Source organism: Lycium barbarum, chromosome 7, assembly GCF_019175385.1.
Source record: "Lycium barbarum isolate Lr01 chromosome 7, ASM1917538v2, whole genome shotgun sequence".
Taxonomy (NCBI): Eukaryota; Viridiplantae; Streptophyta; class Magnoliopsida; order Solanales; family Solanaceae; genus Lycium; species Lycium barbarum.
In genome coordinates this window covers 130,962,425-131,068,446 of record NC_083343.1, presented here as the reverse complement: position 1 = coordinate 131,068,446, position 106,022 = coordinate 130,962,425, and the positions used below count along the sequence as shown (strand labels likewise).

General features: G+C 35.8%; 5 protein-coding genes and 2 pseudogenes across 7 annotated transcripts; 2 read left to right on the top strand and 5 right to left on the bottom strand.

The window, feature by feature from the left end:
- Positions 1 to 2,087, top strand: part of LOC132601966 (extensin-like) — a 3,800-nt pseudogene extending 1,713 nt beyond the window's left edge.
- Positions 2,088 to 4,041: 1,954 nt separating this feature from the next.
- Positions 4,042 to 13,743, bottom strand: LOC132604444 (clathrin interactor EPSIN 2-like). Of its 3 annotated transcripts, none has more exons than XR_009568735.1 (14): positions 13,566 to 13,742; positions 12,355 to 12,455; positions 11,987 to 12,038; positions 10,900 to 10,979; positions 10,747 to 10,825; positions 10,452 to 10,535; positions 10,199 to 10,344; positions 8,339 to 8,701; positions 7,864 to 7,959; positions 7,490 to 7,779; positions 6,360 to 6,565; positions 5,339 to 6,245; positions 4,709 to 5,259; positions 4,042 to 4,301 (listed from the first exon to the last, which is right to left on the bottom strand). XR_009568735.1 is itself a non-coding variant. In XM_060317957.1 (14 exons), exons 2-14 carry the CDS (start codon positions 12,387 to 12,389, stop codon positions 4,772 to 4,774), a joined length of 2,796 nt encoding a protein of 931 aa, XP_060173940.1. In that variant the 5' UTR covers positions 12,390 to 12,455; positions 13,566 to 13,743; the 3' UTR covers positions 4,435 to 4,771. The 3 variants fall into 3 exon arrangements, 2 of the variants coding, with proteins under 2 accessions (XP_060173940.1, XP_060173939.1); XM_060317957.1 differs by lacking the exon at positions 4,042 to 4,301 and having other exon boundaries at positions 4,435 to 5,259; positions 7,490 to 7,627; positions 7,658 to 7,779; positions 13,566 to 13,743; XM_060317956.1 differs by lacking the exon at positions 4,042 to 4,301 and having other exon boundaries at positions 4,435 to 5,259.
- Positions 13,744 to 51,926: 38,183 nt separating this feature from the next.
- LOC132602673 (galactolipase DONGLE, chloroplastic-like) lies at positions 51,927 to 53,663 on the bottom strand. Its single transcript, XM_060315468.1, has one exon. The coding sequence runs from the start codon at positions 53,587 to 53,589 to the stop codon at positions 52,141 to 52,143; it is 1,449 nt and encodes a 482-aa protein (XP_060171451.1). The 5' UTR covers positions 53,590 to 53,663; the 3' UTR covers positions 51,927 to 52,140.
- A 15,333-nt stretch (positions 53,664 to 68,996) lies between these two features.
- LOC132601965 (serine/threonine-protein phosphatase 7 long form homolog) lies at positions 68,997 to 70,013 on the top strand. Its single transcript, XM_060315008.1, has 2 exons — positions 68,997 to 69,420; positions 69,510 to 70,013. Exons 1-2 carry the CDS (start codon positions 69,061 to 69,063, stop codon positions 70,011 to 70,013), a joined length of 864 nt encoding a protein of 287 aa, XP_060170991.1. The 5' UTR covers positions 68,997 to 69,060.
- A 9,788-nt stretch (positions 70,014 to 79,801) lies between these two features.
- Positions 79,802 to 85,280, bottom strand: LOC132604443 (V-type proton ATPase subunit e1-like). The gene is made up of 4 exons (XM_060317955.1): positions 85,122 to 85,280; positions 84,916 to 85,032; positions 83,238 to 83,285; positions 79,802 to 80,098 (listed from the first exon to the last, which is right to left on the bottom strand). Exons 2-4 carry the CDS (start codon positions 85,011 to 85,013, stop codon positions 80,032 to 80,034), a joined length of 213 nt encoding a protein of 70 aa, XP_060173938.1. The 5' UTR covers positions 85,014 to 85,032; positions 85,122 to 85,280; the 3' UTR covers positions 79,802 to 80,031.
- Positions 85,281 to 92,528: 7,248 nt separating this feature from the next.
- LOC132602672 (CRIB domain-containing protein RIC4-like) lies at positions 92,529 to 97,468 on the bottom strand. Its single transcript, XM_060315466.1, has 3 exons — positions 97,220 to 97,468; positions 96,525 to 96,674; positions 92,529 to 93,009 (listed from the first exon to the last, which is right to left on the bottom strand). Exons 1-3 carry the CDS (start codon positions 97,344 to 97,346, stop codon positions 92,768 to 92,770), a joined length of 519 nt encoding a protein of 172 aa, XP_060171449.1. The 5' UTR covers positions 97,347 to 97,468; the 3' UTR covers positions 92,529 to 92,767.
- Positions 97,469 to 99,381: 1,913 nt separating this feature from the next.
- On the bottom strand, positions 99,382 to 105,448 carry LOC132602671 (ABC transporter G family member STR2-like; annotated as a pseudogene).
- Positions 105,449 to 106,022: the final 574 nt, after the last annotated feature.

The window sequence follows — 106,022 nt, the reverse complement described above, 5'->3', positions numbered from 1 at the left end:
GTTGTAGACTAACTTCATGTAGACTAGTATAATGTTTTGTGGATGTTTGCAAAGGTTGAAGTAGTTTAATGTTTTTTGTGAATGTTGAATTACATTTTGATTCAACTTTGAGGTAGTTTCGAATTGAATTTGATGTAGTGCGGGTTGTGGCATGTTATTATATGTGCTTGTTGGATGGTTGGCAGCTATTTGAGCTGGTTCAACTAAATATAGAATTGGTTTTCATTTTTGGCAGGTGGGCAACTGCAAAAGTAGTAGAATGCTGCCAATTTTTCTACAGAAAACTGACCTCATGAGGTCAGTTATTTTAATTTGATTTTCCAGATTTTAAAGAAACCGACCTCATGTGGTCGATTGTGTTCATATCATTTTCCACATTTTAAAGAAACCGACCACATGAGGTTAGTTATGTTCATATCATTATCCAGATTTTAAAGAACCCGACTACATGAGGTCGGTTCATGATTGTCATTATTCATAAATTTATAGTTACCGACCTTATGTGGTCGATAACACAAAAATAAATAAATAAAATTTTCAATATACCGACCACACGAGGTCGTAACTTGAAAAAATAAACAAAACTAATACTCCCTCCGTTTCAATTTATGTGAACTCATTTGACTGAACACGACATTTAAGAAAGAGAGAAAACTTTTGAAACTTGTGGTTCAAAATAAGTATTAAATATTTGTGTGGCTATAAATCATTTCATAAAGTGAATTTGTTTCCAAATGAGGAAAGAGGTCATTCATTTTGGCACGGACTAAAAAGGAAATAGGTTCACATAAATTGAAACAGAGAGAATATAATTTACAGGTATAATTTACAGACCTCATGTGGTCGTTAATACTTATACTGAAAAAGTAATAATTTAATATACCGACCACATGAGGTATGTTAATTTTCCTTCTTTTTTTTTTCTTTTGGACAAATCATGTACCGACCACGTGTGGTCGCTTTTTCCCGACCTTATGAGGTCGCTAATTATTTGCGACCTGCCCATACCCGACCTACTTTTGAGGTCGGTTTTGAGGTCGCTTTTTTTCAGAAACCGACCTCGTGAGGTCGGAAATATCAAATTTTTTTTTTCGGTTTTCAGCATTTTTTTAGTAGTGAGTATACTCCACCACCTCCTTATTACTACAAGTCTCCACCTCCACCATCACCAAAATCTGCACCTATATACTATTATAAATCACCACCACTTCCGTCATCATCGCCTTCACCTCCTTATAACTACTACAAGTCTCCTCCACCACCATCCCCATCACCACCCCCACCTTACTACTACAAGTCTCCACCACCACCATCACCCTCTCACCCACCTTCCTATTACTGCAAGTCTCATCCACCACCATCATTGTTTCCTCCTCCACCATACTACTACAAGTCTCCACCACCACCATCGTCATCTCATCCACCACCTTACTACTACAAATCTCCACCACCACCTTCGTCATCACCACCACCACCTTACTACTACAAATATCCTCCACCACCATCACCATCTCCTCCACCTCCATACTACTACAAGTCTCCTCCACCAGCATCTTCATCTCCTCCTCCACCATACTACTAAAAGTCTCCTCCACCAACTTACTACTACAAGTCTCCACCACCACCTTCGCCATCACCACTACCTCTGCCATCACCACCACCTCTTTACTACAAGTCTCCTCCACCACTATCACCATCTCCTCCATCTCCATACTATTACTCACCACCACCACCACCATCATCATCTCCTCCACCACCCTACTACTACAAGTCTCCACCACCACCATCACCCTCTCCTCATCCTCCATACTACTACAAGTCCCCTCCACCTCCATCACTATCACCTCCACCACCTTAATATTACAAGTCTCCTCCTCCACCATCCCCGTCACCATCTCCACCCTATTACTACAAGTCACCTCCTCCACCGTCACCCTCTCTTCCACCTCCCTACGAGTACCAATCTCCACCTCCACCAGTAAAATCTCCTCCTCCCCCCTACTACTACAGTTCACCTTCTACCCGTGAAATCACCCCCTCCACCAGTACACATTCACGCTTCTCCACCACCTCCAACACACTACTAAGTTCTAAAAGGAGCTTAGTTGTTCTCCATAACCAATTAAGTAAGTGACTTTTTTCTTTTTTCTATGAGATCAACCTTTTGTTCTTCTTATACAATTGAATAAAGGCTCTAACAGTGTACTTCTTTTATCATTCTTCAGATCTCAGCTCAAGGCAAGAAACTAAAGCTGGATTCTTGACAAGAAGCTTCAAACAACATTGGCATAAAGCAGTTAACATGAAGCAATTTGTTTCTTGTTCTCTTGTGGCCTCCTTGCACGCTGTTATCATTGTATCTTCTTGTTGGAAGTGGCTTTAACAACTTAATTAATTATTCATAGGAAGAAAATAATTGTTTAGTGGTCCTTTGAGGTTTACCTGACTTTGATATTTCAAAGGCTTTATTCATTTTCCATTTAGTTATAGCAACTTGTTTCTTGTATCTTCATGTGCTTTGTGCACCAAATCAAAAAAAAAGATGAATTTTGTTCTATTCACGGTTTTGTCTTTTTCCTTTTAAGAACATGTTACATAAAAATATTCTTCATGCATGTTGAATTATTAGTGAGATGTCACTTTCGCGACTATTCCAACGTGATGCAAAATTAGCAAGTCTCTCGACGTACACCAATATTAATATTGTAGAATTGACCTTCTCATATTTTTTTCTAATAAAAATTACACAGCTAAGGTCTGGATGGTGTTGTATTAATAAAAGGGCTTTTAACGGACAAATCAGAACGATAAAGAATTAAATCTCAATGAGTTGTGACAGTCCTTTTATATGTTAGACGCTATGTGTGCTGAATTGAGAGAACAATACATAGCCTATGTATCTCAATTCACCATAAATATTTAAAAAGTATATATGACTCGAGGCATACGGTAGACCTAACCAAATGACCCTACCTCTACTTGGAGGAAGATCTAGAATTTTGGATAATTATGTGTGAGAGTATTAAGACACACACTGCTCTATTGTGGTTGTTCGAGCGGAAGCAGAAGCAAATCTATCATTAACAATCGATGGTTCGACTTTTAAAGTTCTTAGTACGAAAATTGTTCTTACTTTTAAAATTATAAATTCAGATATGATAACTATGGAGGTAAATGTTGAAGTTAATTACAAGTGCATTAGATAATTTCTTCCTACACATAGTTAACAGCTAAATAGGTAAGGCACACAATAGTAGTTAAGAGGCTTTTGAAATTTGAACCATAATATTGCCGTTCGAATTGTGATCTCTTGAATTTGAGGCACCTATCTTCGAACTCAATTCAGTATTTTGTAGATCACTCTATCAACAAGATTTGCCGTTATGTAAGAAATATGTGTCTAATAAGTACATCTTAATGGGTGATGAAACATTTTATGATAAATGATCTCAATTGAAGTGTTAATATGAAAATTGGTGTCAAATTTAGCAGGCTATATATAAGTTAGGGAAAGAAAACTAAGGTTTTACATTTCGCACTTTATTTGCACAGTTACCACTTCCTTTAACTTTATTAACATTTTTCTGATTCGTCAAATCCATTGGGAAAAAGAAAAAAAAGAGGACGAGGAATGTAAACGTGTCTAACACGATATATAGTATATACAAAAAAACTTCTAATTTTCAAATGCTAGAGCTTATAATCAGTCCTCTTTTATAATATATTCCTTTTATTCAGGTAAATTTGTGGGTTCAACCAGAACAAATTACTTTTACGAGTTTTCTAATTATAAGAAAAGAAAGAACATATACCTAGTTATCGACTTTCAGAACATATTTACCCCTGTATAGATGATGTTTGACGAAAATATATGTTTGAAAGGCTACCTCTTCCACTCTAAATTGAGTTTATAAAATTATCCTTGTGCTTTTGATTTCAAGTTTTCTTTTATAATAATCGCATTATATGTGTAAACACCTTTTTGCTTTCAAATTCCTTCACAGCCGTTCATCTTCAACTCGTCACCTATAATAGCTCGTGGAAGTAACAGTCTCCAGCTAGGTTTATTTTCAATATTTTACAATAAACCCTTGTGGTCCGACCCTTTCCCGGATCCGCGCATAGCTGGAGCTTAGTGCGCCGAGCTATCATTCATCATTCAAAATGAACGCAAAGCATACAAATGAAATTGAACAAAAGGAAGGAGGTAAAAACAAAAAGTTCCCCTGATTACTATTATCACGATGGTACGAACGAACTCGCACGCAGTGCTTGAAAATTGAGAAGTATCAAAAGCTCACCTGCAACCAATGGTCATTGAAAAGTATCAAAAAACCTTCGCATAGCTTACAATTTCTAGATAACGAGAACCAGCAAAAAGGAGATACAAGAAGAATCATCAAATTCATGTTCAGCAAGTTACAATTCCAATAATGATTCAAAAAATTCTACACGTGTATATATGGATCAAGTGGCAAAAAGAGGAAAACCGGGGTGATCCTCGAGTGTATACAAAGCACAACAACAAAACATTATGAGGGGTCTTGCAAGCAAATCTTTGACCCCAAATGGTAAATAAATGGTAATGCAATTGCAGAACAACATTGAAGAAGGAATCAACATATACTCCTATAACTTTTATCCTCGAAAACTAAACGCACCCGAAAATTATCAACTCTACAACAGAGGGTTAGTTCAATAGGCTTACCGACAAAAAACATTCTGGATATTATGACACAAAGGTTTTTTACTTTCAGAATTGGGCTAAATTTCATTGGTATCCTCCACCGTATGGTTGTTGTCCATAGGGACCCATGCCCATCCGGGGATTGTAACCTCCTGGCATTGGAGCTCCAGGTCCAGGAGGAAATCCGGAAGGCTGTTGTTGCATCTGAAATCCTTGACCCATGTTCATTCCCATGCCCATGTTGTTCATAGGTCTATTCATCCCCATGCCGTAAGGCTGGTTTGCTCCTCCATATGCTCCCATACCAGGACCCCCTGCAGGGCCACCACCAGTCATACCCATACCACCCATACCCATACCCATGCCCATGCCCATACCAGAACCTACCGTTGGGTTTGATGGAGGCCGTAGAGCACCTGCACCAGCTCGGCCAACTCCGGTACCTGACCCCATTGCTTTGCCCATGTTAATAGTTGATATAACGGGGGCAGTACTGGGTTTCTCCATCCTTTTCTCCTTGCGATTAATAGCATCAAAATCAACCCCAATATCAGCTAATGGATTTGTTTTAGCTGCATAACAAAAATTGCAATGTCACAAACAAGGGAAAAAGAAAAGATATTTGCATGATCACAAAAAGAAAACACCTACATCCAGAAATGTTCAAATTGACCAGTCCACGGCTCAATGTATCTGCCCAAACTGTAGACTTCGTCTCGAATTTGTCTTTGGCTGGAGAAGTTTGTGTCAGCACTAAGGCATTACTTGTTTGAGTTTGTGAAGATTGAAGATGCATTTGTGAAGGCATTTGGGATGCAGCAGTTGGCTGTGAAAGGTAGGGTTGTCCAGCAGATGTTTGACCCATTTGGGGACCAAATGGACCTGTAGATCCTAATCCTGGATTGTAACCTCCAGCATTGGCATTGCCAGCAGGAACCTGATAACCAGACTGTGGATAGAAACCTGTTGCAGATTGAAAACCGGATGTGGGTGGACCACTTGTGGGTCCAAAACCAGCCTGTGATGCTTGACCAGGTTGAGCTGGATAACCTCCATAAGATGGAGAATTGTTTGCTTGACCAGGAAAGCCCACTGGAGATACAGTTTGACCTTGAGTTGGGAAACTGGTTTGTGGCGACTGTTGGCCAGGTTGAGCTCCAAAAACTGTCAGTGCCCCAGCCTGGCCAGGAGGTGCCATGTAACCTGTCTGTTGTGTAGTTGGTCCACCATGAGACTCAAAACCTGTCTGTGCCGCAGGTTGGACACTTGGGATTGCATGATCACTAGGAGGTGAAGGACCAGATGGTGGGAGAATATCAGCCAGTATGTCAATCTCCTGGTTAGAGGTGGACAGATCCTGCTGAGGAAATTGCATATTAGTAGGAGGAAACTGACTATACGCTGCACTTGAGACCTCAGCACCCTGAGCGACTGATTGAGGAAGCTCGGGGCTTTGATTTGAATTAGGATGGAAAGATGTAGTGTTCTGCTGATGAGTTTGCACGCTATTCGAGGTCATAGCCTTGAAAGGACCATCACCAAAAGGATCCTCGAACATCTGCAAGAAGAGCACATATCTCATTAAGCAAATAGTAGAAGGGCAGAATCGTAATGTTGCAATACTATGGTTAAGACATTAAATGCCCTTGCACTGTGGTTTTGATTTATCCACCTGGTTAGTGCCAGTAGATACTGATGATGCTTCCCCAAACATGGTCTCAGTGCCAGTTGTCCCAGACGGATTAACCTCCGGGGCACTGGAAGCTGCAGGTACAAGGGCTAACGAGTTGGAGTAAAACGGGTCAGATAAGGAGCCAAGTAAATCTATTTCGCCACCGGAAGTAGTTGACACAGGACCATTTGATGGAGATGGGGCCGCTGCTCATACAAGAAAAAAATTACTTGCATTAGAATGGTAAACAAACCATTTTTGAAGCACCTGAGAATCAACGTGCAATTAATAAGGATTATTCTGGTGTGTAAGCAGTCCATAATCAATATGATACCAGCATTGGCAGAGCAAACAATAAATAATGAGGTTCTAAAATGTGACATTAAGGGATTCCTCAGCTCTACTAATACATCGCATTTGTGTGCTTGGATTACCCTTGATATAATTTTGAATTTCACTCGCTTCGTAGAACAATCAGGTTACATCACCAAATAGCACCGGAGATATCAAAATTTACTGCAGCGAATTACTGCCAACTATAAACTCTATCCTCTGATTTTGCATCTACTTAAGCTTCCATATTAATGGTGAATAAGAAAGGCTAGAGGGAGTCATTTTGTCTTAGTTCCCTAGTAGAGTGTAAAATTCCTTCAGTATTTTACTTAGGAATTTAGGACTGAACATTTAGCTGTGGATATGCACCATTTTATCCATGCAATCCACTTTTCTCCAGAATTCATTTCCTTGACTATTGTGAACAAAAAGTTGCAGTTAACGTGATCGTAGGATTTCTCCATATATGACTTGCAGGTCAACCTGGAGTTCCTTCTTTTATCGCTCAAAACCCATTTCATAAATCGTAACTTTTAAAGTTTGGTTGGTCCAACTGTTCATTCAATCAAGCAACATTTCCTGCAGCATGCTACATGATTAAACATTTTTGACCGACAGATTTAATGCAAGTGACTTTCTCAAAATACCACATCGAAGGAAGTCTAGTTACTGAAGACAACTTGAATACCAGTATCTCCTCGTTACCACTGAACATTTTGAAAATGTTTAGTGCCAGTAATATACTTAAAACATTAAGCACTAATTTGGCAATTGCTCTTTAATGGGAGTCGTTTTACCTGCTGAAAAAGATGCACGGGGATCAAATTCATCAAAACTCTCAACAACATTGTTTTCTGGTGGTGGAGCAGTAGCTGCTGCTGGAGCTGGTGGTGAAGCAGTAGCTGCTGCTGGAGCTGGTGGTGAAGCAGTAGCTGCTGCTGGAGCTGGTGGTGAAGCAGTAGCTGTGGCGGGAGCTGGTGGTGGAATAGTAGCTGGTGCGGCAGCAGGCATAGTAGCTGGGCTTGGACTGGCACTTGCATGAGGAGAAGAAGATTTGGGTGCGGATGCTGAAGAAGTTTCTACATCCCTTTTGACATATGATAATAAAGATCAATATAAAAATTTCAAGGAAACAAACGGGGAAAAAAGGATCCTTTTTCACAACTATTACCTTTCACTATGTGTTGGGCTGCGTGAACCACCAACAGCTTCCTCATAACTAGGAGGTGCACTAAGGTTTTGTTCAGAAAACCTCCTTTCAAGCGGCCTATCCGTTACAGTTAAATCAAAAATGTAAATTTTGTCAAATAAATAAGACCATTTCTTAATTAAAATGACACTTAATGAGAAAAATATATTTAGGATAACTAAGAGGCACACTAATAACACCATCTATCCTGAGAGTGATCCTCAGAGCCCTGTCACCACTTCCTCTGTTGGTCATGAAGATTAATTAATGCATTATGGGCAAGTATCAGTGATTTAAGAAATGTGCATAGATAATGTACATCAATTTCAGAGTAATGGTAACACTAAATACCCTGATTTGCAAAATTTATCATGTTACTATTAGAAAAAGAATCATCTAACTACTAATCAATTGCAAACTTGTGCCCTTATTTGAACAACAAAGTGAGAAGCCAAACCTAGAAGAATATTGTCCATCGTCATCATTGGCATTGTCCCTGTACCTGTCAGAACTTCTACTTCTTGATCCATAATCATAATTATCAGTGCTCCGGCTTCTTCCACGATAATCATCATCCTTGTATCCATCTCGGCTACGCTCATCATAATCTCTACCATAGCGATCCCCATCACGGCTGTTGGAGTCTCCATATCTGCCATATTTGTCCTCATCTCTGCTGCCCCATTCCCTTTCCCTCCCATAACCATTTCTTTCTTCATCTCTGCCTCCATAACGATCCTCATCAGATCTGTCACCATACCCTCCGGAACCAGAATATGAACCAGGGCGATACATACCACCCGTTGACGTGTTGCGGAATCTATCAAGATGATAAAATTGTCAGAACAAATTACATTGTAGACAGTACCAATGAAATTAGAAATCATGTCTACAGTTGTCAATTGTCATCAGAACAGACAAACATATAGCTTCAAAACAGGCATATCTATAGCTTAATTTTTCTTGATCGTATTGTATCTACACGAAATTAATTCCTTTCACTATGAAAGATAAGCAATTCAAAATGCACGCCGTCTTCTTAATTTTGTAATGTCAATAAGCCCATATAACTAGAAATTGAGCTTTTCAACAAGTTGATTTTTAATACTCATCCACCATCATGTTAAAATCCCCATCTCTTTTGAGAAGCATCATGAATTCTTTTCTTCCCTTATTAACAAACAAAGCTTGCTGAAATGCATTTCTGAGATATTGATGCTAATGATATTCGATAGGCAAATTCAAGAACTAGCAAGAATCATTATTGTCAGAAATATCATTCAACTCACTTTCCAAAGTAAGTTTAGGAACTGGCATACCTTCAATGTGTGCATCAGAAGACAGGTACTTATATAAACAGAACATCACATAAAGACACATATAGGCTACAAATAGCTAGACGCAAAAGTAGCATGTGATAATATCTTTTTTTTTTTGGATGATGGCTCGCTTGAATTAGTCGTTCACAAATACTCACATCCTTGAGTATACACAGCATGAACACTAGACAAATGTTTCCCCTAAAATATAGCAGATTGAGAAAATCTTATCTTAGTAATGTATGTTAGTTTGAATTAGGAAACCATGAGAAATGTATACATTCTCATATGTTTTATGCCGTGCAATCTCACTTGAACTAAGGAATTCATTGATACCAAGGGCAGTAAACTGAAGTACAGAAACAATATTTAACAACGAGGTTAACGAGGGGAGAACCTAGACATATAGTGCTAGCAAATAAAGGAAAGGTAATTTTAAAAAATGTTCAAAAGAAATGATTAAAGGGGCTGAAGAATAACTCCTCTTTGTTTTTATTATTTAGTTTTTCGAGGGTGTGGTTTGTCAAAGGCGAAAAGCGCAAAAAGGCACCTTTTAGCTGGGGCTTTATGCAGAAAAATGCAACGAAAGCACGCACCTTAGCGGAAAAAGAAGAAAAGAATTTTATACCAGAGACAAAAATTCAAACACAAACAACAATAATATGCTTATGCGAATTATCACATAATTTTGATGGAGTATTCATGCTAAGAGGGAGAGATCATGAGCCCCACTTGAAGGTTTTTGTTGAGCCGTGCTCCTAGCCTGAGCGGCACCTCAAGCAGCCATATGACAACCCCACTTATGTGGGTGGTTTTTTTTTTTTTTTTTTTTTTGGGGGGGGGGGGGGGGGGGGAGGGGGTGGTGTTGTGTGGGGTGGGGAAGATCTGAAATTTAGAATTCACAGTCGCAGAACTATATGCATGACCTGATGCAGAAGAGATGGATATGAATGAAGCAGAATTTCTGTAGAAACCCAACTGGATTGGGTTATACTTACTTGTCCCTATTAGCAGCTGCCTTTTGGCGAACTTCCTGAATTCTCTCCTTATCATTAACAAGAACCACAAGGCTCTGAGATTTCTTTCTGACATTGCTTCCCTGGTCTCTCCCGCTGGAGTCGATATATTGAAAATCAGACAGTGTCTGGACAAAGAGAAGATGAAGACAATACTTAATTGATTTCCCCAGATTCCAAAAGTAGACAAATACCATATAAGACTAACAAATCTAACAAGAAGGATGAAACTTACAGATATTTGGTAAGCATGTTCCCGTATATCATCTATGACACGTTCAGACCCATGGGCTACCAAATACTCCAAAACAGTTAAACCCTGAAATTCATCGTCAAACATTAGATAAAGGTTTTTTAGCTAAACACTTTTATCTATAGTATTCATTAAAAAGCATGAAATCAAGCAAGTATGTTGTATCTTTGTCTTACAAAGAGGGCAGTTGGTAACGTTTGAACAATGCAATATTCAGGAAATATGATCAGACATTATAGTGCAAACTTAGCTAGACAGCAAATTGAGCAGCACAAACCTTGTAAACATGCCGCCAATTTTTTCCAGTATCATTGATACGCTTCCAGATCACAGACATAATCATTTGGTACTCATGACTGCAAAAATTTGAAAATGGATCTCATATATAGATAAAGATATATACAGCACAACTAAACTGACGTAAGCTTACTAGTTCCTTGACGCCTGAGCAATATCTGCAAGAAGTGATCCATGAGGACCCCAGGGCTCATTGCTAGTCGCATCCAAAACCTTGAGAGAATCCAAAAAGAAACATAATCAAACATTGAAAACAGTACCATGAAAATTTCACCTCTCTACCAGCTAACATATTAAACACCTAAAAAAATTGAAGAGGAGGTCCGCCAAAGAGAGCTGGTAAATGAGATTTTCATGTATCCACTTTGAGCACTTATTCAGCAGCAAGCAAAAGAATATTGTGCATGCAATTAGGCTTGTTGGAGGCTTTGGGGCAGCACTAGAATAACAGTACGTACCACAAAGTAAGAAAACCAAGTAAAGAAAAACAACTTAAAGACAACCACTAACCAGTAATAACGGCTACCAATGCTAGAACCACAAGGAAGAATCAAATAATGCAGAAGACTCAAATTATGGGAATCGTGATTGTAGTATCCAAGGAGAAGGCAGTTTACCCTCTAAATTACTTGCGCTTTCTTACAGAGCCAATCCATGACTCAATAAAGCAAACTCAAAGTCTGTCTGTGCAAGAGGCCGATAGGACTATCTAATATCTATATCACTTCTTCACCTTGGAACATCTCTTTGATGAAAAGGATTTGACCATCTCTGTTTTGGAGTAATTCACCATGAATTCTTCTTTTATATTTATAGAGGCTTATGATGTTGCTTTGCATAAAACTCTACTCCAAATTTCTTCAAAGAATAACTAAAATGCACTTCTTCGACCTGTCTCGCACTCTTTGCCTTCAAAGAAGTTAGTTCAACCCCAAGCATCACATGAAGGCTTTGAAGCATTTTAAAGTTTTAATTAATGATCACCAACGCCTAGTTGTTGATAACCACAGCGTATTACATTACGATAGTACTTATCAAAGTGTTTCAAAAGTGGGATTATGTTGATGTAGGTCTATCCCTGTCCTAGACTGACCTAAGTTATATAAAGTCTCTAACTTTTTGCTTAAAACAATATATTTTGGTACTGCAGGAATATAAAAATGCATTGCACTGACAAAAAGGACACAAAAGTAAGAAAGAGATGAGCAAATAGAACTTACTTTTTGTTCTATTGAAGGGACTTTAAGAACCTTTTTATTCACACCTCTCTTGCTGCAAGGAAAGAATGAAAGCAACAAATGGCTTATAAACAAAATGTCCAAAGTGAACAAAATGAACAAATCAACTATATTGCTTGGGGACTCTCTTCAAAAATACCACCGGACGACACGGGTACGGCAGCATTTTTAAGGAGTCCGAGCAACATAGCAAAGTAAAGACTAAACATCTACAAATCAATCTCATTTTCTCCATCCATAATGAAAATTCGGGGATAGAGATATAAAATACGCCAAGTGTAACTGCTCTGACAGAGATATTACTATGCCTGTTACTTTGGAAAGAGTAGGATTTGAATTGGCAAACTTACAGGTCCCGCACGGTTTGATCAAATGCTTTCTTCATTTGGATATTGTACGCTTAGCAGCAGCCAAATACTGTGTAAATTAGGCACCCCTCCTCAAGTGATGTCTGCAAAAACATAACAAAACCAATTAACACCTTCAATTAATTCACTTTCCAGCATAACAAAAAACCAATTGAATCCTTATATATTGTCACTTTTTTTATTAATTATTCTAGTACTAATCAATCAATCAATAAATAAACCAAGTCCAACTACTCCTCAATCTCAAATTAGTTAGGGATCAACTATATGAATGTTCTTTCAGTCTGTGTTGGAATTAACAATTGTAACGATTTCACAAAATCCGATATTGCGGAAACTCATAAACAAATCACTCTACAAGCATAAACCCAGAATTCATATGAACTAAATATATTCAAAAATATCCTTAATTCAGGCGGCAACAAAATCTCTCTATTTACACTCCATTTCCAAATAATTCAAACGATAAAAATCGTAAAACCTATCGAAATCAGAAGCGCAAATCACGTGGAATACACATTATACAGATTACAGAATACATAATAAACTTAATCTAAATTACAATAAACGATCAAATGACGAAAATCGTAAAATCAACCTAAATCAGAAGGGAAAATCACAATGAACACACATTATGCGAATTACAGATTTATAGAAAACTAACAAATGTGAGCTGAACCCTTATATATCGTCGTATTTTTATCAATTCTTTTAGAATTGATCAATCAAATAATAAATCAACCAACTAATTCCAAATAATTTAAATGACGAAAACTGTAAATTAAAAAAAAAATCATTTTCAAAAAAAAAAAAAAACATAATTCAGGCCTATCAGGATCACTCTATTAAAACTTCATTTCCAAATAATTTAAATGACGAAAACTGTAAATTTAAAAAAAAAAAAAAAAAAAAAAAAAAAAACATAATTCAGGCCTATCAGAATCACTCTATTAAAACTTCATATCCAAATAATTAAAATGACAAAAATTGTAAAATCAATCGAAATCAGGGGCGCAAATCAGACATTAAATACAGAACCGTAAAATCAATTTGAATTATGAAAAACGAACAAATGTGAGCTGAATAAATGAACTAAAACCTGAAATCACAGATCTAAAAAATCAGATTAATTGCTAATAATCGAAATTCACAAACAAAGAGAGATCTCATATAATAAGATCGATTTATCGAACCTGATCACAGATCTGAGATAGACAGAGAAAATGAGTTTTTAGAGAGAGAAAGGTGAAAATTATAATTAATAATATACAGAGAGAGGAAAATTGTGAGATTAAAAACAGAGAAAGATGTTATTGTTGAATACAGAGAGGAAAGGAAGAGAAAAAGGAGGGTGTAAAGGAAAGAGCTAGACAGCCCACCTCACACGCTGGATTAATATATATACATACTCGTATCTCTTCTAATCTAATATTGCCCTCCGCCAGTCATCTTAATCAAAAACACGTTTATTAAAAAATTAATAATACACCTTTTAATTAGAGCATGTATAAAAAATAAAAATTTTGATATTGTGAATTTAATAATATCAACTTACTACGTGACTTTTCCTAACATCATTTATATGTTACTTTATTATTTAAGGATAAAATTGAAAAAGTTAGTTAATTTATGTCTTGATTTCTTTCTTAAGGTGAAACGAAGAGAGTGCCACCTTCTAGAAAAGAATACTATTCTTTCTGTTTACTTGACACGAAATTTAAAAATAAAGTACTAAAACTTTTGAAATGTGTGATCATATAAATTTATGTGGTTAGAATTTATTTTATTAAAGGCATAAAAATAAATTTAAAGTTGATTTTTTACTAAAAAAATAAAAAGATGTCATTCTTTTTAGTGCTGACTGAAAAAAAAGTATCGTTTTTAAATTGGGATAGAGGAGTATATTTTTGTATTTCCTCTGTTTTAAAATGTTTGTCTAGTTTTGAGTTGATATGAAATCTAAGAAAATAAAAAAGATTATTAAATGTTGTGATTGTTAATTAAAAATGTGTAGAATGTATCAAAATGCCCTTTAACTTTATGGTCTTTAACATGCAATTTGAAATTTGAAATTGAAAAAATTAATAGAAAAAGAAAGAAGCAATCTTTTTTAAACAGATTAAAAAAGAAAGTAAACAAACATTTTGAAACGGGAGGAGTATTTACTAACAATATACTCCACTCTGTCTGATTTATGTGGAATCATTTGAATAAGTACGACATTTAGAAAAAAAAAAGAAAAAAAATCAAATTTATAGTTCAAAATATATTTTAAATATTTGTGTGCGTATAAATTATTTAATAAAATTAAATTATTTTTAAGTATATAAAATGTGACATTTTTTAAAATAGATGGGAATTTTTTTGGGGTGGGGGGTTTCGGGAGGGGGGGGGGGTGTTGGCTGTCGATTGTTGAAGACAGAGAGGAGAGGGGAGAAAAGGAGGGTGTAAAGGAAAGAGCAAAGACAGCGCACCACACACGCTGGAATATTTTATATGTGGGATTTGGACCAAAATGAAAATAATATTCCCCTTATATATGGGACAATGATTTGATTTCCTAATTTTTACTTCTTTCTACTCCCTTTCTTACTTTTCTTTTTTATCTGATTCAAAAAATATGTATTTTTCTATAACAATACAAACATTCTTACGAAAAATTTATAATCATAAGATTTAAAATATATTTTATTATATTATACACATTTTCAATTTAGGTTTACAAAATTTAAATGTCTTTCTTTATTTTTAAATTTGTATCTAGTTAAACTAAAATACGAAAATTGGCACCGAAAGAGTATATATATATATATGGGACAATGATTTGATTTCCTAATTTCTAGTTTTCTACTTAATTCTATTTCCTTTCTTTTCTGGTCTGTCCTCTCTTTATTTGTTCTTTGCATTTGTGTTTTGTGAATGGGCTTCCCACTAACAGTACAAGTAAGATTATATTTATTGTTTTAAAGACAAGGAGTGAGGGTGCAGGACTGATTCTGTTATGACAAATTAAATGTATGAAGATGGATATTTTTTTTTTATAATTATGATGTTCGGATCAACTCGTACGTTTCTAAATTACATTTGTATTTGAGATTATGATTCTCAACACATAGGAATAATATATATGAATTTACCAAAAGAAAAATTACATACATGCGACAGCAATTTGATTTTCTATTTTTTACTTATTTCCGTTTTATTCTTTTTTTTTTTAACTTAAATGATGCAACAAATACGAGTGATCAAGCCGAGTTTCTATTTAATATTTGTTTTCACGCATATAGCTATGCTTTTTTTTCTTTCTTTTTTTAGGAAAATTACTAAATTTATTATAAATTGATTGATTACAAAAATATTTAAAAATAGTTTAAACTGGAGCCGGAATTGAAACGCGATCGGAAGTATATGAGTTTGACTACGTTAATGCACAATTAATCACAGTAGATAGTACCATTAACACATTTACTTTGATTTAATTAAATCCTTCTTTAACTACTGGCCATTAACATGCAAATTTAAGTTGTAAGTCTCAACATTAATTGTTCGTCATCATATAATAAGAATGTATGTAAAACATTGCAAGACTTTAATGCCATAAGAATGTAGCAATATCTTTTTATTATAATTATTAATAGAAATAAATCAAAATTGTCTTAGACCCAAAAGATCAAAATTGTCTGAGGAAGAGGAAGAGGAGAGCGCACTAGATGAATAATTCTACGAGCTCATTATTTTATTCGTCTAGAGGTGGAGGCAGCATTGTGGCACTGGGTTCATATGAATAAATACTTTCAACGCAAGGTATAAATTTATGTGCATAATTTCATTAAAATTGTAGCAAATACAATTTGTCCAACGCTAAGAATCTTAAAGATTAAATTCGTAGAACTTATTTCGAATAAATTTCACAGGTGGTACTATGACTTATTTTTGCTAAAATTAATCACAAAACTTTCACCCTACTAACAGAAAATCCACTACCGCCGAAAAATCCTTGTCGAAAGTATAACAAAAGAAGTGGTGGTTAGCTAGAAGTGGGAGTAAATTTTGGTGGCTAACAATAAAAATGAAAAGAAACAACTTAATAATGAAGAAAAGATCACAACAAAATCAATGGGAATAAAGTGATGTAAAGGATGTATGTACATATGCTACTCCTATTTTCTTTTTTCTAATATAAGTCCAAACTTTAGAACCCCTTTGTTCAAGTTTTAGTGACACCTTAAAGAAAACTACTAAAAAGACAATCATAGATTATAATTTAGAATATGTTGGTGGGAGGTGGGAGGTATCCTGTGAAATTAGTTAAGATGTGCGTCAGCTTATTCGAACACCACAATATATATATATATATATATATATATATATATATATATATATATATATATATATATATATATATAGATATAGATATATAGAGAGAGAGAGAGAGATAGAGAGAGAGAGACGCATGGAGTTAGAGGGACAAAGAGGTTCATTCGAACCTTTTCCATCAAAAAAGTTAATTTGTTATGTATGTATAGTAGTCAGTAGATAATAATGAACCATTTGTGGGGATAGCTCAAATAATCATTAATCAGAGATCTCGGATTCAAGCCTTGTGCGTGGAAAAAATCATATTAGGAAACACTTTCCCCTTTAAATGGGTTTTATGCAGCGGGACTCCGAATTAGTCGAGGGCCTAATACGGATACTAGACACCGGATGGAAAACAAAAAAAAATGAAACCTTTGATGAAAATATAGAATAAATCATACTCTCAAACTTAAATTCACTCGTTTTTATCGAAATGATTAGCCTATTTCAGAGTAATCTTGTGATTAAATTATCTCGCACAATTTGAAATCTTAATAAACTCATTATCGTATATATTTCTTGACATGATTTTTGGCTCTAATTGGAATGTGGAAGCCACGTGGATTCTAAATTAAAAATACAAATGGGAATCTAACTAATGCTTGTAGGCATCACTCTCCTTAATGCCTTTTATATGTTGTTTTTACTGTTTGAGTAAAGCTAATCAACTTTATCGTTTGATTATCGGATTTTAGCTATTACATCCTATATGAAATATTTAATCCTATCATTTTAGTACAATATATATTTTGAGACTAATTAATATTTATAACTGTTTTTCCCTTAAAATAATCTGTATAAGTCTAAATAAAGTTTCTGAATCTGTAAAAACACTTAGTAAAAGCGGATTACACAATCTGTAAAAACTATAAACCAGTAAATTACAGAAAATGGACAAATGAACAGAAACAGTGTTAGAAAAAAAAAATATTCAGAACATAATCGAGCCCACTTAGTTCAAAGTGTGTCCTTAAGGAAATTATTCCCCTCACAGTACTCGAGGTTGATGGAATATCCCCTCCCAGGATAGAACGATTATCTTACCAAAATAGTAGTACTCCAAATTCTGGTAGCGGCGAACCACTCAATGGCAGTATATCACACAGAAAAGAAAACTTGTAAGAAGATTAGAAGAATAGAGGATTTCAGAAAAATTCGTAAGTAATAATCTGAATATTAACTGGAATTTATAGCCATTAACGCACTGGTTGGGAAAAGGTTTGCACCTTTTCAGAAAGGTTTGCAACCTTTCAGAAAATGTACGTTTTAAAAAAAAACGGAGGGAAATTTAAATTAATCCGGGGAGAAACGGGTCGCGGGTCAGACACGCGGATCCGGGTCACTAACGGGTCAGAATCTGGAAATAATTAATTAATTAATAAATAATTAAATTAAAATTTAAAAGAATTTTGGTCCAAAAAGATTATCAATCAATCATCCAAATCCAAATCCAAAGCCAAAGCCAAAGCCAAAGCCAAAGCCAAAGCCAAAGCCGAGCCGAGCGAGCGACGACGACGGCGCGTGGGGTCCTTTCCCCCTCAACCCTTTTAGCAACTAGAGAAGGTGTAATGTAATATGTACACCTCTCTTTTTCTCTCTTTTTCCTATGTGGGACAGATGCTTTAACCAAAGCACAAGGAACCTTTTACATTTCCCAAAGCAAAAAAGGGACCTTTTATATTCCCTTCACTTTTCATCCCATCATTTCCCATTCACCAATATCAAAAAACCCAACAATCCCCCACATGAATGGGGAATGGCCATAATATAAAAGAATGCGCGGACAAGTGTGATATACAAGCGAAGATTGACTGCATCTGGATAAGTAGGTTTCCCTTTGAACTTTCCGTAGTGAACTTACATCGGATATACTCGATCAATCGGTAGATTTGATATCTTTGAACCGTCGAACTTTGTTGTATACCTAGACAACATAAATCACACAATCAACCTTCAACCATTTATGGTTCTCACGGTTGTGTTCGTTTCAGCCATGAACACCGCCTGGTTTCATGAGTGCATAGAGAATGGGCCTTCACTATCATTCCCTTTTAAAGCGGCTTACACTTAACACTCACATAGGTGATTTCTAAACATGTGGTCTTATAGCCACATTATCTGGTCATACACTGCCAGATTTAGATAATCATTAAAAATCTTAATGCTTTATTAACTCATTAACAAGCCATAAAGTTTTATCCTTATTTCTGAACATTGTCTTCATCCGAGAATGGGTTGAGTTGTTTGACAATGTTGAACCGTCAGTCATAACTTTGTTTGATCTCTTTGAACTTAGTTCTTGGGATCTCCAGTCTGCTAGGTAGAGTTACCGCCATGATGACTTGTCCTCGGCCTTAACCCCATTCCCATTGATGATCTACTAACTCCCTCTCTAGATAAGCCTTTTGTAAGCGGATCCGCTACGTTATCTCTTGACTTTACATAGTCAATCGTGATAACGCCACTAGAGAGGAGTTGTCTAACGGTATTGTGTCTTCGTCGTATGTGACGAGATTTTCCGTTATACATTACGCTCCCTGCCCTTCCTATTGCTGCTTGACTGTCACAATGTATACATATAGGAGCCAAAGGTTTGGGCCAGAATGGAATATCTTCTAAGAAATTCCGGAGCCATTCAGCTTCTTCACCGGCCTTGTCTAAAGCTATGAATTCAGATTCCATAGTGGAACGGGCGATGCAAGTCTGTTTGGATGATTTCCAAGACACTGCTCCACTCCCAATTGTGAAAACATACCCACTCGTGGATTTAACTTCAGACGATCCAGTGATCCAATTTGCATCACTATATCCCTCAATCACTTCGGGATATTTATTATAATGCAAAGCATAGTCTTGAGTATGTTTCAGATACCCCAAAACTCGTTTCATTGCCATCCAATGTGTGTAATTGGGATTACTTGTAAACCGACTCAGTTTGCTAATGGCACATGCTATATCTGGTCGTGTACAATTCATGATATACATCAGACTTCCCAACACTCTCGCATAGTCCCCTTGTGATTTACTTTCACCTTCATTCTTTTGAAGTGCGTAACTCACATCAATTGGAGTTCTGGCAATCTTGAAATCCAAGTACTTGAACTTGTCAAGTATTTTCTCTATGTAGTGAGACTGTGATAATGCTATACCTTGTGGAGTTCTATGAATTCTGACTCCTAAGATTACATCAGCAACTCCTAAGTCTTTCATATCAAATTTGCTAGCTAGCATGCGCTTTGTAGCATTTATATCTGCCATTTCTTTGCTCATTATCAGCATGTCATCAACATACAAACAAACAATGACTTCGTGACCTGGAGTGTTTTTAATGTAAACACATTTATCACACTCATTGATTTTAAAGCCATTTGCCAACATGGTTTGGTCAAATTTAGCATGCCATTGTTTGGGTGCTTGTTTAAGTCCATAAAGCGACTTTACAAGTTTGCACACTTTCTTTTCTTTACCAGGAACCACAAAACCCTCGGGTTGTTCCATGTAAATTTCTTCCTCCAAATCACCATTTAAGAAAGCTGTTTTAACATCCATTTGGTGAATTTCAAGACCATACACGGCTGCCAGAGCCACTAACACCCGAATGGACGTTATTCTTGTTACAGGCGAGTATGTGTCAAAATAATCAAGGCCTTCTTTTTGTCTATAACCTTTGACTACAAGTCTTGCCTTATATTTGTCAATAGTGCCATCAGCTTTCATTTTCCTTTTAAAAATCCATTTAGAACCTAAAGACTTGTTTCCAGGAGGAAGATCAACCACTTCCCATGTGTGGTTATCTAAGATTGATTGAATCTCACTATTGACTGCCTCTTTCCATAATGCTGAATCAGAAGAAGACATCGCTGCTTTAAATGTTTGAGGCTCATTTTCAAGCAAGAATGTCACAAAATCTGGTCCAAAGGAAGTAGATGTCCTTTGACGTTTGCTACGCCTTGGATCCTTTTCACTTGGTGTACTTTCCTTTGGTTCTTCCCGCGGTCGTTTAGATCTTTCACTTGACGACTCACATTCAATTTTATACGGATAAATATTTTCAAAGAATTCAGCATTATCTGATTCAATTACCGTATTAACATGAATTTCGGGATTGTCGGATTTGTGAACCAAAAACCGACAAGCTTTGCTGTTTGTAGCATATCCAATAAAAACACAATCCACAGTTTTTGGTCCGATTTTTACCCTTTTAGGTAAAGGAACTTGTACTTTTGCTAAACACCCCCACACTTTGAAATATTTCAAGTTGGGTTTTCTTCCTTTCCATAGTTCATATGGAATGGATTGTGTTTTGCTGTGGGGCACTCTGTTGAGTATTCGGTTAGCTGTAAGGATAGCTTCCCCCCACAAGCTCAGCGGTAAACCAGAACTTATTAGTAAAGCATTCATCATTTCTTTCAATGTCCTATTTTTCCTTTCCGCAACTCCATTGGATTGTGGTGTGTAGGGGGCAGTGGTTTGATGAATAATTCCATATTCTAAACATATCTCTGCAAAAGGAGATTCGTATTCTCCACCCCTATCACTTCTAATCATTTTTATCTTTTTATTTAGTTGATTTTCGACTTCATTCTTATATTGCTTAAATGCTTCTATTGCTTCATCCTTACTGTTTAGCAAGTAAACATAACAATATCGAGTGCAATCGTCAATAAAAGTTATGAAATACTTTTTCCCACCGCGAGATGGTATTGACTTCATATCACAAATGTCAGTGTGTATTAAGTCTAAAGGATTTGAATTCTTTTGAACGGACTTATACGAATGCTTAACAAACTTTGATTCAACACATATTTGACATTTAGATATATTACACTCAAATTTAGGCAATATTTCAAGATTAATCATTTTCCGTAAGGTTTTGTAATTGACATGTCCTAAACGAACATGCCATAAATTATTTGACTCCAATAAGTAAGAAGAAGCAGATTTTCCATTAATACTGGCAACAACCATTACATTAAGTTTGAAAAGGCCCTCGGTGAGGTAGCCCTTTCCTACAAACATATCATTCTTACTAAGTACAAATTTATCACTAACCAGCACGCACTTAAACCCATTTTTCACGAGTAGTGCGGCTGAAACTAGGTTCTTCCTAATTGATGGAACATGCATGACGTTGTTGAGAGTCAGCACTTTGCCGGATGTCATCTTCAACAGAACCTTTCCATATCCTTCAACTTTGGCTGTTGCAGTATTTCCCATGTATAGCTCCTCGTCAGGTCCAGCGGGAGTGTAAGTTGTAAATGCTTCCTTAACGGCACACACATGTCGAGTGGCGCCAGAATCAAGCCACCACTCCTTTGGGTTGCCAACCAGGTTGCACTCGGACAGCATTGCACATAGGTCATCAACATCTTCCACCATGTTTGCCTGACCCTTGTTTTTCTCTTTGTCCTTCTTGGGTGCACGACAGTCGGGAGCTTTATGGCCTGCTTTACCACAATTGTAACAATTGCCCTTGAATTTTTTCTTGTTAGGATACTTCTCTTTTCCAGAACGCCTCTTCCTTTTATTGTTCTTTTTCGGAGCAGCATCTTCAACGACACTTGCCCCTTCAATTGGTGAACTCTTACGGTACCTCTTATCAGCGGTTTTGTTATCTTCCTCGATCTTGAGACGAATCACAAGATCCTCCAATTTCATTTCCTTTCTCTTGTGCTTAAGATAATTCTTGAAATCTTTCCATGAGGGTGGCAACTTCTCAATCATTGCAGCCACTTGGAATGCTTCATTCACTACCATACCTTCAGCAATAAGGTCATGGAAGATAAGTTGAAGCTCTTGAACTTGGGTTCCAACAGTTTTTCCATCCACCATTTTGTAGTCTAGGAATTTGGCAACCACAAACTTCTTCAAGCAAGCATCTTCAGTTTTGTACTTCTTTTCCAGTGCACTCCATAATTCTTTGGAGGTCTCTACTGCACTGTAGACGTTGTACAAATCATCTTCTAAGGCACTCAAAATATAGCCTTTGCACAAAAAATCAGCCTGTTTCCAAGCCTCAGTAACCATGAACTTCTGATTGTCAGGCATGTCGGCGGCAGGCACGGGAGGGTCCTCACTGGTGAACTTTTGCATACCAAGGGTGGTAAGCCAAAAGAACATTCTTTGCTGCCATCCTTTAAAGTTGGCACCGGTGAACTTCGAAGGTTTCTCAGCCGGTGGCACAGCAGCACGGGTTGTAGGCGTGACCGCTGGTGCAATGTTCACAGAAGGAGTTCCAGTCGCAGAGGGAGTTTCAGTCTCAATTGCCATTCTTTCTTTGTCACTGTCAAATCGACAAACTGTTTTAGTTAATAAAACTAGAATAGCAATTAAATCACAAACTTAAACGATGAAGATTTTATTTCTTCAAATCGCAGTATAATTATGAACTTTGGTATTCCAACGAAGTTTTTATATCTTCAAGTCAGAATACTAATATTCATATGGAGTAGAAAACTACAGAAGTTTTAATCTCCTTAAACACAATACAGATTATAATATTATATAATAATTTCCTTAAGATTGTTTTTCCCTTAAAATAATCTGTATAAGTCTAAATAAAGTTTCTGAATCTGTAAAAACACTTAGTAAAAGCGGATTACACAATCTGTAAAAACTATAAACCAGTAAATTACAGAAAATGGACAAATGAACAGAAACAGTGTTAGAAAAAAAAAAATATTCAGAACATAATCGAGCCCACTTAGTTCAAAGTGTGTCCTTAAGGAAATTATTCCCCTCACAGTACTCGAGGTTGATGGAATATCCCCTCCCAGGATAGAACGATTATCTTACCAAAATAGTAGTACTCCAAATTCTGGTAGCGGCGAACCACTCAATGGCAGTATATCACACAGAAAAGAAAACTTGTAAGAAGATTAGAAGAATAGAGGATTTCAGAAAAATTCGTAAGTAATAATCTGAATATTAACTGGAATTTATAGCCATTAACGCACTGGTTGGGAAAAGGTTTGCACCTTTTCAGAAAGGTTTGCAACCTTTCAGAAAATGTACGTTTTAAAAAAAAACGGAGGGAAATTTAAATTAATCCGGGGAGAAACGGGTCGCGGGTCAGACACGCGGATCCGGGTCACTAACGGGTCAGAATCTGGAAATAATTAATTAATTAATAAATAATTAAATTAAAATTTAAAAGAATTTTGGTCCAAAAAGATTATCAATCAATCATCCAAATCCAAAGCCAAAGCCAAAGCCAAAGCCAAAGCCGAGCCGAGCGAGCGACGACGACGGCGCGTGGGGTCCTTTCCCCCTCAACCCTTTTAGCAACTAGAGAAGGTGTAATGTAATATGTACACCTCTCTTTTTCTCTCTTTTTCCTATGTGGGACAGATGCTTTAACCAAAGCACAAGGAACCTTTTACATTTCCCAAAGCAAAAAAGGGACCTTTTATATTCCCTTCACTTTTCATCCCATCATTTCCCATTCACCAATATCAAAAAACCCAACAATAACTAAATGCGGGATAAACAATCCTGCACTTATATCGAAAGCGTCATCTCTCATCCTACCAACCAAATAATCAAGAGAAAACCAAGTGTAATGAATAAGGATGGAGGTTATATTTCCTCAAAAGTTATATGTTCATTATTTTCGATTTTATAAATGTATGATTGAGAAAAAAGCCCTTCATTATGCATCTTTTTTAGCTTGAAATTGCTCATTCGACACTGATGATTGTGACAGCTGATTTCATAGCATTTTCTTCCGCTTTTGCACGGGTCCTTTACGCAATGACACTATTTAATTTGGTATAATAATATTTTGAAAAGGAAGGAATTTAACTTTTTTAGAACGGAATAAAAATAATTAATGTGCTATATAAATTGAGACAAGAAGAGTAATAATTATATTACCTATCACAAAGTGTGCTCTTATAGTTTTGCAGCAAAAAAAAAAAAAAAAAGAATAAGTGTGGTGGCATATATTTTATTTAATTTACAAAAGGATCAGATGCAAAGGAGAAAATACAGAGCATATCTTATGGACAAAAAATGCAAAGAGCTCCAAGAAGCGCGAGAAGGGGAAAAATAAAAAAGCTTACTCATACTTGTATGATGAAGTGATAAATTAAGATAAGAAAAAGAAAATATATTAATCTACTACAAAGTGATAAGTGTATAATAAACACATATCATATGTTTATTAGTTTGACAATAACATTGGGGGTGGTTTTCTTCTTAAAAAAGGTGTAGAAAAATCATTTATAGTTATAAAAAATATATATTATGGAAATAGTAATAAGAATGCTACGAAATTTTGGTAGTCATTTTCTTGAGTATTCATACATTGCTTAATTTGTATATACGTTTGGTGAATGAATGAAAACCATTTTCCGAAATTAAAGTGAGCTTTTGAGTTCATTGTCTCTTTACCAAACATGATTACAGCAAAATAATAATAATAATAATAATAATAATAAATAAATAAATAAATAAATAAAATAAACTGCACACTAGATATATGCATCAAATTAGTTAATCTAAACTCTAAGAGCTAATTCTAAACATTTAAAAAGAAATTAATTTTAGGAACAATGTTAAATTTCTTTTGATTGTCTGTGAAGAGTTCCTTAGTTAGATGATTAATTTTGAAAATAAATGACAGAATGGTATAGACAATACAATTAGAGAACAATTTAACACTCCATCGACATTTTTTTCTTCTAAAAATTATCAAATTCCATCGTTTTCGAAGGAGTAACCAACCTAATCCTTCAATTACAAGACATACCAACCCATGGACGACACATACCAAACTTTAAATAATTTATAAAGTTTGTAACAATATTTTCTGATAAAATAACAGTTCCTCTATCTCAAACTAATTACAGACTATTACATAAACAACAAATTAGTAGTAGGTAATTATATTTAGTAGCTATAGTTTAAATTAATTACATCCTATAGCTAAAAGTAATATGTTAAATACAATTAATACTACATACATATTTAAAGTAGAATACCCATCTTCACATTATTCACTATCAACCCAACCCTCCCATCTCTCTCTCCCCTCTTCCACCCACTACTCCGGCGAGGAGCTCTAGCTTCAGTGAACTGGAGCAGCCGTGCCCCTTCACCACCACACCACCGCCACTGCCAGCCCCTTCCCCTTTTCCCTTTCTTCTTCGTCATCTTGTTCTCCGGCTTCTATCACGACCTCCGCCGACAAGCTCCGTCGCCGACGAAGCTTAACTAGCGTCCTCCTCCGCAGGTCATCTTTTCCGGCTCAGATCTGGTCGTTTTTCCGGCCATTGGCTCAGATCTGGTCGTTTTCCAGCTGACGTCTTTTTCTTCTCAAATCTAACCAGAAAATACACAGATTTGATCAGCGTTACGCTTGAAACTGATTGATTTATACACAGATCTAATCGGACTTTTCAGATCTGTCTGAAAGTGTATTTTCCATATCTGTGTATACATACAGTGTACACAATGTTTTTTTGTATACAACTGATTTTAAATATAATAAAGTGAATACAGTGTAAAAGTAGCTACAATGAATACAGTTGAGTTGAATACATCTGACTTGAATACAACTTAGTTGAATACATCTGACTTGAATACAGCGAAATCTGACTTGAACACAACGAAAGCTGAACTTGAATACAGCGAAATCTGACCCACCCGAATTATAAATTCAATCCGAATTTTGAATACAATCTACTGTAGCGCGTGAATACACTCTATTGTAGCTACGAAATATAATTAGCTAAAATATAGCTATGCTACATGTTTTACCCTCAAAAGTTTGCTGTTATGTAACTTTCCCTAAATATTTTCTATTATTTGATTTCTTGTTTGCTAATTACTTTCTTTATTGTGTACTTATTTTTATATACAAACCCATTACTCATCATTTCAAATCAAATCGCGCGTATTCCATGTTTGTTCTCTAAATATTTTTTATAAAAATATTCTATAATTATTCAATATCTATTCGTAAATTTTACTATGTTGTAAGTGTAACACCTTGTAGCTTCGGGCTAAGGTTTGACTCGTAAGATGACAATATAATGGAACCAATATGAGGGTTATAGGAAGTGTTTTGAAAACTAATCAAGTCATAAGAAATGTCTTTGGGCAAAGCAAAGTTGGAAGCCATTCTACGGGGCATGTTTGCAAGTGAGTTTGTAAAAAGTCTTGCTTTCAACGACCATAACCCCTTTATTAATTAGGAATTTGGGAAAACTTCCTAAATAAAAGTTGTATCCCTTTGAAATACCTTTCCAATGGTATATTATGGGGGTCAAGGAGATATCTGTACAAAAAGTTATGGTCATTTTACTGAAGGATTATAGAGCAGTCCGCTCACTGGTCATGTTATACGAACTAGTTATACGGTCCATATAATTTTATACGGACCGTATAATTTGTCCATATTTCATGAAATTTCAACTCAACATTCTATTTTGCGCCATGATAAAATATGGTCATATTATACGGACCGTATAACTTTATACGGACCGTATAATATGTCCATATAATTTTCCGCCTCACTTTTGTATAAATTCAAGCCTTCAGTTCTTTTATTTCATTATTCACAATTCCAAGCCCTAGCAACAATCCAAAACATCAAGGTAAGTCAAACCAAGCCCTTCCAACTCAATTCTAACATATACTCTAATAATCTAAGCAAGAAATCATTGTTCCTAATTTAGGGCTTTCAAGAAAACCCATCTCAAGGTTCAAGAATCAAGATTTAGGAAATCTTCTCCAAAATCCAAGTTTTTAATTCAAGTTTTGAAGCAATTAAGGTATGTAGAACTTCTATCCATGTGTGGGAATCTCTATGTTCTTCCTCACGCTCCATTTCTTGAAAACCATGAAGTTCAAACCCTAGGGCATTAAACGCAACATATTGGTAGCCCGTATTTATGTATATATGAACATGAATTCCGTATCGATATTCGTTTATTGTATTCTTAATCTTCCATTACGGTTATTAAGAACCCTAGCTTAATCCATGAATCATGAATTCTTCCGCATGTGTTCTCATTATGTTTATATGAAACTTTATGATTTTTATCTAGCAAGTTACAAGCATGTTTCAAGTCAATTATATATATATAATTATGAACTATTGTTATTACTCATGAATTAAGAACATGTTTGCAAGACTATGACAAGTTATCTCATGAAACCATATTACAAGGTATTTCATGAAACCATGTTACAAGTTATTTCGTGAAATCATGATTACAAATTATTTACAAGTTATTCAACGAAAATCATGGGCTTCTTAGCCAACTATATCATGTTCATGTTTTTTTGGGATTTGCTTAGTTAACCGAGAAGGCTCAGTAAAGCCTGAAACTACGTAGCTACCGTAGAATAAGGGTTGTCAGCAAGGAGGCAACACCTTCAGTATGCAGTTTGGATCCTTACATGCTTATTATTACTTAAATCTCATATCCCTGGCAAGGTGTGAGTGTTCTGCTGGTAGGACGCAAGTACCAGATCATGTTGTCGGTTATACTATGGCATTCCCCACGTTACAAACAGTTATATATATATGTATTTCCATTGATTTACTGTTTTCAGACTTTACTCACGCTTCATGCCCATGTTCAAGTTATATTCAGTTTCAGTTCATGTCCTATACCTATGAGGTTCGCTCGGACACATGCAAGCAAGGCCCGAGTGCCGTGTTGTATCCAGACCATAGCTCGAGGCGTGACAAAGCTTGGTATCAGAGCCTAGGTTCAAGTGTCTTTAAGGGGTCTATGAAACCGTGTCCAGTGGAGTCACTTTTATATGTGTGAGGGCCCCATACATATAAACAGTTGACCGCCAAGACATTTAGGATTATATCACTTCCTTCATACTCTAGATGGTGCAATTAGAGCAGTACTTTCAGGATTCCTTTCTAATTCGTGCGTGTACGTATTTTTCAGAAAATACCTGCGAAAAGGAAATACACCAGAAAGGCCACAACCACCAGCCAAGGGGCTACTTTGGAAACAACTCGCGAAGAGACCATTCCGACTCAGATAGCAGCCCCAACCGCTCCTACAGTTACACCTCCTAGTGATTCAGATGGGTATGTTAGGAATGTTATCAATATGCTCACACACCTGGTAGCTGCTCAGGCCCAACGTCAGGAATCTAGGTCAAGTTCAGGAGGTAATGAAGAGTCCTCTAAGACCAAGGGCTTTCTCAGGATGAATCACCCAGTATTTACGGGGACAAAGAAAGATGAGAACCCTCAGGACTACATTGATGCTCTTCAGAAAATCTTCAGGATTATGACAGTTATGGAAACCGAAGCAGCTACTTTTGGAGCTCATCAGCTGCAGAGCATTGCTAACACCTAGTATTAATCTTAGGAATTATCCCGAGGTAAGGATGCACCTGATGCTACATAGGATGAATTCACAAGTGCATTTCTGGACCACTTCATGCCAATAGAAGTTAGAGAAGCTAAGGCTGAGCAATTCCTGAAGCTTAAGCAGAATGGTACGTCAGGTCAGGACTACTATTTAGAATTTAGCAGTCTAGCTAAGCATGCTCCAAATGTGGTACCAGACATGAGGGCAAAAGTGAGGAGGTTTGTTGGGGGTCTTGATTCCCATTTGTATGATGGGTCCAATATTGTCGTACAGAATGTGGGGATGACTATCTCTAAGACGGTTGCTTTCGTACAAGGGAATGAGACAAGGCTGAAGGAGGAGGAAGCCTTGCAGAATGAGAAAGACAAGGAGTTCAACAAGAGGGCCAAGTCTACCGGACAGTTCAGCGGTAATGAAAATAGAAAGTTCTTTAAGAACAGGTCAGTCGGACATGCTCCGTCCATAGCAAGTGCTTCAGTTTCCAAGTTTAGGAAAGATATCCGTCAGCAGAATTTCAGGTTGTCAGGCTCCCAGTCTCAGGCCAGTGTGACTCAGAGTAACTTCACCAATCCGATTTGTGCTAAGTGTGGGAAGAGGTACTCTGGGGAGTGCCGCTCTGGATCAAATATTTGCTATGGGTATGGCCAGTCGGGCCATGTTCAGCGAAATTGCCCTTCAATTAGACAGGTCACAGGAGGTAATCGGACTCAGTCAGTAAATCGTCAGTTCCTCATAATAACCAGTGTCAGGCAGGACGTGCACCAGCTAGATCCGGCAACACAAGTGGTGGCCCAAACAGTTTGTATGCTTTGACCGGGTGTCAGGATATCGATGCCCGTACTGATGTTGTCACAAGCATACTCACCGTTTTCAGTTTCGATGTTTATGCTTGTTATACCCCGTACATTTATACGATGAATTATCCGCAAGCAAATCGACTCAAGTTAAAGGCGGAATTATTTTCGGACATGAAATAAGAGCTTTTAATTTTCAACTTTGATTATCACAAAAATTGCTTATAAATTTTATTTAGCATAAAAATATTAATATTGGAGATTATGAATTAATTTAATTATCGAAAGTGGGCCCCACGACACGTGGCGAGATTTGGTTGGCCTTGAATAAAGATGGACACATGTCCACTTTGTAAAGATTATATAAATGAGCATAAGTGGATGACAACACTACAATTAATCTTGCAAATTAGGTTTTAGAGAGAGGGGCTCTCAAGCCTAGAGAGAGAGAGAGGGGTTCGGGCACTGTTCACGGCGACTGTTCACGGCGGCGCCACTGTTCACGCCGCCACTGTTCACGGGTGGCGCTACTGTTCACGGACGCTGTTCACGGCCAGCCCATTTTTGCCCCCTTCTACACAATTAATTGGAGAGATTTGAAGATCAAGAGGAGGAAAAAGATGGAGCTCATGGTAGCCATGGCAACTCACGGCCATGGCTTTCTTGAAGACATTTCATGGTGAAAAATTAGAGCTTGTCTCTAAGGTAAGATTTAATTCTTTTCTACATGTTTTGGAGGTAGTTTAGACTTGTATAGCTTGGTAGATGTGTGTTGAATACAAACGGGTTATGTATGTTGATGTTGAATTATAAATTGAGCCGTGTAAGGGGGGTGTTTTGAGTAAGAATGAGGAATTGATTTTAGTAGCATTATGTAGGAATTAAATGGTTAAATTTAAAGTTGTGTTATGGACATATTGCTATCCTTGCTAAATTGAAAGGATTGAGGGTATGATTATGTTCATATGATTATTGTTGTTGTTATCATGGGTTATGTGATGAGAATGAAGGAAATTAATGGTTAGAAACTTTATAGAGATCGTGTGGATGTGTGAAGAGGAGTGTGGCCGTGAGCCATAGTAATGAAAGAGAATGGTGAATTAAAATTTATTTAGCTTGTTAGAGGTGTCGTTGTGACATTGATGACGTAGATAAAGGGTTAACGAGTTGAGTTGGTGTTGAAATTGGTTGTATGTTGTTATGAGAAATTATGTGATTTTTATATAATTTTTATGCAATTATGAAAGTAAGATGCTAAATGTGAACTATGGTTGTTATTAATGAATTTGGAAGAAAACAATGCGATTTGGTAGTTTCGTTGCAATTGTAGAAGTTTCGAATGGAATATGGAAATGGGCGGAATGGTTTGAATCCTTGGATATTGTTTAAAATGTTATTGAAATATGTTTGGGTAATCTTGAGTTAGTTAATGAATATGGAAAAATGTTGATATTAGTTGGGTGGTGTGTATTTAGAATGGAAGAGTTACATTATGTGGAAAGGAAGGGAAATTTTTTGGATTGTTGGAAATGTTGTATGAATTGCTTAGAATGTCTTTAAGTATTGTTGGTATGGATTCGGGTTAGTATTTAAATATATAAGCATCGATGTTGGCTTGAAGGTAAGTCGTCGAGTTGAATTTATGAAAGTTGTTGAATGATGTAAAAGAGAGTTACTATTATTATTTTGCCTTTCGAATTGGTTATCAATGTTACTAGGTTGGTTATTGTGGTTGTTGTTGTTGATTTTGAGCGAGATAAATTCTCGGGATGGCCTATTTACAGGGGAAGTGCTGTCGAATTTTCTGTAGAATTTAATGATTAGTTTGGAATGAATGGCTTAAGTGCCCTTAGCTAATGATTGGTATTCGTTGGCGTAATTGTAGACCTTGGGGAGCCCGAGGCGTAGATTTAGATTGGCTATCTTGGAAGTGCGTTCGAGGTATGTAAAGCTATCCCTTTTCTTCTTTTGGCATGTCCTAGGTGTACTAGGATCGGATTCGAGCCTCGGAAAATATTCTGCTCATCGGAATCCGCATTTGAAAATATCCCTCTTTCATTCAATAGAATTGAACCCTTTTTGTATGCTTTCTTGAAAATTATGCAAACCTTCCCCAAACTTTATGAAAAGTTATAAAATGTCCGTAGAACCTTCGTAGGTGACCCCATAAGCCTAAAATGCGTAATTTGAGCCCACCGCCTTGCTTGTCCCAAGGTGGGACCACTAGTCCCGGTTTTACCCTTATTGTACTTAAGGCTCGTTTTCGAGCAGTTTTTGGAAAGAAATGTTCTGACTACTCTTTTAACTACTAAACAAAAAAAAATTGTTTTAAATAATTCATTAAGTCTTATAAATTGTTTTGGCACTCGGAACGACTTCAGAAAGGTTATGCTTCTGTAATTCATTATGACATCCGAAACTCACTTATTATGATCCCGTCTGACTTCATTGAATTGGTTTGTCATTGATATGCCTCATCGAGTCTCTGAAAATATTTATGATATTTTAACTGCATTTAGTTTCTCACTACTCCACTCGTGGATGCCCCAATGTTTCCCACACTGAGCCCGGGCCAGGATATGTTGTCAAGCGTAATCCTCTGCATTGTTCGCCGTGCCTCGATGTGAGGGGGCAGGTATACGTGTACATGGGTTTGTGGAGTATGCTGTGCCATGTACACATGTTCTGATATGATTTTCCATAGCCATCTGATATGATATACTATGTTACGGGGTTATGCCCCTATTCTGATTCTTCTGTGTTGTGGCACCAGCGTCGGGAGGGTGGCCACGTTCTGTCTACCGAGTCCCTTGGCAGGGGTCGGATTTGATATGACATATGTTTCTGTACACACTCCGCATGTTTTGAAAATATGTATTTGATACTTTGGATTTTCTACTCACTTTTTCTGTACGTTCTGTACCAGTTATGATTTTGTTTCTGTAATTCAGGCTTTACATATTCAGTACATATTTCGTACTGACCCCCTTTCTTCGGGGGCTGCGTTTTCATGCCGCGCAGGTACCGACGACAGGTTTGCTGACCCGTCCGTCTAGGATATTTTTCTGCCATTTGGAGCGCTCTTTTATTCAGAGCCCATCTTTTGGTACAGTCTGTCACTACTGTATTTATATATTCTCGTTCATGGGTACGGCGGGGCCCTGTCCCGTCATATGATTCTGTCGGTCTGTTTAGAGGTCTGTAGACATGTTTGTGGGTTGGGGTCTTTCTGTACGGATGCGTGTATATGTTGTGTTTGGGCGATCCCATTCGCCGCGGCGGCCGGTCCGCATATGTTTAAATGTTGCTTTGTTGGCCCTGGGTGGTCATTGTTGGTATTATCTGTGCGCATGGTTAATTTGGATAGTCTGTAAAACAAAGGAAACTCTGCCGAAATTTTTCTGGAAATTATCTAAATTTGAAATATAGCCTTGTCGGCTTCTGCTATATACTTGAATGCGTTTGATAAAAATTTGAGATAGCATTTGATAGATGTGTTTGGGTGCCCAGATCGGGCACTAGTCACGGCCTACGGGGTTGGGTTGTGACAATGCTCTCATGGATGGACCCTGGATCCACCCTATCCTATGTCACCCCTTATGTTGCTAAGAAATTTGGTATTGAACCTGAAAAGCTAAAAGAACCTTTTGAAGTGTCTACTCCAGTTGGTGAGTCAGTCATAGCCCGACGTGTCTATAGGGGCCGTCCAGTCAGAGTCTATCACCATGTTGTTCCAGCTGACCTATGTGAGTTACAAATGGTAGATTTTGATGTAATCATGGGCATGGACTGGTTATATTCATGTTATGCGTCAGTTGATTGTAGAACCAAAGCTGTAAATTTCAAGTTTCCTAATGAGCCAGTCTTAGAGTGGAAGGGTGATTCAGTAAGTCCTAAGGGTAGGTTTATTTCTTACCTTAAGGCAAGAAAAATGGTGTCTAAGGGTTATATCTATCATCTCGTTCGGGTTAGGGATTCAGCTTCCCAAACCCTAACTCTACGGTCAGTCTCTATTGCTAATGAGTTTCCAGAAGCCTTTCCCGAGGATCTTCCCGAAATTCCTCCTGATAGGGAAATTGATTTCGCAATTGACCTACTCCCAGGTACGAAACCTATATCTATTCCACCCTATAGGATGGCTCCAGCTGAATTACGAGAGCTTAAGGTTCAATTCAAAGATCTTCTAGACAAGGGTTTTATCTGACCCGGTGTCTCTCTATGGAGTGCCCCAGTCCTTTTCGTTCACAAGAAAGATGGTTCTTTGCGTATGTGCATTGACTATCGTCAGCTCAATAAAGTCACGATTAAGAACGAATACCCTCTTTCATGAATAGATGACTTATTTGACCAACTTCGGGGTGCCCAATGTTACTCCAAGATAGATCTTCGATCAGGTTACCATCAGCTTAAGGTTAGGGGACAAGATATTCCTAAGACAGCCTTTAGAACCAGAAATGGTCATTTCGAATTATGTGTCATGTCCTTCGGTTTGAACAATGCCCCAGCAACATTTATGGACCTCATGAATAGAGTCTTCAAGCCATATCCTCTTTGTCATTGTCTACATAGATGATATCCTCATTTACTCCCGTAGTGAGGCCGAGCATGCAGAACACCTTCGTATAGTTCTTCAGATCCTCAAGGACCGTAATTTGTATGCAAAATTCTCTAAGTGTGAGTTATGGCTCAAGTCAGTAGCCTTCTTAGGTCATGTGATTTCTAGTGAGGGTGTTCAAGTTGACTCTCAGAAGATTAAGGCCATTAAGAATTGGCCCAGACCCACCTCAGTTTAAGATATCCGCAGTTTTTTGGGTCTAGTAGGCTATTACAGATGTTTCGTAGAGGGGTTTTTCGTCTATTTCAGCACCATTGACCAAGTTGATGAAAAAGGAAGTTAAATTTTAGTGGTCAGATGCCTGTGAGCGCAGTTTCGAGGAATTGAAAACGAGATTGACTTCTGCTCCAGTTTTGACGCTACCAGAAGGAACCGAAAGGTTCGTGTTTTATTGTGATGCTTCGGGAGTTGGTCTCGGATGTGTCTTAATGCAGCATGGTAAGGTTGTAGCTTATGCATCTCGTCAGCTCAAGGTTCACGAAAAGAACTATCCAACTCATGATTTAGAGTTGACAGCCGTGGTTTTTGCACTTAAGATATGGCGCCATTATTTGTATGGAGTGCATATTGATATTTTCACAGATCATAAAAGCCTGCAGTATATCTTCAAGCAAAGGGAGCTGAATCTTAGGCAAAGAATATGGCTTGAATTGCTTAAGGATTATGGTGTGGATATTCTCTATCATCCGGGGAAAGCGAATGTTGTAGCCGATGCTCTTAGTCGGTGTTCCATGGGAATTTTAGCCCACGTTGACGCAGATAAAAGAGTTATGACCAAGGAAGTTCATCGTTTGGCCAGTCTTGGAGTCCAACTTTTGGATTCCGATGATGGTGGGGTGGTTGTTCAGAATATAGCTCTTTCCTCATTAGTTGTGGAAGTCAAAGAGAAACAATTTAATGATCCCTACTTGTTATAGCTAAAAGAGGGGATTCACAAGCATAAGACGATGACTTTTGAGGTACCGAAGCAGATTATGTATTCTAGATGTAGATGGGCTCAGAGAGCGAATTATATCAGAAGCTCAAAAATCCAGGTATTCCATTCACCCCGGTTCCACTAAGATGTACCATGATTTTAAGGAGATTTATTGGTGGAACGATATGAAGAAGAACGTAACAGATTTTGTAGCTAAGTGTTCGAATTGTCAGCAAGTGAAAGCCGAACACCAGAGGCCTGGTGGCTTGGCTCAGAATATTGATATTCCTGTCTGGAAATGGGAAATGATCAATATGGACTTTTTATCAGGTCTACCTCGTTCAGCCAGGAGACATGACTCTATTTAGGTGATCATTGACAGGCTTACTAAGCCGGCACACTTTTTGCCAGTCAAAACCATAGATTCAGCAGAAGATTATGCCAAGCTGTATGTTAATGAAATTGTCAGATTGCATGGGACCCCAGTGTTCATTATTTCAGATCGTGGTGCTCAGTTCACAACGAACTTCTGGAAATCTTTTCAGAAAAGATTGGGTACCAAGGTGAACCTCAACACGACTTTTCATTTGCAGATAGATGGCCAGGCAGAGCGTACTATTCAGACCCTAGAGGAAATGTTGAGAGTATGCGTCTTAGATTTCAAAGGTAATTGGGATGACCACTTACCCCTCATCGAGTTTTCCTATAATAACAGTTATCATGCTAGCATTGGGATGGCACCGTTTGAAGCTCTGTATGGGCAAGGTGTAGATCACCAATTGGTTGGTTCGAAGTTGGTGAAGCAGAGTTGTTAGGACCAGATTTGGCTTATCAGGCTATGGAGAAAGTCAAGTTAATACAGGAGCGTTTGAAAACGGCTCAAAATCGCTAGAAGTCTTACACAGATGTGAGGCAAAGGGACTTAAAATTTTCAGTTGATGATTGCGTGTTCTAAAGTCTCACCCATGAAGGGTGTTATGAGATTTGGCAAGAAAGGGAAGCTCAGTCCCAGATATATTGGACCTTACATAATTCTACGAAAGGTCGATCTAGTAGCCTATGAACTTGAGTTGCCACAAGATTTGGCTGCTGTACATCCCGTGTTTCATGTGTCCATGTTGAGGAAGTGTGTAGGAGACCCGTCGTTGGTTGTTCCTGCTGATACTATAATAGTTAAGAATAGTTTGACCTATGAGGAGATCCCCGTAGTCATTCTTAACCGTCAGGTTCGCAAGTTGAGAACTAAGGAAGTAGCCTCAGTGAAAGTCCTGTGGAGGAGTCAGAAAGTTGAGGAAGCTACATAGGAAGCCGAGGAGGATATGAAGTCCAAGTACCCATTTTTGTTTGAACAGCAAGCAGAGAACTCTCAAGGTAACTTTCCATAGCCCATGTTATGTTATGTCTCATGTTTCACGCTCATGTCATGTATCCGGCGCCTATGTTCCGTGTCTCAGTATTCACGTTTCCATGTAACCATGTCATGTTAGTTCAGTCTCCATTTTTATGTCATGTTTCCTTCACGTTCATATAGTCAAACCATGTCCATCCATATTCTTAACCATGACCCATCATTCGAGGACGAATTATCCCAAGGGGGAGATATTGTAACACCTTGTAGCTTCAGGCTAAGGTTTGACTCGTAAGATGATAATAAAATGGAACCAATATGAGGATTATAGGAAGTGTTTTGAAAACTAATCAAGTCATAAGAAATGTCTTTAGGCGAAGCAAAGTTGGAAGCCACTCTACGGGACATGTTTGCAAGTGAGTTTGTAAAAGGTCTTACTTCCAACGACCATAACCCCTTTATTAATTAGGAATTTGGGAAAACTTACTAAATTAAAGTTGTAGCCCTTTGAAATACCTTTCCAACGGTATATTATGGGGGTCAAAGAGACATCTGTACAAAAAGTTATGGCCATTTTACTGAAGGATTATAGAACAATCCGCTCACTGGTCATGTTATACGAATTAGTTATACGGTCCATATAATTTTATACCAACCGTATAATTCATCCATATTTCATGAAATTTCAACTCGACATTCTGTTTTGTGCTATGATAAAATATGGTCATATTATATGGACCGTATAACTTTATATGAACCGTATAATATGTCCATATAATTTTCCGCCTCACTTTTGTATAAATTCAAGCCTTCAGTTCTTTTATTTCATTATTCACAATTCCAAGCCCTAGCAACAATCCAAAACATCAAGGTAAGTCAATCCAAGTCCTTCCAACTCAATTCTAACATATACTCTAATAATCTAAGCAAGAAATCATTGTTCCTAATATAGGGTTTTCAAGAAAACCCATCTCAAGGTTCAAGAATCAAGATTTAGGAAATCTTCTCCAAAATTCAAGTCTTTAATTCAAGTTTTGAAGCAATTAAGGTATGTAGAGCTTCTATCCATGTGTGGGAATCTCTATGTTCTTCCCCACGCTCCGTTTCTTGATATCCATGAAGTTCAAACCCTAGGGCATTAAACCCAACATATTGGTAGCCCGTATTTATATATATATATATATATATATATATATATATATATATATATGAATATGAATTTCGTATCTATATTCGTTATTGTATTCCTAATCTTCCATTACGGTTATTAAGAACCCTAGCTTAATCCGTGAATCATGAATTCTTCCTCACGTGTTCTCATTATGTTTATGTGAAACTTTATGATTTTTATCTAGCAAGTTACAAGCATGTTTCAAGTCAATTATATATATAATTATGAACTATTGTTATTACTCATGAATTAAGAACATGTTTGCAAAACTATGACAAGTTATCTCATGAAACCATGTTACAAGATATTTCATGAAACCATGTTACAAGTTATTTCGTGAATCATGATTACAAGTTATTTACAAGTTATTCCACGAAAATCACGGGCTTCTCAGCCAACTATATCATGTTTATGTTTTTTTGGGATTTGCTTAGTTAACCAAGAAGGCTCAATAAAGCCTGAAACTACGTAGCCACCGTAGGATAAGGGTTGTCAGCAAGGAGGCTACACCTTCAGTATGCAGTTTGGATCCTTACATGTTTATTATTACTTAAATCTCATATCCCTGGCAAGGTGTGAGTGTTCTGCTGGTAGGACGCAAGTACCAGATCATATTGTCGGTTATACTATGGCATTCCCCACGTTACAAGCAGTTATATATACATGTATTTCCATTGATTTACTGTTTTCAGACTTTACTCACGCTTCATGCCCATGTTCAAGTTATATTCAGTTTCAGTTCATGTCCTATACCTATGTTGTGTCATGTTCTTTATTTCAGCAGGTTTTACATACTAGTACTATTCACCATGTACTAACGTCCCTTTTGCCCGGGGCCCGCACTTCACGGTGCAGATACCGGTTTTCATAAGCATACACCTGCGCAGTAGGATCACCTCAGTTATCAGCTTATTGGTGAGCCCCACTTCTCTCGGGGTTCAACATGGAGTCTGCACTAGTATTCAGTTTATGATAGTCCAGGGTCATGTCCTGGTAGTTAGTATTCAGACATGTTTTAAAGGTTTCATAGACAGATGTGAGTTCACGGAGTCAGTAGTCAGTTATGCTTTTATGTTTGCAGACTATTACGTTTTCATGATTTTTCATGCTATGAGATAATTTCAAGACTTTATTCCGCAATTACTTTTTCATAATTCATTTAAATTGCATCATATAGATTATATTGTTTTGATGCCCATGTTGACCAACAATTCATGAGGTTTGCTCGGACACATGCAAGCAAGGCCCGAGTGCCGTGTTGCACCCAGACCATGGTTCGGGGCGTGACAAAGAGCTACCTTTGAATTAGGCATTCATATCGAGTAATTAGTAATTCATGCATTAGTGATTAGTGCAATGGACAAAAAAAAGCTGGTTAGACCAGTTCGAACCAACTACTAATAACATTAATCATATTTAATATGAGGGCACTAATTTACATTTATGTTTAAGTTAATTATGAAAAGTAAAGTACTTTTAATTAAAAGAAATTAAATTTTAAATCGGAGATATTCAGTCATAACACCCTTCCACAATACATGTAACTAAATGTGATGTTAATGTAATGTTGACATGCAAACGAGTCAATGCATTTAAATAAAGCTTAACCGACATTATTATTGTACTAAAATATACACAAGCCTATTAGTGGGAATGCCCAGATAAGCATAACAATTTTTTTTTTGGGTCGTGAGAAATCCTGCTAACATTTTTTTTTTTTAAGTGAGAAAGATAAGACTTCTTTATTAATTCAACACCAATTAATTTTATTCCCTTTCCGGCTGAAGTTCGATTTATATTATGATAAAAAAAACATAACTACGTTATACTTATAAACTAAGCCAAACAGAACTGTAACAGTAATATTAAATTTGCATATGAAAAACATGAAGGGGATTAATGTTTTCTTTTTGAGTCAAAACCTTAAAAAAAAAAAAACATAATTACGTTATACTTATAAACTAAGCCAAACAGAACTATAACAGTAATATTAAATTTGCATATGAAAAACATGAAGGGGATTAATGTTTTCTTTTTGAGTCAATTTTTTTTTTTTTGTGTGTGCGCGCGCGGGGATGTATGTGCGTGCAGATTTTGACTTTGGGTTTTCAACAGTGCATGAGTTTGGAGAATACGATTGGCATTCTCTTGCATTAAAAAAATAAATAAAATCATCCATGTTATTATTTGAAAAGAAAAAGTAGATTTCCATTTACAAGAAACTACATGACAAGGCAAAAAGAAAATTGACGAATTTACCTGTGTGTCTACTGGTCAATGATTCACAAGTCAAAGGAAAATTTATAATATTCTCTACGTAGCAAAAAAGTACAAATTTCTTGAGTTTGTTCTTCTCTTCCGATATTAATATCTAATCCTTAAGCTGAGCCCAAAAGTATGGATTTCTTTCTAAAACTAAAGGGTAAGGCTCCCTTTCTTTCATTCGGGTTATCTTGATCTCTTTCAAAATATTACCGCACTCGTGTCAGAGCTTTCTTTCATTAATATTTACTGAAGGAGAATAGTTTCTTCGAATGTTCCGCTGATTGATTACTATATCTAGGACGAGACCAATCCCGAACGTACGTGTCACGCTCCCAAACTAGGGTGGGACGTGATTGGCACCCAACCCTTACTCCTCGTTGGGCGAACCCTGTTCTATCTAACTGAAGGTCACATCTGAATTGAACCTTTAATAAGAAAAACTAATAAAGTAATTATCTAATAATATCTGAAAACTAAATTAAGGAACTCAATGAAATATCGTCTAAAACATAACCCAGTGACAGCCATGAGCCTCTAGAAATATGAAATCTAATACGTAGTATACGGGGCATTCCCTGAAAATAATAATAAACTATGAAAATAATCAATATCTGGTACGAAATAGTTATCAATGGAATGAATTAACGGAGCCTGCTACCTGAACCTAGAACGTCTGCCTCTAGCCATGTGATCTGTCACCTGCATATTCAATACCTGCCATAGGACATGGCAGGCCCAAACGGGGTAAGTATCTCCAAGGGTACCCAATAAATCTCATAGACTACCATCTAAAATGGGTGCATCTAGACTTTATGTGATAGGAGCATAATAAACAGGGAAAACATATTTCATAAGAAAGCATGTAAATTATGGTCTGAACACTAACATAAGCTGATACTTGAGGTTGTCGGCTACTAATTGATAACTGAGTTATTTTAAAATAGGAATAACTTTTCTGAGTAAAAAGAGTTTTTCACATAGTGGCCCTACGTACGTGAGGATATGGCAACATGCACGGGAGACTGTCGGCCTATCTCCCCAACAAACAATTAGTACCTGCGAGCGTGTGGTATCTAACCACGCTTCATGGCACTCATGCAAGGGAAGTTTGGCCACTTCTCCCAAACTGAATGTGATCACATTAATGCATGAAATGAATGCTGATGTTGAATGCTGAACTTAGCGCAAGTATCACAAATAAAGGCACATAACAACTAGATACACATAAGCATATAATGTTTTTATATTTTCATATAAAGTCACTGAATAAGGATGGAGTGAACTGAGTATTTAATGACAAGAATTCTTTTTAGGGCATTCTATCGAACTCATAGAGTACATAAGTTTTACTAGAATTTTCTATTAGAAAAGTAGGTCTTAACTTACCTCAAAACTAACAAGCTCAATTGCAACTTCACGTATCCTCTGGCACTTCCGAATCATAATTTCTCAATCTCAACAAATTCAAATCTTGAAATTTAATAATTGGGGTGTTCTTGATCCATTCAATATGAATCTGTGAGATCCCAAGAATTAGGGTGTTAGAATCTTGATTAGGGAGTGATAACTAACTAAATCATCAGATCAATCCTTACCTCACTGCTATGAGTTTATCATTGTCAATGAATCTCTCTAAACGTAAGCGGCTTAAAGCACATCAATTTTATATTCCTTCGTATGTGTCGTCAAATGCGGCATTCAATTATCTCTTCTAAGATGAATTTTATAGACAGGGATTTTAATATCTTATTCTCTACCCAACATCACTTGACATCACATTACAAATAAAGTGAATAGCAGCAGGTGGTTGTTGTATTAATTTTTTCTTCCCTCATTGGACGTTTTGCTAAGAAGCCAGAAGGTACGTTTATTTTCTTTTAGGGCCTTCTTTTGCCACAATTAAACCTGTGCGTTATATTTCGGGTAAATTTGCAGGATTCCCCTTTGCGGGGGTGGTCTTTAATTTTTGACCCTCAAATTGGTGGTATTTAACTTTTGCCCTTAAAGCAGAATTTGCATGAGCAAAAATTTTGCCTCTGCTCATGCAAATTCTGCCTTACATGGACAGATTTACAAAATTCTGCTTTGCGATTTTTTTTAACTGAGTTGGGGTTCGAACCCACAACCTGGGAGTATTAGGCGAAGGAAAAAACTTAAAAATCACCAATTTGAAGGGCAAAAATTAAAGACCACCCCAAATGAAGGACAATCCGCGCAAAAAAAAAGTTATATTTCAAGTACACCTAGACCCTTTTTACAAGTGTTTCACGTAATGGGCTTAGCCCATTATCTCATATATTCACTTAATTATCATTTTTCCACTCTGATCTTCTTTTGCTAGTATTTTTTTAAATTTATTATTTAAATTTGTAGTCCTTTTACCATTTCAAAATTACTTCTAATTCATATTATGAGCACGTCGACATATCCCTAAATCTTCGTTTACATCATATAGGTCCTTATAGCCTTCGGAGCAACTTAATTGCATCATTAATTCACTATCACAAAAAAACTTCAGCGTGGAAAATTACTGTGCTTTACAGTACGAGAGATCTTTCTTTATGGTTATGAAATTACTCCGATTGAAAAACAAGTCGGCCAATAATGCCATAATTTATTTTATTTTGGTTGAAACGGAAATTTCATTAATACTAAAACATTACAGTAGCAGCATATACTTTCGCAGCAGCAGCAGTTACACTAGTAGTAGTAGGAAGTACTAGGTTACTAATAGTAGTTACTGAGTTACTGTCATTATTGATTACATAGGGGTCACCAAGGCTTGCTAAACTATTACAAACAGATAACGACACTAGTTTACTAGATGTTTCTCCTGCTTTGTCAGCTTGGACAACGTGCTGTGCTAAGTTGGGAGGAGATAGCACACTACATAACTGGTTATAAGTAGACTGCTTGGATCCTAAGTTGGCCAAAACATGTGCACACTTGTTCCCTTCAACAAGCACTAGCAATTGTTAACAAGAGATTGATAATTAGAACACGAGTGCTGGAGTGACTGAATTACCTCCGTAGATTGTGTTTCTATTTCTAAGGGTGTGAGTCGATGATCCAAAGCTACTTTTAATCGCTGATAAAGGGCTTGTAGCTCTGACATGGGGTGGTTACAAGCTTTGATCTTCATCCAGAAACCAATAATCCATTATCCATTAGCATTTCGGATAATGCCTCCTATACCACCAATGATGCTCTTACTGTTGAAAGCTCCATCAGTGGTTAGTTTAAAATGGTGGGGTGGAGGTGGAATCCATATGACTAAAATGGTCTTTTGCATTTGTGTGTGCGAAGATTGGGTGGAATATTTATATTCCATATAGCACGCATGGTTACAAGTTGGGTAGATAAAGTATTCGACTGACCTTTGAAGACATTACTATTTCTATTAAGCCATAGGTAACAAAAAGCGAAGGGGCAGAATTCTTGCCATTCCAGGAGGTTATTGTGAATGGGTAGGTTAATATCTTTCATAATGTGAAGCCAGTGGGATTGTTTGGTGGGAATTCACTGGATATTAAGGCCAAGGTCCAACCTATTTTTTTTTTAGCAATGTAGCATTCAAAAAATATATGGTGAATGGTCTCATTACCAAGATTGCACACACAGCATGTAGGGTCTAAATGAATGTCAAGATGGTTTAGATAAGCACAAATAGGCAGTCTATTATAAGAACACAACCAAAGAAAGAGCCTAATTTTGTTAAGCGTTTTTAACTGCCAGATCCAAGCAAAATCGTAATCAACGTGAGTGTCCTTATCAACAAGAACATGCACAAATTTTGTAGTGAATATGCCATTTTGGTTAAGTCCCCAGTAGGGTGTATCAGTAATGACTTGGGTAAGGGAAATCATAGAAACATTATCTTTTATATGTTGGGGGTATTTGGAAGGAAATTTTGGACCAATCCCAAGAGTTTCCATTCCACAGTTTAATCGCTGCCATTGCCAGGAGCCCAAGCAGTCCCTTTAGCACAAATAATATAAGTCCTCCCTTTATTATATTTTTCCACACAAAAGAGCAAGTCGCAGGGGAGTTTGTGGTCCCATATCTACTAATAATGCCATAATTAAAAACGAGTGGACTGATAAGAGTCCTCCAAAAGTGTATACACATGCAAATATATTCAATAAATAAACCAAGAATAGTGATTTCATCGTTTTTCATCACCATATGCTTCCATTAATCATTTACTCCTCTTTATTATGAGAGAGTCGAGAGCATAAAAAGGAAAATATAGGAAAAGACAGCTAGCAGGCTTTGACGCAGGTATTGAATTATTAACATCAGTTTCACATTATATAAAGAGTTGAATCCAAGGTTCTGTCCAAATAAAAGTCTTGAATTTCAAACTTACTGTACAAATTGCTGCAGCAGATCGAATGCATTGACCTCTTTAAAATTAGATTTGGATTTACCATAAGTTTTTCTTTTTCAACCAAAAACAAAAAAACTAATGTTTAAACATTTGATGATGTGACCCAAAGTTTGAAATGTTATAAACGAAAAGTCGTGGTCTAAATTAAAGTACATAAACTGATGAAAATCAAATAATTAATACACAAATGACGACCACTCCAGTTTGTCATTATATCTTCTGGAATATAACATCATCAATGCAAAATAAGGACAATGTAAAAAGTCATATTTCCTAGCAACAATATTACAATCATCATAATTCTGAAAAACTAGATAATTTAGGCCCGTGCTCGCCCAATATGACCGATTATAAACTTGGGCAATTTGCACGATTAACCGTCATACGGACTGGTCTTTAATTTTTGTCCCTCAATTCGCTGGTCATTAATTTTTGTCCTTCGCTTAAAAAGGTAGTCAAAAATACCCTGAGATTCTGGGTTCGAAGCTAACCAGAGTAAAAAATAATAATAATTTCGCAAAGCATAGGTTGAACCTATGACCGAGACGACAGATTTTGCCTTAAGACATAACTAAAGTCTACCACATAGGGCAGACTTTTGACAAAAGCTTTCCCTTGCAAAATTCATATTTTTTTTTACTGAGCGGGGGTTCGAACCCAGAACCTCGAAGTATTTTCGGCCACCTTTTTAAGCGAAAGACAAAAATTAAAGATCAACAATTTGAGGGGCAAAAATTAAAGAATGCCCGAAAAGAAGGGCAATCCACGCAAAAAATTGTATAAACTTGAGATGAATTGCATACAGGGTAATTTTAAGGGTTGCCCTTGTTTTTTTACCTATATATCTAAGGAATATTAAAGAGAAAATTAAGATGTTAAAAAGTTCATAAAATTTATGTAGCAATTAAAGTAATAAAATCCTATAAGTGCATCTCATTATCGAATGAAGCTAAGCATGTAATTTGTCTTTACTGATAGCAGAAAAAATATTAGCATGATAGTATTCGATTCTTCTTTGTAGGGACAATGACACATATTATAGTAGGATACCTACATAGAGTGAAGGATGCTTAGTTGAACATCCATTATCAAAAATATCTAGAAAGTTATATTGTGTATATATAAGTAAAAAAGTAATCCTTCTGTCCTAATTTGTTTGATATTTTTCGCTTTTCGAGAGTTAAACTTATTAATTTTGACTGAGTGTTTGAACATAGAATCTTTAATTTTTTGAAAAAAGATTTGCATATCTGGAAACTACGTAAAAATTATTATAAGTCACGATAATTAATAATTTAAAATACTTAAAAGACATATGAAAAAATAACCGTCAAAGAACAACTCGTTTAACTCTCAAAAAGCGAAAAGTGTCAAACAAATTGGGACGGAGGGAATACTATTTACACATATATATTAAACCTTGAACAATCTTAAAAAAATTCATGACTTCTCCGCTTAATAAGTAGAAAATGATACATACTTTTCTTTGAACTTTCATATCTAGATTAAATTTTAAATTCTTTTACCGAAATGTTTTGTGTTTACTATTTGTAGTTACATATCAGATTGATAAAAATCAAATAATCTCTTCGCCCTAATAGTACAAAATAAAAGATTCGCTATTATTCCAAAAAAGATCATAGAAAAGTGTGAAGGGCCTTAGAAATGTTGATTGAACTTTTTGCCCTTCATTAAAAGATTCCGCAATAGACAAAATAGTCATTTACTATTTTCTTCAAATTATTATTTAATTATATTCCTGATATTTCACCTAACACTAATAGGAGTCCTTTCAAAATAAAAATTATATTTATTTAAAATAGACATTTATTATTCACCTAATATTTAGGACTTCAAAACCATCTAAATCCTGGTTATTAAATTCTAGAAAATTGTTCATGACATTTTTCCGAATAATTTCCATGTAACTTAAGATTTTTCCTAATATTTAGCCTTTCTTTTAGGTATCCTATAAACTATTGAAGTCCAAAACAAAAAACAAAAAAAAACTCTAAAAAATCAACGTGCAATTATATTTTTGGTATTTTGAATTCAACTAAAAATATGCCACTTTGACATTCCATTTATATAATTTCAAAATTTTAAATCAAAAAAAGAAGAGCAAAAGGAAAAATTGCTTTCAATTACTTTCCATCCAAGACTCCTATTCCTATAATTTTGTTGGCAAGTTTGCGTAAATAAAATAATAAGGTAAAGCTAGGCGTGTTAATACAACGTGAAGGACTGAAGGTAATTTTTTTGTTATTTCCATATATTTATTTTAAGGAATAGAATTGTTATTGAGTACTATTTTCATATTTTGGTGGCAAATAAAATCCTATTAGGGTTAGAAAAGTGTATCTGCAAATAAAATTCTATTAGAGTTAGAAAGTGCATCTTTAAATCTGTAAAAGAATTTTATCAATGGGTGAAATAATAGAGAAAGAAAACCTCCTTAACCCTCTGTTTGGATGGTTGTTTCACGTGGTTCATTAATGTACATTATGGTATGGTACATTATGGTTGTATTGTATTGTACTGTATTAATGAACACAATGTTTAGATAGATTGTATCGTTTGTTGTGGTTTAATAATATTTGTATTGTTTGTTTTGATTGTATGATACTGTATAATAACTTGTAAGTTTACTAAAATACCCTTAACTCTTAATTAGAAATTAGTTTATATATATTAATAAAACTCAGGTAAAAAACAAAACAGGAACTTTAAAAAATAAGTAGGTAGTGAGTGGGAGTGGTGGAGGGGTGGGTGGTTGTGGGATGAAGGTGGGGTAGTGGGTGGTAAGGTGGGGGTGGGGGTGGGGGTGGGCGGTGGTGAGGGGTGGTGGGTCGCGGTGTTGGAGGAGTGGGTGGTTGGGGGATCAGGGTGGGGATAGTGGGTGGTAGGTGGGGGTGAGTGGTTGTGGGGTGGGGTTAGGGGGTGATGAGGTGTAGTGGGTGGCGGTTGGGGGTGGGTGGCAGAGGAGTAGGGTAGTTGGGAGTGGGGGTGGGGTGGGTGGTAGGGTGAAGGTGTGGTGGGAGTGAGTGGCGGGGGTGAGTGGTAGGGTGGGGTGGATGGTGGAGGGTGGGGCGGGGGTGAGTGGTAGCGTGGGGGTGGGGTGGGGTGGGGTGGATGGTGGAGGGTGGGGTATAATGGAGAAATGAAATATGTAACCACGGAAAAACCACCAAATCCGTGGTTACAAAAATTGGGACTTTTCATGGTTATATAACCATGGGATGAACCACGGGTTTACAACACCATACCACATGATTTTAAGAACAATGAAAACAAACATGGTTTCATAGAGAACCATACATTAATGAACCACGGGAAACCACCATCCAAACAAGGGGTAAGACTATGATCGACAACTTTTTTTTCTTTTCTTAAATAGTGTTCTTTTTACAATTTTTATAATATAACATATTGTATATGGTGGATAGATGTTTAATTAATGATCAGACTGTTTTCTTATTTTTCCATAGATTGGTTGATTCATGTCACAAATTCTATTGCTCCAGCCTGCTAATTCCGTCTACCTTGCTACCTAGCTCGAAGGCAGAAAAGGTTAGAGTTTTTTTGTAGTGTAGTTTTTTTTGAACTGTATTCTTTTTCATTGTTACCTTATTTAAATAATTTACATTAGGTTATAGTTGTATGGTTGATTCCATAAAAGAATAAACCGTCTGCAAACATCGCACGTCCAATCATCGTACTTCTTCTAACCGTCGCTACCATTCAAGCCTACGCTATTGCCGTTAATCTCTTTGCCAGATTTTTTATTAGAACAAGGATTAGAAAGGTCACGAAATTTTAAGGTATCCCTATATCTCCATATTAGTCAATGAAATTCTGTTTAGAGATTTTCGCGGATCACTTTGTTATTTTGTTTTAGATATTTGTAGTATATACACCTCTAGGACAGTGCTTTTTGTTGAGTTGTCTTCTTTTCTCATTTTTGCTTCATTAACTTCTATACACTTTTATATCTTCGCATAGTATAGTTTTTTAAAAACATTCCGAACGTTGGCTTCTATTTATGCCTTTTTGTTTTACAGGTTATAAAGCTTCTGCTTCTATTTGATTCCTTCATATTTTTGTCCTTTAATTGAATGATTATTTGATTATTTTTTGTTTATTTTAGCTTATACAGATTTTTTCAGTGTTTTGGTTAAATCATGCCACAAAGTTAATGCTACAGTATATTTACTGATTGAGGAACAAATTGAAAAGAATTGAGGAACAAATCGAGGAGAATTGGAGATCGAAAAAAGGAAAGGGTGGGCGGAGAGGTAAAAAATAATTGTTTCTATTTAACTATAATTTAAGCTAATAGTTACCCTATTTCCTCTTATTGCAATCTTTGTAATCTTGGGTTTTAAGAGTTATTTTCTTAGTAATTTATCTTGGTTAAGGTATCATACTTCATCTTATAATAAGTTCAATCTTGTCGCTCTCTCCCCTAATTCAATATACTCATTCTAATTATTGCTTTTATTTTTTGGATAATTTGAATGATTGATCTTTTTAGAAGTGTAAAGTCGCGCCAAGTAAGTTCCAAACCGACAAGTTTCCATAATAAAATCTATATTTGATTGTGTATTTATTGTCATATATTTACATTTTATAGTTGGATATACATATGTCAAATGTTTTTCTTCTTTGTTACCATTAATTTTGGTAACACAAGAGTTTTAGTTAATTCTGGCATCTTAGGTATATAATTGTTACGGTAATCTTTTTTTTAGAAAAAAAATATTACCAATACATAATTACCTAAAAATTATGGCATAAATCAACGAGCAACAGTATCTTTCTGAAGAAACAAAGGAGAATCCAAGAAAACAATCTCCGGTGAGTAAATTGATGTTCCATGCTCTTTCACTTTTATCTTTTTTATTTTATGATGAACATGACTTGGATTTTCTCTTTCTAAAAAGAATTTCTAGCTTTCAGTATTCATGTAAGAAAAAAGAAAATCTTAATATTCTAGAATTATTTTGTTCTTCGGTTTGGCACATCACCAATGCATGTTTGTTTTTTTTTCCTTAAAATTTTAAGAGCTTTGATTTAATTTCAAGTATAAATTTCGAGAAGTCAGAATTAACACGATACATCTAATTTAAAAGATGAATTAAGCGACAAGCATTTTATGTAAGATTATAACTACAATTAATACTTGAAGCTTTGAAATAACTATAAATCTCTTATTTTATTTTTTCATAATTTTGAAAAATCGTCCTAAGCAGTGTGAACATTTGAATTCTTAAAGTTGTATGTTGGCGGAATCCATCGAGGTTCAAGATCCGAAGTTTAGGGTAGCCTAAAATTTTATTTGATCTAGGATGAATGTGATAAAGAGGGTGTAAATAAGTGGACCAAGATGTCAACTTAACTTGCCTATGATTTTGATGTACTTTGAATGAACAAACAAGAATTCTATGCACCATAGGCTACAATGAACAAATTTCTTCACCATGTTAAGAATAGACATAAATATCAAAGGGAAAAAACAATAATAAGAACCAACCCGAGAGAAAAAAATAAAAGAAATATTTTAACCAAGACGTGTTTCTTTAATTGAATTTCTTTTTTGATGTTTGACGTGAATAATAGAATACTCTCTACTTTTATGTTTTTGTTCATGTTATTAATTTGATGGTTTGTGCACTAACCCATTATTGTTTTTATCAAGATTCTAATTATATGGATATTTAAATTGCAGGATTTAATAGATTAAATTTTCAAGAAATAAATATTTAGAGATATCACAGTGTATATACGAATAAACAAACAAATAATAGATTTATATCCAGAAGTTATGTTTTATACTTTGATGAAATAACCAATTACATAAATTCTAGCATAATGTGAAAATCGTTGGTCAAATTATTATTGGTAAGACATCTAATACTTACACAAAGTATTATTTTTTAAGATAAATATATTTATTCTCATTTTCTCAAAATGTATCTAACCTTAGAGAAGAAGAAATATATTATTTAAGATTATAATTTTATCATATCAAAGGACTCAAGGAAAAATCTAAATACTTATTATAATTACCGGTAATTCAGCAACTAAGTCAATGTAATAATATTATTATGTCATTTAAGTGAATGTTGCATCATTTTAACATTCATTATTATTTCACATAATTTATTCTTTTCGTATAGAATTTGTAAGTTATTGACACGTACAACGCACGTACGCTAATACTAGTTAATGTTATAGTTCTCAAACTAAAATTATGCATTTATTATTTTTTAAATATTTTTCTATAAAGTAATCCGCTTAAATTCGTCTACTTGTCCAATTGCCAATATGTGTATGTTTGAAACATGGTCAATAAAATAGATACGTTCTATAACCAAAACCATCTTATTATGTTTGATCATGAACGTAAAGTTCGTGGAAACTCAAAATTTTCAATATATTATTTCCATGAAATTTCTTAATATTCTAAAAGTAAATAATTTGCATAAAAGGGAACTCCTATCTCCTTCTTATTTGAGACCAAATAATTTTAAAAAGATAAAGCAAGTAATCTGCTTAGCGATTAAATTTAATTAATTTAGAAGTGTAGAAAATATTATATTATTATTGTATGTAAATTGGACCAAACACGTACATATTCTTTTCATCAAACTTTGGTTCGGTAAATGTTAGAAATAAAATTAAACTTATATTAGATCATATAATTAGATTAAAGTTAAAGGTTTAAACGACACAATGTTTAAATATATTTTCCATTTAAATAAAAGATTACTATGTTTAAAATTGTAGTGAATATTCATCGTTTAATTTAATTGTAAGTAGCAAAAACAGAACTATTAGTTTGATGTCGAGCTAATGTTAAAAAAAAATTAAAAAAAAAAATTGAATTGTTCTTAACAACTTGTACACTGATGTGGTCCGGGAGAAAAATAAAACTCGTCAGATAATCTTCCTAAGACAAGCAATAAAATAGGGTCCACGTTATTAGATTAGATACATACTGATTCTTTTGCTTCAACATTGTGATCCACACACGTGGCATTGAGCAAATAAAAACTCTGCAACTGACATCCGACTTGGAGTCATTGATTGGTGGAATGTTTGTGAATGGACTAAATTGCCCTTGGTCGGTCTCTCTTCACATTTCTATAAAAGTATAATATAATATAAATATATATATATAGATACAGTATAATAAAGGTATTTGCAAACTACAACCTCATAATATTTCTCAAGAGGATGCAAAAGTCATACTCCTATCTTCTACTAAGCCACTAAGGCCATATATATCTCAGGTTAAACTATATGCACTGATGGTGCAAATGTACTACACAATCAGTCACTTAAAAGATATTGTAGTATGTCATTGCAGGTATAAGAATGTCAAGAATAATTGATAAGCAACATATTACAATATCTTACTATACATGGATCGATATTGGTAGTAAAATCCATTACATTGTCCGTGCTTTAACTTAATTCCATATACATTTTAGGTTACAAAAGTCAGTATTTACCAATGATAAGCAACTTATGTCCCTTGAGTTTCAGCCAGCTTCACCAAATGGATGGCAACATCTCTCCATTATAAAGCATTGAAATTTTGAGCCCCGAAAGGAAAAAATCCTTTGCTCTATTTAAGAAATGAATGTCTTCTTCTCTTTCAACTTGCAAGCTCTTATGATGACTTTTGAGCAAATTGAGATAGGTTCCCAAGTCATGTACACAAGAAGGATTTTGCATGTTGAAGAAATCTAGCAAGATTTCAACTCCAACATGAGCATAACATGAGCAACTCCACGGTACTTCATATTTCCCAGCCAAGACCCTAAAATTTTCGTTCAGAAAAACCCCAGGAAGCTTTGTGACGGGGTCATTCGCGTTAACTATTCTCAATACTTTTACACCTAAGTCTTCGCATCTTTCCTTGAAGCCTGAGTTTCCAACTCTGGGACCTCCAAAGGAAAAAACTGTGACAGGTATACTGTTCTTTTCTGATACTAACAGTGGAGATGATTCATATAGCTTATCACAACTTAATGGGGATTCTGGCATTGTTGCTGTGGTTGTTACATTTTTGTTCAATTCCAACTCCGCAATGTCATAAGCCAGCAAAAGGGCTAATGCACCTCCCATGCTGTGTCCTGCAACTGTTATGCTCATTTCCTCGCCTTTATACATATTTATTGCTCTCCCTATTTCAGAAAGTAATTGTTCGCGACAACTTCCAAGACCAAACTTTTCACCCTCATTCGAGGTGTACAAACTCAAAAATCCAGCTTCAACCTTCACTTCAGGCCTAGGATTATTAGGATCGAGACGGGCAGGAGATAATGTGCTCATCAAATTCGCTATCCATTCAGGATTAGTGACCGTTCCTCGGAACGTGATGAGCACATCTCTCCTACCCAGTCTCTTAGTTTCTTCATCACTAGAAATTGCAACATAACCAATCCATCTTCCACTAGATGAACAATTTTGACCAATTGACAAAACATTGATGTCTGTGGTGGCATAAATGTACTTTGTTATTTGATAGCCTGATTTTCCCAAGCCAACTTCATTCAACATACTATTTTTTCCGTACTTGCAATTCAAGTATCTTTTTGAATTTGGATCAAGATCAAAAGCATTGTAACATGCAGCCACAAATTCTCCATATCTAACAATCTCCTCTTGGAGAAGTGAATCCAACGGGTTCACTAAATTTTCCCAATTTCTTGATCCTTGAATTTCTCTCCACATGGTAGCCACTTTATTATTAGTAATATTACTATGACTAAATGTTTTAGTCATAGTAGTGGGCATAGTAATATTATGACCATTATCTTTTATAGATATTAAAGTAGAAGTAGAAGCCTTTGGTATCAATCTAGATGATGCTGAAGACAAATTTGCTAATTTCACCTCATTTGCTTGGATAAAACATGACTTAGGTAGAAACTCTCCTGAAAATGAAGAAATGTTTGTATTTGGATATGGAAATTTAATGATTGTGGAAGCCATGAAAATAACAGAGTTTCGAATACTAGATGATTAAAGAGGGGGAAAAAGCAAAGGAGTAAGAGAGATTAAGAGAGGAGTAGATGGATTTTTGATTAATTCATATATGGTGTGTACATGTATATATATTTGATGTGTTTGATGCCCACGGACAGTGTGGATAAGCCGATAAGGGGGTGGGGGTGGGATGGGGGAGAATATAGGCATGTTTGGCTAGGAATTTGACTGCAAAAATATTGAGAATTTCTATAGTATGAAAATAAATTAAAGTGGTTGTTAGCTACAAGTAGTCACTCGTTTATTTGTTTATTATATATGGTGTTGCAAATACTAACAGTTTTGAGCCGAAACATATAAGTAATCAGAAGGTTTGCTAATTTCCTTAGGTCATCACCCATGTTGACTTCAGAGGTTTGGTGCTATATGTAAAAGATTTTTAGCATTTCTTTTTCTTTATTTGGTTCTTCCTTATCTTAGTTTCTTAATATATATAAAACGTGAGGATTATAATTCAAGGATTAAATAATATTGAAAGTATTTAGTCGATATATTTTTATCGATTGATGTTTGGTTCATTGGATTAAAAATGAAATATATATATACGGGGTAAAATATGAAACATGTGTTTGATTTTTATGCTAGATAAACTTGTATTTCCGAGTTTAACTTTGGCATTCTTAAAGGCCTTTGGGAGAGGAGTACTTTTGAATATGGGCATCTTTGTCATTTGATTGTTTTATCTCGAGATTAGCTAATGAATTACACGATTGTTATCCCACGTTGAATGTGGTATTAAACAAACCAGAACTATGACAAATAATCCTTGAATTAATTTATATCGGAATAATTTTTTTTAACCAAATACAGGATAAAATACTCTCACATATTGGCCTTGAAAATCCATAGGGTATTAAAATTAGCACAATTGTTTAGACCTCTTCAGTTATACTATCATTCTTTTTTTTTTATTAATTAGAAGGAAAAAGCAATTCTTCTTTTTGTACCCCCTAAGATATCCCAGTCATCAAGTATATTCTCAATTATCTGCATGCTGGTATCTGAAAAGGACAAATTTAAAGAGAATTTCTAAAAAGAATTCCCATAATTTACTTAATCAAGTTTCACAATCTTGAATTGGCCAGTTATGAAGATCAAGTAGCATTCTTTAAGATATTCTATATAAAGTTAAATTTTAGTTTTTAAAAAGATCGATGAGAGGTTTCATCATATGAATATACAAAATTAGGCCTTATATAAATTGTAAAGTAATACTATGATATAGTACTAGTGTATTAATGGAACTGGAATAACAGTATATGTTCTGTTTTGGCAGAGTGTCGAATTTCACAATGACTTTAAGTTTATACGTGTAAACAATTTTTAACATTATCATCAAGTCATCCAAATGATATCTATAAGTAAGTCTCCTTATTTTGTGAAAATTGAACTTTTAAAAATAATAAATGTTAACTGCTACAATAAATAAAAATGATCTAATTGAATAAAAAATATTTACACCAACAGTGTAAATTACTTAAACTCTTCGAGAATAATAAGGGAAGGTGAGATATGTACTGTTAAGCCAAAGAGTTTAGTATATTTGAATAAATGTGTAAATTCATACAAAGACATGCATGCAAGGCAGCTATATATATAGATAGCATATAAGAATTCTGACAGTTGGGTCATTAACTAATTAAACTCACAATGATAGTGACCCAAAACAAAATGTTAATTATTTATACACTACAAGAAAGTAGCGTGTACCGTTTAGTCGTTGCCAATACTTTCATAGCTAAAGTTTTTACGTGGCGCCAAATATTCTAATAATAATAAAAAAGACTGTGGCACTAAATCGTTATGATTAAAGTTTTTTCATTAAAGGGCCCATAATGAAATGGATATTCCACCGGGGAGATACACTCGAATATGCTCATTTTGCAATTTTGTTGGTCATGATAAGCGCAAGTGTCCCTTACGACATGGTGGTCAAACTACATCTCGCGGTGGAAGTACCTCTCGTGGTGGAGGAAACTTTCGTGGTGGAAGTACCTCTAGTGGTGGTGGCACGTCTAGCGGTGGTGGGGGAAGATCAACTCAAGGGCATTAATTGATGAATGTTTTTTAAGATTTTTTCTTACTTTGATGATTGTATTTTAAAAAGTTTGGCTTGAAGAATATTAGTATGTTAATTATTTTCATCTACTCAAGTTTATGAATGAATGATGCAATTTAATTAAGTTTATTTTTTTTGTATGAATGTTGTCATTTTGAGAAACTTTTGATTAATTATTGATGAACAAGTTTAAGTATTCCCAAAGAACTTCAAGATAATGTCGCCGAACCTTCAAACGAAAATGGCGTTCGAGCACTTTTCAGCCACTAAAACGGCCATCCGAACTTTTGCGTATCCTTGATGTATTGATCCTACCTTATTAATCGCACAAAAATAAGTAGGGTTCTATATAAAATATTGATGTTTCGGGGTCGCGAAGCATGATTAATCTATGGTCAAAATACGTTAAAAAGCGTAATGAAAGAAGGGTTAACTAAAAGGGCTGGAAAAAAAAAAAACAAAGGCACTATAGCGCAGTAATTTACTGCGCTATAGCATCTCCGTTTAGACACTATAGCGCAGTAATTTACTGCGCTATAGCAGTTAACAGCTCTGTCTCCGTTACTGCTATAGCACAGTAAAATACTGCGCTATAGGTAATTTTGTAATTTTTTTTTATTGGGGTATTTTGATTCAAAATGTTTTTTCTAAGGGTATTATGGTTCCGGACTCTCGTATACATTTATTCCATGAACAGGTAGCCATTTTTGTTTCCATGTTGAATCTGGATGTTTCTTATTTTTTGTGAACTTTTTCTATGGGACAAATATGAACTTTAGTTTAGATCGAGTATACAACACAACTGTATACACTTGGCTCTTTTGATTACGACACACTCTTTTGTATTATATTTCATCAAAGGGAGTAAAGGAAAACAAAGGTTTACATAGTTCTCACTTCTCACCTTTTTCACCCCTTGAAGTAAGAAAACGGTTCGTGAAAGGTTTTTAGGAAATCAAATAGACGGCAAGTGTTGTCTTTTTGCTAAAAAGAGTCCACAATTAACGTGATACTCCATGTAAAATTTTGCATTTATTGCCTTTAATTTGCAATGCATATGACTGAGGGCGGGTCAAAAGGAAGGATTGATAGATTTTTGAAAAATGGGTGAATATGACATGTTAGGAAAATCTCATATATCATATGAAAGTGGAAATAAAAGAGTCTTATAAGACATATCAAATGTTCATATGATATGGGCGGGTTCGATGATAGTGTAGCGATAAATTTGTCATGTCTGTTTTCCAAGTTGAACAATACATGTTATGGGCTTGAATTAGGGTAAATATGATATCAGAGTTGAGGGCTCCCTCCGTTTGATGGTGAGACAAACCTCACGGAAGGTTGCTTGCTTAGGGGTTGTATGTGACGTCCATTATAGAAGGGAAGTGACGAGGGCAGATAAAAAAAGGACTAACTAACTCTAGACTGGCAAACTTCTGAAGAAATTTGTGAATCCACATCAGATGATAAGAGTAGAAAGTAACTAAGTTAAGACATAACACAAAAAAATTATACGACATACATTTTAGAGCCCGTTTGGCTTAGCTTATAAGTTGCTGAAAACAGTTTATAAGCTGTTTTTAGTTTTCTTAGTATTTAGCTGGCCAGTTTATAAGTCATTTTGTGCTTAAAATAAGTCCAAAAAAATAAGTTGATCCATTTGGCTTAGCTTAAAAAAGAAGCTTATAAGCCAAAAAAATAATTTGGGCTACTCCAACTTATTTTTTTAAGCTTATAAGTTGTTTTCTGCTTATAAGTTGCTTTTTTTAAATCTATCCAAATAGGCTCTTAGACCCTATAATAATAATATAGCCCAAAGGAGATGAGACACATGTCGTATGTTTAAGCTCCAACTTTTCTCGTCCGAAAAGAAGAATTTGATATTCACCTTGAAAGTAGTTATAGAGAAAGTTCCTGTAACACCCCGTACTTTTAATGAAAATTTTGACCACGATCCTAGACTTAGAACATCAGATAAAGAATGTGGGAATTGAAATTTTTCCGTTAAGTTGTGATATGGTGGTTTACGCCCATGAACAGTGGTCGTATTTCAATTTACGACCATGAACAGTGCCCGTAAACTGAAACCAACAATTTCTGAACATTCTGGAATTTGACATTTTGAGGTCATATGGTTAAATACGGACTGTATTTCACTTTACGGCCCGTATTTCAAAACGTGTTTGGAATTTGGGAAAACTTCCTTGATGAAAGTTGTAGAGCATTGAAATACCTTTCCAACGGTATCTTACGGGGGTCAAACGGACATCTGTGCAAATGGTTATGGCCATTTTACTGAAGAGAGGCAGTGCAGTCCATATGGCAGAATACGGACCGTATTGCAGTTTACGGCCCGTAAACTTGAAATACGGCCAGCACAGTGCTGGACGTAAACTGCATTTTCCAAAACATTATATGTTCGTTTATATCAGTTCAAGTCATTATTTTTCATTCCCTCAAACCCTAGAACGACCTCCTACTCTCCTCCAACATCAAGAACACCAAGGTAAGTCCATTCCAATTATTCCAACTCAATTCTAACATATATCCTTGTAATCTAAACAAGAAATAATCATTCCTAATCTAGGGTTTTCAAGAAAACCCATCTCAAGATTCAAGAATCAAGATTTAGGAAGTCTTCTTCAAAATCCAAGTCTTTAATTCAAGTTTTGGAACAACTAAGGTATGTAGAACTTCCATCCACATGAGGGAATCTCTATGTTCTTCCCCATGCTTCGTTTCCTTGATATCCATGAAGTTCAAATCTTAGGGCACTAAATCCAACATATTGGTAGCCCGTATTTAAGTATTTATGTACATGAATTTTGTATCTATATTCGTTGTTGTATTCTTAATCTTCCATTACGGTTATTAGGAACCCTAGCTTAATCCATGAATCATGAATTCTTCCTCATGGGTTCTCAATATGATTACATGAAACTTCACGATTTTATCTAGCAAGTTACAAGCATGTTTTCAAGTCAATTATATATATGATTTCGAAATATTCTTATTACTCATGAATCAAGAACATGTTTGCAAGACTATGACAAGTTATCTTATGAAACTATTTTATAAGTTATTTCATGAAACCATGTTTACAAGATTATTGCATGAAACCATGTTTACAAGTTATTTCGTGAAATCATGATTTCAAGACAAGTACAAGTTAATTCACGAAAGTCATGGGCTTTTTAGCCAACTACGTTATTCTCATGTTCGGGAGTTGTATTAATACCGAGAAGGCTCAAGATAGCCTGAAACTACGTATGCCAACATAGGATAAGGATCACTCCGCCCAGATAGGACGATTCCTTCATATTTTCCCCATTGAGGGATTTGGATCCATTTATGTCAGATTCATGTCTCGTGCCCCGGCAAGGTACGAGATAGCTTAGCTGATCGGGCAGAGATCAAACTTCACGTTTCTCCCCGTGGTGGTTCATGTCGGTAGTACAGTTCATGTCATGTTCATGTCTCGTGCCCCGACAAGGTACGAGATGGCTTAGCTGATCGGGCGGAGATCAGACTCCACGTTTCTCCCCATGGTGGTTCATGTCATTACTACAGATCATTACAGATTATTACAGATTATCTCATGTTTATGTACTCATGCTCGTGTTCATGTCCAGGTTTTCAGTTTCAGTTCTTATCATGTTATTCATGTCCTATGTTATTTCTTTTAGTTGCTTTATATACCAGTACATTCAATGTGCTGACGTCCCCTTTTTATTTTCTCGGGGGCCTGTATTTCACGATGCAGGTACGGATTTACAGGACGACGCTTCTGATCATTAGGATTTGCTCGTACCAGCTTATTGGTGAGCCCCATCTCATTCGGGGTTTAATCATTGTACTTCCCTATTTAGTTTTGCATATAAAGGTATGCTGGGGGCCTTGTCCCAGTAATTATGATTTCCAGTCAGACTCATAATAGAGGTTTCATAGACTAGACAAGTCAGTTATGCCATGTCAGACATTTGGAGTCGTATAGCCATTTTGGCTCACTCATGTTTAAACAAGTACTTATTTAAGTATTATGACTCATTATGTTTTATAGAGGCTCATCATGCATTCATGTTATATTCCGCTTATGTTATGCATCATGATGATTCAGTAAGTCATGTGGTTCGCTCGGTCACATGTAGTCAGGCACCGAGTGCCGTGTTACGTCCAGGCCATGGTTCGGGGCGTGACAAAACTTGGTATCAGAGCTTAGGTTCAAGAGTCTTTAGGGAGTCTATGAAACCGTGTCCAGTGGGGTCACTTTTATATGTGTGAGGGCCCCATACATATAAACAGTTGACCACCAAGACATTCAGGATTGTCTCATTTCTTATTACTCTAGATCGTGCCATGAAGCTTAGAGCGATAAGTAACTTCTCTTCTTCTCGAATTACGTACGTTTCGAATGCGCAGGAGATGAACAGGTAATTCAAGGTCCAAGTAAGGATGTTTACCCATAGAGGGTACAATTGTGCAGTACTTACTGGTAACGAATGAGACTTCAAGTGCTATTGAAAGTGGAATACAATGTAAGTTGCCCGAGAAGGGGTGTAGTGGAATGAATGGGATGTTGAATGATAATGATGTTCTTGAGAAATGAGAATGGAATACAACAGGGAGAGGATATCAGAGAAATTAGAAAAGGAGCTAAGTCAACAGGAAAAAGGTAAATCATGAAGGATCTCAATGAAGTGGTGGCAGACAGTTTTCTACCGGAGGTCATCAGGACCCACTCCATCTGCAGTTAAAGATAGAAAGGGAAAATAAACAGGAAAGTGTAACAGGTATAATTTGAGTTGGACATATGAGGTAAGTTCATCATTTTTATACTGTTGTTGAAATTGGGAGCCCTGTGTGGCTATGATATGATATGATATATATGTATATATGTTAGCCTTGTGAGGGATTGTTGGTATTTCCTGCGTGCAGGTTTTTGGGATAGTAAGAAATACAGAGGAAACTCTGCCAAATTTTTCCTAGAAATAGAAGGAGAATAAGATATAAGTTCGTAATATGTCTGGAAAATCCATGTCAACAGTAATGATAAGATTTGACTAAGTTATGAGTACAACTGACTTTGAGAAATATGATTTGATTTCCTATTCAGATGAACACCTTGAGTAGGTGACAGTTCGGATACATCCGAACGTGTGTTAGAAACCAAGGGCTTACGTTCAGCGTGGAGTATAGTGATTAGCGAAAGAAGAAATCAGCTAAACTGTAAGAGAACAAACTATAGAAGAATAGCCTTTAAGAGTTGTCAAAAGGGGTTGACCTAAGATTTACCATGTGAGCAGAGTAAAGTCATTAAGATGGAGTATACCAGTTATTAATACAGTAGCAACCATTCATGTAAGTAAATTTAGTTTTTCCCCATGAGAAATTGCTCAAATGGGAGTCGAAAGATTCATCAATGTTGTAGAGTACAAAGGAATTACAGAAGATAAGGAATGTTAATTGGATCCCATCAAAAGAGAAGAAATTGTAAGTGTAAGATGTTAGCCTTGGTCTAAGGGGGAGATGCATAAATCGCCAGTAAGTCCAGTGAGATAATTGAAGACCCGAAGGGTTAGTATGAGATATGAAGAACCTCAGTTCAGTTAGGTTGGCATAATGAGATAGTCTTCATAAGGGAATATGCCTCATCTTAGAGAAAACCAGAAGTGAGTAGAATGATCGTTGAACGGATCGTGTCAAGTTCAATTACTATCGATTAGGCGATCACAGAAAAGCTATAAGATCATGCCTAGTTATGTGTCAAAAGGGTAGTGCCATTGCACAAGACTCTAATCGTTAAGGTGCTAGTCATAGACTTAGCGCACAACAGTACTATGAGTATTTTAGGAAGTATCTAAAATCAAGTATGGCTCATGATTTAGACAGACAAGATAAATATGGTGAAAGAAGTTCACCGCTTATCCAAGCTAGGAATTCGACTTTCAGGCTCCGAAGTAGGTGGAGTTGTTACCCAGAACATGGCTTATTCCTCCTTAGTCATCGAAGTTAGAGAGAAGCAGTTTGGTGATTCCTACTTGCTGCAGATGAAAAAGAGGATTCACGAATAGAAAGCCTTAGCTTTTGAGCAGGAGGGAGATAATGGTACCTTGAGATATCAAGGCAGATTATGCGTTCCAGATGTTGATGGGCTCAGAGAGAGAATTATGATAGAAGCTCACAACTCTAGGTATTCCATTCACCCAGGTTCCACGAAAATGTATCATGATCTCAAGGAGATTCACTGGTGGAACGACATGAAGAAGAATGTGGCAGATTTTGTAGCTAAGTGCCTGAACTGTCAGCAGGTGAAAGCCGAACACCAGAGGCCCGGTGGCTTGGCTCAGAATATTGATATTCCTGTCTGGAAAGGGGAAATGATCAATATGGACTTTGTATCAGGTCTACCTCGTTCAGCTATGAGGCATGATTTAATTTGGGTGATTGTGGACAGACTTACGAAGTCAGCGCACTTATTGCCAGTTAAGACCCCAGATTGAACAGAAGATTATACCAAGTCATGTGTTAATGATATTGCCGGATTGTATGGGACCCTAGAGTCCATTATTTTAGATTATGGTGCTCAGTTCACAGCGAACTTCTGAAAATTCTTTCAGAAAGGATTGGGTACAGAGGTGAACCTTAGCACAACTTTTTATCCTCACACAAATGGTCAGACAGATACGCTATTCATATCTCATGTTATGATATTCATGTTAGTTCAATACTCGGATATTTATGTCAGCTTAGTACTCAGATATCAGTCCAGTACTCACGTATTCATGCCAGTCCAGTATTCAGCTAATCCAGTATTCAGTCAGCTCAGTATTCAGCTAATCCAGTATTCAGTCAGCTCAGTATTCAGCTAATCCAGTATTCAGTCAGCTCAGTATTCAGCTAATCCAGTATTCAGTTAGCTCAGTATTCAATCAGCCCAGTTTTCAGTTAGTACAATAGACATTCAGTTTAGTATCTCAGCAGTTTAGTAATCTTGTATTCATTCAGTTTAGTAACCAGGTGTCCTTGATTTCAATAGTAATTGGGATGACCACCCGTCTCTTATTGAGTTTATTTACAAAAAAAAAAAAAAAAAAAAAAAAGGGATTACCATGCTAGTATTGGTATGGCGTTGTTTGAAACCCTTTTTGAGCGAAGGTGTAGATTACCAATTGGTTAGTTCGAAGTTGGTGAAGCAGAGTTGCTAGGACCAGATTTGGTTTATCAGGATATGGAGAAAGTCAAGTTAATACAGGAGCGTTTGAAAACGGCTCAGAGTCGCTAGAAGTCTTATACAGATGTGAGGCGAAGGGACTTAGACTTTTCAGTTGATGATTGGGTGTTCCTTAAAGTCTCACCCATGAAGGGTGTCATGAGATTTGGCAAGAAAGACAAACTCAGCCCCAGATATATTGGACCTTACAGAATTCTACCAAAGGTCGGACTAGTAGCTTATGAACTTGAGTTGCTACAAGATTTGGCTGCTGTACATCCCATGTTTCATGTATCCATGTTGAGGAAGTGTATAGGATACCCATCGTTGGTTGTTCTTGCTAATACTATAACAGTTAAGTATGACCTCACCTATGAGGAGGTCCCCATAGCCATTCTTGACCGTCAAGTTCGCAAGTTGAGGACTAAGGAGGTATCCTCAGTGACAGTCCTGTGGAGGAGTCAGAAAGTTGAGGAAGCTACATGGGAAACCGAGAAGGATGTGAAATCCATGTACCCGTACTTGTTTCAGCCCGCAGAAGATATTTATGATGAAGCACCAGTATTTTGAGGTATGTAAGCTTTCTTTTCATGCTTTTGGTCGGGTGTGGCCAATTGATAGTGCTATTGTGATGTAGCCCTGTGAGGCAATGATATTATGGGTTGTTGTGACAGGTTGGTAGTGCCATATTACAGGGAAAACTCTGGCGAAATTTTTGTAGAATCCCGAATATTAACATTTGAGGACGAATGTTCCAACAGAGGGGGAGAATGTTACACCTTGGAAATTTCCCCGTTAGCGTACCACGAATAGACCCACGAAGGGTATTACGTATATGACATGTTGAAAAGTAAGAAGTAATATTTAATGATTCGAAATGAGATTTCAAAGACATTGGAGGTAGGAGACGAAAGTTGTTAAGGAAAGCAAGGTATATGTTGTATGTCGGGCAAGAATTACGAGTATCGAATTAATGATGGATTAAGGACATTTTGGAGAAGAGTTATAATGTCCCTTATGTATTCATGCCTCACGTTTCACGTTCAAGTTCATGTATTCTCTATTCATGTCTCACGTTTTAGCACTCATGTTTTCATGAAACTATGTCATGTCAGTTTTCCATGTTCCATGTGATGTTTCTTCAAGTCCATGTATTCAAGCCATGTCCAACCATATCCTTAACCATGACCCATCATTCGAGGACGAATGATCCCAAGGGGGAGATATTGTAACACCCCGTACTTTTAATGAAAGTTTTGACCACGATCCTAGACTTAGAACATCAGATAAAGAATGTGGGAATTGAAATTTTTCCGTTAAGTTGTGATATGGTGGTTTACGCCCATGAACAGTGGTCGTATTTCAATTTACGACCATGAACAGTGCCCGTAAACTGAAACCAACAATTTCTGAACATTCTGGAATTTGACATTTTGAGGTCATATGGTTAAATACGGACCGTATTTCACTTTACGGCCCGTATTTCAAAACGTGTTTGGAATTTGGGAAAACTTCCTTGATGAAAGTTGTAGAGCATTGAAATACCTTTCCAACGGTATCTTACGGGGGTCAAACGGACATCTGTGCAAATGGTTATGGCCATTTTACTGAAGAGAGGCAGTGCAGTCCATATGGCAGAATACGGACCGTATTGCAGTTTACGGCCCGTAAACTTGAAATACGGCCAGCACAGTGCTGGACGTAAACTGCATTTTCCAAAACATTATATGTTCGTTTATATCAGTTCAAGTCATTATTTTTCATTCCCTCAAACCCTAGAACGACCTCCTACTCTCCTCCAACATCAAGAACACCAAGGTAAGTCCATTCCAATTATTCCAACTCAATTCTAACATATATCCTTGTAATCTAAACAAGAAATAATCATTCCTAATCTAGGGTTTTCAAGAAAACCCATCTCAAGATTCAAGAATCAAGATTTAGGAAGTCTTCTTCAAAATCCAAGTCTTTAATTCAAGTTTTGGAACAACTAAGGTATGTAGAACTTCCATCCACATGAGGGAATCTCTATGTTCTTCCCCATGCTTCGTTTCCTTGATATCCATGAAGTTCAAATCTTAGGGCACTAAATCCAACATATTGGTAGCCCGTATTTAAGTATTTATGTACATGAATTTTGTATCTATATTCGTTGTTGTATTCTTAATCTTCCATTACGGTTATTAGGAACCCTAGCTTAATCCATGAATCATGAATTCTTCCTCATGGGTTCTCAATATGATTACATGAAACTTCACGATTTTATCTAGCAAGTTACAAGCATGTTTTCAAGTCAATTATATATATGATTTCGAAATATTCTTATTACTCATGAATCAAGAACATGTTTGCAAGACTATGACAAGTTATCTTATGAAACTATTTTATAAGTTATTTCATGAAACCATGTTTACAAGATTATTGCATGAAACCATGTTTACAAGTTATTTCGTGAAATCATGATTTCAAGACAAGTACAAGTTAATTCACGAAAGTCATGGGCTTTTTAGCCAACTACGTTATTCTCATGTTCGGGAGTTGTATTAATACCGAGAAGGCTCAAGATAGCCTGAAACTACGTATGCCAACGTAGGATAAGGATCACTCCGCCCAGATAGGACGATTCCTTCATATTTTCCCCATTGAGGGATTTGGATCCATTTATGTCAGATTCATGTCTCGTGCCCCGGCAAGGTACGAGATAGCTTAGCTGATCGGGCAGAGATCAGACTCCACGTTTCTCCCCGTGGTGGTTCATGTCGGTAGTACAGTTCATGTCATGTTCATGTCTCGTGCCCCGACAAGGTACGAGATGGCTTAGCTGATCGGGCGGAGATCAGACTCCACGTTTCTCCCCATGGTGGTTCATGTCATTACTACAGATCATTACAGATTATTACAGATTATCTCATGTTTATGTACTCATGCTCGTGTTCATGTCCAGGTTTTCAGTTTCAGTTCTTATCATGTTATTCATGTCCTATGTTATTTCTTTTAGTTGCTTTATATACCAGTACATTCAATGTGCTGACGTCCCCTTTTTATTTTCTCGGGGGCCTGTATTTCACGATGCAGGTACGGATTTACAGGACGACGCTTCTGATCATTAGGATTTGCTCGTACCAGCTTATTGGTGAGCCCCATCTCATTCGGGGTTTAATCATTGTACTTCCCTATTTAGTTTTGCATATAAAGGTATGCTGGGGGCCTTGTCCCAGTAATTATGATTTCCAGTCAGACTCATAATAGAGGTTTCATAGACTAGACAAGTCAGTTATGCCATGTCAGACATTTGGAGTCGTATAGCCATTTTGGCTCACTCATGTTTAAACAAGTACTTATTTAAGTATTATGACTCATTATGTTTTATAGAGGCTCATCATGCATTCATGTTATATTCCGCTTATGTTATGCATCATGATGATTCAGTAAGTCATGTGGTTCGCTCGGTCACATGTAGTTACGCACCGAGTGTCGTGTTACGTCCAGGCCATGGTTCGGGGCGTGACAGTTCCGACAATTGTCAATCATAAAAATAATGAAGGTCAATATAGAAGTCTTATTTTATATTATCATATGATAATAAAGGGGGACATAAATTGTGGACACGTGTTGACAGTATTAACCAGTGGTCCACTTATTCAGTTTCCTACTTCTCACCGAATGATATTCTTGATGTCTGCAAATGGAGGAGTTCGCGACTTAAGTAACATAAAAAATAAAAAGTTGAACCAAACTAGTACAAAAAAAAAAAAAAAAGTAGTATTCACGCACGAAATTCGTGCGTGAAAGGATCAAACTGCAAAAGCGCAGTTTTGGCCTTTCACGCACGAATTTTGTGCGTGAATGGGTCAAACTGCAAAATTGCAGATCAAGCCTTTCACGCACGAATTTCGTGCGTGAATAGGGTCAACATATATTGACCCCATCTTCCCCACCAGCGACTGCTCCCTTCCCCACCCCCCCATTAAAGCCCGTTCCAGTGGTCCCACCCCCCTTAAAACGATAATTTCGTGTTATTTTTCAATCCAAAACTCAATATTCTTGGTATATTGAAGTGTAGGAACAACTTTCTAAGGTTGAATTTCGGAATAGAGCGGCGTATAACATATTTCAAAAACTCCAAAAAAGCTTCAATCTAGGTATTTCACTATGAATTTTCTATTACATTGTTAAATATATTATTACCCTAAGCATGATCATTGTATAACTGTGGTGCATTACTCGTTGTTGTTGTTGTTTTTTTTTTTTTTTTTTTTTTTTTTTTTTGCGTTTTTGGGCAGTCCGTGCACTGTTGGGACTGCCCATTTTTTCATTTTTTTATTTGTTTATCTATTGTTAATTAGTTAATTATTTATTGCTTGTTTATTTAGTATTTGTTAATTGTTGGATTAGCGACTTAAGTATTTATTAATTGTTAGATTAGCTATTTCAATTGTTAGACTGGCTAATTATTTATTTTGTTTTTATTAAGCCAATTGTTTATTTGTTAATAATTTCTTAATTGTTTCATTAGTTAATTAATTGTTTATTTGTTAAATATACGATAATAATTTATTAATTTTTTGATTAGTTACTTAATTGTTTATTTATTAAATATGTGATAATAACTTGTTAATTATTTGATTAGTTAGTTATTTGTTTATTTATTAATTATTTATACTAATTGTATGCTAACTAATTGTTAATTATTTGACTTATCTTTATATTTTAGGAATGAAAACCCTTAGTTTAGGATTCTTAACCCGTAGCTTAGGATTGAAAACCCTTAATATAATTTTCTATAAAAGATTACATAACTAATATTACTTGTTAATGATTTATTTAAAATACGTAAAACAGATGGGTCACCACAATCTTTAATAAAATATTCGATAAAAGATTACATAACTAATACTAATACTACTTGTTAATGATTTATTTAAAATGCGTAAAATAGATGGATCACCACCCTCTTGATCTGGGGCCCTTCGACCGACAGTTACTGTATCTTCAGCCCGAGCATAGGTCGCAACATATATGGACAACCGACCTGCAGCCTGAGTCTCAGGTCCGTACCCGGTTAGGGGACTCAGCATGGGAGATCTTAGCTGCTCGCCCACCACATCCTCGTGTCCTGGATATACTACGTCGGGGCGGTATCTACCGGTGCGTCGAAGTTGGTCGGGTACAGCACGATAGGTCGCTAGTGATGGCATTGATTGAGAGGTGGCGACCGGAGACGCACACATTTCATCTCCGCATCGGTGAGGCTACCATTACCCTTCAGGATGTGGAGGTCATTTATGGGCTACAGGTTGATGGACGCCCATTGTATATTGAGGAGCCTCCTGTGCTGCCGCCTTACCGGGGTGAGTTGATTAGGCTCACCGGTTTCGCGGCTCTGGATGGTCATATTTCCGGCCAGAGTCGGCTTTTGTTATCGGCCCTTTACGCTCACTTGCGCCTCACAGACATGCAGCATCCGATTGGAGAGGACACGCCTCAGGCTGATGTTGATCGACGTGCGCGTCTATACCTACTCATCATATTCGGGGCCATCCTATTCCCGAACACTTCGGGTTCGCATATGAGCTTGAGGTATCTTCGGTATATCGACGATCTCACCGAGATAGGATGTTATAGTTGGGGCGCTGCTGTGCTGGCCTACATGTATCGAGGATTATGCCGATGTTCTATGGGCACGAGGGTAGAGGTCCCTGCATTTTGCTCGCTTCTTCAGGTAATATATTTAAGTGTGTGTAACTATACACAAAATATATTTATTTAAAACGACGACTGATAATTGTTTTTTTAATTGACTATATTAGATATGGGTGTGGACTAGGTTGAGACCTTTTCAGCCCATACCAGCTGACCCACCCGCTGACTATCTTACTGTCCCGATGCCATACGCGCGGAGATGGTCGCGAGGCGTACGCCGACGAGTGGAGACGCACCACAGCCTTCTCCCGTTTAGGGATCAGCTAGACCGCATGACGACGCAGACGGTATGTTCATATTTTGGATTCACACGCTAGACCACATAGCTACTATTTTAGTCTTTTGTTGTTAACTAGTTCAATTCTTTTTACGGGCTTTTATATGGACGTCGTATGATCATATTTTGGATGAGCTGCCGGCGTTTTGTAGGGCTGGTCAGCACATGTGGATGTCGCGGTGTCCATTGATACATATGAATATCGTTGAGTATCACGCGCCCGACCGCGTGTTACGGCAGTTTGGGTATGTACAGAATATACCCGTGGCTACGGTTTGGGAGCATGACCACTATGCGAGGGACGAGCGTGCGGGCGTCGATGATGCATGGCGACTCCATATGCAGCAGCAGGTCCAGAGTTGGGATGTGAGGATGGCGAGCCTAGCGGTGGTCGAACATGACACTCCCATCCATGTGTACATGGAGTGGTACATGCGGATCACTCGCATCATTATTGGCAACCCCTCTAGGCGTCGTCCAGATGGCCTGGGATATGTAGCTCTCGCAGGAGCGTACGAGGCGCTGGTAAGTTTTATTAGTCTTAAACTTAAACCATCGTCTTATGTACTACTTTACAAATTTATTCAATTGTTAATATTGACAAACATATGCAGGTACGGACCGTTCAGACGATGCGCTATGAGAGCACTGCCCGTACGGAGTCCCCCGAGACGGCGGAGTACGCAGCACGGATGATTGAGCTTGCCGAGACTGGTATGAGACAGGCACATGACTTTGAGCGTCTCCATGAGCGTGTTCCCCGTGCCCCACCTGGGGCAGCAGGTAGCCGTGGTCGCCGAGGAGCTGGTGGTCGTCGCAGAGGTGCTAGGGCTGGCAGAGGTGATGAGGCTCCGTCGACAGATATCCCATCGACTTCTTATTCCCGGCCGTCGACTTCACAGACACCTCTGTATACGCCGGACCTTTTTCCAGGTTATGTGCCCTGGCCTTCACTTTCAGATCCACCAGTTCGTGATCCACAGGGTGAGCGGCCTGTTCGTGATCTACAGGGTGGCCTACATTTGCAGTTCGACGACTCCATGTTCGAGGACTTCGTGTTTGATATGGCACCATCTGCATCTCCTGCTCCAGCGGCCGCTCAGGTGCCCTCTCAGTAGGCATCTATGGAGGCCGTCGACACACAGGTTTGACTTTTACAATAAAGTGGAAATAATTTATTAATTATTTTTATTTCAGTTCCGTTTTAGAATAAATCAAATATAAATTATTTATATATTATTTCAGGTTCATTGTTCTACGCCTGTGGGTCCACAAGAGCGACCCATCCAGGAGACTACCTCATATTCACCACCACACCCATCTCAGGAGCCTACTCAGGCGCCCGTTGACACATAGGTTCTATTAAATAAATAACGTTAATGTATTCAATATAAATAATAAATGGTACTAATTATTATATACTTTTCAGGTTCATCTTTCGGCGCCTGAGGTGGCGACTCCCGACGAGGTAGAGTTCGAGATACCAGACCTAACTCAGCCTGAGGTTGTGAGTGTGCCAGCGGGACCAGATCCCAAGAAGAAGCACGTTCTAGTCAAGGGAGCACGTGCCAGGCAAAGAGATGATGATCATGACTTGGAGCGCCCGATTATTAAGAGGAAAAAAGGCGATGGAGACGATGACGAGGGCGGTGGGGATGGTATGAGCCTTAGGCCTAGGGATAGTCTCCGACATACTACATGTGGGACCCATCCTCGATAGTGTATATACATTAGTGTTGTAAAATTTATCGTAAATAACATATTTTTTTTTTGCATATTTAGTCTTTATTATTGTTTCAGATCGTAAATTGAAAGTGCAGCAACTACCACAGAAACCCTAAAATCTGTGCGTGAAAGTGGAAAAATGTATTTTACCCTTTCACGCACATATTTCGTGCGTTCCTAATGAAAGCATATTTTCCCCTTTCACGCACAGATTTTGTGCGTGAAAGTGCACATAAACCCTAAAATCTGTGCGTGAAAGTGAAAAAATGTATTTTACACTTTCACGCACATATTTCGTGCGTTCCTAATGAAAGCATATTTTCCCCTTTCACGCACAGATTTTGTGCGTGAAAGTGAAAAAATATATTTTACCCGTTCACGCACAGATTTTGTGCGTGAAAGTGCACCAACTCACATAAAACCTAAAATCTGTGCGTGAAAGTGGAAAATATATTTTTTCACTTTCACGCACAAAATTTGTGCGTGTAAGTGCACCAAGTTGCCACATAAACCCTAACATTTCAGGAATCTATGACACATAAAGGCTTGATTTGACAATACGTTGCTGCAATATTTGACCGTTTTGTATTGCGCACCATTTTAATGCGCACTATAAGTATTGATTTGACAACATTTCAGGAATCTATGACACATAAAGGCTTGATTTGACAATACGTTGCTGCAATATTTGACCGTTTTGTATTGCGCACCATTTTAATGCGCACTATAAGTATTGATTTGACAACACACCACGCATGACGATTTCAGGAATCTATTTAACTTGAAGGCTTGACGAGTGAAAAACTCATCAATTGCATAAGTCTAAGTCTTACAAGTCACAAAAAAAATCAAGCTTCATTGAAAAAATGTCTCAAAATGCTTCACGTGTTAAGGTTTCACTATTTTGGGATGGAGATATCGTCGAGGACAATTACTCCATTCGTTATAGAACCAAACCAAAAGCCCATGTTAAATTTCCAACAAATTTAGATTATGAAACACTAGTCATGTACATGCACGAAAGAATGAAAACTACACCCACTGAGTTTGGAATCTCAATAACTGGCAGATATCCACAAACAATATCAAACGGTGTAGTGCGTTATGGCATGCACAATATCAACGATGATGAATCTTTGAGTGATTATTTGGGATCGCCGGAAGAATATCGTAATTTAGTATTCATTAATGTTTTTGAGATGTATGTTGAAAAGATACCTCGGGAAGAAATCCCTCAAGTCCAGCCTGTTCATGGTAACACATATGGGGACTTTAATTCCTATGGAGACATTTTGAGTGGTCAAGTGCCGCTGGAAAATCTAAGCCAGCAATTTAATCAAGCTTACAATGAAAATTGGTAAATATGAGTTTTTTTATATTATTATTACGTGTAGTAGCATGAATTGGTAATAACCAGTTTTCAAATCTTTATAGGAACTATTCTTAAAACTCACCAGTGGTACCAAATATGGATGTTGGTCAATCCTCTCAGTTCGGTGGAGTTAATCATTCTCCACACCATGACAGTGCTTATGAACAACAGTAAGTTAATCACCCTGATATTAATTTATCTATATATATGTATGAAGTTGGTATTTAAAATATGTTATTTTTTATGTAGGAGGATGAATGCACTTAATAATGAAGATTTTCCTAATTATTATGAGTCATCATCAAGTGATGATGATGAAATAGCTAATAATGCAGAGGTAACCGATGATGAAGACGATGACGATGTTCAAGTTGGTATGGCCAACAGTATTCCTCAAAGCCAAAACCAACAAGAACCAATACACCACCACATACCACCATCGATGGCTGAAAAACCAACTTCTGAAAGCCCAATTCAATGACATTCTAACAATATCCCTTATCTTGATAGCCTGCAGGGCCGTGATGATGCATTTGTCTTCACAAGAGAAGATTATGATAGTCGCTTAAAAACCTGGATTGAACCTAAGGATCTCAACAAAGATCGATGCTACCTTGCAAAGGGAATGTTGTTCGCATCCAAAAAAGCTTTGCAACCGGCTGTCAAAATTTATTGTTTTAAGGACATGAGGGAGTTTAAGGTTCATCTATCAACCTCAAAGATATGGAGGCTAGTTTGCAAACGAAGGTATCAAGACTGTGAGTGGTTGCTTCGGGGAATTCTTAAGCCTGATGGTATGTGGGCTATCACAAAATTCCGCGAAAGACACACTTATGATATGGAAGAAAATCGAGCAGATCATTATAATTTAGATACAAACATGATTTCTCAAGTGTTACTTAAAGACATTGCCGAAACGCCAAGGTAACTTATCCTACCTAGTACATTATATGTCTTATATCAATTGAAAGATCATTACTAAATGTTGTTTGTTTAAACTTGTGCAGGTTCCCCATCAAAGATTGTATTCGAAACGTTCAAGCCGTATATCGTAAAACTATAAGCAACAGAAAGGGATTTCTCGGGCTTAGACGCGCTTTTGAGATGGTCTTTGGAAATTGGCATACTTCTTTTCGATTGCTGCCAAGGTATATGGCAGCTCTACAACATTTTAATCATGGTACTGTTGTAGAGTGGCGACTTATAGAGGTTAAAATCTTCAACTTCGTATTTTGGACATTCAAACCATGCATTGATGGTTTTGCTCACTGCCGACCAGTGATATCCATAGATGATACGCATGTATATGGTGCCTACGACATCAAGCTCCTAATTGCAATAGGAATGGATGCCAATGGGTCAATATTTCCTCTTGCTTTCGCAATTGCCGCTAACGAGAGCAACGACACATGGGGGATCTTTTTGACCCATTTGAAAACTCATGTTATTAAGGATCGTACCGGCATATGTGTGTTGTCTGATCATCATAAAGGCATATTGCATAATATGGATAATTTACCGGGGTGGCAGCCTCCCTTTGTTTACCATCGCTATTGTTTAAGGCACTTGAAGGCAAATTTGCAATCAACGTTTCACAATGGCACTCTAAACAAATTGATGTGGGGGGCTGCGATGGAGCATCAACAACGAAAATGGGCTGCAAAAATGGATCTGATCAGGTCAGTGAGTGAACCCGCATACGTTTGGTTGATGAAGCTCGATGTTGAAAAATGGACGCTTCATGCTGATGGAGGAAAACGATGGGGCATGCTCACAACAAACAGCTCAGAGTCTTTCAACGGCTTGCTGAAATCTGCTCGAGGACTACCTGTCACCGCAATGGTGAGAATGACTTTCAAGCAGGTGGTGGAGCGATTTGTTGTTAGGACAAGGCAGGCCAGAGCGATATTAGCCGACGGCGGGACATGGATGCCAAAGCCCTTCAAAACTATGGAGCATTATAGGAAAAAATGTGAGCGTCACCAAATGACCGAGTATGACCCAATTCAACATGTGTATGAAGTTAGGACGCGTTATTACAACGGTAAGGGTGGAAACGTGCATACCGTTTATGAGGCAACAAGAACATGCACTTGTGGTAAGTGGCAAACGTACCACATGCCGTGTTCTCATGCTGTCAAGTGCTTCGAGAGAATGAGAAAAACGGTAACAAATTATGTGGCGGGGGAATACAAGGTCCACAGTTACCTTAGAGCATATTCCGGCCAATTCCACCCACTTGGTAATGAAGCTTATTGGCCAAACGAGCCGTTTTCGATGGTTGCTAACAAGGATTACATTAGAAAATTGGGCATTAACTCACGGAGTCGTAGACCCAATCAAATGGATGTTAGTGAAAGAACTTACTCTCGCAAGTGCTCTATATGTAAGCAATATGGCCATGACAAACGTTCGTGTGGGCAACAAGGTCGTGGTAGTACAAGCACGTCTCAAAGTAATAGATCCTCTAGAACTTGAAGATTGTATTGTTATTGTAATTTATTATTGTATTGCTTTGAATTAGTATTGTAATTAAATGGAATGAATTATTTTTTTATTAGTATAGACCTCTCGTATTGGATGAATTATTATTAAATCAAATATTTAAATTTGTACATTCAAATATAATAAAACACTTAAATCAAAACCCTATAAATATTACAAGTTTCAAAACATGCTTCGGGGCACTTTAGAACCCCTAAAACGACGATCCAAATGTTTAGGTGGACTTGATGTAATGAGCCGATATTATTGTACGCAAAAAAAGATATTAAGTTTTATATAAAATATTGATATTTTGGGATTTTAAAATATGACTAATCTTTGCCCAAAGTATGGAAAAAAACGTGATTGGAAAGGTAACGCAAAAAAAAAAAAAAAAAAAAACCGCACCATTAACGCACAAAATTCGTGCGTGAAAGTACTAGTCTTTTTTTTTTTTTTTGGATGACCCATTCACGCACAAAATTCGTGCGTGAAAGGCCAAAACTGCGCTTTTGCAGTTTGGTCCTTTCACGCACGAATTTCGTGCGTGAATACTACTTATGTTTTTTTTTTTTTTGTACTAGTTTGGTTCAACTTTTTATTTTTTGTGCTACTTAAGTCGCGGATTCCAAATACCGTCCATATATGGATTCACGTGATTCCTTCTCAATTCATAAGTATACTCTTTTATGAGATATGGTAAGGTCTTGTTTGGTTTTAATTAAAGGAGAAAATAGCCTCTGCATTATTAGTCAGTCAAGCTTTTCGTTATCAAGTTTGGTTTTAATAAGGAGAAAATAACCTCTGCATTATTAGTTAGTCAAGCATTTCGTTATCACACTATAAGTGGTCTTCGTGTGATCTATAGACAAAGGCGGATCTAGAATTTGAAAGTAGAGGGTGTCACAATTTTCTTCAATATATATTTTGTTAGGAACGTATATTTGGGTCGGATCCATCTTTTTTTAGTTTATTCGGGTCAACTTAATAGTCCTTTTTTTATTTGCAAATATGAAATTACATCTCAAAAATCAAGAAACGAACATAATTAGCATCTTAAACAAGAAATCACACCCATTAACAACAAAATTAAAATAAACATTTTCACCAAGAGACTTGCATCTCTTATGTATATTAAAAAATGAATTTGCACAAGTAAAACAACATCTTCAATTAAGGGAATTACACTAATCAAAATAAGAAAAATAATAGAAGAACTCTTGAGTAGGTAAATACACCCCATAAGTAAATGTAGAATTAGATAAACTACAAGTTCTCAAAAATAAATCATAAATTTCATGTTTTTCTGAGCAGTGCTTACGAAATTTCCATCACAATTTAACTAGTAAAGTAATTTAAATTGAATTTAACAATTATAGAATATCATAAATTTTTATAATACACTCCCTCCGTCCATTTTTATTTGTCCATAATATACTAAAAATATATGTCCACTTTTACTTGTAAGTTATATAGTTTGAAAAACCAAGACATAATTTACCATTTTATACCTATTTTACCCTTATTATTAAGTACTCCAATTCATTTCTCATTTTTTTTGCTTATTAAGAGTGTCCCAAGTCAAATATAGATAAGTAAACATGGACGGAGGGAGTAATAAACAAAAGAAATTATTAAAAAAAAAAAATTGAATTTTGATCTCAATCCAAAATTTCCAGTGAGACCCATGTTTTTCGATTTAAATACTCATAGATTTGAGATTAAGAGAAATGCTTAATTTAAGGGATTTTGAAGTTTCTATTTGTGTGTTCTCACTAGAGATCACAGATTAAATAATAGAAAAGAGGAAAGACAATATAAACAATAAAAATATAAATAGAAAATTGGGAGAGCCGAAAAGGGAATTACTGGTACAAAGGAAATAAAAAGCACAAAGAAAAGCGGGAGTCAGAAAATGTTCAAGATAGATTCAAACTTGTGTCTACCAGCCTTGACACCTTTGTCTAATTTAAGACTGAGGGTGGCAAGATCAAATATTTAACCTAATTTAAGCAAATTACAATATAAGTATATAAAAAAAATTATTAATCTAGGGGGTGCCATGCCACCCCAACCCTTTAGGGTGGATCCGCCTCTGTTTACAGATAATAGATTCGAGTTATAGATAACCACTGATATTTGCATTAGAATAGGTTATTTACGTCACACTCATTTAGGATGCGATTCTTTCCCAGATAATATTGTTAACTACGAGTAACTTATTACAAATAATATTGTTAAATAAATACTCTCCGACCCTTTAAATTTGCAAATTATTCCCTGTTAATATAATATGCAAATATTGAAGAACATGCCCTTAGTATTAGTTAGCTCGAAGAAGATAGTGGCTTAGTTTGATCGAGTTATTAATCAAATATACACGATATGATTATTAACTAATTATGTGTGTAGATGAGTGAGAGTGATGGATAGTGACACTCTTTGAAAATAGATGTCGAAAACCTAAATTAAGACTCCTTGAATACATGATTTTTCATGACCTATATATATATATATATTTTTTCGAATGACATTTAACAACCGATGTAAACTCATCTAACAGGATTATCATTCAGGTCCATCTTCGATCTGGGTGCATAGGAGTAGCTCAAACAAAGAAAAGGCCGATCCTATCTGAATTCAGGCACGACCCCTTTTCAGTAGATGCGATTAGATGAAACTAAAGGGTTTTCTTTTAACATTCAGTGAAGGTGCACTTCTTTGAATGCCCCGCTGATTAACTACTACATTTGTCAATTTCTCTGTAGCGGCGAGAACGTGAACGTGAGTATTCTAACTTAACCACTGATTGATATTGTTATTGAATCATAAAACTATAGGTACATTTTTTTTAACACTAATTAAGTCAAAATTATGCTTACGTCTGTTTTCCTTAAATTTTGTTATGGTCGTACATAAATTTCTTGCGATTCCCACTTGTCCCCACATTTTTCCAACAATATCTGATTCCTGGAAACTCCTAATACCAACTTTGACATATAATTTTATTTCCTTTTCTTTTCAACAGTAATGAGCAGTTGTTAGGCTTTGATTTCAAATGGCTAGCATATTTCCTTATCTAAATTCTAATTCACATGTGTTCATTATCAACTCGTCAATTTACTTACGTGTAAACTACGTTGCAGCCGTTTTTTTCAACTTTCTTAGTTACTGCAGTTTGAACATATGACCAATTTTGATGGTTTGCTTTTGTCTTCTTTAGAGTAGGCAAGACATACAAATATTTTAATACAATCAGCAGATCCTTTGTGTAGTAAAAAGTTCCAACAAGTAGACCCTCATTTGTTTTTTCTTGAAAAGAATGGCCAAATTTATTTCTGGACTCTGTGAAATGTTCTTTTTTTTTTTTTTGATGAAAAAAATAAGATCTATTTTTATCTTCCGTTAATAGTTAGAATAACCTATGCATGTCTATTTTGTCCACTATCCAGCATTGATTTGATTTGGACAAGGGCCGTCGAACAAGATTCACTTAAAAATTATTTAGAGGATATATAAATGTTCGTAAAATTAAATTGCTAAAATCAATTTTGACGACAAGTTTAAGGGATTTTATGTATTTACTCGAAATGCAATGCCTATATATTTGTGGAGTAATGCTTGTTGCCCACTTTTTAGCCCCATCTTTGAAATCCCATATTGACTTTTGTCTTATTCTATATGAAAATAAATACATTGACTTTTGTCTTATTCTATATGAAAATAAATACTCCTATGTTACATCATCACCTCTCACATGGCCTGAGCAATACACTGACGTACATTTGCTAATGCTAATCATATAACCAGTATGATGCTACTGTTAAACTATCATAGTCATATATAGTTTATTAGCGGGAATATAATTCTGTTTGAGAGCACGAGACTTAAGGAAGAAAAAAAAATTATTGTCTCACATTAACACATCTATAAAATTACAAATACATTCCACGACCAGGATTTTAAACAAATACACTAACAACAACAATAAAAATAACAATTGGGCAATTCGCAGAATTGCCCTTCTTTTGGGGTGGTCTTTAAATTTTGCCCCTCATATTTGAAATCTTTAAGTTTTGTCCTTCGGCTAAACCCCATGGGTTCCAGGTTCGAACCCCCACACAGTCAAAATTTTTAAAAAAATTCGCAAGGCAGAGTTTAAATTCGCTATGCCCCCACCGGCATACACTTGTGAAGAAATTACCAAAGTTATGCTGGACCCGGCATACTTATGCCTTATGGGCAGACTTGGCATAAGTATGCCGGGTCCGGCATAACTTTGATAATTTCTTCACAAGTTTATGCCGGATCCGCCATAAAAGTTTGTCCATTAAAAGTATGCCCCCAACGGCATAAACTTGTTAAGGAATTACCAAACTTATGTCGGTCCCGGCATACTTATGCCTTATGGGCAGACTTGGCATAAGTATGTTGGGTCCGGCATAACTTTGGTAATTCCTTCACAAGTTTATGCCTGATCCGGCATAAAAGTTTGCCCATTAAAAGTATGCCCCCACCGGATGAGGGTACCTAGGAAGAATTTCATTGTCCTCCTTCCAATATTATTACAGAACTAAAAGGCTTCATGGTAAAAACTTTATGCGTGGCCTCTTCCACTCATCGTCATGCAAATGCTGTCAACAATTATCATAGTGTTAATACTCATGAAAAACTAGGCTTAGATATAATGGAACAAAATCACGACAACTACTCTTTTCTAACACTACCCCATAATATATTAACAACAGCAGTTATAATATATCCAATACAGGAAATGTAGCAAAGAAAGTCTTTAGGCCACATTGACACAAAAACCATTTGAATTTTAATAGATCATTTTGATGTCACTAAAAATCTGTAAAAAGTTGACATGAGATCTCAAAGTTATGCCGGATCCGGCATAAACTTATGAAGGAATTACCAAAGTTATGCCGGACCCGGCATACTTATGCCAAGTCTGCCCATAAGGCATGAGTATGCCAGGTCCGGCATAACTTTGGTAATTCCTTCATAAGTTTATGCCGGATCCGGCATACACGCGACCCAAACCTTGCCTTGCGATTTTCTTTTTTAATTTATGCTTGAGCGGGGGTTCGAACTCAGAACCTCATGATTTCTGCGTGAACGCTCAGTGTTGCAATGCGAAGGGCAAAAATTAAAGACCAGCAATATGAGGGGCATAATTTAAAGACCACAAATATGAGGGGCAAAATTTAAAGACCACCCCAAAAGAAGGGCAATCCGCGCAAAAAAATGATAACAATTATGCCTCAATCCCAAACAGGATGGGATCAGCTATATGAATCCTCACTCACTGACAAATGCTTTGATAAAAAAGGAATGCAATAGCTTCCCGACGCTTATTATTTCTTGCCAGAATCACTCTAAGATGATGTGGAATTAGAAATATTATACAAAAAAAATGAAATCAAATTTGTCTTGCATCAATGACAAGTACATAAATAGTGATACAAATATGACTTCAACATGCCATAAGTATTTGCCTTCACTCAATAATCCACAAAAAATACATGATGTGAGCTTCCAAGATCATCTTATTCTCCTTCACTCAAAACTGGAACGATGAGTGGTTTCAACTGTGCAAGGTACACGATTGCCCACCTGTCCACAAAAAAGCACAGAAACAATGCATTTTCTTCTCAGTGTCGACTGCTAAATCCCAATTTAATCAAAAGAGCAAAGAGATAAGTACAACTCTCGTACATCTAACTTGTTATAACAATGACTTCTATTATTATGTTTACACCTCAATCCCAAACTAATTGGGGTCAGTTTTATGAATCAATATGCATTATTCTCCATATGGAATTTTTTTAACATTAAACTTTTCATTTTACTTTTATTGACATAAGCATAGAAATGTCATGACACTAAAACTAAGGTTCTAAGGGTACTTTTGATATGTACTAAAAGTCAGCCTTTCCTTCTTAGAAACAGTCAAACACAGTCACATAAAATGAAACGGAAAGAATATTGAAAAGGAACAGGAGACATTCTCCCTATTCTTTAGAAAGTCCAGAATTTATTAGTAAAGACATTCTTCTTAACGGGAAAACAAATAAACATAGCAACAATGAACTTCCATCATTGGATCACTAGCATTAGTGTAGTTCAGTTACTACATCACACTAATTTAAGGGACAATCCAGTAACACTGATGGCAAACAAAAAAAAGTGGCTACAAATGAGATGCTTGTCAAATGACAAATTACATGCGAGGCTAAGGAAGCTTATTGAAGACAAAAGCAAAATTAGCACTTCTGCTTAGCAGAACTAGCAAACATATCCTGAAAGTGACGACTCACTCAAACAATTCAATCATACCCCAACAGAAGTGTTTTGGTGGCTAAAGCACAACAACGGTCCAAATAGACATACTAATTAACTTTTAACAATGTAGGACAGAGGAAAGCAGACTAATATTCCAGGCGTTGCCCATTGATGGAGCTCACAATTACTTGTTTCCATGCATTAAAGGATAGAAGGCATATAGTCATTGCTTCTTGATTCAGAATGACTATTTTTTTTCAGGAATACGCTTAATAGAAGTTGGGGGTTTATTCAGAGCCACCATAAGGCTTTTCACAACGACTAATAAAACAAGCATTTGTTAGGAGAGTTCTGTAGATTTAACCTACACAAATATTAATGAAAGAACTTCCCTACCACATCATTATCATCCACTATACCCACACACAAAGCAGGACGAGAGAGAGAGAGTTTGTGCGAGTGCGAAAAAAAGGTAGTTCCCACAAGTCTTGAGACAAGCATCAAGACCAATGGAAGAAAATTGAGCTTGATTCAGGTTCCAATATAGAGAGGCAAAGCAGAAGAAGCAAAAGTAGCTGGCAGCCCCATGATTCTTGAGAAGAAAATTACAAAAATAATCAACTCAAGGATAAACATTGAAAATCGTACGACGTACATTTAAAAAAGAACCGTTACAATGCTTCATCTATCAAGTAAGAGAGGAAAATAATGGCGCTGCAGGCACAGGCGGACCCAGGATTTTGATGCAGAGGGGGCAGCACTAATGACCAAATGCCTTAATATTGACATGTCAATTGTTACTGTCAAAGTTTGGCGTGCAACTCTTTGAGAACTTAATAATTATGATAAGGTATTAGTAAAATAGTATAAAGTATAAAATTCAACATTGGAGGAAGGAGAATATGTTTAGAATGGGGAAAAGATTTGATTTGGGGCTGCTTCTTCTCTCTCTCTTTTTTTTTTTGTGTGTGTGTGTGTGTTTTGGTTGTGTGTGTGTGTGGGGGGGGGGGGGGGGGGTGGATTAAGGGAGGACAAAAGAATAAAAAAGAAGAGCTTATTAATTTATTTGTAGAGAATCTACAAAACAAACTCAACAAAAAAATAGAAACTAAACTGCTACAGCCAGGCTCGAACCCAGGTTTCATGTAAGGACATAAGGGGCCCAACAACCAATTGCACCGAAGTAGTGGATATACATCAGGGGTCCTTTTAAATATACATAGGCTTTTTACGGTGTATACACCCTATATATACAATGTTTTTTCGAGGTTAGCGGTGGCACGTGACCCCCCTCCTAATAAGGTGGGTCCGCCTCTGGTTCCAGGAAAGAGGGAGATCTCTCTTCTTTTTTTTCAATTTTTTTTATTGGATATGTGCTACTGTGGCGACTCAAACCCAAAACTGTAAGGTTGGAGATGGAGGGTACTTTCCTGTTGCGCTACCCTCTCTTGTCCGCCACATAATCACGGAAGATCGTGAATAAACTAAAACACATTTCTTGCTGTCCAAAATGAGGAACTTCAAAAGTATGGAATGCATATAGCAACCTACATCAGATCGACTAAAAAAGAAGCATTTATGTGTTTCATCTATAAGACGTAATTAGATAATTATAAGGATCAGCCCCACTTGTGGGATTACACTGGGTATGTTGTTGTTGTAGATAATTATAAGGATCAGCTAAGGGATTTGTGAAGCTAGGCTAGAATTCACAAAGAATAGTTGCTTGACATTACAAAAGAAGATTTTTGTCAGAAAAATTAACTACACTTTCAAACTTTAGCTTTTATATGACCTCACCTGATGGGGAAAAATCTAAGCCTCTGAAATTTAAGCAAAGAAGGAATATCTCCAGTATTTTTTGATTTTAGTAGATTCCAGTATACAGGATGCAATTATGCATATATTTCGTAGTCAAAACCAACATCCAAGGTCATCCTAGGAAGACAATCTTCATCTAAATCCTCTCACGGAGTTTATGGGACAACAATCATGTTATTTAGAAGTTCTGATTATTGACTACTTAGCTCTGTCATGGAGCCAGCTCACCCCTCAAATGAGTTATAAGTTCTCCACCTTAGCTTAATTTAAATATTTTATGTGGAAGTCAAGCAGATGTGATAGCACAAGCAATAACTAGTCAAGCAAAACACAAATTCCTCAGCAAAATGTATTCTTATAGGTAGCCCACACTTTGCATTAGTAATTGCTCTATTTCAAAATCCCTTCGAACATCAAAAGATTAAATACTGGAAGCAAGGCGATGCAAATTCAGGGAAAAATCTTACTAGTACTAGGCTTCAAGTCAAAGACATGAACTCATGCTGCCATGTTTTGAGGATATCGTATCTGTTTTATGTCTTATTTGGCTTTACTTTGTCATATTTGTGCAGGTGTGTGTGCGCGTGTGGGCAGTGTGTGTGTGTGAAAGAGAGAGAGAGAGAGAGAGAGAAGGGGGAAGCAAACTCACATCATCCAACAGCATACTGTAGCGGTAATGATCAATGTCATGTGTAACCTGCATCACAAAATTCCATTAGCAATTAGAATCGAAAATATTTCAGCAGAAAGATACTTGCACAGAATTAAATACATCATCTATTGAATCCTGGAGACCTCAATAAAGTAATTAAGACAAAATAAGAAAAAATAAACAGCGGACCAACAAAATAATAATTGCATTCTCAAGTTCAATTGCATATTTGCGTTTGCTACTTTTGTTATTTGAAATGCAGTATCATGAAATGTATTATGAGTCAACTTTAATTCAATATCTAAAAACTATCAAGAACTTCATAATATAGAGTAGTGATAAAATTAGATAATCACTGTCTGGCATCTGACTTAATAGCCATTGACCAGGATATGTGTCAAATGCTAGAAAACAAATAAGCCTTGAATTAAAGACATACAATTAGTATAAGTATCTAAAGGAAAGAGGGAACGGACAGCAAGAATAGCTGACCACACTAATGAAACTTAACACCAAAACACAATACTAATACTAATTCCTCTAAAATACCCCCACCCCCAAAAGGATTACAATTTTTCTCTGCAATGCAAAGCAGGGGAGGAGCTACCGTTCTGCCTACGTGTTCGGCATAACCCAATAGCTTTGGGCCAAACAATGTATTTGTGTCTAAAAATCCACTTGATATGTATAATAATTTACTCAGAACCCGTCAAGTTGTCTTTTCTAGAATTCAAAATCCATAAACTCAAGACCGTAGCTCTGGCCCTCTAATATGCCTGAAACTATGTTTTCTTTATACAACAAACCAAACAAGCTCTAATAATAACAACAGGCAATGAAATCGAAACCAAATGCCATATCAGCAATGTAAATTTTGTATCATCCAGAGTTTTATACCAGAAATCAAGTAAAAAGGGCAGCCCGGTGCACTAAGCTCCCACTATGCGCCGGGTCCGGGGAAGGGCCGGACCACAAGGGTCTATTGTACGCAGCCTTACCTTGCATTTCTGCAAGAGTCTGCAAGAGGCTGTTTTCACGGCTCGAACCCGTGACCTCCTGGTCACATGGCAGCAACTTTACCAGTTACGCCAAGGCTTCCCTTCAATATATACCAGAAATCAAGTCCAATATTAATAACTCAAACTTCTATGTAAAGATCATCTTTTTTTCATACACAACAAACATAACAAGCCCTAAATGCATTATAATAAGCAATATTTGAAGAAAACAATAACATATGGACCAAATTGACCATACAGATTAGTTGAAGGCCCTCTATAGCAGCAAATTCTGGCACATAGTAGAAACCTAAGTTACTCGGACTCTTCGAAAGTGTCGCCGCACCCGTGTCGGATCCTCCAAAAATACACTACTTTTGAAGGATCCGACGCACCCGACGACATTTTAGGCAAGTCCGAGTAAATTAGGTAGAAACTACGTAAAGAATACTATAAGTCACAATAATTAAATACGAATATATCACGGTCAAATATTTTCTTGTTTGACTCTCAAAATCCGAACTGTATCACATAAATGACGACAATGGGAGTATTAAATACTCAAACTTCTATGCAAAGATCATATTTTTTCATACAAAACAAATATTACAACCCCTAACCAAATTATAAGCAAAAATTGAAGAAAAACAAAAACATATGGACCAAATTGATCATACAGATTAGTTGAAGGGCCTCTGTTGCAGCAAATTCTGGCACATAAAGATGCAATAACTCCAATCACAACAAAAATTAACGTTGTCACCAAAAACCCCATTTTATATCAAATCTGTTTTCTGCACAAAAAAAAAAAAAAAAAAGTCAGAATTATATTCAAACTATTAATTTTAACAAAAGGATTAAATTTTTGTGCTGAAATTAATACCTTTAGATAATGAGATTTGAAATTGAATTGTATCAAAATTTGGAAATTTTTATTTTCTGTTAACAACAGTATCTTGATCTAACGATAGATCGATTTGTCGTCAACTATAATTGGAAATTGCGGTGTTGGGCCGGTTCGGGTTTTGTTAGGCCCATTTGTATGAACACTTGGGCTTTCTCTGGATTTTGGGTCCAAGAAGGCCCACTTTAGAGATGAAGATATTCTTAAGGGAGATCATTTCCACTTTTGGCCCTATTTTGTGCTGGTCAATAATTTTTGTCCCTCATAACGAATGCTCTTTTTCGCGGGGTATAAGTTTATATTTTCTTGTCATTATATCCAAAAAATTATGGCCAGTTCCCTTAAAGAACTTATGTCGCTCTGTCCCGTTTTAACTGTGGGTATAGCTCATTTTATGTCCATTAAGAAAATAACAAATATAGGAGATAGTTTACTAAGTAACCTTTTATTTAATAAAAGTAGATTGATTGTTTCCTCATAAATACCATACATTGTTCTTTAATATTAATGGTACAGTTGGAAACAATAACCAACTTTAGTCTTAAATTCCTAAAATGACAATTATTTTGATACAAATTTTTAATCTAAAGCGACAGTTAAAATGGACAGAGAGAATATTAAATATTTTATAATTTTTTACCAATTTATTTTTATTTTTTATAATTTTCAATTATGCTTTAAATAGCGATCCTCCAATCGACTATATTCCACTTGGCCGGATAAAAACTAGTCCAGATAAAGCCCAAAAAACTCCAAGTTGGACTAGCCCAATTAATATTTGAACTTTCCCCAGCCCAAAACACATTTTAGTCCAATTGATGTATCTATATATATATGTAATGGGAAGTAGAAACCCTGAAAACAAAACAGATCCTCTTCACGCAGCATTTTTTCCTTGCATTGTGAAAACCTCTTTGAGGTAATCCACTATGAAAATATGTCTTGGAAATTGCTGTTTCTATTTATAGTTTAGAGGATCTAACAGCAAATCCCAAAAGGGTTGGGCATCTCAGAAAGCCATTGTTTTGTCTCAATCAGCTTTTGGCTCGCTATGGTGCCTACATATATGTACGCCTTATGCATATACTTCTTCCGTTTCATTTTATGTGAATCTATTTGCTTATTAGTGTATGATCTCTTTCTACATTTTAAAATTATTTATTTTATGCAATGATTTATAGTCGCAAAAAATATTTCATGGGTTCCAAAAAGATTATCTTGCTTTTTTTATTAATTTATCTTAAAAAGATTGATACATTTTTATATTTAAAAATCTTTTAAATTTGTGGAATGATTTACAGGCATATAAATATTTAAAACTTGTTTTGGAGCTTGTTTGGCTTGGCTAAAAAAAAGCAGCTTATATTATTTTTTTGGGCTTATTTTAAGCATAAAATAGCTTTAGGCTGGCCAGTCAAACATTCAAAAAAGTTGATTTTCATCAACTTATAAGTTAATCCAAACAGGCTCTTGGATTATAAATTTCAGAAGTATTTCTTTATTTCTTAAATTCTGTGTCAAATAAATTCTATGTTAGGTCAAACTACGATAATCTTGTTTCGATGATGCATATCAGTTGGTACCATAAAATATGTTGCATCTCAGAACACCATTGATTTGTCGCTTTTGGCTGGCTATGATGCCTATATGTATACACCTTATATATATATACACAGAGAGAGAGAGAGAGTAAATTTCTATGTTCTTTTACTCTTAATTTGTTTTAAAATTCATTTGATTTGGCTGATGAAATGAAGGATGGTGAAGTGCTTACTGAGCGAATCTGGTGCTTAAGCTGGCGTTTGTTTGAAAATTTTCAGAACAATTTTTTTTTTTGGCAAACTCTGTTTGATTCCCTTTTAAAAAAAAAAATTCCTGATAGGATAATTATGTAGGGGCTGATAGGATAATTACCGGTATCAAATAGAAACCGGAACCGGATCAGTCCAAAACGTTAGATTTTTTTTTTTTGTTTTTTATATAGTGTATATATATATATATATATATATATATATTAAGTTATATGTTTAAATTATACTACATATATCTAAAATATACTAAAAATATATTTATATATATTAATATTATTAAGTTATATAACTTATATATGTTTAAGTTATATCTATACTATGTATACTTATGTTTAAGTTTTATGTATACTATATATATTTATATATGTTTAAGTTATATGTATTATAACTTAAGTTATTTTTAGCTTAAGTTTTTTTTAAGTTTATAAATTCTTATTTTATAAATTAAGTATATTTATATTATAAGTATATTCTTAGTTATTTTTCAAATATATAACTTTCTAGTTTTTAATTTAAGTAGATGCATATTATAAGTATACAACAACAACAACCCAGTGAAATTTCACAACGTGGAGTTTGGGGAGGGTAGAGTGTACGCAGACCTTATTCTTACCAATGTATATTATAAGTATATTTTAGGTATATTCCTAACTTAATATAAATAAAAATATAAAAATATGAACACAAGTAAATAGAAAAAGCTCAAGGAGCCAAATATTTTATTCATTCATGGATAACATTTATTTGTAAGTTATAGTTTTTTTTAACTTGCAAATAATACATGAGTTGCAAATGAATAGTATAATAATAAAATAAGAAAGTGTCAATCATTTGGTTAATATCTACATATAATATTCGATCATGGCGATATCTTCAAAGTTTTACATTTGGTCCACTCCACTTGCTATCAAATCTGCAATCTCTTCCTCTTCGCCTTCCAACGCTTCTAAATTTTAGTTGCGTCGCTCCTATCTAATCCAATCGCAAATGCACACTAGTACTTGCAAGCTAATTCGGATAATGTGTGTCTATGGTTTTCAATTTGTTGTCTTCTTTGGCTAAATGCACTCTCCGAAGTCACGATTAAAATTTGAACCTTAAGGATATCCCGAGCCATTCTTAAAAGTATCGGATGACTTGCCTTGTATTTCTTCCATCATGCTAAGACGTCCAAATTATCTAGTTCCTTGGTATTCACATTTTGCAGCATCAAATAAAGGTGATATTCATCAAAGTATTATCTAGTTCCTTGGTATTCACATTTTGCAGCATCAAATAAAGGTGATATTCATCAAAGTTTGCATTATAAGAATGAATTGGATGTGAATGTAAAATTTTTAAATGCGACAAGCCCTTTTTGCTACTTTGAGAAGTAGTAGGGCGTGGAGCAACGGGTGTAGTAGCATTTTCTTCCAAGTTAGAATAATGATTAAAAACATTTCTAAACTCGGCATCAATCGCGAGTTCAGCTTCAGTTAAAGATGGTTCACCTTCCTTTTCAACTTCTAAAAAGGTATAAATTTGATTAACCAATGCTCTAGTATAAGACATTTTAAACAAAGATTTAAAAGAGAACCCAATATAAATAAAATTGGGATAGAAAAAAAATACTTCTTAAATTTTGTTGTCATATTAAAAATAACCGCTTGATAACAGGATTTATTTTTATACTCTTGTAAAACTCTAGCTATTTCCACTAAGTAGGCTAAAATTTCGATTATCGTGGGATAGAATTGTCTAGAAAAAGTAAGAGTTGCATTATAAAATTTTTGTAAAAGTCCAACACATTCCTTAACATCTTCCAATCGATAATATTTAACCAATCATCACTATTCGTATTAAAATGGTTGTGAACTTGTTGTATGGGAATTCTATAATCATATTTTGTTGTAACATAATGTAAGTGTAGTTCCACTTAGTGTCAACTTCTACTTGAATTTTCCTAGGTCTACGATCATTTTTCACACAAGAATTCTTAAAATCTTTCAGTTTTGCCCTATTAGCATTACAAAAAAAGAAACGCAACCGCATTTCTAACTTTTTGAATAGAATCTTCAAAACACTCAACATCATCTTTAACAATCAAGTTTAAAATGTGACAACTACATCTCACATGAAAAATATTTTTTAGCGGAGGGTTTAATTTCCTTTTTAAAAGACCAATCGCCTTTGTATTATTAGAAGCATTATCTAAAGCAATACAAAGTGTTTTTATATAAATGTTAAAAAATCTCATAATAGTAGACATTGAATTCGCTAAATTTTTTCCATCGTGACGATCTTTCCCTCTATCATGTAAAAAAACTATAATTCTTGTTAAGACTACGACCCAAATCGGCGGTAAGAGAAACACTACAATTTAAAGAATTAAATACATGGTGCAAATAAAATCTATATTTTTTTTATACAAATCTACAACATCCGCTCTACAAGTACTTCTAGGAACATCCTCAAATAACGGATTATAACAACGTTAAATATAAGTAATAAACCCCAACCCGAAGGAAAGAAAAATGGTAGAGCATTAAAAGCAACCACTTTAGCTATTTCTATAAGCTATTTTTTCTTGTCATAGGCGAAAAATTTACCGGTTCCTGGATCTATCGTCATTTGAATACCCCTTACATTTGAACACGTTTGCTCTCCCCAAACATCCATATGTTTAGCTTTCATATGATTATTTAGTATACCTGTTCCACCATCCTTATTAGTTTGTTGCCTAAAAGCAAATACTTGTCCACATATGATAAATTTAACTGTTTGACTTTCCTTATTCTTAGTCATAAATTTCTAAATTTTAGCGGTTGGCTTACGGGTTCTTGGCGGTTTGTCCTGTGTATGTGATTATGCAGGACTTGTATCTCCTATGGGATTTTCGGGAGCTTGTGTTTCATCATCATCAATTTCATTAAAAGTGTCGGAATAATGTTGTTGCATTACCTCATGATCTAAAAGTGGATTATTTCCACCAACATCAATACCTAAATTAGGTGTTTCGTTCACAAATGTTTCCTCATTAAACTCACCCCTAATAATACAACTACTACCGGCACCACGTCTAAATCTTTTCGCCATTATTAAATAGAATTAATTTAAATCACACTCAAATAACTCACAAGAAAATAAATTGCAACAAATTAAATAGCGAAAAATAAAGATAGAGTTGGAACGAAGGTACCAAATTGTCGGACTAATTTCCAACAAGTGAAAGCGGCTAGAATTGCAAATCCACCAAAGCTACTTCGGATTGTTTCAAAATCACCAACTCCACCAACAATATTTTAATTGCAAAATTACCAATTGAAACTAGAATTAAAACTTTATAATATTTAATTGAGAGAAATTTAAAGTGGCTAATTATTGCAATGTAGCTATAATTGAGAGAAAGAGAAGAGTGAATTGGTGTGGATTAAAATTGGAAATGAAGAAGGATTTATATAGGGGTGGGGATGGGTTAAAGTGTTAAAAAAAATTTTGGGGGGGTTGGGGGACCAAAAGGGGCATTTGGAGCCGCCGCCATTTTTGCAAAATAGACCATTGCCCAACGGTCCAGCCCACACAGTTAACGGCTACATTTTTTTATTTTATTTTAACCGGTTCCAGTCCCAAAAAATCAAAATCAGATCGGTAGATTTTAAACGGTTAACCGTAACCGGTAAAATCAGACCGGTAAAATCGGACTGGTTGCCAGGCTTAGGTCCATCATGTTGTTGTTGTAAGGATGTTTATTGCATATTTTTCTTTTTCTTTTTTGGTGAAAAATATTTTAGATGGAGAATAATATTTTTGACAACTTTAAAATAGTAATCTGAAGAAAGAGTAAGAGCCCGTTTGGATTGGCTTATAAGTTGCTTATAAGTTGTTATCAGTTTTTTTATAGTGTTTGACTGACCAGGTTAAAGCCATTTTGTGCATAAAATAAGCCCAAAAAAATAATTGAGTCCGTCTGGCTTAGCTTATCTAAAACAGCTTATAAGCCAAAAAAAAAAAAAAATTAGCCTACCCCATTTTTTTTTTTGACTTATAAGCAGTTTCCAGCTTATAAGCTGCTTATTTTAAGCCCATCCAAACAGGCTCTTATTATAAGTATGTTATGACTTATAACTATTTATACTTCTAAAACAGCTCTAAGTCTGCATTACGTGCAATAGTATCTATTAAAAAATATTTAAAAGATTATTGTGTCTGGATTACAATTAAGGGGCGACAACTAAAGTGAGTCGTTTCATTTAATATGAGATCGCTTCACACTACTATATTGTACTATATATCTCATTTGATAACCTTCAATATATTTCATTTTTGGTACAAATCAAAATTTAAATTGGACTAATTCAAAAATAAAAGGGTCAAAAATATACCTCTATTGTGGAAAAAGGGTTAAAAATGTCTTCCGAATTTATTTTGGGTCAAAAATATTTTTGCCGTTATGAAACTTTTCAAACATACTCCTCTATTAATAGAAATATTCATTCCCCCCAAAAAATTATTTTTTGATCCGATTCAAACTTAACCCGACCCAAACAAATTAATAACTCTTTAGTCTACCAAACAAGACTCAAACCAACTTTCTTTTCAATATGGCTTCAAATATTATCTCAACTTCGACAAAATTAAGACGAATAAAGTATATTTAGGGATGGATAGAACTAAAAAAAAAAATGTAATTTTTGCTGTAATTTTCAGTTATTTTGATAGAAATTTGAGATCTTCTTCTCAGCAAAACACATTTTATACACAGATATTGCCATATTTTTAGCAACAAAATCAAAGTTCTAGAGACAATATAAACACCAAACAGAAGAACATGAAAAGATAAAAATAAAACAAAAATTGTACCTGATTTAAATAACACTATAGAAATAAATTTCTTCTCACTGTAAAAATCCTATTCAAGCAAGCGATGAAACCCAAACAACACATGATAATTCTTTCTCCAACTTCCTCCATGAAATGGAAGCAGCAGTATGCCCACGGCCTGTTTTCCCAGCTCATCTAACAACAAGAAGCAGCTAAAATGTTTGTCCTAATCTGTAACATGAGATTTTGAAGTGTTACTATTCTCAAATTGAACGTTTGAGTCTTGTTTGGTGGATTAAGGAGTTACTATTTTATCTGGGTCGGGTTAAGTTTGGATGGGGTCAAAAAAATATTTTTTGTTTGGGGGGGGAGGGGGGGATGGATAATTTTGTTAACAGAAGGGTATTTTGAAAAGTTTCATTAAGAGAAGGATATTTTTGACTCAAAATAAGTATGGAGGACATTTTTAGCCTTTTTTTAAAGTAGAGGATATTTTTGACCCTTCTCCCTATTTATTGCACATAATTTATTTATTTTTTAATTTGTGTAGCATATTAGTTATCTAATCAAAGAAAATGAATCTTTTTTATTATGTGCCTCACAGAGATATGTGAGTTTCTATGTTTCACTAAAAAGTGAACCTGTAGATTCAGATCTCATACTTTTGAGTTCACCAATTTTGAGTTCACCTTTTATGAGACAACAACAAACAAACAAAAAAAAATCTCACAACTAATGTCAAAGACAAACATTAAAGTTTTTCGAACAAAATGAATTGTTATGTCAATGGAAAGAATAATCAGATATAAGAAAAAGAGTTGTAAAGACAGACCAGATGGTAAAAAGAAAACAAGATTTCCCTACTAACTTTAACAATATGCTACACAATCCAATTCCCACACATTCAATCCATAGTATCACTTAATCTCCACTCTCAACAAAAGAAGAAAAAGATCTAAACTGAGAGAATTTAATTGAAAAGCAAGAGAAAGTTACACATAAAATTTTAAAAAGTCAAGCACAATTGTTGGTATTAACACTTATAGGTCCACCAGCTTGGGCAGCCATGGCAAGTTCAAATTGTTTTATTGAAATTGATGGAAAAGAAATAACTTCAGGAGGTTTCAAATTTTCCCAGCCTTTGATTGGATTAATTGTTGTTGATCCATCCCATCCTATGTGTGTTAAATGCTTCACATCTGTTGGATACCCTATTTCTATCTCCATTTCCACTTCTTCTGCCTCTTTTTTGTGCACTGCAATAGAAAAAAAGGTAGCAAATAAAATTATAAGGATAAAAAAATGCAAAGAAAAAAAAAACAGATACGTACGTCAGTAGCAGTTAAATTTGTTAGTGTTCTGCAATACTTCAGGGAATGAGTTGTTGTCTCATGATTTGATATAGACCGTTTTAACTAAGAGCTAGTTTTTTAATGTTGAGTCGGATTTGATAGTCAGTTTCTTTATATTATATCATATTCATCCTACTTGTTATGTTTTTCAATGTTAAGCACACATATTAGAGTATCCTATATTAGTCGAATGTATGTGTTATCTTTTTATATGTCGCTAAACTATCATCATCTCATGAGCAAGAGCTTTTGAAGTCAAGTTTTTGTTTATATTTTTTTTTTCTAGAAATTGCTAAAAAGAAAGAATGTATAGAATGCATGTTGTTCTTAGTCTTTTTTGATTGGCCAAATACGAGCTTAAACTTATCGCGAGGCATCTCAATTAAGGCCTTTACTTATTAGATATCTAATGCATGCCAAAATATATCTATTGAACACCTCAAATTGATGTCGCACAATGAATGATATTCACTCAGACTAGAGCGCGTCAATGAGTGAAATGTAATGCTTTTTTGCGTCTTCTACTTCTCTCTTCTTTGTGTCTAATTCAACTTCCATCAATGACGATTGTTTCTCCTTTCCCATTTTTTCATCGAGAGAACCACTCAAAATAAAACATATCTGTTGTTTGTTTCAGGGTCAATCTATTCACTAGTCCTGATAATATTATTTCTTGTTTAATAGTAAATCGACTAGAGTCCGGAGTCAAAATGGGTTATTTTTGCAGCTATTAAGCCAAAATAGTATGCTTTTTTTTTTAAACCAAAATGGGTATTTCGTTGGATAACCAACGAAATACCCACACTCACACTGTTCCGGTGCCGAATGAATTGTTGCATTTCGCTACATGTGTAGCGAAATGCAACAAATTAATTTTTTATTTTTATTTTTGCATTTCGTTGTGCAATTCACGAAATGCAACAATTGTTTTTGCAATTCGTGAAACTAATGAAAAAAATTGCTTTTTTTAATTATTTTTTTTTGCATTTCGTTGTGCAATTCACGAAATGCAACAATTTTTTTTTTTTTTTTGCATTTCATGAAATTAATGAAAAAAATTGTTTTTTTTTTTGCATTTCGTTGTGCAATTCACGAAATGCAACATTTTTTTTCTTTTTTTGCAATTCGTGAAACTAATGAAAAAAATTGTTTTTTTTTGCATTTCGTTAATTGATCAACGAAATGGGTTTTTTTTTTTTTTTTTTTTTTGCATTTCATGAAATTAATGAAAAAAACTGTTTTTTTTTTAATTTTATTTCGTTCATCTAAAAACGAAATTGGAATATATATATATATATATATTATTTTTTTGCATTTCGTGTATTAAAAAACGAAATAAGATAAAAAAAAATTAGTTTTATCCTATATGTTGAGAAAATTAGTGAGCTTTATTTTCAAAAATTGAAACCACATAAGTGAAATTGACATTCACAACTACATTACTCCGAAATTTTTATGTTGAAGTCTATTGCGCATCATCATATTATAAGTAAAGAAAACTAAAAATTTCCCGCCAATTTGGGGGAAAATTAAAATTGGAAGGGAAAAAAGAGGTTTTCTAGAAAATCGGCCCGGCTATGGCGGTTTGCGTTGCTAGATCTCGGAAAAATATGCAAAATCAAAAAAAAAATTGCATAAATCGGATATCCGAACGCAAAGTTATGACTGTTTAAAGTTTCACCAATTTACAACTATTTTTTAATTAAAACATAACTTTATTTTGAATATAAATCTAATTCAATTAGATAAAAACATAGTTAGAAAATATAGGAGAAAGAGTAGTTGTAAATTGGTGAAACTTTAAACAGTCATAACTTTGCGTTCGGATATCCGATTTATGCAATTTTTTTTTATTTTGCATATTTTTCCGAGATCTAGCAGCGCAAACCGCCATCAGGCGGTTTGGCCGGGCCGATTTTCTAGAAAACCTCTTTTTTCCCTTCCAATTTTAATTTTCCCCCAAATTAGCGGGAAATTTTTAGTTTTCTTTACTTATAATATGATGATGCGCAATAGACTTCAACATAAAAATTTCGGAGTAATGTAGCTGTGAATGTCAATTTCACTTATGTGGTTTCAATTTTTGAAAATAAAGCTCACTAATTTTCTCAACATATAGGATAAAACTAATTTTTTTTTATCTTATTTCGTTTTTTAATACACGAAATGCAAAAAAATAATATATATATATATATATATATATATATATATATATATATATATATATATATTATCCTATTTCGTTGATCTACCAACGAAATGCAAAAATATATATATATATATATATATATATATATTCCAATTTCGTTTTTAGATGAACGAAATAAAATTAAAAAAACTATTTCGAAAATTGATTCACGGAATGCAAAAAAAAAAAAAAACAGTTTTTTTCATTAATTTCATGAAATGCAAAAAAAAAACAATTTTTTCATTAGTTTCACGAATTGCAAAAAAAAAAAAAAAAAATTGTTGCATTTCGTGAATTGCACAACGAAATGCAAAAAAAAAAAAAAACAATTTTTTTCATTAATTTCATGAAATGCAAAAAAAAAAAAAAAAAAAAACCCCATTTCGTTGATCAATTAACGAAATGCAAAAAAAAAAACCAATTCTTTTCATTAGTTTCACGAATTGCAAAAAAAAAAAAAAAATTGTTGCATTTCGTGAATTGCACAACGAAATGCACAAAAAAAAAAAAAAGTAATTTTTTTCATTAGTTTCACGAATTGCAAAAAAAAAATAAAAAAAAATTGTTGCATTTCGTGAATTGCACAACGAAATGTAAAAAAAAAAAAAAAAAAAAAAAAAACTAATTTGTTGCATTTCGCTACACATGTAGCGAAATGCAGCAATTCATTCGGCACCGGAACAGTGTGAGTATGGGTATTTCGTTGGTTATCCAACGAAATAAATACCCATTTTGGTCTAAAAAAAAAACATACTATTTTGGGCTAATGGCTGCAAAAATAATCCATTTTGGCTCCGGACTCAAATCGACTACATTCACATTATTCAGACGCATATATTGATTAATCATTTACCACCATATCCATGCACAATATTGCTCTATCTCATTTTCTCTCATTCTGGAGTTAAATCTCTTCACTATTCTCACATCCCTCTTTACCTCACCAATAACTCATAAACTCATTTGTTGGCGTAGAATGCATCATTGCTGGTGTTCAATAGGCATATTTTGGGCATACATTAAGTGTCTTACAGGTGAAAGCCTTAGTTGAGGTGCCTAAATGAAAATTGACAATAATTTCAAAAGGGTTGTCTATATATTTAGCCTTTTTATTTATTTTTGTATGAATGTGAATTTGTGACCGGTAAGGGAGAAAAGATAGAAAACGTTTGCAAGATGAGATTGAAATCTTACAAATACAAAGTACAAGGGACAATGCTTTATTGCTTACCAAATAATTGGGAGAAACCTTTGAAATGCCTTTTCAATCTTTGCACATTTCGTGAGAATCTTGGTCTTGTCATGGCCAATAATCCCCAAAAGCTCTTCATTTTTACACTTGAGGAGCTCTCTTCTCCTTCTCGTCTTTCTTGAATAAGCTCTACACAAAAGTAACAATGTTACAAAAGTGAAAACAAAAACATAGATAAACAAAGTACTTGATAACTTAGAATCTTAATTTATTTTGTTTTCCCTATTTGTAAAGATAGACAACTTGCCAAGGTTCAATTGAATACATAATTGAATTTTTAAAACGGTGAAAAACCTTAAATTGGTATAATCAGTAATTTTGATCCAAACTTTGTATATGTATTAAGAAAGTTACTGAAAATGTATTAAAATTAAATTCAAAACCCAACTACTAGCACTTGAAGTCGCTGCTCCAGAACTCTGAACTCATAAAACTCAAATCTTATCCGCCTCTAGATGTGGGGTAGGGAGGGGAAAACAAGGGTGGAGCCACATAGGAGATACGGGTTCGGCAGAACTTAGTAACTTTGACAAAACTCTGTATTTTTATAAAAAAATTCATAATATGTATGACTAATTTATCTAGAAAGAATTATGGTCCAAAACCCGTGAACTACAAATCCTTCCTTGACTCCTCTTCGGGAAGATTGAGAAGATACAGGGAGACAGGCATACTTGTTTTCTGTGCTGAATTCTTTGTTTTCTCAGGATGGCTGCTGGTGCTCACTGCAACACTTGAATCAGAACCACACACTATAAAGAATGGCAACATGAAGAACTTCTCTATTGATCTTTCCTTCATATTTCTTCCAAGTATATCTAAATCAAAAATGCATATAATTAAGTCACAAAATAAGAGGAGATTAATGTATTTATATCAACTAGTGAAATGAGAAAGCAATTGACTTTATGAAGAAGTTAGAATGATTTAGTTATAGAAATGTAAGACACACCCAATATAAAAGCAGGTTGGTGGTATTAATTAATTAGAAAAGCAAAAGAGAATGTGCAAATGATGTAGTGGGTTAGAAACTTAAAAGAGCGGATATATAGTTGGTTAAACTGTGCAACTCAACCCAAATGTTGGCTGCCAACTCTCCTGTTTTGTGGGGAATATGTGTAGAATAATGCACTCACATACAAACATGTGTGTATTTATACTTTCTTTTAACGGCATCGAAATTCACTGAATTTGAATTCACGCAGTGCTAGATTCACGACTTAAAGGGAAGCGCTTCCAAATAGGAGTATCTCCATTTCTAGAGCTCGAATTGATGACCTTTAGTAAAAAATAATGGAGGGATTTCATCCATCCAACCACACTTCTCAGAGGTGGTCCGAGTCAACTAGTCATGATACTAAACTAAGTGTTAAGAATATTATCTAATTAGTCATTTGCAACTATTTTTTTTTTTTTTTTTTTTTTATCTAATTGAGCATTAATTCTCTAAGTTCTGAAAATTTGTATAACTTTCATTCCGAAAATTGGCCAACTTTTTACCATTAAAGACAAATTAAACACTTAAAAGAAGATGAAAAAGGTAAATAATATACTTGCTTAGGCACAAATAAAATTGCTCCTCTAGTTTTATAAATTTAAATTATAAAAGTTTTTTGGGATTTTCTAAAATTGGTAGTCATATTTCTGTTGAAACAAAATAATTATCTTAAGCTCTTGGGAATTATTCATGAGTTTGATTTAAGTGGGGCATATCAAGTCATACTTACAGATACTTCTACAATCTCACTTTTTAGTTTAGTAATCCTATAAATGAACCTACTCAATACTCATTCCCAGCTCTTCCAATCAAATTGCATGAGAAAGAGTAAATCCAAAGGGAATTTATATTTATCATTCAAAATGGCCACATGTATTTCTTCATTCTCACAAAAAGTAAACAAAGTCAAAGAGTTTGGTGTACTTTTATTTGATACTTCCATAACACCAGAAGTGGAATTGAGTGATTTTTAATTTTCCCTCTTTTCATTTCTGGATGTGGTCCAAGCTGGCTTGCCCCTTTTAGGTAGGCCTTTTTCTAACTAAAACTATTGCTATTTGTATCACCTTGTAGTACATAATTTCGATATTTTCATCAAGAAATTATCATTTATTATATATACATAAAAAAATTAATCTTGTATGTGATTTTCCGGTGAAGGGGGTGAATCTCCTTCAACCCCTCTAGTTCGCCCCTAGTGCCGTGAATTGGTGGAGGCATGTGAGTTTGGGGTATCAAATGGTTGAATAAACTTATTTTTAGTACTACATGATGCTTCTGGAAAGTTAATGTATTTATTTGTCGAACAACAATACTTATTTTGGGAAGTTAATAGTTTTTGACCAAATTATTTTTAGTTAAAATAGATAATTTTGAGTAGTAACATAAACTGTTTTTCAATTGCAAAGAAGAAATGGAAGTTGGAGCTTTTACTTGGAAGCAAATATAGAAGCTAAAATTTAACTTCTTTACCTGAAAAAAATGCAATTTTTGTGCTATTATGATATGGAAAGTACAAATTAGCATTTAAACCGGTGCATCCTCATTTAGCAGTAAATAAAAGGAGTATTTTGATCAATCTTCATTTCTTCAAATGAGGACATTGCTTACAAAAAGTCCTGCATTAAGATAGCCTTTTTCTTGCATGGGAGGGTCTAGGTGGACGGCAGGTACAAGGCAAATTAATCGGCTTACCCCTCGAACTATATTTATAGAGTTAATTTTTTTAAAAATATATATATATATTAAGATCTCATCAATAATTGCTACAAAAGAGTAATGGCTGCAATGGTACTTCGCCTTCATCTCTTAAAAATCTTGGATCCGCCTCTAACTGCTTCATGTTCTCTTGTTCTTTGAAAAGAACCGGAGGACAATATAAAACAGGACTCTATATAAAATAGCCCATGCCAACATTATGTATACTTTTTCCCACTTCTTGCTTTCAACTTGAGAAATGTTGAGTGATTTCAATATCCCATTGCCAGTTACATTCCTCCCAAGAGGGTCAATTCCAAAAGTTTGTGATGTCTGAAATTCATTCATTAGTAGCCCTTGATATGGATAACACGTAGTTGATACATAATTCATCCATTTCCAATATGATGGCATGTCATGACTATTTAAGAAATAGCCACAAAACAGGAAGAAAAGGGCAGTGAAAGCAATGACAGCAGCATATCCTAAGATATAATTTGGTACTACTGAACTCACAAACACAACAAATGAGTTTGTGGACAGAAGTGAAACGTAGAGTACAATCAAGAAGTATATAAATGGTCCACGAAGCGACAGTGCATACCAAACGACGAGTGCATAAACTACAGCCTGAACAGCTAAAAAAGGGAGGTAAGTAATTAGGCCTGCAATTGTGTAAGAAGAGGCTCTATACTTATTGTGAGATGTCTTGCGGACAAAAATGAAGCATTCTTGAATGAAAGCCGGGACAGCATCATTAGAAGAAAAGAAAAACAGACAAACTGTGAAGATGAAGAAACTAAGGCGATTCGTTATGCCCTGAAGGTTCTGTTTAGGATGCAAAAACATGGTTGCCATCATAATTCCCATGATTGTTAGCACAACAAGCCTCGAAAAACAAAGTTCAGGTGGGTCTGATGTTTATGAAGTTCCGTCTCATGAGAATCCATATCTCAGATAAGAATGAATTTGCAAATTTGGGGCCAAGATATTGGTAAGAATTGGTGTTGGCAGCAGCATATGGAGTCATAAAATCGTTTTCATTAAGACTTAAGAGTGCATTCACTACTTTGAATATGAGGTGTTGTAGTACTTTGAAAATGTTCACTAGTATAGGCATAGTCACCTGCAGATGCACTGCAGAAAAAAGCACAAATATCATATATCAGTAGATAAAGTAGATATAGCTTTAAAGCAATTAGGAAGATCGAATTACCTAGGTGCAAGTTAAACAAATACCTGAGTTAAAATAGGCATTAACATGCATGTGTTAGAACTCAAGCCTAACTCAACCTAAAAAGTTAGCTCATGAGGCGTACCGGCACGCCCAACTTTGAGCATTTGGAGCCTGGAGCCTATATCATTTGATGGGTGGGGGGTTGTGCGAGAGGGGGCAACATTGGCCAGTAATAGGGATGGGTCTGACTCTGATACCATGTTAATAAAATTGACATTAGGCCTAACTCAACTTCAAAACTTCTCATCTGGTGAGAATTGTCCGAGATTAGATAAAGAGATAACAATCTGTTCCCTCAGCCAATGTAGAACACTTTAACATCCTGATCTAAGAATTTGAACAGCTCATGCCTTGACATTTATAGAAATGAATGTTTTACCTTATCGGAATTTGGTTTCTATGATCCACACGTTGTCTAGCAGGTGAAAAACCTAGTGTTTGAAGAAATCCACTGTGGCTAGCGCTCCAAGACTTAGATGAATTCCAGGGACTTCTCAGACTATGATCAAAATCTTGGTCCTTTTTCGCATTTGTTTGCAAATGAAGGCATTTGTTAGACGGGTGTGATGGTGATAGAGGGACAATTGACATCTCATTTTCACCAAGCGTTGGAGGTTTCATTCCAGTAAGTGCAAATGCAGTTAATGCTTCAACTCCAAGCTCAGATTGATCATATTCTTGAATCACATCAATCAAATACTCTATTGAACTTTCTCCCTTTGGTACTTTTCTCCCCATTCTACCAAGATGTTCAACAACATCAATCGGAGATCCTTGATACATGAGCTGTCCGCGAGCTAAAATAATGAGATGGTCAAGAAGCAATTGGATTTGAGATGAAGGTTGATGAATTGTTAGGATCACAGTGCTACCAGCTCGGGCGATGGCATGCACCTTGTCAATCACACTATGAGCACTAGTGGAATCAAGACCTAATGCAGGGATGGATTCAAAATTTAAATTAATGGATTCAAAGTCAACTACCTATATATCTATACTTAGTGTAAAAATGTCGAGTTCAGTTGAAACCGTTAATTATATACTACATTGTTATATCCCGTATTTTTTAACGTCAGATTATTTGTAAGCTGAGGTGGGGCCCACACGTCAAGATTTTTTTTTGGAACATGTGACAAGTTATATGAATCACATATGTAAAGTTAAACACAACTCATGAAGGACCCTTGGGCCAAATCAAAGTGGAAGCCCTCCAAACGAATATTTTTAAGAAAACGTTTTTGGGTGACCTGACTTTGAGGGGAAAAAACGGTATTATAAGTTTGGAATTTGGAAAAATACCAAGAAATAGAAGTTGTAGATAATTGAATTAGCTTTCCAACCATAGGTCGTGGGTTCCCAGGTGACGTCGGTACAAGGAGATATGGACGTTTTAAGGTCGAAAGGTCAGTAGGCTAGGCCCAACTCGGGACCAACCGGGTTGGCCCAAAAAAAAAAAGAAAAAAAAAATGAGGCCCAATTTTCATGGGGTGGCCGGCCATGGTCATTAAAAGGGGCCCAAGCCCATGAAAAAAAATTAAAATCAAATAAATAAGATGAGCCATTAGTCATCTTTATTTTGGAAGATTCAAGAAACTCAAAAAAAAACTTGAGAGAGAGAGAGAGCCAAGGAGGGCTCACGGCTAAGGAAAAAAAAAAATTTGGAAGCCTTCCAACTTTGGTCCAAAAATCTTAATTTTTTTGTATTCCTACTAAGCTCAAGACGCTCTTCAACGTGGTATAATTTTCGGGACAAGAAAATACCTTTTGTGGCAAGTGGAAAATTTTAGAAAAGGTAAGATTTTACTCTTTTTTGTTATGGAAGAATTATATATATGTTATAGTGTGTGGAAACAAATGAAAAGTATGAAAATTTTGTGTTGTGGGTGTGTGTGTTTATGGCCGTGTGCATTGAGTTGGAGGAAGAACATGAATTAAATTATTTAGTATGGTAATTGTGTTGTTGTGGCCTTGTGATGGAAATGGAAGAAAATGGTTTAAGTTGGCATTGAAATGGAATGTAGAAGGTTATGTCATTTTAGAATGATTTTATGAATTTATGGAAATGAAGTTGTTAAGGTGCAAATTATGATTATTGTTGATGAAATTGGAAGATGAAAATGTGTTATGAATATGTATGTTGAAGATTAGAAGTTTCGGATGAATTATGGTTTTGATGGAAAATTTGTATATTTTGTATATTTTGTGAATATTTTGTAAAATGATATGAAAATGTTTTCGAATTGTATTGGAGTGATCTTGATTAGTAAATGGATATGTGAATGTTGGTATTGAATTGAAAATGTGAAGTTGGAATGAAAGCTATTGCACTATGTTGGAAAGAAGACTAGTTATGCTATATTGTGTTTTATAATGATTGTTGGTGTTGTTGGTATTGTTGTTGGTTTGGTTGTTGATGTTTGGGGCTGAGTTAAATCTCAGGGATGTTGTATGTATAGGGGAGATGCTGCCCAAATATTTGTAGAAAAGTGTAAGTTAAGATTCAAGTTCTAAAGGTTTGAAATTGATAATTGGTAAATGTGACCAATTGCAGATTTTGGAGGAAATGGGAATTGAGTTTGGAGAGGCGTAAGGAGCGAAAAAGGTATGTAAAGCTTTGCTTTTCATTCTCTTGGCATGTCCTAGGTATGATAGGCTTGGATACGAGCCTCGGGGACGACTCTACTCTTAGAAATCCGCATCTGAATTTGCCCCTTTTTCATTCAGTAGAATTGAATTGAAAGTGTATGAATAGTTAGGAAAATTGCCTAAACATCTAGAACTTACACAAATAGGACCCGACTACCTCAAAACTCTCACAAGTGAGGTTATGAAGTGTAACATCCGTAAATTCTGTACGCCACCTCGTTTGACCCGAGGTGGGCCCACTATTCCCAGATTTTTCTGATTTGTTCCGTTTGACTTATTTTGAAGTAGAATTCAAAGGAAACTCTTGACTACTCGTCTAACTACTATATGACATTTTTTTGAATTATTTTGATAAGTCCCATAATGTATTTTGAAACATGAAAATGATTTCAGAAAGCTTATTTCGACATATACTATTGTGATATCCGAAAGGCATACACTATGATTACTGCTTCGCTTCTGTCATATGGTTTGTCATCTGAATTATGCTACTGAGTCTCCGTAAATGTGCTATATTTTATTTTGCATTAGTTTCTCACTACTCCATTCGTGGATGCCTCAATGTTTCCTTCACTGAGCCCGGGCCAGGATATGTTATCACGCGTATTCCACTGCATTGTTCGCCGTGCCTCGATGTGAGGGGGCAGGTATACGTGTACATGGGTTGTGGAGTATGCTGTGTCATGTACACTTATTCTGATATGTTATGATATGATATGATATGGCCATCTGATATGCTATGATATGTGCACACTCTGATAAGATATGTTATGGAGATATTCCCTACTCCGGAGTATGATGTGTTGTGGCGCCAGTGTCGGGGTGGCGACCACGTTCTGTTTACTCAGTCCCGTAATGGGACCAGATATGACATATGTCTTCTGCATGCACTGTTTATGTTTATGATCAGCATTCTGATATTCTGGATATTCCGTTCATTTTCTGTACCTTCTGCCTCGGATATGACTTTATTTACTATGTTCTATGCTTTACATATTCAGTACAATTTCCGTACTGACCCCCTTTCTTCGGGGGCTGCGTTTCATGCCACGCAGGTACAGACGACCGATTTGCAGATCCGCCCGCTTAGGTTCCTATTCTGCTATCTTGGAGTGCTCCTTTGTCCGGAGCTTATATTTTGGGTACAGACTTTTCTGTTGCACATATTATTCAGGGGTACGATGGGGCCCTATCCCGTTTTGTGATTTGTTTGTTGTTCGTAGAGGTCTGTAGACATACATGTGGATTCTGTATATGTTTTGGGTTGCTATGTTCTATGATAGCCTTATCGGCTTCCGTGCGATATGTCCGTTTGTCCGCGATAATTAGTAGAGCCATTCGACTTCTGTATCTGTATATTCTGCTTATATACTGGTTTGGGTTATTGGGTACGTATGGGTGTCCAGCACGGACACTAGTCGCGGCCTACGGGGTTGGGTCGTGACATACATCCTCCACGCTTACCTGAAGTAGGCTCATCCAAGAACAACAATGATGGTCCATGCATGATGTCCACTCCTATCGACACCCTACGACGTTCACCACCAGATACTCCTCGGGTCCCTTCATCACCTATGTAAGTATTCCTAGCCGACTGCCATAAATAGACGATAAATTTTTAATACAGACAGATACATGTGATTAACTAATTTTCAAGTACAGTCAAATCTTTCTAAAACAACATTTGTTTGTTATGATATGTTTGGCTGCTAGCGAAATGCTGTTATAGAGAATATAATATAATATAACAAGAAAGATAGGTTCCACAAAAAAACGTGGCTATTATAATGAAATGTTGTTAGAGAGAGGTCTGATTGTATATAATAATAGTTGATTGACTTACAGATAAACCAAGTTGCTCGATTAGCTTCGCAACGCGCTTTCTTTTATCGGTCATTGGAATTGGCCCAAGTCTAAGATCAGCAGCAAACAGCAATGTCTCATAAACAGTTAGCATTGGGAAAAGCCTATCATCCTGCATGATATAAGAAGAGGTTCTCTTAACAAAACTTGGTGTCATTTCCATTCCATCAACAGAAACTCTGCCTCGAAGACTCGAAATTCTACCAGCTAAACCATCTAAGAATGTTTATTTTCCAGCACCACTTGGTCCCATAACTGCAGTTACACAACCTTTTGGTGCATAGCCAGTTATCTGGTGCAACAAGTCCACTTCTTGATTCATCCATCTGTGCCATCAGTATCTTTCATCTTTTTCATCACGGTGTATGTCAGGCCAGAGAATTCTAGCCCACCTGTGAAATTTACTGGCTTAGTCCCTATATCGATCGTTGAATCAACTTGATGACCATTGACGTGCCTCATAATATTGGACTACAATAAAATCTTGTCCTATACTTTTTGCGATATAATTCCTGTGTTCAATTTTTCTAGTTTATAAGGAATGTCCATAGTATAAAGGCAAAGTTTGACAAAAAAAAAAGTTCCACTATTATAGTGGGAGGAGGCAATTACAAAGCTGAAACAAGCCCTTTTAATGTTGAGTAATCCGTTTGATAGCGTTTTAATCGAAAAAATGGAACTTTAATCGAAAAAATGGAACTTTCCCTGTTGTTTGTTTCATAAATTGTTCACTTCCATTCTTTTGCTTGTCTTAACTTTCACATTATAGCCAACGTCCCCATGAATGCTCTTTGTTTTATCTTCTTCGTTTTGTACCACCCGCCAATTACGGTTATGATATTGACCCCTACAATAACTAACATTTATTTACTTAAATTTTATTGCCCCCCCCCCCCCCCCTCCCCCCCCAAAACCCCAACAATAACTAACATTCATTTACTTAAATTGTATTGGCCCCTGCTGATTCTCTGCTTATAAAAGGTTGACTAACAAATAACAAAATCACCTACTGCAACTCCAGGTAGCACAATAATAT

What these genes read in the sequence shown, in the direction of transcription:
- LOC132604444 (XM_060317956.1), bottom strand. Translation starts at nt 12,389, where the DNA reads ATGAAGAAAGCATTTGATCAAACCGTGCGGGACCT. An exon ending in TATCTACTGGCACTAACCAG is followed by an intron (nt 6,246 to 6,359) that starts GTGGATAAATCA and finishes CTCTTCTTGCAG; the next exon opens with ATGTTCGAGGATCCTTTTGG. An exon ending in CAATTTGAACATTTCTGGAT is followed by an intron (nt 5,260 to 5,338) that starts GTAGGTGTTTTC and finishes TTTGTTATGCAG; the next exon opens with CTAAAACAAATCCATTAGCT.
- LOC132602673 (XM_060315468.1), bottom strand. Translation starts at nt 53,589, where the DNA reads ATGGCTTCCACAATCATTAAATTTCCATATCCAAATACAAACATTTCT.
- LOC132604443 (XM_060317955.1), bottom strand. Translation starts at nt 85,013, where the DNA reads ATGGGGTTTTTGGTGACAACGTTAATTTTTGTTGTGATTGGAGTTATT. An exon ending in AGAGGCCCTTCAACTAATCT is followed by an intron (nt 83,286 to 84,915) that starts GTATGATCAATT and finishes TTTGTGATGCAG; the next exon opens with GTTACACATGACATTGATCA. An exon ending in ACAGTATGCTGTTGGATGAT is followed by an intron (nt 80,099 to 83,237) that starts GTGAGTTTGCTT and finishes TTTTGTGGACAG; the next exon opens with GTGGGCAATCGTGTACCTTG.
- LOC132602672 (XM_060315466.1), bottom strand. Translation starts at nt 97,346, where the DNA reads ATGAAGGAAAGATCAATAGAGAAGTTCTTCATGTTGCCATTCTTTATA. An exon ending in GAATTCAGCACAGAAAACAA is followed by an intron (nt 96,675 to 97,219) that starts GTATGCCTGTCT and finishes ACTTTTGTGTAG; the next exon opens with AGCTTATTCAAGAAAGACGA. An exon ending in AGGTTTCTCCCAATTATTTG is followed by an intron (nt 93,010 to 96,524) that starts GTAAGCAATAAA and finishes TTTCTATTGCAG; the next exon opens with TGCACAAAAAAGAGGCAGAA.
- LOC132601965 (XM_060315008.1), top strand. Translation starts at nt 69,061, where the DNA reads ATGTGGATGTCGCGGTGTCCATTGATACATATGAATATCGTTGAGTAT. An exon ending in CAGGAGCGTACGAGGCGCTG is followed by an intron (nt 69,421 to 69,509) that starts GTAAGTTTTATT and finishes AAACATATGCAG; the next exon opens with GTACGGACCGTTCAGACGAT.